This window comes from Bacillus rossius, chromosome 2 (assembly GCF_032445375.1).
Source record: "Bacillus rossius redtenbacheri isolate Brsri chromosome 2, Brsri_v3, whole genome shotgun sequence".
Taxonomy (NCBI): domain Eukaryota; kingdom Metazoa; phylum Arthropoda; class Insecta; order Phasmatodea; family Bacillidae; genus Bacillus; species Bacillus rossius.
Genome location: NC_086331.1, coordinates 110,541,859 through 110,649,528, shown reverse-complemented (window position 1 = coordinate 110,649,528; position 107,670 = coordinate 110,541,859). Strand labels below are relative to the sequence as shown.

Below are 107,670 nucleotides of genomic sequence, written 5' to 3'. Positions count from 1 at the left end.
TCCACACATGATCACGTGGTCAGGTATGAAGCCACTCCCCATCCTCCACCCCCCTAACCTAGTCTCATCTGGTTGTGGGCCCAGATCAGGCAAAAAAACATGGGAAATGAGGTCGCAACAACCAGCTGTCCCCAGGCATGCCACCTTTCAGGTATTTGCGGCCCCTCAAAATTGAACCTACTACAGACTCTGTGCCTCACTCGGGCACTCGGTCTCCCCAGGGCAAACGCCCCTCACCCCTCCCTGCCTGTACACCACTGTGCCCCCAGAGCAAGTCATGACACCAGCTGGGCGCCAGCTCGGGCAAAGATAGGCGGGTTCGGAACCCCGACTCCCCTATAATCAGTGTCGAATCTTTGAACAAGTCAGAAACCGACTCCGCCCCTGAGTCTGACTGCGAGAAACAAGGGGATGCCCCACAATAGAAAGAAATCACTTATCTGTCCAGAGACATCTCATTCAAACCACCACACTAACCGTGCGCTAACAGCCCACACCATATGTTGTGGGTTTCCTTCCTGGCTAATGCCATTGCAACACCCACCCCCACCCCTGTTCAGACAATCCCACTGTTGCCCATTGACAAAACAATCAAATTCTCACATGAACCACATACTGATAGCTCACACCAAATGATGCAGGTTTCAACCCGGCCGTTGCGATGCCCGCCCCCAGAACACCCCAAAGTTGTCCAGTGTCACACCATGCGAACTACGCTCAGGCGGCCCACATCACATGTCGTAGGCTTCATCCCCAGCCAGTGACATCATGACGTCTGCCCCGCCCCTGCTCAGGTTTGGCAGGTGACGAAGCGGCCGCACTCATCGCTGGAATCCACAGGAATTCCACACAACCTCCAGGTGTCCACTGCCCCCCCCCCCCCCCCCATTCCACCACCACGGATACACCCTGTGGCACCCAGGGTGCTTCACCCCGGACGACGAAGGTTTCATTACAGTCGCCCACCGCCATTGCGGTGCTAAGAGGCACAAATCCAAAATTGGCCAAGGAAAAGCCTGATGCAGGGACACCTGCCCTCTCTCACCAAGGTCGTGCGGACATCTCCCCTTCCCCGAATGAACAAACCCACCAAATTAAAAGTGGTACGAAATAATTACCACAGACATCTCCAGGTACCCAGATGCTGCCAAACTAAGCAGGGAAAATTTCGCCGCAGACTTCCTAATCTCCCACACATGCGAGAGCAACCTCCGCATCAAAATCCAACAGCAGGCGGATTTTGAGTCCATGCAAGATCATATGCGTAAGGTGGAGCTACTTACCTGGTTATTTACCGACCACAAGAAACCAATCAAAATATGTGCCCGGCATGTACCTCCGAGGGTCACCCCTGAAGAACTCTAGGAGGTAGCCGAGAGCGAGGGCCTCGAGGTGAAACTGCGAACTGCGAACAACTTGACACGTTCGTAATATATCCACACACGCAGGCATGCATGTTTCGGAAGGCCCCAGTATAATACTGTACCTCACTCCTGGCGCTCAAGTGGAACATATCCCCACATTAACCCAACTAGGATACTTCAGGTGTGTCCTAAAGCCATACCAGCCTAAAGCACCTTCTATTTCACAATGTTATAGATGCCAGAAACCACTGTAATCTGCCCCCAGCTTGCCTGAAGTGTGCCAGGGGTCACCTAAACCCAACTTGTACCAAACCACCTACGATCCCAGCCCTACGAGGAAAATTCACAGAGTTTATGACACACGGCACACATAACTCCGTCCCCACCCCTGGTGCGTAGCACACCCCAAGGTAACCGGAGCACTGTCCCCTTGATGGCATGCCCGAGCAATGCAGAGGGCCGCCCCCAGACTTATGACGCAGCCATGGCGCCTTATTTGGGGGGGACAGCAGGGCCTGGACAGATGTCCCATGTCCATCAGCGCGAAGTGTTTGACAATATCTCGAAAGTTAACCTTCCCCAACTCATCGCAGCATTCGAACCGCTTATGGCCAGCATTTGCTGGGCAAACACACATATTCAGTTCCAGTGCCTTGCACTCCAGGCAATGAAAAATTACTTCCAACACTCTCATGGCTGACACCAACCAAGACGATGTACAGAAAATCGCGATTCCCAATGTACAACTAAACATACTCTATTGGGATGCAAATGGCATACACACACAGCTCGGTGATCTAGGTCCGATACTACACACCTACAGGATAATGGTAGCCATGGTCACTGAGGCTCTTCTCACCCCTACCAGGCACACCATTGTCCAAGGCTTTGCAGTGTACCAAAACCACTCAGGGCACAGTACTGTGGTGCTTATCGAAATCAGAATGCGCCTCTACCCAGTATAATTCTTGGACCTCCGCACCTTGGAAGCTCAAGCGGTGGTGTTTCTGACATCCGGTGAAGTGGACCTCATGGCAGCAGTGTACAAATCACCACACAGACTGCTACATGAGGAGAACCTAAACACAATTGTCCAGCACTGCCCATACTCTTTCATGGTCAGAGACTTGAACGCCAAACATGATGACTGGCACTCTAGGACCACAAATACAACTGGATGCCGCCTGGCACCCTACACCACTGATAACACACACATAGTACGTACTCTGGAATCACCTATGCATTTTCCATATGGAGGTGGCCCAGGCAATTTACTAGACATATTCATCACAAATGATGTAAGATACTCTCTGGACCTGACATCGCTCAGTGAACTGAATAGTGACCTCAATAAGGTCCTGTGTGAACTAACACTCCATACACACACCAGATGCCGATCCACCCATCGTAACATGCAAACCACCAACTGGACAGAGTACAGACTTCTACTGGAAGACATCACCTTCCCCATTGTAGACCCACGAACCAGACGACATCACACTGAAGCAGTGGGATGCCTCACGACTACTCTACTCGATGCAGCCTGGAGTGCAACAACTGACACTGCCCCCAGGGATCGCCTCTAAGCTGACAACACATAGATGGTCGTACTCATTGCCTATAAGAATGCAACACGACATGTATATCAGAACACATGTGCACCAGATGCAAAACAGCGACATAACAATTTTAACTCTCGGCTGTGCCAGATCACCTAATGAATCAGAACACAGGAATGGGAGAACCATGTCCAACATGCCGGCTATACCAGCGAGGGCATCTGACAACTGGCCCATACTCTGAATGGAGACACCTCCCGCAAACCTACACCAGTTATCCATGTACTCCGGGGCATGGCTTACTCCCCAGAGGACAAGGCAAAAGCAATAGCTGAGACTTTTGATCAACCGTTCTCGCCCAACGACATGCCACAAGATGATGACTTCACCAATGACATGGAATGGCTGGTGAGACGATGCAATTATACTGTAGTCCTCCCCCTACCACCAAGAGCAGTTCACCACAGCCAAGGTGCAACGAGTGCTTAGCGAACTTCCAGCACACAAAGCACCAGGAAAAGATTGCATTACCAGTATTATGTTAAAACACCTGCCAGAGGGTGTGTTTGCATTCCTGGCAGCAATCCTTACGGCCATCCTATGTACTGGGGAGTTCCCGCGGGCCTAGCGAGATCCACTCAACATCATGCTCCCAAAGCCTGGGAAAAACCCAATATTTCCCCAGAACCCCGCTAATCTTCTGCTTAGCACCCTGAGTAAGCTGGCAGAGAAAACCATTCTGCACAAACTCAGAGCCCACACTGATGCCATGGGCCTTATCCCGCACTTACATTTCGGCTTTTGGGAGGCCCGCTCCACTGTGCACTAGCTGCCCGACTAGTAGAGGCAACCACTCAGGCCTTGAACAACCAGGAACATGTCCTCGCCCTGTTCCTAGACATAGAGAAGGCCTTCGACAAGGTCCGGCTCGAGGGCCTTCTCTACAAAATGCTTCAATGGCAATTACCTCTGCTCATCTCTCTTATCACCAGCTTTCTGGTGGGCCAGAATTCCACTTGTGTGTGAAGGATGCCCTCTCGGAGCCGCGCCCCATCGCTAGTGAGGTGCCACAGAGCACGTGCTCGAGTCCATTCCTGCACTCTCTTTACGTGGCAGACGTACCAAGACACTAACATCCAGCTCCATGCGGACGATACGACCATCTTTGCAGCAGACACTGACGCCCATAAGCTTCGCTCGCGCATCCAAGAACACCTCCTGGACCTAGAAGCATGGCTGGAGCTTTGGAGCTTCAAGGCCCAACCAGGGATATCTGTAGCCATCCTCTTTTCTTGTCGTAGGTCGGACCCGCCATTACCTCTAACCCTGTTCGGCTTCCCCACACTGTTTGCTTGCATGGCCAAATACCTTGGACTCACTCTGAATGCCAGGCTGTCCTGGAAACTGCATGTGACTGACAGATTATTCCGACCTACGGCCGGCATTCTCATGTTCCCATCCCACATCTGTGCCCAAATAGGGTAGGGTGGGAGTAACATTCCAGTTCGTTTTAGATGAATTTCAGGGCTTATTATTTAAAACAGAACTGTTAGTATCGCTCCCTTTTGTTAGGTCGGGAGGGTATTAGAGCATTGGCACCGACCAACGGCTAGATCCACCAACCAAGCATAGTCACTGCCTCAACCCCACACCTCACTCAGCTAACCAGACAGTTGGCTGTGTCCTGAGCCCTAAGACTTTATCAGCACTGCTGGTGCCTTCCCCGATCTCCCACAACACTGGGATCCCTCAAAACACCCAGTGAAACCGTGGTCCGGTGGAGGAATATCCAACCTCTGTTAGCTGTCCAGACTAGAAGGGGCGTAGCCAGGATTTGTTTATGGGGGGGGGGAGGGTTAAGAAGCATGGTCCCCCCCTAAAAAGCGATGGGTCCGGGGGTCCACCCCCGGAAAAAATTTGGATTTTAAGGTGTAAAATAGTGCTATTTTAGCAGTTTTTTGGTACATAACTTTAAATATTGTAATGGTAAAAATATTATTAATTTTTTAATAAAAAAATTGTTTGAGTGATGAAGTAAGAAATTAATTAAAGATGTTTTTATCAATCCAAGTGCCTTGTTTACATCCAATCAAAATCATAAATAATGCTCGAAGCTCGATAATACAAAAAAAAAGGAATAAAAAGGGTTGGGTTTCGGCAGAACTGATCTATTCCTGGAAACAATTAGCTTTAGCTTGAAGAGTTACATGATACCATGTCATTGTCTCAATTCTATACACACAGCGATCCTTACACTTTTGGAAGCCCAGTCAACACCTGCTTATATTTACCGCGCTGGTTAAATACAGTAGGTGTAAGATATTTGAAAGCTTGGGACCTGTCACGGCATCACAACCTTATAGCTTCTGCTTGCGACAGGGGTAGGGGAAGGGAAGGAGAATCGGTAAGGCTCGCTTACTCTTCCCCTCCAGTGCAGTGGCCGGTGATAGCAGTAAGACACCCAGGCTTTTAGCTAACCTGCTTTCAGTTAAGAAAAAATAATTGTGGCTAAGGAGGGGGGGGGTTAGAACCCCTAAAACCCCCCCTTGTCTCCGCCCCTGCAGACTAGTACCGGAGCTGTGTCGTCGCTCACCACGTCGACTCCGCAACAGGCTAGGGAACACCTGGAGCCTGCTCCAAGAGATCGGAGCATCACTACCAAGTACGAGTCTATCCAATCAGAATCCAGGGCCCTGGAGTAAACCTCAGCGGAACACCATTCAATCTTTCATGGATTCTTCCCGGCATACTACCAACTTGGCATCGATTTGGCAGACCGTTCGCCAGCAGGCTAACCGACCACCACTCTTCAGAGTTACTCCACTGGATGTCCTCGTCTCCTCGGACTACCCTCCGACCTGCTGTACCTCGGCCGACAGATTTACGGCCGATTAATGCCCAGAAGTGCCTCAACTCATCCAGCGGCGACCGCAGGAAGCCCTGGATATGACAGACCAACTGTGCGTATACTGGAGGGCCTCGGGGTTACTTCTGTACCTCTCCGACCAATTGACTAGGGGAACGTATCACACCTAGGCGAGTAGTTTACAGCTCTTTTTTAAGCCCGGGTGCACCCTAACACGTCGGCGCCTTTCTCGGTCCGTCCATTACCATAGGCCTGATCCATTCACTGTGAGGCCCTTTGGGGTCGAGACGCCGAGGCTCGGCAGTCGAACCCCCCAAAAAAAGGTTTCAAACGCATCTGCTAATGCCTGCAGATTCAGCCAATTCACCATTTCTGGTCCCATACATGCAAATGAGGATGCACTGCAGCAGGGTTACACCCGGCATTGTCCTCTTCAGTTAAGGCGATGCTATGACCAGAGGTTGAGACTACCCATCCCAACATGGTAACCACGATTCGCCCCCAACATTGCACGTGACTGACAGAGTGAAGCAAAGCAAAATTAATCATTGTGTAAGTTTATAATATACTTTATTTCTTCGGCCCTATGGCGAGCACCACACAACCCGCATCATATACTGTTGACTTTCGCCCCCTTTAGGGCACTTGTGCACAGTTAAATAAGCTATGCTTATGGACGAATAGTTTCAGAGGCCTCACTGTATTTAAATACGTCCTTGCGATTTTTCTGCCATGTGCGCACAGTGCCACCAGGTAGCGAATCATTTGTTCAACCATTTGTTTCGTTTAAGATTTATGACCCTCGATCCCCAGATATTGGCCACCCATGTGGTGTTATTCGAACAATTTCGCAATATTACTCAATGTCTGAGCCCTGTGTTGGTATCAAAAGGGGTTTGCAAACCACTGTTATCACATAAAAACCATCTATACATAGATAACTGAGCAATGTAAAACTTCATTCATCTCCATATCTTGATAAACATGTATTTTATTTTATTTTAATGTTGTGTAGCCAGAAGGAGTCTATGTGGTTACATCGTGCACAGAAGAAAAACATGTCACGTTCTTACACTTGCTGCGTTTACAAATGTACCACACCTCTATTACTTAATGGCCAAATTGTTAAAGGTACACTGCAACATAATATATATAAGCAAGTATCATTATTTTGACGTCGACCCAAGTGCCGACCCAGCTCTCACAGCCCGTTATGCCGCGCCAACGCCTTCTCCTGCCCTGTGTTGCGTGTGCGCCGATGTGCAGTGCGTCTAGAGCAATGAAGGGGGGGGGGGGGGAGATTCGCACGCCAGGGGAAGTTTAATGTAAAATACATAAGAAACATTCTTATTTGTAAATTGTTTATATTATTATTTGAAGGGTCGTGTTTTCTTTAGTGTAAATAGTTTATTATATTGTATGAAATGTTATGTAGAATAAGTTCTCACGTGTTCACCGGGCGCCAAGGCCGTGGCTTCCGCCTGTGACCAATCAGCGTGTTCCGCGGGCTCGCGAGGAGGGGTGGGACGCGGGCGCTGGGTCGCGCGAGGCGGGGAGGGAGTCAGTCGGCAGCTGGACTCAGGAGGCGACAGACGTGTCTACGAGAGCTCTCCGAGACGGTGAGAACGGGCGCGGTGTCTCGCTGCAGTTCATGCATTGCCGAGAGGAAGTGATTCCTCTGTCACAGTCGTGTGGTCATTTAGGTGTGTCATTGTGTCATTCAGTCGCGGCGTGCAGTCAGTCACTTCTCTCGCGTGTGTTTTCTCCGGTAGTTTACGAGTCGCGGAGTTCTTTTGCGGACTGGATTTTCGCCATTGTGTGCACGGTAATTTTCGGGTCTTGCTCCTCACGAACGGGACATCACGTATTTTCCCATACAGTAACAGTGCACGGAACCGGGCTCCGCCCTACAGGATCGGTCAAAGGCGGGAACGCGGCAGCCCCTTGTAAAGGGTTTGATTTTCCGTATATAAAGAACCTGGAAACTGTCTTTGAGTGTATCAATTGCTATCCTGGTGACTAAGTCCCCTGGCCACGCGGCCCGAACCCCTCTCTAACGAACACTGAGTAGCCGGCAAAATTCTATCATTCAGGGGCTAGTCGGCCAGGCGACGACAATTTGCACAACACATTTCTGTCATTTTATTTTAATGATTTTTGAATATATTTCAAAAAGCCTCGGAACTAGAATTCTGTGATGATGGGTTTTTGGGGTAGTGTGGGGTACGAAAGGAAACATATTATTGTTGGTAATGTGTCCTCTCTGTCCTCTGGTTGCAGCACCCATGCAATAACCTTGCTTTGAATCTGCATTCATTCGACTGATTTTCAAACGAGCACTGGAATAACTATCACTTCCTGCAAAATGTATAAGATGTTAAAATAACTTTGAATGTTTGCACATTTGAGTAAACATTTATTAATATAACTTACCACCAAATTTCAATAATTTTGTTTCTAAATGTTCGTCAGGACTACTACTGCACTTGTTTGTCAATAAAAATATTAAAATAAATTTTTAAATTAATTTTTTATCTTTGTTTACATTTCATGGGTGTTAAGACAAATGAAATTATTTAATATGAACAAAAGATATACGAACTTCACCATGCATTTAGATGGGACAAGAGGCATATTTTTTAAAGTCTTGTGTGTTGAAATTCATTTTAAGTAACTAGGCCAAGAGCTTTTATGAAAACAAACTATTTTTTTAATATCTTTTGATATAGGATGGTCCTCGGATATGACTGTAAGTGCTGCTCGCAATTCTGGAACCCGATAAAATGCAATATCACTCCGGTCTGTTGTGATGCTACTTGCTGTGATACCACGGTTGCGATGACCAACTTTTATCATTGATGCCCTGCTTTGACGCCTGTAAGCAGAATGGTAGGGCACACATGATGGTCCATTGTTATGTGACATCACAAATGAAATGCCTACCTGTAATAAACACAATTTAGGGACCCTGAATATAAATTGTATGAAATAAAAGATATATAAACATATTAAAAATCTTGTCTTCTTAAAATAACTTCACTCACAAACTCTTATTGATTGAAAATTTGCTTGTGAACATAAAAAAGTAGGTGCAGTCATGTACTTGTTCACTATTTGTTCTGTTGCCTACTGCCCTATCGAGTGTGGTGACTGGGAAGGACGTGAGTCGTAAATGTATAGGCAGGTGACAACTAGCGAGTGCTGGTTATACTATGCACTTGCTCACTTGTAGAGTATATTATATTATTCCTTAGGGTGGAAAAAACAACATGCCGAGCGATGTAGTAGTGAGATTCAGGCAAGGGATACTGGGCTATCAGCTTTCTATGATGCTACTAACACTCACACAAATAATGGTTAGGAAGTTCTGGTAAGAGACACTTTATTACATGACATCATTCGTACAAGAATCACAACTTGAAAGTGACCTGTCCCCGGCGCGAGGTCGTGACATATTGCTGCACGTCGTTATGGTGACGATCGATTTACCTAACACATAGTGCCATCGGCCGGGTACTCGGGTTCGAGTCCCGCGGTGAGTCTAAGGGGCTGGTGGTGCTTTATGGTGTGTTTTTCCGGGAGGGCGCCAGGTTAGCTGGTACGTCTAACCAATGGGGTGGGTAGATCGGCCCCAGCGTGCTTCCCTAGACTCGGTGGTTGTATCTTAAGGGTGGTATTAACTGCTAGTAGACAATGGTGACACTCCCTGTTCAGCATATGGTGGCTGGTGCCTAACTACAGATGTAATACACACACTGGAACTGAAAACGTGTGGTACACGTATTTATGATTGGACTTATTTGGGTACACGATATTGCACGACACTACTCTTGGTTGATAATTTGGACATAATTGATACACAATATTACACGATACTACTCTTGATTAATTATGATTGTCTCTCCCTAAGGCAGTCCGTTAGAAGGGGGAGTTCGTTTGTTGTCTGGAGTCGGCCAGGTCCGTAAAGTGACTGACCTTAAGGCGGCCCTGTGGCCCGTGGCCTTACGGCAGGAATTACGACGGCCGGGTTAAGCCCTGCACCGTAAAAACCGACCTGGGGTCGCGTGGGGAATTGACATTACAAAGGATTTGGTTCATGATTATATTTACCAGAGTGAAGAATCGGTGATTTAATAAATTGAAGGTTCCCCACGGAACGAACACACGAACACATCCACCCCGGGCTGCGAGTTGATCTGGACTGCATGAGGGTGCTCTCCGCAGATTGGTGAGAGGGGGGGGGGAGAACAGTTCCGCAGCACGTCAAACCACGAGTGAAGAAAAGAAGTTACAGTTATTCGGTTTTTAACTGAAAACTTACCTGTTAATTGTACATGACCCTTATTTGAACATTAATGCTAAAATTAGATATATTATGAAATATTGATTAAAGCTTTAGTTTAAGAAATTGAACAAATATTATTTTAAAAGATGAGTCAACTTAAAGACTACTGACTAGTTGGTAAAAACCACTGGTTATGTTTATGCTTGTGGGTTTGTTCTGGATATTGCTTCAGCACCTTGTTTCTTACTTAAATTAAGGCTCTAGGCTGCGATGAGAATTAAGGGTGTTCATTAAACACTGTGCCCGAAGGGGGCTAACACTCGTGCTCTATGACGCACATTTCTTATCACGTGTTAATTTAAGGGGATGACTTGATGAGCTTACTCCGTGAATTATTATCGGTTGTTTGCATCAGGTGCAGTTCCGTGACAAAATTTATACACTGGGAGTACTTACGTATCTACTCCGCGTTTGACCCGGGTTGAGTTTCCGAGTGGTGCGTTCCACCAGCGGGAGCCAATACTGGCGGGTCGAGGCCGGGCTTAATGACCTCCGGTCGATACGACGTCAATAGTGAGCAGTTATTGTTGGAAGGCAACTTTGGGCTTGAGACCACTGGAGGATATAATGACACACATATATATCTTGACAAAAATTACCCTTAAGCTCTTAGGGGCATGCAAACAAAATTGACCCTAAAGCAGTGATAGGTGTACAAACAAAAATTACTCCAAAACACTGAACAGTGTGCAAACATAGATGGCCCCTTAATTTCCAAGTATTGTGCAAACATAGACGGCCCCTTAAGCTCCGAGTATTGTGCAAACATGAATGATCCTAAAGCACTGAGAGGAGTGAAGTCCATGCCGATTACCACGTGACACATTGACGTCGACCCAAGTGTCTCCCCTCCTCATAAAGTCCGTTATGCTGCGCCAACCCCTGATCCTCCGCTGCCCCGTGCAGTGATTGTGTGTTACGAGGAACATATTTTTATATTTAATAATGTGTCATGTATACTATTTTTATGTATTATTTTTTCTGTAAACTTTTGTAATTATTGTTATACGTGTTTCTAAAATATTATGTAAATATTTTTACGTTAACTGTTACCGGGCGTCGAAGCCGAGGCCAACACCCGGAATCTCTCCGAGCGCTGCAAGTGTCGCGGAGTGGGGGGGAGGACGGGCGGAGAGGCAGAGACGCGGCAGGAGGGGGCAGTATGCATCTGGCGGCTGGACGAGGCGGTCGCATGGTGAGACGCAGAGCCAAGAGCACCGACGGGTGAGATCGTGTCAAGGGGGATTGAGACTTCACGACCACGCGGGTTATGCAGCTTATCGTTTTTTGTAAATAGTTAAATTGTATATAAGGGTTTTTCGTGTTTCCGTGAAAGCAGACATTGCGTGTATCGGCGGTCACGGGCATACCGCAACGAGACGGACTTCACGTCTCCAGCGCTGGCAATCAGACTGTCTTTGTTTTTCGCTATCATTCAGGAGGGGCATAATAAGTTCTTCAAACGCACGTATCGCGAGACCACGGGGGCAGCCCGCATTCGGCGCCTGCCCACCGGAACACGTGTAGCCGAGCCTCACTCCACGGAGGGAACGGATGTTGAGCCGCGCGCAGCCAATGTAAAGGGACTGTGTGAAATTCTAAGTAAAACTTTGTGTCACAAACTGACGAACTTTCATTGTAGCACGGGTAGTGATAATTTCCCCCTGCCACAAGGCCTGAACCCCGACCCGAGAGTAGGACATAACCAGCTAAATTACGGGGGGTGATATCCGTGGCTACGACAACATTTTACTAAATTGTGGTTAGTCGGGATGCCGCCAAAGATGAGAGTACCAAATAATAAAAAGTTCTTCATAGGCCATCTGGGCCAGAAATTGGAACAAATTCCCAATGGGTGTATCGAAAGTCCTCTGCCCTTTATTATGTAAGATAGTGATACACATGTTTCACTACAATTAGTGACCCTGTGAGGGTGATGTTGTAATTGTCTTTTCACAAAAACCATTAACGTGAGGCCTGAGGCATAGCTCGTATCTAGGCAAAATTTACGAAGCTGTTATTAAAAGTTTTTATTTGCACACTATAATTATTAAAGCAGTCCGTACATAAAATGGGTCGAGTGGGGTTGTCTGGGGAGCTGAATAAAACAATGGTTACTAAACCTTCACTAGTGATAGGACTTGATATGTTAAACAATGGAAGGGCGATAAGTGTCCATACCCAGCAAAAGTTGAGTTGGAACTGCCTGCCCCGAACAATAATAGTCTTCACTACAGTTTGTTTTGGTGGGAGACATGCATCAATGTGAGGCCGGATTGAGGTCACATTTATGTAAACAAGTCGACACTTTACATAGGGTTTTTAATTTAGTATAATGATTCCTGATGACTTTGACATTGACCCAAGTGTCTCCCCTGCTCATAAATACTGTTATGCTGCGCCAACCCCTGATCCACCCCTGCCCTATGCAGTGTGTTAAGTGCTATTGTGTTTATGTGTATAATAATAACATAACGATGGAACAACAAGAACATAACTATATGTAATAACTTTAGTGTTATTTATGTAATATTTAGTTTGTGGTAATAATTATATGTTTTTCATAAATATGTCACATTTTTACACAACATTGTCCACCGGGCGACGAAGCCGAGGCCAACACCCGGAACACCCATGTCGCGGAGTGGTGGAAGGAAGGGTGGAAGAGGGGCGACGCGCACGGAGAGGGGCAGTGGGCATCTGGCGACAGGACGAGGCGGACGTGCGCGGAGGACCGGGTCGGAGAGCAGCGACTGGTGAGACCAAGCGTGAGAAGTGGGGAATACAGGATTACACGTGACACATCGCGAAAACATAACTGTAAACATTCACATTTGTAAATAAGGGTTTTATTATCTAGACATTGCGTATACCATCGGGCGTGTCCCCACAGCAGCTGGACGGACTAACGCCTCAGTCGCCAACATCTTAATGTAACTTCATCAATGCTATCAATGAGTGAGGGCAATAGCTAGTCTATCGTACGAACGTATCACGAGACCATGGGGGGCAGCCCGCACTAGGTGCCTGCCCACCGAAACACGTGCAGCCGAGCCTCATTCCGTGGAAGGACGGGTGTTGTGCCTCAGGTAGCCCCATGTAAAGAGACTGCGTGAAGGATTAATTAAACAAGCTGTACCCGAACTGGCCAACTTTTATTTGTAGTGCGGATAGGAGTGTTTTCCCCCGCCACAAGGCCTGAACCCCGACCCTAGTACTGAGCGCAGACCAGCATCCGCGACTACGACATCTTAATTCATTAAATCATCCTGTTGCAACATACTAGTTGCGACAAGTAACCAATAAGTTATAAGCCAATGTAGGGACGAGTGCAGAAAAGTATCACATTCTTTTAAGAGGTAAAGTGCTATATAAGTAGGTATAGGTAGCTGTTAACTGTGTAAACTGTAGGTAAGCCAGAAAAGAAAATATAAATTAAAATGTGGTTTTGGGCATATTCCATTGATGATTACAATATATGTAATAAGAAACTTAAATAAGGAAACAAACAGAAAACAAGCCAAAAATAAGCGATATAAAAAAAATTAAAACATATCACAGAAAATTTTCTTGACAGATTTAACAAATTGTTATAACATAGATGGACACAGTGAGTGAACGTGACAGCTGCAACAAGAAGAGTAAATAAAGACAATAAACGACCTTGAACAAAACAAAACAAACAGAATAACCGAACGATGATACTAAACATAAGTATGTACAACAGGACAACACAACACAGAGTCTCACATGCAAACCAAGCGATGTGACCAAACAGATATTCTGGACATCACAATGATAATAGCACTGTCAAATACAGCAGGCTAACTAAAACAAAATTTGCTACGTTTCGGGAATTGAGATCTGGCCCTGTCCTCAGTATCAAGCTGACTGTTCCCGTCATTAATCATTTTACTCTTAAGAAATAAAACGCAACGGTGTTGAATTACCAAAAAGAACTTTCTAATCGAACGTACATGTTTATTATTATTGAACAGAAAAGATTTCTATGGTTGTTATGGAAATTGTTTAGATTTTTTTCTGTGAATATTTAGTCTAAAGAGGATAGGATGAGAAGTAAAGTTACATTGTTTGCTGGTAGGGTAATGAAATGCCTGAATAGTAGAGTGAAGAAAACAAGTTGTTTTGACGGAACTTTTGATCGAAATTAACTTAATTTCAGCTATTTGTGACAGGTGTGTAGTACTGATAATTGTACTTTTGTTTTCTAGATAAAGATTTTGTTACTCTAAATTTGATTTTCTTTTTTGTATTGACTTGAATTTGCATAGTATCTTTATTTAATTATTTTTGAACGGTTAATTTTGAACTATCGTAAAAATGGTTTAAGGTTAGTGTTTGTGTATTTATAAGCTCTTGTGCTTGTTAAGGCCCGTCAACACTTGCATGGTCCTAACTTATGTCCGACGTACACTGATTGGTAGCGTAGTCGGATTCACACCGGCCTACGATGCGAGGGGTTCTGGGTTCGAGTCCCGGGTAAGGCATGGGTGTTACATTGCAATGGAGACATTAGTTGAAAATGAAATGGTATTGAGATTGCGAAAGAGAATAATGACCCTATGGCCGTGGGCTTGGTGCTGAAGCCAGCCCCACTTATTAAAAAAAAAAATCGCTGATTGGTCCATGTGATGCCCCGACAACATGCGTGGTGTGGGCGATGGTCTGAATCTCCCTGGTCCAATTACATTCAACTTGAACTTTGTGTCCCAATCTGTGAACTTTGGTAGCATAAAAGAACACGTGATATTTTTGGTTTCCAGTTCCCATTTCATAAAGGTGAAGATATGAATGAATTTTTTTTAGCATGCTTAGAAATTGATTTTTTATTACCTATATTTCACGTGTGAGTGACCACAATCCTGACACCCCACTGGGAGTAGCAGCTACATGTCTTAAAACCAAATTTAACTTTATTTAATTAAGTTACTTAGAAATCCACACATAATTATAGCTTTACTTTCCCATAAAATGATGTCCCAAAAACTATAGGTGTTCACAAACTCTAAAATAAAGTTGATAAAGTCATACTAAAGGGTTAGCAGTTTCTAATTTATTAAACTTATTTTCATTTATCAAACAAAATTTAAACTCTGTAAATTCTGATGCAAACCAATTCGGCAATGAAATAGCTTCATCATTTGGGATACATACGCTTACAATATAAACATCCAATCAAACTTTTACAGTAAAACCATGGACATCTATTTAATGACTTGCTCATATACAAACTAGACAAGAAGAAGGAGTGTGAGCTGCATAGGCTTTAAGTAAACTCCTACGCTCTAAGCCCGTGCATGCACAGCTCACCCTGCAACATACTCCGAGGGTGGGAGGAAGCACAGAAATAGAAGGTATGGAGGAAAAGATATGATGGATCATAACTGTCTCTGAGGCGCGTCGATGTTGAAGATGGCGCGTGATCGGTGGAACAGCCACTCGGCTCAAACTGTTGTAATGAATTGCAATATGCAGAGTTGATTTACATTTTAAATATTATGAACTTGTTGTATAAGTGATTTCAAACTCAAATGTACTTGCAACAAGCTATTGTAGAGATAAAGTTAGTGGGGGTGGAGTCTGCATCTATGTAAAAAACAACACAGCCTTCAAAGTCTTAAAACTGGAAAACTGGTGCCAGGATAAGGTTATCGAGGCAGGTTGTGTAATACTACCTCATCTAAAATCTTGTATTATTGTAGTTTATAGATCACCTATTACCTCTAACTTAAAAATTTTTTTCACAAGTATTGAAAAAATCTTAGTTATGACAAGGAAACAGAGCAGATATCAAATAATCTGTGGAGACTTTAATATTAATATGAGTGAAAGTAATAATAAAACAGACACTTTCAAGAACCTCCTCTTACAATTTAACTTAAAATGCTCAATTTCTGAACCCACTAGAATAACCTACTCAAATAGAAGCACCCTAGATAACATCATAACAAACATAAATCACATACACTACACATCTCTAAACTATGTAACAGCCCTGTCTGATCATGATGCCCAAATCATTGCACTAGAAAAATCTATTTTAGATAGTAATATCAAAATTAAAAAGTTGTTTACAACTTACAATATAAGAAAATTTAATGATGATAAAATTACTCTTTTCAATAACCTGCTACAGAAGGAGAACTGGCACGAGGTATACTCTCAGAATGACTCTAATATGGCGTGGAATGTGTTTTCCAACACATTCTCACGGATATTTGAACGAGCCTTCCCAAAAGTAACAGTAAAGGATAAAAACAACACTTCCAACAAATGGATGACTAGAGGACTTCACATTTCATACAATAGACTTAGATCACTCTACCAAGAAAAAAGGAGAAATATAAGTGAAAGTCAAAAAATATACATTAAAAATTATGAAAAGATATATAAAGAGTTAATTAATACAGCTAAAAAGCTATATAATAATAATAATAATATAATAGATAAAGCACCTAATAAGTGTAAACAAATGTGGAATTTAATAAAACAAGAAACTAAACAAGGTCACTGCCATGTAAATCTATCTCTAAAAATAAAGGACTGCCTAGTTGAAAATCCAATTATAATTGTCAATGAGTTTAATAAATTTTTTACAACAGTACCTCATGAACTAGTAAGGCAAGCTGACCCACAAATAGCTGATATTACCATCCCTCAAAAAGACAAAGGTTCAATAAACATAATCCAAGAATCTATAATTTTCAATTCAATTACTGAAAATGATATACTTAAAATAGTAAATATTCTAAAAGCAAAGAATTCAGCTGGCTTAGATGAAATACCTATGACCATAATAAAAAAATGCTGTCATGCCATTAAGTATCCACTAACATATATTTTTAATCATTGTTTACTAAACGGAGTGTTTCCTGATAGGCTAAAGTGGGCTAAAATAATCCCGATCCACAAAAAGGGAGAAGCTACTAGTATGACCAATTATAGGCCTATTGCAGTACTTTCTTCTTTCTCAAAAATTCTTGAAAAAATCATTGCCCACCAGTTAATAGCATTTTTAGAAAAATATAAAATAATATCACCAAATCAGTTTGGTTTTTTAAAAGGGAAATCAACAGAACAAGCAATATATCACTTTATAAACAAAGTAGTTGACTCTTTCGATAAACAAAACCATGTCTTAGGTATTTTTGCTGATCTCTCTAAGGCTTTTGATTGTGTAGATCATAAGTTGTTAATTACAAAATTAGAATCATATGGGGTAAGAGGAGTACCACTTAAAATATTTCAATCATATTTACATAACCGTTATCAAGTTACAGCACTTACTCATAGAAATAACAATGGAAGATCAATAGAATACATTTCGCAAAAAAATCCAGTAACCATTGGTGTACCTCAAGGCTCGATATTGGGGCCAATATTATTTATACTATTTATCAATGACCTTCCACAAACAGTAAGATTAATTAAAGGTGAAGCAACTATGTTTGCTGATGATACAAGTGTAATAATATCAGGAACTGAAAAAACAGATTTTATAAACATAACAAATACAGTGATAAGTGAACTCAATAATTGGTTCCAAAAAAATAAACTTGTCCTCAACATTTCTAAATCCACTATAATGAAATTTTCACGGTCAAAACATTTAATTCTGGAAGACGAAATTAAGCCTATTGGAAACAGAAAATTGGAAATTAAAAATGAAATAAAATTTCTTGGTTTAGTAATTGATAAAAATCTATCCTGGAATGTGCACATAAACACTATTTCTAAAAAATTAAGCACTATGTGTTATGCTATGCAAACCATTAAAAATATTTGTTCGACTCAAGCTGTCCGAGCTCTATATTTCTCAAACGTTCAATCTATCATTGAGTATGGTATTATTTTTTGGGGAAACTCAAGTAAAGCAATTAAATTATTTCGCCTACAAAAAAAAATACTAAGAATAATAAAAGGTAAAAATAAAAAGTACCATTGCAAACCTCTCTTCAAGGAGCTAAACTTTCTTACACTCCCCTCCTTGTACATATATCATACCATATTGTTTGTAACTCAACATATAAATTTTAAACAAAATAGTGATATACATGAATATAATACCAGGGGTCAAAATAAGTTACAGATAGTAGGGCATAGAACCAATATATTTGCACAAGGCCCGTACTATTGTGGCATAAAATTAATTAACAAACTTCCAAGACAGATGATAAATACTAGAAATGATAAGAAATTTAAAAAGGAATTAAAAGAGTATTTAACTAAAGAAGCGTTCTACTCTGTTAAAGAGTTTTTAGATGGGTGATTCATATTTTTTGAAAAGTGATTATATTAAATGCTTTGCAAATATAGTTATTGTATCTGTTTTGTATATTAAATGCTCTGTAAACATCGACTATTTATGACTTGTATCTGTCTTGTCTTGTATCTATCTACATATGTATATAAGTCCCACTTTTGTTTTTATTTTTTAATATATGTTATATAATTTAATGTATCAAAACTGTATAATAATTGCTACTGTATATGATTTGCTGGTAGCACCATGACAAAATATCCGCTGTACTGAATTTGAGTTCTGTATGTGAGTGTTCTATGTGTTTTGTATTGACAACTCCCCTTCAGGCTGCCTGGAGAAATGGAGGCTTATAAATAAATAAAAAATAAATAAAAGATCTGAAAGTGAATAAAGCATTAAGACTAAAAGATGTTGCCAGGAAATGGTGAAAGCTTCAACAATGTAATGGCCGTTGCCAGGAGGTTATTGGAAAAATTTGGTCAAAATTCACTAAAAATTACAATTTAAAAAACTTAATCCAATTGTGAAAAAATCGCTTTGAGGTTCAAACATGGGGGAACACCCCCCCCCCCCCCCCCCGCCCCCCTCCTTTCCAAATCGCTCATTTCAATGAATGTCAATTTATTATTGCATTAAATTTATGTTAATTGTTTACTTAAATAATATTTTTGTTTAAAGACTAGAGTTTGTGTTGTATAACATAAGAAGACTAGTGCAAGTGTGTATTTGAGCTCAGAACGAAAGGGAGGGCACATTTCGAAATTCAACCTCTTTCATGGGGATTAGGGTCCATGGTGCAATACAATAATAAACAATAACAACTGGCAGAACATCATATATTTAAAAAAAAACCTCTCAACAATATTTTAAGAGGATTAGTTCTTTTTCCACTGTAGTCAAATAATTTTTTTTATTGAAATCAGTGTTTACTTTTCTTAATGTATTATTTTGTGTAATTTAATGAATCTCAAAAATAAAATCTTTTCAGCTTACAATATTTTAAATGTTACTTCAGTGATCTTAAATGTAATTATTTTATTTGAAGCTCACATTTTTTTGTGAGGAAAATAATATTGTACCATCCCCTACCATGTTGTAGGGGAGAGGGGGGCACATTTCAACATGGGGCACCTTTCAACAGCTTGAATTTTATACCAATGGAGCCTTGTTTAGATTGGTTAATGGGAAACTAATCAAGCTCTACAACAGAACAACAGCTATCAATGGATTTCCCTCCATTTCTTTTCATTAGTGCTTTGTGATTCAGTAAACACTGTTTTATGTGTTAAAAGTAAAAAGTGATCATTGTTTTCAGCACTGCATTTTACAGTCTCTACTTTGATGGATGTAAGTAGGATTTATTTACCCAATTAAATAAGAAATTCTGCATCTAAAAATAATATGAACATCTTTAAAAACAGTTTCTAAAAGTAGTAACATTACTATAACTTCAATGATTGCTCATGGGGCAGATATCAACAAACTGCTGGGGGTAGATTTCAACAGTGTTGAAATGTAACCCTTTACATGTATATGGTTCCTTTAAGCAATAACGTATGACTATTACAGCCTTTTTGTAGAGTTCAATATGCCTAGGCCCATAATAAAATGGCTGAGTCAAATTCTATGCCAAAAATAAGTGAACTATCATTAAAATTTTAGGCATGTGCATGTAATGTTAACCTTTTGTGTTCTCAGTATTCCAACTCAAAATTATAATAAAATTAAAAAATATTAAAATTAGGGTTAAACAATAATGGATTAATGTGTATTTACATTATAACTAAATTTACCAGTTAAATCAAAAATTGAAAATTGCAGAAAATGATTGGCGGTTATCAAATCCTGGCAAAACGGTAAACATTCATAACCTAGCTGCTTTGACGAACATAGCATATATTGCTTCATTTACTCCTAAAACATCACAGCAGCTTTTAAAGCAACATGTACTTGGCAAGTGTCTCGTCTCAAGACGATTCTGCTGTTTCAAACGTCACACCAGAAAAATCAAAACACTGTGAAAGAAACACAAGTAGACCTGAAGGAATTCTGACACCTGAAGATGTTTGGCCTTTTCCAAAAGCAGAACCAAGAAGAAAAATTGGAGGAAGAAAAATAAGTAATCAACACTTACTGGAAAAAAAACAGAGTTGAAGAGGAAACAATGAAAAGGTTAGGAAATAAGTCAAAATTAGGCACGAAGAAAATGCAATTAGAGAAAATAATCAAAACTGGAAAACACAAGCCTGCAAAAAAATTTTCAATGATGAATCTTGTGATAGTGAAGGTAGTGAAATTCTTTTGTAAGACGAGTCTGATTGTAAAGATATATGGATCAACTTTTGATTTCCACATCAGAGTTTGAAGAAAATGTATATTTCGAAAATAAAGATACAGTAATTCAAGTAAATGATTTTGTGCTAGTTTCTTTTGCAGGAAAGAAGTACTAAGTCCTATTTGTAGGGCAAGTAGAAGACCAAGAAGAAAACAATTACAAAGTTAGACTCATGCAAAGGAATGAAGACTCGTAGAAATTTTATTTCCCCGAAAAAGACGATATTACATTGTTGACAGAAGTGACATGATGGAACTCCCGCAGCCAACCATGAGTGGAGGAACATCTCAAGCCATTTTTTCTATGGCATTTGCTGTAAACTTATCTTCAGTTAACAAGAAAATAATGTAAAACATAAATGTTATGCTTTAAGTGGATAAGATGATTTAACCATATCAATTAATTTTATTTACCTATATTTTTTATTTTGTTGCATTTGTATATTGTTATACATATATTAGCTTATTTGACTTATTCCAATAAATGTTTTATTGATTTGAAAGTAAAAACAAATATTATTTATTTGTTGAAAGGTACCCCACCACCTGTTGAAATGTGCCCCATGGTAGGGGTACAATTCAACAAAGGTAAGCGGTTCATAAAATATAAAATATAACCTCATAGTTGAGATTAGAGACTGCAGTAAAAATTAACAAGCTGCTCAACATACTATTAAAATTAATGATGCTAATTACCAAGATAAAAAATAAAATGTTTAATTTAAAAAAATTATACAATAAAATTGTTGAAATGTGCCCCCCTCTCCCCTACATACATGAGCATATTCAGATAAAATATTATTTCTGCATTAATAAAATGTATGTATTGTTTTTCAGTTTTTTTGTTTGGCCAAAATAATTTTATGAACAAGTTCTATGGTGTTAATGCTTGCTTCCCTTGTGATTACATAATTTGATGTTGATGGTATGAGGCACTACAAGACTATTTTATAATGGACTATAGGTGAGAGAATAAATTCTGTCCTATGAGAAGAGAAGACTTGAGTGCTATGTTGTATGAGCTGCAGGATAAAGTGTTTGCGTTCCAAGAGTGACACTGATATGGTGTAACATCAGTTTGGTGCTGTTGAATCAGTGAGTAAAGTGGATTCTGGACCTAGCGAATGAGTCATTGTTGAGGCATTTGTTATTCCAGAGAACTATGTTAAGACTTGTATGCAGAGCATCAACAAATATTAAGTAGCAAAATTCAAACATTTCGGACATATTCAGTGGGTTGTATGATATTATTAAAAGATGTGTTTAATAATTTACTCAGAGAAATTTTTTTTTTTTAATATTGTAAATAGCTGGGGTTTGTTGGTTTTGTTAGTAAATTGGAGAAATAAAACATAGTAATTTTTATTGAAACATGACCTACAACCCTATTGAAGTTAATTTTTTAAAATTGTAATGTAGTATTATGTAAACTTTTTAGATTTTTCTTTTGAGAACTTTTGAGGAATTTGTTTTTGTTTGCAGTTTGTTACAGCCCTACAATGAGACTGGATATAGATGTAGGGGAATATTGTCGCAAGCTCCGAGCAGAAAAGCAACCACCATACGAATGCCCATTCATACAATGTGGAAAGGTATATAAATCACTTTGTGGGCTCCAGTATCACCTACTGAATGTGGATCACAATGCGACAGCAACTGCTGGCATGCCTGTTGTTGATGGCGTTCCTGTCATCACCCCTACCACACCATCAGGTACGAGTTCTAGTTGACTTTTGTGTTTGTCTACATTTAAACTTTCTCTTATAAGTACACTTTTGGTATTTGTTTTTATTTTAGTGGTGTGATTTAAAATGCTTTAATGTAAAATTTGATTGATACTTATGTTGAAAACATATCTTCCATTCGCAAAAGGAATTTAAAAGATACATACATAATTTCTGTAACTGAAGACAATGAGACTCAGCAGGAGTTTCAGTAGCAGGTGGTATATTACTGAAGTCTACACTTGTTGCAGAATTTTGTTGCATGCAGCTTCACCTGGATGCTCATGTGGCTCAGTCCACGTCTGTCCTTTATCCAAAGTTGTTTTTTGAAGTTACAAAGTTCTCTCTGCAGATTTTCCTGTATATAATTGCAATTGGTTCTAAGTGTTTCGCTCTTGACGGTCAAGCTCACCTGATTAAGCTCATTGCATATGCCTGCCGTTGTTGTTGTTGTTCATAGGGTTTGACGATGCATGTTGTGCACAGGGAACACAACCTCCAAGATTATAGTTGGCTCCGAACCACATGGATATTGACTTGGTGCTCATAAATTCCAGTTACGCTACAGTCACACAGGATGCTATTCTCGCTGTGTTCGCTATGTTCGCTACGCGAGTAAAATATAGTTAGCTGCATCTCAGGTGTCACTGGCCACACAAAGCTGTGTTCGCTATTTTGGCGACGTCGCCAGGTGTTTGGTCCTCTGCTATTTTTATAAAACGTAGCTGACTTTGCACATGTGCAGATAAACAAAAACATCTGTTTTCACATTGCTGTACTTCTGTGTTTGTTTTTTATGAAGTTTAATTTAGCTCAGTATTGTGCTTTAAGTTAATTGAAAAATTTAGAAAATATCCATGTTTCACAGTGGTTATGGAAAAATGATTTGATTTTGAAGTTGTCTTATGTTGAGGGATGAGTAAAGAACTATTTTTTTAAGAGCATGTGTCAAACAGTGTTAGGAACCAAAGTTTTGAAAATTGTCAGCAAGGTGGAAGGAGGAGTGTATAGTTAATGACTAGTTTTATGCTTTTAATTGATAAGTTAAACTGTCACGTTCTGTGTTAAGGCAATGCTTTGATGTGTGTAGGGCGCAAGAAAAGCAGGGGAGCACACCATTCACGTTCATCTACAGTGGACATCTTGACACCACCTGCTCGAGAAGGCTTGACATATGCAGAAGCCCAAAAAATGGTGGAATTTGAATTTGGCAACATAACAACAAGAGTGTCTATCTATGAAGAGCTGCAGGTTTACGGGCTGGAAGAAGCCTTGGCAGCAGGCTTGAATTTGGAGGATTTGGTATTAAAACCTACAGTGTTCTTATTCAGTCTTAAAATTTTGCTTGCACAAAATCATTTAATCTTGTAAGAATATAATCATCTTAAGATAAAAGTATTGTTATTTTTTTTCGCAAGGTTAATCATGTGCCCTTCCGTAACATTTTAAATTAATTTGGTTGGTTAATGATTTGGCCTGTTTTAACCCTTAATTCTTTAATTTTTGTTTGCATTTTTGAAGCGTTCATCACCAACTTAGAATAAAGTGTGGCAAAAGTTGTGGAAAATTTTGATAAGCATTTTCAGTGTGTGATATGCCATGTAGCGGCCGTGGTCGCTGCTGCCTGCAGCGATGACCGGAGCCCTGCCGGCCTAACGGTACTCCTGGGGGGGGGGGGGGGGGGGGGCGCATCCTGCCAGCTGTACGCTCGCCCGCAGGGAACCCGTGAAGCCGGAGGGCTCCGGTCATCGCTGCAGGCAGCAGCGACCACGGCCGCTACAGCGAGCCTGCCGGCCTAACGGTACTCCTGGGGGGGGGGGGGGGGGGGGGGCGCATCCTGCCAGCTGTACGCTCGCCCGCAGGGAACCCGTGAAGCCGGAGGGCTCCGGTCATCGCTGCAGGCAGCAGCGACCACGGCCGCTACATGCCATATTACTGTCTAATTTTTTTCTTTACTGAACAGTTATACTATATAATTAATTTAGAGTGATTTGTTCTGTTCACTTTTTTATATTGTTTAGTGTTTTTGTGTTTTAGTTTTAGTGCTACTTTAGGGTCATTTAAGTGAATTGGTTGCATCACTTCCACTGCTTTTCGTTGCAGTGACCTCCAAAACCAAGGTCAAGGCCGACACAATCCACATTCGCTACCGAGAGGGTGAAATTCTACATAAACATAATCCACTTCACAAAAAATTCTGAAATCTCCAAAAAAGGTTTAACCTTTTCCCCCCCTGGTAGTAATGCATCATAAGTCATGGGAATCTCCAAAATGTATCAGAGTTCAAAAGGTTTAAGGAGTTAAACGGAAATAATATTTAAAAAAAAGAATAAGCAAAAATTATCTTTCCTTAAAAACGTGGGCGCATATATTTCCTTTAACCAAATGACTAACAAATCATGGCAGCAAACTATTAACTGAACATCTAAGCCCATGTATTATGTTTAAAACCAATATTTAAAAAAAATACATAAAAGTTTCCCACACAATAAATCTATAATCACGCACATTCTACAAATGTTGACGTGGAAGGATAGTTAAAAAAAAAAATCTAGAAGAAATCATCATAATCATCTATAACTAAGAATGACTTGCCAGATTAAAATTACCTAAAAAAAATTAAAAATACTCAAAAAAAATTAATTAAAAACATAAAAAAATATATTTTGGAAAAATAGAAAAGTAAATATATTTAAATTAAAAGTCTCTTTATATTTTCTTATAAATCATGCTACACATTAATGCTTCCACAGCCCATGACCTATCAGTACTTTCGCCACATTTCTGATGCTCGCCAACACCATACTGTTCTTCCTAAACTTCCTCCAAAATAGCCTATGGCAAACAGTTTGCACTAAGCCGGGCATAATATAAAACATTCTTAAAAGGTTTTTAAGAAGTTCTTAGAGTATTCTCCGTGAAGTTTAATTTCATTTGCTATGAACTTCACACAAAATAAAATACTCCGTAGTTTCGGTGGCCATCCAAAATTCATCCATACTTGCAAAAATACTGTACCAATGCCAAAATGGGTTATTTCAAAGTTCAGTTTTTTTTAGAGACCAAAACCACTGCCATTCAAAACACATGCTTGAAACCAGCCACGTCTATGCACACACGCAAACTTGTTCAGGTGCCCTCAAACCAAAAATAATGTAAAGTTGACACCTTAATTGACATGATGTTGAAGGTCTTGCAGACTGCAGGCTCCTCCCTGAGCTGGGCAGTGGTTCCCGACGCCCATCAAGTGGCAGCTCGCGCGTGTGATGCATAGCAGTCATGCACAGCAACTTTCTCTCTCCCATGGCGCGGCAGCTGTCCAGACCACCCGCGCTTTTCAACTGTTTCTTCCAGGTGTCACGGAATGCTCGCTGTGCATCCCACTCATGCGCTAAAAACCACAAAAGTACAGTGTTGGCAAGCGTGCATAATCAAAATTCTGTGGTCCAAAAAACAAACTTAAATGTTCTAAATAATAATTAAAATCTAGAAAACAGAAAAGCATGAACAAGCAATTAAAATTAAATTTAAAATTAAAATTAAAATTAAAAAAGCATATTAAAAAAGTTATGGCCAACTTTATAAAGAAGTTACCAGGCTCATTGGTAACTACTGTGAACTAGGTTGCAATACAATGGAGAAAGGGAATGGGTATAAACCTATATTATTTGTAAGTGAGAAACATGGCAGGATTTGCAGTGAGTCTGTGAGTTTTCTCAGTGTATTTTGTTTCCCCCACATACACATTCTATCACTACTGTGTTCTCATTGCTCACTTTCCATTTGTCTCAATGTTAACGAGTTAATAAACCATAACTCCTTACCATGATAAACAAAATCGGTCATCTCACATTGTCAATTCCCCTCAGTGGTCCAAAATGGCTCTTCAGCAAACTCTTATTTGTCGTATGTTGTCCAGAATCACTCAGTTAAATTATGTAAATGAATTTGCATCCTGTTGTAAAGTAAATCTACTCATTTGAAAAAGTTTGAAAAGTTGTGATTCACTTATTTCTTGGTTAAGAGAAAATTAATTTTTTTTTTCATTGCTTTTATATGAAAAGAATTTTGCCTCTTTTTCGGTAATCCAACTTAGCATTAGGCGAGTAGTGGAGCGCCTTCACAATAATTGCAACTTAGGCAACTAAGAAGTCTGGTGGTTTTTTGGAATTATTTTAGAGTTAGATGTTTCATATCCATTTCCCTTCCCAATGATCATCCCACCTGGACTTTTGGAGTTATGTTTTATTTCTTTCCTCAGAGATGTTAAATTTAATTACTTATTGTTCAAAGTGACTGAAATCTGGCCAGTTAAGAGTTGAAAACCAAGAAATCCCCTTGAGTATTGTCCTTGGAAAATTGGGAAATGTGCTTGAATTTTGGCATACAACCTTGAGTTTTATTGTTTCGTAAAGTTTTTTGGGTCTATAGCATGAAAAATATTATGCTCAATGTTCAATCTATGTTTTGGAGATAACATCTCCATAATAAGCAATAATCAAGATGGTGATACATTTATTACAATTTCTTGGACATACACTAATGCAGTTTTGCATTGTTTGTCATGGAAAAAATTCAAGAATCCAAAATAAGAATTAAAAATGAAAATGTAAACCCACAGAGAACAAGCTTAAATCAGCTGATGTCAAACAGATAAACCCAACGATGAACATAAACTGTTATTATGGACAACACAGTGATGCCAGCTCAGATAAACACATTCAAACTTAAATCTCAGATAGCACAAGAATTCTGTGGAAGGAATTTAGTCATGAAAAAAATGACAACATAGATGAACACTGGGCTAACAATGACGAGACAGTTTCATCAATAACAGTAAATGCAGGTAGACAACAAAACCTGAAAAACACAGCAAATATACAAACACGACGATGAAGATAAATTATATTATGGACAACACAATGACGACAACACCAACAAACACAGTAGGTTTCGTATGACAAAACAGTTACGACATTTCGGAAACTGGCATCAATTTGTGCTTGATTTCTTCACAATATTTCAATCTTAAAATTTACATGTCTATCATTTTAATTTTACATTGTTAATATTGTATTAAATCCTCTCTGAAATTTTGTTAATTTGATCATACATTTAATGGGAAATGTAAAATGTTTTACTAAAATGGTAGACAGGTATAAGATTGTGTTTGTATGCTACACGAATGAAAAGAATGTTGCAAGTGCATAAGTAGGTAAGGTTATCTGCATTTACCAATAATACCGTATTTACTCGCGTAAAGGCCCCGCCCGCGTATAAGCCCCCCTCCTTGTTTTGTAAACATTTTTGAGAAAAAATTTAAAAACTGTGTTTTTCTGGGTTTATCTGAGGGCAGGGCAGCTTGGCATGCATCAAACAACAAGCCATGTATTGTGAGCGGCGGGAGGTGATTTTGTAAGCGGCAGTGATACAGAGACTGGTATTATAGTTTGTCCGTTCTCAGTACGGACCGTCGTGAGGCATGCCAGACATAAGCAGTTAGTCCTATCTCAAACGACATAAAGATAAAGAAAGCTGGACTCGCACGCTGCCGCTGTGTTGATGTGGAGTGTTGTCGGAGTAGAAGAGGGGAAGTGAAGGAGGAAGGGAAGTGGGTCAAGGATTCTAACACTCCTTTGTCTGGTTGGCTGGCTAGCTGACAGGAGGGAGGTTAAGCCACGCCTCTGCCTCTCTCCCCTCCTGACACAGCGCTGCCTCTGCCTCTCTCCCCCCTGATATAGCGCTGCCTCTCTCTCCCTCCTGCCGCGTCGCTGCCTCTCTCTCCCTCCTGCCGCGTCGTTGCCTCTCTCTCCCTCCTGCCGCGTCGCTGCCTCCCCCGCCTAATTCGAACAAAGACGCACGACTTGAAAAGAAAAATCTATTTTTTCCTCCAAATTCGCGTATAGGCCCCCTCCCCTTTTTTGGAGTCAAAATTTGGGAGAAAAAGGGGGGGGCCTTTACGCGAGTAAATACAGTATTTATGTAATGTTTGTGTTTAAATCTGTAGTTGTAGTAACATCCTTGATGATTTGTTTAATTTTATAGTCATTGGATTTTGGTATACACCCCTAGTAAATAATTATTATGCTTTGTAATATGTTCATAACTCTTCTTCTAAGTATTGAACCATTGCTGAGTCTAAGTTGTCCTTGAAAACACAATTTATGTTCTTAAAATGTTAGCTCAATAATCAGAGGAAAATAAGTTATCCTTGTAACACATTATCTTATATATTATTTCTCTAGCCTGTTTTTCTGTTGGTCCACGAGATCTTCCTTATTCCTTTATCAAATTCCATGATTTACCTGTCATTTTAAAGCCTATCGTGCCGGCTAATGACGAAAAATAGGCCCACGGTCAAAAAATGTACAGCTTCTCTTAAATTTGATATTTAAAGTCATCTAAGAAATCCTTTAATGAATGCGTTGATTTTTTGATGGATATCAAATCGGATTCGATAAATATCTAATCGGATATCCACTTGAAACGTCGGTGTTTACATATATATTTTTTTTAAATGGCACTTCCGTCATAATTAACAGAACTTATGATAAAGAAATCTTAGAGGATCCTTCAACTTAACCAAAAAATTCAATCAAAAAACCACTTAAACAAATTTCTGGCATGTCAGACTTTTCTTATAAGTAAGTACTTTTGAAATTACTGTTCATATTTTGTATCACAAACATAACCTACAAACATAGCCTCTTACATTTACTTCTCATAGCGTCAGTTAGTCACAATACTCAATACTTGAATAAATTCTTTGTTCACATTGAAGGTTCATTAACCCTGCGGAGGTCGCATACAAAAATTAACATTAATGGTTGCACACGGAGCAGGACTTCGCAACTGTCTTACATACATATTCATGACAATTTTTTGTTGCTGTTAGGTAAAATGAAAGGAAAAAAAATCAATAGAAGTTATAGTTTGATTTTACTAATAGCTTAAAAAATATATAAAATATTAAAGGAACAGTTTTATATACATCTCTTCGCTAATGTACCCCTTTGTCATAAAACATAAGAAAAAAAAACCTACTTTAGTAGTGAAACAATGGGTCAGCATGATTATTACGGTTCTACTTAAAAATTAACATCTGAAAACAATTTTCTAATATAGTTTTCCATGACTATATTTCTCTTGAAATTCTGTATAACTATTTATCTGATATTCCACCACTTTGCAATGAAACATAATCAGGAAGCTAAAGTAAGGATAAATGTTTTAGTTAGTTGTGCAAACAATTTGTCAACATGATTACCTATTACAATGCCAGTAACAAATTGGCATCTGAGCATAACTTTCTAAATAGATTTTCATTACCTACTACATTTCTCTCGAAATTCCCAATAATCATTTCTTGATATTCTATCACTTTAGCATAAAACATCATCAGGAAGCAAAACACTAAGTAAATCTGCTTTAGTGCAGAAAATGTTGTCGTCATGAATATTACAAGACCAGTTACCAATTTAGGCCTAAGCACAACTTTCTAAAATAGTTTGATTCGCCACGTTTATCTTGAAATTTTATTAAAAAACTAGTTGTTTGAAATTCAAACAGTTCACAAACTTACTGCATCTGTATACCTATAATAATAAGCAAAACAATAATATAATTTATGTAACAAAAAGAACACATGAAACTTTATTATTTACAGAGAATTTGTAATCGGTGCCATTTTATGTGTAAGACACACTATTCGAGCAATCTGGGCAATTTACAGATCCTACATGCCTAAGACACACAAATTTCTGACACGCATCATTGTGACACATGTACTTAGTTGGCAGATTTTTTGTTCGGTCACAAAGTTTACACCTCCCACGCCTTTGTTCAGTGTTTTCACGAGTGACAGGTGTCTCTTGTCGTGGGGCATTCAACACTTCCTTCAAGCGAAGACTTATAGTCTGAGGAAGACTTTTACATACAAGCCTCGCATGTAGGTGGTCTTTTAGAAGAGCTTTGGATAATGACTTCAAGAAGTCTTTCCTCGAAGATTTTCAGCCCAAATTTGTGCAGTGAATCACATAGGATTTTATTCCTGCAATGTTTAGTAATGCAAAGAAAATTACCAAAGTCCAGCGTCGTGTTATCCTTGCTACATTGTAAAGTGATTTCATTTGATCAACAGTATCAACTCCCGATTTTGTTGAATTATAAAATGTGACTATTTAGGTTTGTCAGCTTCATCATCCATATCGTCACTAGCATGCATTGTAGATATGAGTAGTACATTTTTTTTTTTTGGTTTGTATGACACCAACGTAATGTCTCTATTGAAAGCAAAAAGACTGGACCCTATTGGTCTATCCTTCACATAGACTGTTATCGGTGGTAGCTCTCTTTTATTTTCCTTGATTGTCCCAACTAGTGTCAAGTTTGTATTCTTTAGTAAATCCATGGCTAGGGGCACAGATGTGAACCAGTTGTCACGAGTCACATTTTGTCCATTCTTTGCTATGGGTGCTACCATTCTCTTCACAATATCATGCCCTGAGTTTGATTGTGCATAAGGACCTTCAGGTTGGTTGCCACAGTATATTTCTAAATTTTTTGTATTTGTAATTTTGGCATCGACTAATGCAAAAATTTTAATACCATACTTGGCAGGTTTAGAAGGTATATACTGCCTAAATCGGCAGCGACCACGAAAGGCCTCCAGCATTTCGTCAACTGTGACAAACTCTGATGGTGAATAGTGTCTCTTACAGTTGTCAACAAATCTGTCAAGTATGGTTCGCACAGCAGCAAGTTTGTCAGTTTTGAGTCTTTCACTTCTGGTTGATTTATCATCGAATCGCAAGGCTCTCAGCAGAAATTTGAATCTCGATACACTCATAGCCAAACGAAAGTATTCAATGCCATTTCCATCAGCAGCCAAAAGGTCATTGAGATTTGTATGCGAGGCTTTCATTACACCCCCAAGGAAGAGTAAACCCAAGCAAGCTTTTACTTCATGAATATTTATTGTATGTGTGTCTCTTTCTCTGGAATACCTGCCCTGTAAACACTCTATAATACATATTTGTAAACTTCACTATGTCATCCAACATGTTCTCGGTAAAATATAAATCAAACACTTCCTCGTAAGTAACTCAAAATCTTGAATCGCCCAAAGCACCTGGAAGATGTCTCACAATGTTGTGATGCCCTTGTCGGCAGATTCGACCTCTTCTTACTGGGCGGTCGTACCACTGTGTGTTGCCATCTCTTCCACGATAAGCAGCTTGTCTTGGAAAATCATCTTCACAATCTGATTGCTCCGTGTCTGTAGTATGGGGACTTACCTGGAGAACATCTTCGCAGCTGTCATCACTACCTTCTACTTCAAACTCTGGGTCCTCCATTTTTCAACAACAAAGTAATATTCAAGTCTCACAAATGCTCGCGCGCGGACTCAGACGCCACCAGTCACATAACACGCACGATCGCGCGCGGACTCAGACTCTGCCTGTCATAACACGCAGGTACGCGCGCAGACTCAGACTCCGCACATGACACGTGTTCGCTCCTTGCGACAGCTAAGAACGCACTGACTAGCACATTCTACCACCCCTCCTGGTAGGGGAAGGTAGCTAGATGGCTGATGCCGCAACATGCAGATAACAAAAGAAAAACAAAAACAAATATATATGCGGAGTTTGAGTCCGCGCGCGACCTCTGCAGGGTTAACATTGAGGAACTTTCAACTTACATTTCATGTATTTAAAGAGGTTTTGTAAATACTTATATTATTGGTTTGTTTGAATATAATACTTCTGTAAAACAAAAGTGTAACAACTATTTGTACTGATGTGTTCAATTACATGTCTTCTTTTGTACCTACACCCATTTACTTTTTTTCTATTCTTCTTCAAAATGTCATTTCTCCCAAATTTTTAATGAATGGAATGCTACACAAAACAATTTGGTGCGCACTGCGGAATAAGCACAAGAATTTGCTGAGATAAATGCAATGTAAGACCAGGAGAAGCATCCACTTGCTGCACTGTTTTCAGGATCAATGTTTATATTTCATGCATGGTACAAATACCAGAAGCTGGATGAGTAGTATGGCTTGAAACGTTCCTGTGCTGATTTGTCATTTGTGGATGCTGTCGATCAACCAGAGAGTTGTACCATCTTAAGTTAGGTATCTAGTGTTGTGTGCCAGTTATTTAAAAGAGAATTTATTTTAACAAAAAATCTTATCATGTATGTGCAAGACTTTATCCTGATGATATAGAAAATGGAATTAATGTTATTACAGACAAGCAGTTTAGATCCTCAAAAAATTCTGTGGATTTAGTTCTCAGTCCTCTAACATTTTGATAAAACGTTTCCCATTCCAAAGAATTTGGCATGACAGATGTAAGCAATAGATCTGGTGGTATTATCAGTAGAGGACTTATTTCTTGTAGAGCTCAGATTTTTAGGTTCGTCATTGAACAAGTTAGTAGAGGCAATTTGCTCAGGATGCCATTTTCACCCATTAGGCCATAAGACGATGTCATTAACCCCGTTGAAATCATCTTCTAAAATTGAAATATGGAAAGAAGCATATAAATTATGTTTGATATGGAGTTTGACTACTTGATCTTGAGAGATATTGAGTTCCATTGTAATATGGTCAGGGACCTCCTGTTATTGAACAGACTTAACAAAAGAAATTGCATAAAGTGTATCTGTTAAGTTTCTAACTTGTGGAACTTGCTGGTTTGACATTGCCCCACCGGAATGGTGGTGAATGATTGGATCACTCATCCACTATTGTTCCTGTTATTATTATTGTGACCTGTATTATGTTAATAATAGAAATAACTTGCTTCTATTCTATTAATTACCTTCCTTTTTTTTTGTTTTAACAATTTTTGTCATGGTCTGTATAAATAATGGTGATGTTTATGTCAATAGTTTATTAAATAAATGCCAGTTAAACTAGGACATTACTTCATTAATTTTGTGAACTCTTTTTTAAATAATTGGTATTATAAATTTTTTATTTTCCAATGTCAGCTTTCAAATCTCTATAGATTATTAGGAAAAATAGTTTATGAGTATCAAGGCATTGGTTTTTGATTTAATTCTTTCTTCTTATATGTATAAAGCAATGCGATTTAGAGTGTTGGTTACAGAAATAGATATGCAGTTTATAGATTATTAAATGTACAAAATATTGGCCTAGCCATATGTGCTAATTAACCTCACTTGTGTCCAAGTCCTTTCAGTACTGTCCATTGTTCAATCTGTACAAAAATGATGCTATGCCTACATTTTTAGATCAAAACTTTTGATTTTGGCTTTGCCTCTTCCTTGATTATCTGTACTTAGTAGACTATCTGCATTTATGTACTATGAATTGTTCTAGAGTATATGTGAATTGTAATGTATTATTTGTGTTTTCTATTTGTTTAGAGGATAAATGATGCAAAATTTAAGCAGCAATCGGAGGACAGCAAATTAAACTTACCAGATCCATCTTTCAGAATTTTGGATGATTATAAAATTAGCGATGCACCTCCAATGCCCAATTCGTACATCAGGTATAAATTTCCAATGCTATTTTACTTTTGCTTTAGGGTTTTGTGTATTACTTGGTTGAAATAGTAAAATAAGTTTTCCGGAATAGTGTTGAACACACTTTTTTTTTAGCAAAATATTTTATGAATAGTGTACATTTACAAGCCAACCTTTACACTATTTTTTCATTAATGTACAAAAAATTCACCTGATTAAAATGTTACAAGTACAAATATTTTAAAAATCTCTTCACTTTTGCTTTCTTTGTCAAATTATCATTTAGTCAAAGATGATGTGTGCTGTGTAAAAATATGAACAATGTGTTGTGATGTTTGTAGTATTGTATTTATTGCCATGAGTGGCTAAAAAACAATACTGTCAGTGTTTTCGTAGCGAATATTCAGAAGCATATCTATTATTTTTTAAAGTCAAACATTAAATAGTTAATGCAATCTAACCATTTCTCGCCATGATAGATGGGACAGTTTACTTTATGTTTACTCTATTAAACTTGCGAACAGGTGCAGTGTACCAAGAACAGCACGGAAATTAGTAGCTGTGTAACCAATAATACAACTGAACACTCTTGTCACATTACCTGAATCTTTCTTCACATTTTTCATGGTTAAACAACATAATGCAACATAATGCAACCACCCACCCTGGAACCATTAAAAAATGTTCCCAAAATCAGAAGAGCACAGAAATAAGCCAGCGCTAAAACCAAAATAACAGCCATCAGTGGATTCAAGAAGGTTAATTAATTGTAAACTACTTGCAAATGGGACCTTTGTCTATCAACTGATGGTAAAAATGATTGTGACTCAATTTTTTTTACCAAAAGAAGAAAATGCATATTTGCCTTTACTGGTAAAGTATTTTTTGCTATTGTGACTAGAAAAAAATTGTAGGTTATATTGTTCTGGATTGTAAACAAGTTCACTTTTTACATTTATATTTAAATATTATCCATTTGTAGAATCTTGCAAAAATTCTAGTGTCTAAATTTTAAAACACACTGAAAATATTAGTAAATGTAGGAACTTTTAAGTATAAACTTGCCTCATGATGTTTATGTTATGTTTTATAATTTAATAGTTTTTAATAATTTGAAATGTTAATGTCAGTGTGTATGTTATATAGTTTTCTTAAGGCTGTGTTCTGAATGACAAGCAGTTATAATCGTGCTCGCACGTCGCACAATTGTTTGCATGCTATTCATGTTGGAAGCACATGCTGGTGTTCACACTCAACATTTAATAATTAATTTTTATGAAATACAGTTTCAGTATTTGGTCTCTCATCTTTTCAATGCAATTACCTTTTTACAACCTTAATAAATATTAGGAGTTAAGTGAGGCAATCGATAGATATTCCTAAGGATAAAGGGCTTAGTTGCTGTTATGTTGATTGTCAGCCAAACCACCCCAATACCAGGAAAATCAATGTTACGCATAGGTGTAACTGATGAACAGTTAAGTTTGTTGGTGTCTGTTAGAACACCACCACAATGTTCCTTAGACGTCAATAGAGCATTTCTATCGGATCTATACACAAGATAATTATCAGTGAAATAATGTGAATTTATGCTAAGATTATTAAACGAGGTTTTCGTTAGTCAAATAACATCTTAATGTGCAGTTATAAGATTATCAAATAATTCAATTGATTTAGTTCTAAGACCATGCACATTTTGATAAAAAATATCCCACTGTTTATTGTTTGGATGCACAGAATTTATTCAAAGTGCTCCTCCAGGCACGTGAGGCAAGTTAGGAGTGAAGATCGTAGCTGAGCCGCTGATTGATCGAAGCTGAGCCACTGGATGTTTGTTTTTGGTGCTTGATGAAGTCGTATCAACGTCGACATTAACGAGGGAAGAAGATAAATCATTGTTCATAATTTCTCAGGGTGAAGTTTCCCATAAAACAGACCGATTAAGCAACCACTCAGTCAAAAAACTATTACTGTTTATTCTGTCAAAATTTTCCTCTAGAGTATAAATGTGGAAGGAAGCATAAGTATCGTATTTTGTCTTCAGTTTATCTACTTTAACGTTCAGTTAGGCTGATTGATTTTTTTTTTAGAGATGTAATCGGCAATTTCGTGATTTTGGCAACTGTTGTGTTTTTGGTTACTTTTCAAAATCAATAAAATTAGTTTTAATGATGGTTTGGGAAGGGGGGGGGGGGAGTTGAGTCCCCAAAACCCCTCCTTTAGGTTCATCCGTTGTAATTAGTTAATAGAGTGAGGTTGAAACAGTCTTCTGGTTTTTTTTTTTTTTTGCAAAACCATTAAGCAATGCTGTAGATGTATAGTCAGTGCCATTTAGTTTACTTCCTTTCTTGTGAATCAGGATTACCTTAGCAGTTTTCCATTTGATAAGGACAATTTGTATTTTAATGCTATTTTTAAATATCTTGCAACAGAGGCACAAGTGATTATGAGCATCCTTTTAAGATTAATTCAGGTATTCCATCTGGCCCAGTCAACATGGTGGGGTTTAGGGATTCAATGTCCTAAAGTACCAGACACTTAGATATGAAAGATTTTTGAATTGTATCAGAGGTGCTAGTATTTTTTTCTGAGATGGTCAGGTGATTTGTTGGCAATACATATAGCTTACACTAGAAAAATGTAGAGAAAAACAATTAGAGATTATTTAAGGGTTGTTCAAAATATCATTCACATTTTAAGATAGTTGTTAATGGTAACAGTCTTTCATAATTATGACATATACCAGATTTTTTCCAAAATTTTCTTGATATTGTTTACCTTTTGTGTCCAATAAGTTTTATCCCGTTTGAGAGTTTTGACTACTTTACGATAATAAGAATAATGTGTATGTTACAACATATTGTTATTTGTTTTAAAAATTTATGGATGTAATTTTCTTTTTGTATTTCAAAACTGGAATTAATTGCTTGGTTAATATTGAGAGTTTTTAATCCCTTTTAATAAATTAGCATTTAGTTAACTGATGTCTTAAAGAAGTCAGTTCAGTCTTATTCCTTAATGGCATTATATAAACTGTGATGATCACCATTTTTTGTAATTTTTATAAGTGGAGGAGACATTGTTCTTTGTAGTATGTAGGTCCATACTGATTTTAATGTCAAGTGTAGGATGTGATTAATCTTCTTAAACTAAAGGGCCTAATGCATTTGTTACTACGCATTGTAGTTGATTTGTAAATACACATCGAATATAGAATTGGAAGACTGAGTATTGTTACTCTGAGTCAGTCAGGCCCAGATCAATGGTAAAATTAAGTAAAGACAGTCCCTTGGATTTAATATAATCTTGTGATATGTTAGAGGAGTATGTTTATTTAGCCAGTAAACATCACATACATTAAAGTCAATATAGTGTTAATAGATCATCTTGATGATACATTTATGTTTTAGTACTTCAAGATACATAGCAGAAGTAGTTGGAATTGAGTTAGGATATAGATGTTGTTAAGTGTTAAAAATTTGTTTGGAGAGGTTTTAAATTTGTTCCAGACAGCTTCAATACTAATGTGATCATAATGTTTGGTTGGTTGGACTAATGCAATTTTTTGTTTGTTAAGGCCTCTGTTCACTTCCACACCAGCCAAATAGCGGTGTAGGGATTTACCTGTTAAACTGAAATGAACGTGAATCTGTCAGTTTGTATTATAAAACTTTCAAACAAAAACCAAATTGTAAATTTTGTACACACAAACATCATGACATGAAAAAAATTTCAATCTTTTTACAGCCTTAAAAATGATTTATCATCATTAATCACACCTTAATCTTTAGAAAAGTCCTGGGCGATATCACCGTGCCTATTTAAATATAGTAGCAGCAGTTAATTATTTTAAATGAAGACTTTGGTGGCACCTGACTTATCGACTATATCTACGCTCTGATGATTATGGTGTGCGTCTGTGGGGGAGGGGGCGGAGGAGAGAATAAACTTGTTGGCACGTCATCTGCCACTCCTTCCGCAACTGCCTCTTTTCTGTGGTGAACTATGAAATAGTAAAGCCATAATTCCCCTGTGATTATTTTCCCGTTAATAGCTGCTTGCTGGTTCTACAGCTATAGTAAGGAAATTGCGTAAATGTTTAGAAAACAAGTCACTTTTACATTATTGTAGAAGGCTCACTGGAATATAGAGTAATGTTACAGTTTGGTTGATGTAGTATAAAATTTTTAATAGTGGCTATAGACTCCCTACGATCAAACTTCCAAATAATCACCTAGTCACTTCAGCAGCGTTTTAAAATGCACTGTAATGAGTAGCAGCTATTTATAACCTCATTATGATTGCATAACTAAAGTAATTCCTGAACATACATGTGCAATGTAAAAGAGACATATTATGCAACTTTTTTTATGTAAGTAGATAGCTCAGAAAATTGAACAGTTCTATATTTCGCTTCTGATTGTTGGATAAGCTGAGAAATATAGTTAATTGAGTCTGCATGCCCAATTTAAACAATAACTGGTCACCATCATAAAGAAAGATAAATAAATAAAAAGCATTTGTAAATTATTTTACTACTCATGATTGTTTATGAAAATTTTGGGAAGTGTTATGCGTGCATTGAAAGCATTTAAAGCTCAATTGCCATTTACGTATTATTCATCAGATTCTTATATCTTGTCTCACAAATTAACCTAGATAATTAATTTACCTTCAACTGGAGTCAGAAAGTGAATTAGGTGCACTCAAGGAATAATTAAATTCTTGTTAGATCATAATAATATCAGACAAAAAGTTTAATCACTAAACAATTTAGCAAAGTGATTTACTGATAACCTATTTTTATGCTGGAAGAGTAGTTTGCTAAATGTTTCAAAGCTTAACATTTCAAGAAGTAAAGAAACATTTATTATTACTGACTGCTTTGACTACAGTTTTAATGTTGTCTGGTATATTGATGGCAAAACTGCAGGAGGAGAAAAATAGTGTAATAATCCATATGAGAACAGATTACCACTGTCTTATTTGTATTTATATTTCCATTGTAGAAGTGTTAATCAAGTAAAGAATTAAAAGTACAAGTATTCAATTATGGCAATTTATATGTACATGCTAGCAAGTATTTTTATAGAAAATCTGCTGTTGAAAATTGTATTTTATCTTATTCAGATATGTCTGTTTAATTCTTCTCCTCCCGCTTCTTATTCTTAAAAAGCAGTAGTACAAAGATTTTAACCATTTAAAACTGTATCAAAAACACTAGATTATTTAATAACAAACAATTTAAAATAAATTAAAATAAGTTAAAATTATAAGGAATTAAAGAACTTCTTTTAGTTTAGCAAAAAAAAAAAATGGTAAAATTTAAAGTGAAGTGACAAAATACCTTAAAATTTAAGCAAGATAAATCTAATTAAAATATTTGTTATTAATTTTCTTGATTTTTACTATCTTGATTTTTATATAATATAAACTTAAAAAGCTATTACTAATTTTTTTTCTCAATTTATGTGTGTTCATTGTTTTTCAAGACTTTGAGTAACAAAGCAAGCAACGATAGTAAGCATGATTATATTAAGCAAGTTTGTTATAACAAAGATTAATTTACAGATGAGTAGCTATTAGACTCACCTAGTGTATCCAACCCTGGAGAAGTGGTAAATTTCATTTGTTCATCAACAACTTAACAGTTTATATTAACAAATGTTTCCCTTATTCGTGCGTGAAGGGCTGATCATAAAATGAAATTTTCAGTGATACATACATGTTTTATTTCTATAGTTTTTAATTCGGAAATATTGTGGAAATAACTAGTACTGGGCTTTAATAACCAAACATGACCTACTATAGTTATTAATTTTTACATTTATTATTTTTAAATTTTAATTTTTTTATTATTTTTATTTTTTTATTTGCTCAGTGATAGCAAAGTTAGCAGGACTAACACATCAGGAAAGTGATTTGCCGATGCATTTAATTTCGGAAAATAGTCTGTAACATTTGATGCTAGTTTATTGAATTATTAGATTATCACATATTTAGGTGTTATAATTTTTTTTAGCAGTTTCTTTGTATTAAAACTATTTCAGTTAAGTTAGTATTAGAATTTAATAAGGAAACTAAAATTTAATGTATGTTATTACTTCAAGGTTTTGTAGTACAAGTATTAGTGTTGAGGAAACGTAGCAACTGAAGTAGTCTGTTATTGGTAAGTTTAGCATCAGTTTTGATACGTGTGATAATGTCTATGTGTTTAATGACTTGCATTTGTCATTTTTGATTTGCACTCTTGAGGTCCCGAGGTAACATCTTGTACATTCTGGAATTATTTTTCTAGGTAGTTTCTTGGTTTCCATACCCAATTATTTCACGAAATGCTAACGTTCTTACATTAATTTTGATTTTAAAAATGCAGTTTGTACATTAACCCTTTAACTCTGGTCGACTTGTATAGTAGTCAAGACCTGGCTGGTCCCACAGACCGGTGGACTGCTGTAGCAGTCTGTGCTCGCCCAGCTCTGCTGGGTGGTAGTCTGCTACAGCAGTCGGGCCGCTATCTGCTTTTTTATGCTTCGCTTCGGGAAGTGCTGTGGAAGCTCTTGGTACTATCTAGTAGATGTCTCGTGAGTCTTTAATAACTAGTGGAGCCGCTAGATAGCAGTGGTTTACAGCTTTGAGCCGTTTCACTACAACCTTCTCCGAGCGTATTTTACAAGCTGGCGTGTCACCGGGTCTTGACAAATAACTCTGCGATTGCCTGCACTACCCTTTTAGGGTTACGATTACCGGGATGGTCATAAATAAATTTTTTTACACATTCCTTTTCATTACCGTTACATCCAGTTTTTCTAGCCCCTTGGGTGTTTAGAAACTGAAATTTTCTGTGTGTTTTGAAAGCTGTGTGGATGTACGTGTAAGTGCATTGCATTATTGATTATTTGTTCAAAGTGCGGCGAATCATAAATCATTTTAGGCAGATGTATAAAATACATTTCTGCCAATATAAAAATTTGTACATTAATGAGTCACTGATTATGTTCAAGGGCAGACTTAAAATAAAACAGTATATTCCTGCTAAAAGTAGCTGTTTTGGAGTGAAACGGCTTGTTATCTTTGATGTTCTTACCAATTATATTTTACGAGACTTTATTGTGTATTGTGCAGCGCCTTCAGATATTCAAAACAATGGTCTTGGCACTTCTGGTAACATTGTAGCAAGCCTAATTGAACCGTATTTACAAAAGGGACTTAACGTTTTTCTGCGACAACTGATATACCAGCACAGCATTATTTTTTTGGCATTATGACCAGGCAACAAATCCATGTAAGACAGTTTGTCACACAAGGAAAGAAATGCCTAAAGTGGCTAAAAAGCTGAAAAAGGGAGAATTTACTTTTCAGTCTTTTTTAGGCCTAATGCTGGCACTAAAATGATGTGACAAAAGAGACCTTTATATGCTCTCAAATTTTCATTGAGTAGAAATGACTGAGACTTCCAAGATTGATTACAAAACTGGACCAAAAAAAACAAACAAATTTTTTACTTGTTTACAACAAATCAATCGGATCTGTTGACAGGTGTGACATGATAATGAAAACAGTGGGAAGCATAAGGAAATCATCAAAGTGGTACTGCAAGCTGTTTTTTCATATAATTGATATGACTGTTTTCAATTTGTATGGTTTATACAATAAATTTATTGCAATTTTTGTTTCAATTGAAAATCATAGAGCAAATTTTGGAAAAATTAAAACATAGAAAGAAGACAATCAGGCGGAGGAAGGAGATCAGACTTTCCACCGAGACTGACATCAGACCTTCAACTTACCAATGAATGGAGTGCATACAGGATGTGTGTTGTGTGCAAAGCGCACAATAATCTGAACCAAACTAAAGTTTGTTGTAAAGAATGCATTGCAACACTACATGCCACTCCATGCTTCAGAATTTATCACACTGAAAAAAGTTTTTAAAATAGTCTACGATCTAAAATAATGATGATGGTAGGTTGTGTGTATTCATTATACGTTCTTTAAATGATTCATGCAATGGGGAATTTTGATTTAATGCAGTTTTTTGGACATACTCATTGCAGTTTTTCACCGTTTGTCATGGAAAAATTCTGAAAATCAAAAGAGTTTGCCCAGTTCATCAATTCTCTCAGGCCATCTATGCAGTTCACATATGAAATGGAAACCAAAGGGAACCTTCCTTTCATAGATGTCCTAGCTTCCAGGGAAAACTGCAAAATCACCACTAAAGTGTACAGGAAACCAACTCATAGAGGCCAATACTTTCATTTATATGCCAACCATCCAAAAAGTACCAAAACTGGCATAATTCACACTTTAATCAACCGAGCTAAAGTTATTTGTTCCGACAAGAAATCAGTTGCTGATGAACAAAATCACTTAACATATGAATTTCTAGCAAATTGCTACCCACCTGACATCATAAAACAGCACTTGACATCAAACAAATCCCAAATCACTCAATAAAAAACTACAGATAAATCAAGTGGCACGTTAATTATTCCCTATGTTCGTGGTCTCTCGGAAAAAATAAGACGTTTGGGAAACAAACACATACTAAGAACAGTTTTCAATGTCAGAACTGTAAGTATCAGATCCCCTGCGAATGTGGTTGTATGTACATAGGAGAAACTTGCATGGCCCTTTCAACACACATTAAGAAGCACAAAAATAATATAAAGAAGGGTGAAACTTAAAAATCTAGACTTGCCGAACATGCATGGGACAATAGCCATAGAATACTATGGGACAATGCTGCACCACTCATACAGGAAGAAAACACAATTAAAAGGATACTTAAGTAATCAGCATTTATTTTCAGCAATAGTAATATTATCAGTCAACAAAGCATTGAATTAAAAAATATATGGATACCTTTAATTAAAAAAGAAACCAATTTACTACACAACTCAGTTGCAAACCAACAACCCTCACAACAATACATCAGCCAATAATATCACCCCTTTTGTGCGCTGCCAATCAGGATAGCCCTTGCCTGCCATTGGCTGTGTAAGGAGAGGAGCTCTAACATATATAAACCCATAGTTTTCCAGTGTCCAATATGTCTGTTTGTGCCTGATGATGACGGGAACAGATGTCAATTCCCAAAATGTTGCAACTGTTGTCATTGGAAACCTTCTGTGTTTGTCAGTGCTATCGTTGTCGTGTTGTCCATAGTACTTGTTTATCTTCATCTTTGTGTTTATATGTTTTATGCATTGCCTGCATTTAATCTGTCTCGTCGTTGTTAGCCCACTGTGTTCGTCTATGTTGTTACATTATTTTTCATGACTAAGTTACTTCTTCGGAATTCTTGTGCTGTCTGATATTTAGAGGTAGAACACTTTTTGTCTGTGCTGTCGTCATTGTATTTTCCATAATACTTGTTTAGTTTCATCGTTGGTTCCATTTGTCCGACATTAGCTGATCCAGTCTTGTTTTCTGTGAAATTTTTATCTTCATATTTTTTATTGATTTTTTTGATTTTTGGAATTATTTCATGACAAACAGTGCAAAATTGCAATGGTGTATGTCCAAAATACTGCATTAAATGTATTAATTATCTTTTTCATGTAAATTATATAAATATCCCAAAAAATAATTATATTAAAATAAATAAAAATATTTACAAAAAAACATGTTTACCATTGACAAATATAAAATTAAAATATCAAGAAAAGAAATCTGAGGAAGTTGAGTATCCCATACAGGGGTCATGGCTGGTTAGTCATAGTGCCGGTGTCCAAGGGCAGGCCAGCCCTCCCATTTCACTGGAGTGAAAGGGTTAAAAGGAGTCGAATGGTGGAAGTTTCTTGCAGGATGCCTATACCTACACTAAATTTGTACTTTTGTGCATGTCTTTAAGAGAAAAAAGTTAAGAGAAAAAATAAGGAAACTGAAACTATATGTCACACAATTATGAAGAGAGACTTTAGAAGCCAAAATGCTCCATATATTCGTGGAATAAAAAAAAATTATGGGGTTTATTCCACTAAACAAAAATTGGGTCATGCAAATGTTTGGAATCAAATTTCTAGACCCTTTAACCTGTGACTACGACATGGAAACAAACCAGCTAAAGAAATAATAGTGAACTTACTGGCATTTTGTTATTTATTACTGTAATAAATAAAGCCAGCTAGGTGAATGTGTGGACGGATACAGTGGTAACTGCAATGTATAATGCGTGTGTTTTCTGGGACTGTACATGGTGACACAAAGGCAACTTTGGCTGAGCTTCTCATGTTCAAAAGTATGCGTAATCGTGCAGTTTGCAAACACTACTTCACACTAATGCAATATAAGCTTACGAGTTACTGCTCAAAGAAGACATGTAACTGTATGTCATACAAGTCGTATGTATCATATGATTTTAATTATTTATACTTTAGTTATCATTTGACGTTGACCGGGGCTTTGCCCCTTTGAGCCTGGTCAGACTCTTCTCCCTTTGTGGTCCCATAGCATCCCTAACCACTCCTTCCTGGCATTTGCACTACTGACAGGTACGCGTGTTTGAATGACACGCTACAGACTCCCACGAGAGGGCGCCATAGCTTCAGTGCTCTGTCCCCTTACATAATTATAAATTAAATTGTAAACCTTTATTTTTTACCCTAAGGGTTTTGTGGCACAGCAGGTCAGCTGGGACGGTTTTGTTTAATAAATCTTAAATTTAATTTTTCATGAAGTAAAGACTGCACCAGACATTCCCGAGGCGTACCCCAGTCCGGCCGAAGCTAGACTTTGATCGAATATTAATTTTTCAATTACTATATGTGTTAATCATTTTAGCCGTGAGAGAGCGCACAATAATTGTACAAGTGTTACGTAATTCTTGTGTGGCCACATGTGTGGACCACACAGCAACATAAACAGTGCCTCAGGCTTTTTACCTGTTTAAAGGACGATGTATATGTGAGTGTGTAACTTCTTAATAAACCTAGATGTGTGATTTAAATGGTGTTTCTTTCTTCTTGTGCCCTCGTGTATAACATCTACTGGATGGCGGCGTGTCGGACGCCCCGAGAGCCCACTGCGTTAATCCTTAAAGTATGCCTGACACTGAGAGTGGGCCAGGTCTTGGCAATTGGTGTGCGACATTTAGAGGATCCGAATCTTGCTTCCACATGGGTGATGACACGCCCCGAGAAGCGTCTCCGCCGGGTCCGTGTGCCCTTTCATACGGTGGAGCCCATACAGTAGTTCTCCTATCAAAGTAGCTCAGACCTCACAATGAAAATTTATTTTCTATTTTTATGAAACTATTTTTAAGTAAAGTTTTCGTACCACTCAGCATTCAGTCTGACACAGACCTGCATTAGCTAGTCTCAAGAATTATAGTATTCTCTTGATTTATTCCCAAAACTAATTTTGTGTGTGTTGGTTTCAGTGATAATTAATGTGGTATATTGCTGCATGTCTGCAGGTTCATTGAGCGCTCGGCCGAGGAACTGGACACTGAGGTCGAGTATGATATGGATGAAGAAGACTGTGCATGGTTGAGTATTATCAATGAAACTAGAGTGGCCAAGAATTTACCAGAGGTTCCAGTAGACACGTTTGAATTATTGATGGACAGACTAGAGAAAGAATCATATTTTCAAGTGAGTATTTTTGTATGAAAATTTTAAAAAAAGAGTGAAGTTCTGTATCAATTTTACTTTTTCTTTTTGTTTAGAAAGCTCAAATAATGTTTGTATATCAAACAGTTTAGGAGGTTAAATTTCTTAAAAATATATTTAGCTATTGTAGCTTAACCTTTCTAGGATATACATTTTAATGAATTTGAGGCATTTGTTGATGTATTTATACTTCTTAATAAACAGTTTTTAAGCACTTAAATTAAGTATTTTCAAGTCAAGAAGTTAGAACAACTTTTTTTTTGCAGTTTTACGTTCAAGTTCAATATTGGCACACAATAACATATTATACAAATCTAGTTATTGCTTTTAAATCACTAGCATATTACCAATTGCATAATAGCCTACCATACCCACCTACAGTATTTAGGTTTACAAAAAAAAATTAACTTTTAGTGACACGGTAATGATTAATGTAAATCAGCCATTAAAATTTTCCTTACAAAATATTAGTTACAAATCAGAATTGTTGAAAAAAATTTAACTTTTTCAAATGTAACTTGGAACACAAGGTATCCAATAATACTTGTACAATTGCATCACCATTAAATACTTAAAATTTAGGATGTTTCTTTCAGATTAATAATTTGTAAAATTTAAATGAAATTTTTTTTATATTAACCTTGTGTCAGTTTATTGCTGTTTTAATATTTTAAATATTTAAGCTTGTCATTGCCCTAAACCCTGGTACTACAGTTTATACCATGGGTCTCCTAACCTTTTACCCCAAGGGCCACACTGACTCCTCCACTAAGTCCTAAGGCCAAGACCTGGCTCATCATACAATATACGGTACAGCTATGGTGGGCCAGGTTGGTTTTATTGCGGGCCAGTGTTGGCCCGCAGGCCGTGGTTTGGAGACCCCTGGTTTATACGCTCAGTACGAGAAAATGCAGAGTTTATGTATGCAAGTTTATCATTACCCTATGCCCTGATATTACAGTTTATACACCCAGTATGAGAATATTTAGAGTTTATGTATGCAAGTTAAGTTTATCATTGCCCTATACCTGATGCTACAGTTTATACACTCATTTCGAGAATATTCAGTGTTTATGTATTTTAATATTGGGTTTATGCTTGGTGAGTCAAGCAGCATTGCCGTAGCATTTTAACTTGCTCAAAATTTATCAAGCCAAATACAGTAATTACAGTGCTTTGTCCAAGTTTATACTTCACTAGCTGTTCATTTGTTTTCACTTCACGAGCACCATGTTTTTTTAGCTAGGTGGTTGGAAGATAATATACTTTTTTGTATGTTTATTACTTTTTAATAACACGTGGTACAAATAATGTTAATGTGGAAAAATTTTAAGAAACTGTTGCCACTGCAGCAAATTGTTCAAAAAATTTGAGTATAATCCTTACAAAGGAGTTAAATTTTTGTGTCTGTAGCATAGTTTAACGTAAAAAAAAGATGGCAACGATACATTAATTGACCGCAGATACATCCAAACAAAAATGAAAATTGTAATTATAGTGTGAGAAATTTGTTTTGCATGCCTTGTTAATCTTATGTTATTGTATATAATTATAATCCATCATAATAATATTATGATTATTTTGAAAAAAAGTTGTATTTTGGCAATAATGCCAGCAGTTCTGCTAAAGTGAGAGCATATAAACATTTTTATGATATTGATAAACTGGTCACAGAAACTTTTAAATATGTTCTCATTGTTTATTTATAATTGTAATTTTTAAAGCAGGTACTTGTTTTGTAGATGCAAAGTTCCAGTAAATGTGGAGAAGACACTGCAGTGTCAATGATTGATGATGATGCTGTGTGCTGCATCTGCATGGATGGCGAGTGCCAGAATTCAAATGTCATTCTCTTCTGTGACATGTGTAACTTGGCTGTTCATCAGGTAACACTAGTGTTGTACAAAAACATTTCCTCTGTTGGGCTGATAACTGTTTAAGTTATTGTTGTAAATATCTGTTAAATGTGTTCCAGAGATTCATATATGTTGTAAATAAAATCTCCATAATTTTGCTGACCACAATGATCAGTCATGGCTGAATGTTTTTTTGCTACTGGATGTGTATTTCTATATATTGCAATTATAGTTCATCTATGGTTTTTCTGCTACCTTGTAAGCTATCATTGATCATTAACAATTACTAGCTCCATTGATAATTTTCCTGAATTGTTTGGTGTTTCCTGTTTCCTGAAAATGTTGATTATACCCAAGTTTGTGGAAGAACTATCAGTGAACAAAAATAAAAACTCTGCAACAATTTGGGTGATGATTCGATGCTGAAAAAACCGTATCCAGATACAGTTTCCGATAATTTATATTTTACCTACCCGATAACTGATAACCGATAACTGATTACTGATTTTTGTAAATTTTCTTTAAAAAAAGTTACCATACTGAAGAAGCTCAATGGCGATACTTTTAAACATAAGAGTTAATTTTATGATGTCACCATTGCAATTATTAACAGGGTACAAATCTAAAATGATTGCTAGATCATAATGACAAATATATGCAGCATTGGTGCGTCTGAGGTAGTTCAATAAAATGTTCAACCCAGCTAAGCTGTTGGTGGAAATAATGCTGACGCGAAACAGGCCACCTGTGGCACGAAGGTAAACAATTTTAAGAGTGACAGTAAAAATGATTAATGTTCTCTTATGTACCAACACCGTTGACGCGGGGGGGGGGGGGGGGTGTCGATCGGTCGGCTTTACGGTGGATTGTTAGTGGGCGCCACCACGTGGTACGGCACGTGGACCCGGTGAGACTCCTAACTCAGGGCGTGACGTCGCCCATGTGAGACGTGATATTCCCCCTTGAAAACATCTAGCACTAATTCCTGCCCGCTCTCAGCGTCGGGCACGCTTTTCCCTACGAAGTGGGCTCTCAGGCGTCCCACACGCCGTCACTCTCCACGTGGTCACACAGATAGAAAATAAAAGAATAATACGAGAAATTCACACACCTGATTTATTCCGCTAATTCCGCTCACACACGTACGCGGTTGAAACTATACAAAACGCCCGCGGCACGAATCGGTTTATAGGTGATGAGCCACCACGTGGTCATATATATATTGAATTACGTAGTAGGAAGAAAAAGACCGAGACTGGCCGTGAATTAATTAATAAAGCAGTCCCCCGACCGAGAGCTGCTCCGAGGACTAAAAGAAAGCGATTGAGACGAGATTAAAGTTAACAGAATTACTTGGCAGAGAATACAAGCGGTGAGGTCCCCGGAGTGCTGATGCGTCTGCTCTCGGTCGTTGATGGCGGAAGACTGGGCTGAGATCATGGCTCGCTCGACTAACATGGCGTCCTCCCGCCGAAACAATTTCCGTTAAAAGATATTAGCGAATTCGTGCCACGGGAAACTAAATTAACATGACAAGAATGCATTGAAAATTATGTTACAATTTTTGAATGAAGAGAAAAGATTGTACAAATAATAATTATTAAGATTGAAACGTAATTATTGTCTGGCTTCGGGTTTCCTCGGGAATGTCCGGAAACGCTATGATATTTTAATACATTATTTAAAAATAAAAGTACATAAAACCCTCCCGGCCGATCTGCCGTCACGTTGCTCTTAGGGAATATAAAAAACAACAACACAATTATATATACTTATGTTTTTAGGGGTGCGGCGCACTGGCTCGACAGCGCCCTCTTGCCGGGCGAGCACACACGCACGCACACGCACACGCACGCACACGCATGCACGGGTAGGCGGGAGGTTTGAATGGAGGGTGGGTGGTGTTTGGGCGGTGGCATATCGGACTTAAAAGGGGCCGCAGGCCCGGACGATGTCACCGTGTTTAGACATTTTTATTTTATAAATATAAAAATTTTATTTGCCATGTTTTTGTGAACATATATGAACCCTTTATTATGTCTATATGCTGGGATTTTATGCTATTATGTTTATTTCCTGAACATGTTTTAACACAATGACTGTTAAATACAGATACACCGTTGTATTTAGGCAGTGTTAGTGATTAGCTCATGCCTGTGTATGGAACCAGCTTCCTGCAGCACATTTTTCCCACATCACGTAGTGCAGTACAAGCTGTCAGATATGCACACACCTCAAGCAGTGTTAAGTGTGTGTGAACCTCATACAGCTATGCAAAAACAGTACAGCATCTTGCATCTGGCAATGGTAATTTTTAAGACATAACATTACGTCAATTAATTGATGTTCAGTCTATATTTTAAGTTTTTCTGGCCCTGAAACCTTGCTTCTTCAGTAGGCAATAAACTAATACCGTTATCTGAAAATGTTAGTATCCTATATAGTCTCGGTCCTGATGATTTTGAATACAGAGTGCGCCACTGTAGAATATTAATTTTGCAAAATCAATCTAAATAAAATATTTATAAAAACTTATACGTACATATTGTAGAGTGAATGATTTTAACAGTATAAGGGTATCTTGGTTGCAGGATTGTTACGGTGTTCCTTACATCCCGGAGGGCCAGTGGTTGTGTCGCAGATGTCTTCAGTCGCCGTCCAGAGCTGTGGATTGTGTTCTGTGTCCAAACAATGGTGGAGCATTCAAACAGACAGATAGAGGCCACTGGGCCCATGTAGTGTGTGCTTTGTGGATCCCAGAAGTGAGGTTTGCTAACACGGTAGGAGTCATTTACTTCAAAATTATTTGTTTTTACATAGTTTAGCTGTTCATCTGAGAAGAACTAATCGTCTCTGTCTCTGTTGAGCTTGAATAGTTCCAGAAGGTTGTTTTTAGATGTAGAGTATTATAATGGATTATGCTATAATACTAAGGATCAAAATAAATAATGCATGCAGAAACTTCTAGTACACATTATATTTTGGTAAACGTTTATAGTTCCTCATTGGTGAGGAATTAATAAAATTAATTAAAATTACTGAGATTAATAAAAACTAAATTAAAAAAGTTATCATACAATTATTAAAATATTTAGGTAATTCTGTAGCAGAGTGGCTTCTGGAAAAAAGGTGAATTATAAACAAAGTGAAAGGTTTGTTTGGTTAGGTCAGCTACATTATTTAAATATTACAAATTATTTCTGTATGAAATATGTATTATTAATGTAGCATCTTACCTTCCATAATTTGTAATGTTTTCACTATTTAACTAACCTAATAAATATTTTTCAACACTATTTATTGAATGTGTTAAAATTATTGAAATGAAAAGTGTGAACACTACAAGAGTAGGTTAACTTTGGTATTGTTTCTCCATTTTATTCTGCCATTTTCTGATTAATAACAATTTCTCCAACTTAAAAAATTACAATATTTAGGCTCTTCAAAACATCACATCAAGTATCTAAAAATAAATGACATTTACTAGATGCATAATACATGATAAATATTTTTAAAATAAAAAAATTAGACCATCCAACATTCTGAATAGATAATGAAAGATATGAAGATAAAGCACAAGCATCACTTTTAATTTTGCCACGTTTGTGTTGAACATTGATACTATCGATTGACACTGTAGAGAATAGTACTTGGGAGACATTAAAATATTGTAGTAATCACTAAGCTCCTTGAGGAGATGTCAGATCTCATCTCAGATCTCATGTTGCTTGCAAGTATTAAGTCAGAATGTGAGTGGTTTGAAGTCCACCATAATAATTTCTCACACATTTCTCTTATAACAGTTCCATGTAATGCCATAGCTTTGCTTTTATTTAGGTTTGTTTACAATTTTTAAAAGTGTATTCTAAAATAAAATCTATGGTGACCTTTCAAGTTGACACATACATATTTGTGTGGTTTGAGTCACCATTGTATGCCACAAGTGTATCAAGCATCTGGAATGTGTACCCCTAGGTTAGTAAGCAATGTTTCTAACTCTAATACAACTGTGACCAGCTTTTATTTTTCTGGGAGTGTAAGAAAACTGTATCCATATTTATAAAATGATGGTGCTCGATCTTAACTAGACTTTATGGATACTTTTCAGGTTTTCTTAGAGCCAATAGACAGTATTGAAATGATTCCACCTGCTCGCTGGAAGCTGACGTGCTATATTTGTAAGCAGCGAGGCGTTGGTGCTTGTATCCAGTGCCACAAGACAAACTGCTATGCAGCGTTCCACGTGACTTGCGCCCAGCATGCAGGGCTGTTCATGAAGATGGAGACTGTGCGTGACTCTCACGGAGGTGTGTCTGCAAGTACGTCATTTAACATAAGCTCCCATCGCAATGTCCTGCACAGTAGTTGATAAATTTGTTGTAAATTGCGCTTGAAAACTCCTTTAGTCATAGTTTTGTTAAAAAAAAATGTGTTAAAGATCTGATTACATTTAATGACTAGACAGTTTTTCAATACCAAAAATTTTTACACAGAAATGTAATTATTAAAGAAGAACAGGTGTTGAATACTGATTTTTGCAATTTTATTAGTTTTCATTGCCCTTCACCAAAAGTTATAAATCTCTAAACAAATAGTAATTTACAACTAAGCTATTTTGTCATTGGTAGTTACAGTTTATCTTTGAGCATTCAGCAGCTGCAAGACTTTTCCGTAAAATATACATAAGAAAGTTAATTCTTGGAAAAAGTATAATAAATTAAAATTAGGGTGTGTGGTACTGCTAATAATATTTCTTTGTGCTATATATATTATATATGATGATGAAGAGAAAGGGGGGGGGGAGCCCGTAGGTTCGGACAAAATAGGTGAGGTGGAGCTATGGGGATTCACTGTAGTACAGAGGTGAAAAGACAAAACAACCAATCCTGAACCCGATAAGGAAATTTTCTTTTGTGAAAAATGTTGATTCAATCGGGAATCAAACCCAAGATCTTTATCTCTCCAGTCGGAAGCTCTACCCACTAAGTCAGCAGGCCAGGTGCTTACAATGTATACAGCACTTATATATCTACTAGCTAATAACCTGCTGCTTTGCTCGCCCAGTTTCAGAGTATTGCTTACCATTGAATGTGATTAATTTCAAACTTTTATTTCTAAATAAATAGATTTAATAAATTGACAGGTGTTTAAATGATTTAGTTCATAACAAAACCGTTTAAAAATGATCTGTTTTTAATTTATAGTATAAATTATCTGATTTTAAAACTTCTGTTTTAGATTAGAATGTTCAAGGATATATTTGACCTTGATGAAATCACACCTCCTTTTTATTTCATGAGGTAGACAATCTAAAAAATTGTTGAATACGCACTTATTTCATTTTAACTAATTTTATGACATAGTTTACACTAACACTTTAATTTACTATGGTTGAAGCTATGCTTAGACTAATTAAATCATTTCACCTTACCTATTACAAATATTTCCCATTATTTAAGAATATTTGTTACAATCACATCTTTATTATTATTTCGATTTTTAATAACTTTTTGTAAGGCACGTTTGTAGCAGAGTTTTGTTGACAGTATCTTATTTTTTCTAGGTACTTCTGCCATGAAAAATCCTATAAAAACAAAACATCCAGATGAATTCCGTGCACTTAATAACGATCCAGCCACTGTCATGCCTACTACAATGCCTTTAGCCAGGGACAAGTTCGTCTTCAGTATCGGCAGAAAAGCAATTGACTATGACAGAATCGTTCGAAAGGAAATTGCTTTGGGACATAAATGATGCAAAAGCCACAAAGTACTATTATTTAATAGCAGAAATGATTGCACTAGACAACGAAAGTAGAAAGTAGTAGAAAGAACCGGATCCACCAGACTCCTAGCACAAGCTTTACTCCGCGATAAATTGCCAAGCACCCTGCAGCAGTATGTACAGCAAAAGACTTTTTTCTGAAGCTGGCTGTGTCTATGAAGACAAGCGAGACCGTTTTGTTGCCTCTTAATGCAGAGAAATTGGTATTTATTTACCATAATTTGCCCTTAGTGCAGTACGAGTACTAATTTTTTTTTGTTGTAAAATGAAAAAAATGGTGATTATATTTGTTATGTAGATTAAATAAAGTATCTAAATTTTATATTGCGTATTTTTTTTTAAATCGGGTATCCGGCCAGATACTTGCTTATTATCCGGTATTCAGCCAGATAGTAAATTTAGGCCGGAAACCGGATAGTTACAGGATATTCGTTTTATCACTAGTTTTTACGTATCTGCAATGCAGACCTTAGCTAGCGAGAGATATTTGAAACTTCGAAATTTTGGGGGTTTGTCTCCTTGTGGGAGGAGGTTAGTTTGAGGACCCCGAATAGCTAGGAAACACCCCAAATAGTAAAAAAGTATACTTAACTTTAAGAAATATTTGATATTTTTCGAAATTTTGGGGTTTTGCATTTACCCCCCCCCCCCCTTTCCCCCCCCCCCCCCTCAAATTTGATGGGGAATTTGACTGGGTAATAGTTCCACCATGCCCCGGACACTTCAGTTCGTAATGACTTAATTTTAATACAATTTCCTCCAATTTATCGAAATATTGAGGCGTTCACTTTTGTGGAAGGGGGGATAGAGTGAAGTGACATCTTTAATAATGGTTTAGGAATTATGATTTTACTGAAATACTGTACTGTGTACATATGCTTCACAATAGTGAAGTGACATCTTTAATAATGGTTTAGGAATTATGATTTTACTGAAATACTGTACTATGTACATATGCTTCACAATAATTACTTCTTAAATTTCTTAAATCACATTTTTAGGTCAATCTGTGACATATATATATATATATATATATATATATAACATTATTTTTAACTAGAAGTGTAATTATTATAAAAATATTAATTTCATTTTCAGTGCCATTTTTAATACTCTGCATCAGAGTGTCATAAAGATCTTAGCAACAATATTGGTGCATACATATGTATGTGTGTGTGTTTGTATGTGGGTATGTGTGTATTTTTTTTATTATTTGTTCATGGCGAAAGCATATTCATCATTTTTATCGTGGCTGGACAAGTTGTTAGGTGCACGATGCTGGAAACCTATTAAGTGTGCATGTATTTTTCTATATATCCGGCTCTGTAATGGGTGCGTGAGTGTTTGTCTCATGACACTGTCAATTGTGTCCAATGTAAGGGTGTGAGAACTCTTGTTTGCCAAGTGGTACTTGTTTTAAACAGTGGGGTGATGATGTTAGTTTAATTAAGTTACAAGTGATGTTATAATACACTTGAAGTCATTTACTTGAATACTTTAGGTAAGCAATTTCCAAGCAAATTGAGAGTAAAAACCATAGCAACTTATTCATTTTTAGCCATTAAACAAATAGCTAAGTAACTTAAACAAATAAAAATGTAATTGAGGAATTTTGTGGGGTAACAGGAAGTATTAATATTAGATTTCCTAAATTAAATTTAAAAAAACTATATATAAAACTTTCCTTGCAAAATATGGATGGGCAGACTGACCTGATTCTCAAAGATAAGTGTGCATTAATGTTTTAATTTAAATTCACGTTATTTAAATGTGTTGGTTTGTGAAGAATATGCTGTAAGTGATTTTCGTTTTTTTCTTTCGTATCATGGCATAACGCAGTAGTTGAATTTTCTTTTTAGGTATCACGCTTGAGACCGGTCCAATACTAGTGCAGAAAACTGCATTTTGTGATGCACATACTCCGGCTGATGCAGAAACTCGTCCACGTCTGCCTTTGATGAGTAAGCAAAAAGACCATAACCATCAGCATCAAGCACAAGTGTTGAACCACCACCAGCAGCAGTCAGGCACATCCCGTACGGAAAGTAATTCAGGAAATGAAACACACAAGGATGACTCTCAAGAGAAGATGCATAATGCCCGTAAAATTCTTGCAAAAAAGCGTTCTGCTGTACCCATTATTTCAATTCCCACCATACCCCCTGACAGGTAACTGTTTTTTATACGTAGTAATGTTTTGCATTTATAAACTTATACTATTTTTGTTTAGCCAATCTCTCTGGTGTTTACTTCTTAGCAATTGACCTTCAGTTCTGGATGTCGAAAGTATACAAATTTGATAAGTTACGTCCTTAGTTTATTAGTAGGATGAGCGAAGCTTCCGAAAATGAAAGTCAAATCGAAGACAAATTTTCATAGACTTTGGGAAAACTCAAATACTTAGAAAACAGACAACTGTTCTTACAAATCATAGACATGGCTATTTTTTCCCTCCCTTTCTACAACCATATCTGAAGTGATGCTTACACAACCTTTTTTTAGACATATTACTTAGGTTTGTTAAAATTGCATGATATATGCACAGAATAATAAGATTCTACTAAGTACATGTGGATTGTTTAAAGTTTTTGGTTCATACACGCTGTAAAAGCGTAAATTGAGAGACAGCAAGATACTTAATACCAAATTTTAACACTGTTTATATTATGTGGTGGTGTATACTTGTATATTTAATGAAGAAAAGCAAAATTACTGACAGTGTGTTTTATAATTTGCACAGCAGTCTGTTTTTTAAGCTTTTTGAAAATACGTTTACTTAAAGGAAATTTTACTTTTGCATAAGTAATTGTTGCTTTGCAATTTTTGAATTTTTTATTTTTATTTGTAAGCAGAAGCAATTAACTTTCTAAATGAGCTGTGCAGTACATTATTTTTCTGTATCAGTTGTTAAGATTTTCGTATTTTTATGGCACATTTAAAATTTAAATTTTTTTTGAAAATTTATTTTATTTATTTGCTATTTTAAATCTAAATTTTAATATTTTTTCAAGTTCTTCATTTTAATTTTTTCAAGCCTTTCAGCCTGAAAAAGTAGTTCATTTTCATGTTTTGCCGGTGCTGTTCAGAGCACATCCGGTGTTCTTTTTATCTTCTCCGTGGCACCAAATTATCGCCACTTCAGCTCTGTCTTTTTGCCGTACTGGCCTTCCCCCCCCCCCCCCCCTCCCTTTTCCCCGAGACCAGCACTAAAATCTTTCTGCAACTTGGCATCACCTTTCTTGTTCACTTGGTGTACATACATGGTTTATTTCCTTAACTTTGGTTCTAAAGTCCCTTTTCTAGCCCTAAAACTACTGAAGTGAAACCATGCTCTGTTGCCACATATTCACATGCTCTCTCTGGTTTAATATTTGTTATCAAGATTTAAATACTATTCTTGAATGTGTGCTGCTGTGAAGCATACTGTTACCCTTTTATACTATCAGGGGTGTAGAGATACGTTTACAATCCTATTTGAAAATCTCTCAGGTTCTTCCTGAATCTATCCGTGGATCTGGTTGTTCAATATTAAGCAGGTTTTTTAAATAAATAACAAGAAAATTTTTATACTACCATTTTTACTGATCATAACATCATAAAATGTGAAATAGCATACAGTAAAACCTCGTTTATCCGTTTCTCGATCCAGATCTCGGATAATCACAATCAGATTTATAGACATTTTATTTAATGTTGACATAAAAAATTTTAACATTAGCAAGAACGTAACTGTAAATACCTGAAATATTCACATTTTAGTTTGATTAAATGCACAGTTCCTGGATAGATAGTAGAATTTTGATAATAAAAGGTTTTTTGTTGAATTTAAGAAAGCACACCAGCTGACAAACATTATGGTGTACTTGGAGTGTCAGCCTGACACCACTCCAGCTGAACTATTAATGATAAAGCGTTTGCATCACCATGCTTCATTCCAATGCCATACATGTTTGAAACAGAAGAAAGTGAACAAATTATTTGTTAAGAAATTATGTGAAATTTTATTTTATATTTTTTTAATGTCTTGTAAATAATATAGTGCATGTATAACTAGGTATTTTTGTTACAAAACTTTGTTTTTTTATTACAATAAACAGTAAGTCTGCTATTTAAGGATTTTGTTTTGCTTACTGCCCGTATTACCCTGATTATCCTGATTTTCAATTGTCTGGATTGCCTTTGGTCCCAGTTAGTCCAGATGGATGAGGTTTTAACTGTATTTAGAAATTCTTTATAAATGCTGCAGAACAAGATAAAATAAAAAAGGAAGTAACTTTGTAAATGAGGTTTTTAAATTGATATTTTAAGTTATATTTTTATATTATTTATTCATTCAATAGAGTCTGTGTTCTGGTCAATTTTAATTTCAGTGGTTCTAACGTAGACCTAAATAAAAATTTATTTTATTACCTGCAAATGAGAAATCATATGATGTGAAACATGGTGTAGAAGACCTGGCAGTGTGTCATCATGGCCCATTTTAAGTTAGATGATTGAGAACCATCCAAGGGGTATGATAGCATCCACAGTCATGTGGGTTGATCAGATATTGTCATGACATAACGATGGCGAGCAGGAAGAATTACGAAGTCCACTTTTTCCCATGATGCACAAATGCAATCCAGGTGTATAAATTAGGATTAAGATCTCTTATCACTACATAATGTAAGATGAGAAGGGTTTCTAGGGAAACTATTCCTGACTTACACAACTACATCCCACAACACAACTTTGCCTATGAACGACACATGGACGACAAAGAATGTTCCGAACAATGGTTAATGATGCATAATGGTTAATGGCAGCCCAGCGAAATTTCGTGAGCTGGTGGCATGGTGAAAGGATGCACAACCAGAGTTAGCAAAGTCACTGCTAGATTGCACCCACAGTTTTTTTACTTGGCAGTTTAAGGGCTAGAAGGAGAAAGATAGAGTCAAAGTTAAGTAAATAAACATTGTATAAAATCAAAGTGAACAAGCAAGATGCTGCCAAGTTGCAAGAAGATCACGCATGGGACTCAGGGGGGATAGGGCTGAAGTGAAGATCCTTTTGCAGGAAAGCAGAGGTGATAAGAACACCGGATGTGCTCTGAACAGCACTAGCAAAACGTAATTATGAGCTGCTGACAGCTAGAAAAGGGAAGGTGGCAGCTGACAGAAAAACTGTCTAAACTTTTCAGGCCAAAAGGCTTTAAATAATGGAATCGCCACTCGCAAAAAAAAAAAATTAACATTTAAAATTATAAATAAAATTAAACTCAATGAAAAATTAAAGTGTGTTATAAAATTCCCTAAAAGTGGCACACTAAAAAGCTATGAAAAAAACCTGATATACACAGTATCAGTTATTTGCAGTATCTAATGTAATGAATGTAAATATATACAAATTTGAATGTTTGAAGGGACTTCTTTGCGTTATTATTGAGCATTAAAATTTTTTTTTTAATGTATCTTGTGTATTGCCTATAAAGCAAACGTGAATCAAGCTTGCATTTTTACATGGTGGGATTTATAACCTTGAAGTTTGATCAAAGTAAAAATTAGGTGAAGCAAGAGGGTTCTAGACCATTTTAGATTCAACACAAAAATGATCCAGTCGGGCCGTGCACCTCCTCCGCCCTTCTCCCTCTCGTAACACCTCCGAGTCCTTATAATGTCTGTACAGAATGTCCTTCCACACACAAAGAGGATTCATTTAGGCCATACATTCCTCCTCACTCTAGTGGAATTTATTCATTCTGTTTAAAAATGCAATTGCGGAGGGTTGGGAATGAACAGAGGGACACTGAGATGTTGTAGTTAAAAGGCAGAGATCTTGGCCACCGGGCTGAATAATCAGTAAGGAAATAATGAAATAAATGAGTAATATATGCTTTCAAATTCAAATGTATGATAGGCCCCTGGGTATCTATGGAACTTGTGATGTCTGCAGGAGCACGCTAGCGTGGTCTGCAATAGTTGCTGGTAGACAGCGCCAACTTCAACTCCAGCTGTTGCTGAACACCACATCCAAATTTCAAAAAAGTATCTGTTTTAGAGTGTCACTGTCGTCTGCTAGAGTGTGCTAGTGTTGCTCCACCCCACCTGCCATATCGGATTCAGAAAGAAAAGGTTACCATCTGTGATTCAGATGTGTAGGCATGATGGGCCTAAGGAATCTTTCTATCATAAGCATAATGTGCAAAAAGGAATCTGTCATGTTGGATCCAATAATTACCATCTTGGATTCAAAGGTGTAGGCATCGTGTGCATAAGGTGTCATTCCATTATAAGCTTTAGATGCACGCATAGTGTACATAAGAAATCTGCTGTATTGGATTCTGTAACAGCCATCTTAGATTCAAATATGTAGGCACATAAGCAACATGCACACAGAAGATGCATAAGAGACTATATATGTTCGTGTTGAATTATGAGGATAATAATAAAAACTATAAAGATTTTATAGGGAGTATATAGGATTTCTTATTAGGATAGTGCTAGCTCTCTCTCTCTCCTTCTACAATACTCATAATTATTACTTCTGTTCATTATACCATGTAGTAATAATTTTATTCTTATTATGTTAGCTGTAGTGTTCGTTAATAAAAGTTATAGGGCTATATATTCATGTGGAGATTTTAAATAAGAGCTCTCCTGTAATAGTCATACTTTTTTGTTAAATAATAAAAGCTATTAATTGTAAATAATTTAAACATATCTATTTATGCTCATAAGATAGAATTGTTAGTTATAACTTTTATAAAAAAATTAAAATATAAGGTTATATTAAATAAAAAATATTATAGTAATAAATATTTATTGAGTGATATTTTAAATAAGTAAATTCTATTGTGCTAACTTTTTGGTTATAGTCATAATTTTTTTGTTAAGTAATGAAAAGTTTTATATGTATTACTATAAGGAGAGAGATTTTAAGAATAATATACCAATGTATTTACTTCACCTCGAAAAGCATAGTTATTTATTTTATGACTCATTTATTTATAGTGTTAGGTTAATATTGAAAATATTTTATAGTGTTGTGAAGACTATTTCCCTTCTTGTTCTCTCAAAGTGGTGGAAGACAACTTGAAGAAAGTGTTATATTTTCCCAAGTTTATGCTGACCTGTAGTAGTGCATGCCTTGGGCACATGGCAATCCTTTCTGATTAATGGTGTGGTCCACACACTCAAACTAGAGTAAGCACAGACCACCATCATAGCTGTGTAATGTACAAGCCAGCAATTTCCAAGCTTAATAAAACATATTATATATATGTGTGTGTGTGTACCTGACAAGTTTTTACAAAGCAGGTAAATACTATTTAACACCTATGTATTAAACTGTTAGCAATAATCACACGTGCGTACATACATATTTTCTCAAACTGGAAATTGAGCAGAATGATATTCTTACAGCAATGTCTTATTGTTATAGGATTTTAAGAATAAGATAAAATTGTTATATGCATACCACTCAGGATGATTATCCCCTAGCCTAACTGAACCCAATATTCAAATGCTAACCTATGTCAAAGTTCCCCCACCCCAGTCTGGACATCTTTGAACCCTAATATATAAAATTTACAGTTATTTACAAAAAACTTACACTTCTTTCTTGCTATCCCCTAACCCTCTATCTACTTCCATCTCCCTCTTCTTCTACCACACCTTCATCATCCACTTCTTTACCTTCCTCATCTCCTTTGATGATGGCCCTTGCAGCCCCAACACAGGCCAAGCTTGTGTTATGTATATAATATATATCAAATTGGCCTGCTCTAGATGTTCATTTATGCTGACTGCGGAGACTGCGAGATGTTGTCAAACCTCTTCAATCTCCATGCCATTGTAATGGAGCACTATCTCCACTATAAAATCGATGACCCAGTATTGGAAACATCAATCCTGTTGGGAACTGCTATGATGACACTGTCATTGTCAGAAGCGAAATGATTTAGTAAGTCTTCGCTCGTCAGCACGCCAACAGTGACCCTAAACTTTGCTAGGTCAAAAATATACCACAATACATTTCAAAGCATCAACGACAGAGCAGGGGAACATTTTTAATAACAGTTTTAATAACAGTTTCCATTAGCCCCCAGTAACATTGGCATGAAAAAGCAGATGCTAATAGCGTATCCGCCTCGGCAAGACGTGACCCTATCACTTTGGAGCACAGAATAAGAAGCTGACAGAAAAAAAAAATATTTTTATTTAAAAAATAGTCACACATCTTGCTTGAGAAAACTTAATCTTTCATATATTTTCTTGTTACCCAAGTTGTAATCGTTCCAGAGACCTCTTCCAAGAGACCAGGAAATGTCTTCCACGTGCATCACGCCTACACATTTGAATCCAAAATTGCTGTTACTGAATCCAATACGGCAGATTTCTTTGTGTACACGATGCGTGAATGTATCTAAAATGTATAATGAAATAACTTCTTATACAAACTATTCCTACACCTTTGAATCCAAAATGGCGGTTACTGAATCTAATATGGCAGATTTCTTTGTGCACACTATGCGCACATCTGAAAGCTTATAATGGAACAATTCCTTGAGCGCTTCATGTCTACACATTTGAATCACACATGGCATCTTTTCTTCTGAATCCAATATGGTGAGTGGGATAGAGTGACACTAGCACTCTGTAGCAGATGACTCTTGCATTTAATATGGCCAACTATGGGGTGCTCTAAAAAATACTCATACAAAGTAACATAGGCCTTCGATAAAATATTTGACGAAAAGCAAATTGAAATTTAATACATTATAAAAAACTGTTGTCCTACCGTGACCAAAAATTTTATGATTTTGTAAGTTAGAGCATGTGTATTAAACCAACGGTTTTGCTAAGCCCTTAATGCAATTCGTCTATAATAAGTTTAAAGCCTGATATTCCAATTTTTAATATTTTTGCTTATCTAATATTGAATATTAAAAGTTTCAACTATGTCTCACTTTATTGTTGCATGACCCTGTAGTGAATCATTGTGTTTTCTAGATGTGCTCCTGTTTTGTATTCTCTCACTACTCCAGCTCACCATTTCACCCATCTGTCTCTTTTGACGAATCGTTCATTTATTTGTCACTTGTCACTTTTCAAACAATGCAAAAACCAATGAATGTATTATAATCTCTAATGGATATTTAATTATAATATATAAATAGCAGTACAAAACAAACAATGTGGAAAGTACCTAATGTTCTTAAGCCAGAAAACTAGAACTAAGTTATTAGGTTTTTTACTGTGATATGTTTCTTACTTAGCTTATTAGTCTACATTATATTTTCGTAATGTATATTTATTTCAGAAATAATTTTGAAAGAATACCGGAGTGAAAGTGATCACAAAAATGATGCCACTATGGACACCTCACAAGGTGCAAATCTAGTCCATTTTGATTTCCTTTCTAAAGGGTTTTCTGAAATCAATCCAGGCAAATGTTGATATGATGCTTTACTTTATGGGCCATGACTGATTTATTCCCCAATTTCTTGAATTGCATGATTTATGTCTGTCTATAATTACATCAGCTAAAGTTAAAACAAAAAATAAATAAAATATATTAAGTTATTAAATCTGTAACTTTTACTTGGTTTGCCTTTAAATGAGCACTTTAGAAGTCATGTTAAGTGTTTTTCTTTTTAAAGGATAAATACATGAATAGATATAATGTGTGGTCATCTAGCACAGTTATATACCTTGTCATATCCAAATAAAATTGTTTTCACTATCAGCAAGCAATGTTTTTCAGAAGTTGATTTCAGGTTTCAGATATACCTGAATAGACTCTTTAGTTACATTAGTAAGCTAACTTTCAAGTTACTGGCTAAAGCGTAATCTGAAGTTTCAAGATTATATTGTTTGGCTAAACAAGAATTAATAAATTCATAAACTACTTCAGGTAAAAATAGATCTTATTTATTTGTTTATTTATTTATTTAGTTATTTATTTATGTATTTATTATTTTCAGGATACAGGATATAGCATCACGTGTAAATTTAGTAAAGAAAAATCAGTTCATACAGCGTCTGATTGCATATTGGACCCTGAAGCGACAAATGCGCAATGGAGTTCCTTTGCTTCGACGCTTACAAAGTTCACATTTATCTCGGAGAGGTGATTTCCACCCACAACAGGAAGTGGTGAGTAATGTTACAAAGTACTAAAATCTTTCATCTTCCTTCATTACATTATTGTACTTTTACAATTTACAGTTCTGTATTTAATTTTTTTTTAAATTTAATAAAGTTAATTTTAAATTTAATGTATATAAATGCCTTGTGATTCTATAGGTTGTAAGTACAGGTATGCAAGGGTTTTTTTTTGTACATTACATAACAATTTTTACTGATATTTGGCGAACAATTTTTAAAACAATTAAAACCCTTAAAATGTGAAAATTTCATTGAGTGTTATTTAACCTACTAGGTTATGTAGCTTTCAAGCTAGTCAAATATACAGAAAAACTGTGAAGTGACTGTTTTACATAACCTGATCAGACCATTTTTTTTATTTTTTACAGTAAAATTAGAATTTTTAAAAAGTGAAACAGTGGTATTTTAACAGTTAAGTTTAAAGTTATAGTATCTCAGTATTGCAATTTAAGTAAAGACTAATTGCTAATGTAAAAATAAACAAAAATATGATAACAGTTTGATAAAATAACATGCAGTGCTTGACAAAAAAAAAAGCAATTTTGAGTAGAAAATGTGACATTTGATAATGAAATAGTTATATCAGGCAAGCATGTCTGGCTAAAATAACATATTTAAATATCAAAATGGATCCACTTTGAACCTTGGCATCATGCCTGGATACTGCATACATAATTTTATTATGTATATATATTTTAATATATATATTTTATTGTGTACTAGAAAAAAAACAATGTTTTTGATAGTATAATTGCAATATTTGAACACACTGATGTTCCTGTCAGAATAATATCCTATGATTGCAGATATAATAAATTAGTAAATTACGTACATAAAAATTAGTTAACACATCATTTCTGACCAATGTAACAAACTGCACTTCATAAGAGAGTGTTTTACTGTTTGCAAGAAACTTAAACAATTTTTAGCCAACATATATAATATTTTAAGAGCACTGTATGTTTATTTTAAAAAAATTTTAAGGAATAAATTATATGATGTGCGATATTTCCCATGTTACTATGCTTTAAAATAATACTCCATGAGTACATATATGCTCATTGACAATGTATCACACAGTAGTTACAGTATGTGCAGCTATCTGGCCAAGAATTCACATTTGTATCTGTATAACTGTAAATAATTCATGTAACCGCACTTTTTTGTAAGTTGCATTTTATGTTACGCAGAGGGCTTATTTAGTTGCACTCACATCTTTTAAAAAAAAACTTTTTTATAATTTTACATGCATCACAAATGCAAAGCAGTATTTGAACATGTTACATTGTTTGTCTTGGAAGTTATTATCCAAATGTTTATAACCGATATGCACAACCTTGGGGACTGATCAAACAGGATACATGCCTTTGCTCTGTATTGTGTTAAGTTAGCCAATAAGGTCCTTTCTTACAGCTAAATTATGTTACGCAACCAGGAACTTATTCCTTTTTTTTTTGTATGTTCTTAGTGATTCTAGGTGTTTTAGGTGAAAGTTAATGTTTAGAATAAACAAAACATGAAATTTTGTTTCAGTTTTATAGCTTACTCTGTCTTTATATAAGGTGTTTATGCTGTAGACTACTCATACAAACTTCCCTAAATCTATGTCTTACCTAGGACTTGAACCTAGAACCTTTTGCAACTAAGTTGGCTTGTGTTCCAAGTGTTAGCGAAAGATGGTGTTTGCCATAGAGCACTTACATTGAAAATGTTTTAAAACTAGAAAAAGCGTTTTGTGTGGTTTGTACATTCAACAATAAGTGGCTACATTTTTTTGAACATAAAAATTATGATAGTGATACAGTAGTAGTATATTAAACATAACTTTTTTTCTTATTATTTAGGGAGAGTTGTATCGCCAGCTGAAATATTGGCAATGCTTACGACAAGACCTGGAGAGAGCTCGTCTACTGTGTGAACTTGTTCGGAAGCGAGAGAAGCTAAAAAATGAACTCTGCAAAGTGTAAGACCAGTCATTCTGTTATACAACATTTATATTAGTAAATATTATTGAGGATTTAAAAATTGTTTTTGTTCTATAAAAAATATGTATTTTTATCATTGAGTTGGGTGTTTATTTATTTATTTATTTATTTTTTTCAGAAAGGAAAAGTCCCTTGAACTTGAACTTCAGCCTTGTGTGTGTTTCTTGCGGCAGCTATGGGAGATTGTTCAAGCAAAGGATACTGGTGATATTTTTCGAGAGCCAGTCGATCAGACGGAAGTGCTAGATTACGCAGATGTGGTGAAGCAACCCATGGACCTGTCAACTATGAAAACGAAGCTTGAGTCACACCAGTATCCAGATTTGTGGTCATTCGAAGCAGATTTCAAACTAATGATTCAAAACTGTATGGCATATAACTCTCGTGACACTATTTTTTACAAAGCTGCAGTGAAACTGAGAGATCAGGTACAAAGTCATTGTTTTATCGTGAACTTAATGGTAAAATATTGCCAAGCCCTTTGACCATTCCTTCTATACAGGGTCTTTGGTTCACTGTGTTAGCTATTTCTATCAGTTCAGTAATTTGAATTTGCTGTATAAATTCTTAGTTGTTTCAATTTAAATTCTGACCAGGTTTTAGATTTTTAATTACATTTCCATGTTTAAAGTTTGAACAGAGTCTAAGCAATAGTCTGAAGTGAAACAGTGCAGGTTTTTATTGGCTTTTTTTTTTTTTTTTTTGTTACATTCATTGTGTTGTAGAAGTATTGTGTCATATCCTGTTGATGATAGCTGAAGCGCGCGCCTGTATCGGGTCAGCGTTCACTGTGTCTTATCCACCAGAAAAATGTCGTAGGTTGTTAGACTGTAGGGTTTTTTGCTGTGGGTATGCGACTAGATTTTTTCCACCAAGATCTATACAAGTTTTTTCTCAGTCTGTTTTTTTGCCGCCCCATTCCGAACTAAACAAATCACAGAGCTGGCATGCCGTGTTTCTACCCTCTGACCCCGTGCTTTTTTCTTAATGCAAATCCACATATCACTTTTTGCTAGAGAGTGTGTGCAAAGCACATGCGGAATGAAATAGTTTATTGCTAGTTCTCATTGGTGTGCAGTGATTGAAGTATATTTTTACTGAATTCTGCAAGTTTTTTCTACAAAAATTTAAGTTTATTGACTTCATGTAACATAGTGGTAGTAAAAATTTTAAAATTAAATTTTCCATTTTGGGGTGTTGAATACCGCCTCTGTACGATCACAGGGGGCAAAAATAACAACTTATATAAGTTGACATTTATTTTCCTTTTCATATTTTCAATTATAGTACTTTATATGAACTGCACCTACTATATCACATTTGAAGCCAAACTAGATCTTAATATTCTTGATTTGATAAATGAATTTCAATTTTTTGGGAAATTTTTTATAACTTGAACTTAAAAAACACTACAATCTTCTAACTTCCATGTAACTTTTGTGACATATACTATTATTCATGACTTTTTGAGGTTTGCACTTATTTGAAATCCTTTATTACTAAGTATTTGTTTTTATAAGGCTATCATATGTAAATAAAATTCTACAAATTTTTCTCCTTGCGGAGTACTACTAAAGAAAAAAATTCAATGCAGTGAAGTCTAGAGGAATATAGTGTAAACGGATTGAAGAAAGCAAACAAATCACACCCTTAATTTTTTCATGTGATATTTTACTGTAATGTTAATATTGGTTGGTTCTCATTATACATTTGTACCATATTAAAAATAAATGAGATTTATTTGTTTGAGACTGCAGACTAGCTAAATATAAATAAATCACCAAACTAGATCAAAAATATTTTGATTGCACCTACCTGCAAATCCAGATTTATATCACTATATGAGAACCTTACATAAAATATAATGATAATTTCAGTAAATGTATACCATATTTTTATTGGTTATAAAGCAACTGCTTACTAAGTTAAAAAAAAATGTGTGTATGGAGTCAATGTGCGACAGAAGTGAAACTTCTTACTTATTAAATTATTAGGTATAGGAAACATTTTAGCTGAGGTCGCATATCAAAAAAAATATTTATATGCAGTATGCTAGTGCTAAATTATGTTGTTGCACAAGTATGCGAGTGTGCAAACATGCAAGTGTGCAGGTATGCAAGTGTGCAGGATGAAGTATGCAGTTATGCAAGTGTGCAGGATGAAGTATGCAGTTATGCAAGTGTGCAGGATGAAGTATGCAGTTATGCAAGTGTGCAGGATGAAGTATTCAGTTATGCAAGTGTGCAGGATTAAGTATGCACTTATACAAGTGTGCAGGTATGAAAGTATGCAGGTATATAAATGTGCAAGTATAGAAGTTTGCAGATATCCAAGTCTGCAAGTATGCAAGTGTGTAAGTGTGCAAGTGTGCAGGTATATAAGTGTGCACGTATGCAAGTGTGCAAGTGTGTTGCACCTTTCTACCTCTCCCGGTTTCCTCACCATGTACCTAACTATTCTCCTCATGCGATTGGAATTGTCGTAACACTCAAAAATTGTAGCCCCCTCAGCAAAGGAGTTTCACTTCAAAATTTGGTCTGTTGAGACAACAAACCATCTTTTACTTTATTTGTACAATAAAGCAATGAAACAATGGTAAATTGAATACTTTTTTCGAGGCCTCTAAATCCATTCATTAAATTTGATATTTTGTTAAGTTCTATATAATGTTGGGATCTTTTTTGCCTCAAATATGATACGTGCATATTTTTTCTTGATCACAAGAAGTTAGTTTGTCATAGAGCAAAGTAATTTTTTTTAAAATTATTTGTGTTTGATATGTAGCGCAGTGGGATATAAAATAATTTTTTTTTTAATTTTGGTAGGTCTTAATTGCAGTAAATTTCTAGCAGGCTTATGAAAGAAAGCCACAGCTGTAATAACTGAACTGAGCAGCAGTTAGGGCATGAGACTGGGAGTGCTACTGTGCCCAGTTGCCTGCCAGGAAGCTGTGTGTGTCTTTATGAGCCATCACCGTTGCTTGCATTATGTTTGCCTGTTGACTGGAAGCTTGTGTATTTCTAATTTATGTGTGACGTTTCTAGTGTGCTCCGCTGTTCCGCATGGCTGAGCGTGACTTTGTCACTGGCAGCTTTGATTTGGCCAATGACGTGCTGCAAAGTGTTGGGGAAGATGCAAAAAATAAATCATCAAATGATATTTCCACTACAAATACAAAGTCTGACAGTCAGAATAAGCAGCCAGATTCAGCTGATGTGTGTCAACCACATGTTTCCAATGAAACGTTGGCGGTCACGAAAAATGACAGGAATCAGGTAAGTTGGCTACCAGTAATACTTTTTCAACATCCATTGAAGATAGATTGTATTTGAGAGAATTTTTTTTAAAAATCAGAATATAATGATAACTCAACATTTGTTTTGAGAAAAACTGAAAAAATAACTTATAAAAATAGTGTATTGGTGATCATAAATAATTAATTTTTTAGTTTATGTGGTACATATTTATATCTTTATATCAAAGGTATGTTAGGCATTTTGTATAATAAATAATATTACTGTTTTTCTGTGTTCTTATTTTAATTAGTGTTGTGTCTTTGTTGCAGCCTCGCACTGAGCATGTGAACTGTGTTGAAGGTCTAACAAATGTCCAGAACACATCAGTTGACTCACCTCGAGTCAAACACACGCGAGGCTTTAAAGTTGAATTTGGAAAAAATCAATCCAAAAATAGTTCGAGTGCTGCAACTAAAGGTGGAGACTCATCATCAGGTAAAAAAAAAAAAAAAAAAAAAAAAACACTATTACAAACAAAAATTAAAACAAATTACAGAAAATAATAATACATGATATAGTACCTACATTTTTTTTAATCAATTACATATTAATATGCTTTTATGATTTTGTTGCATAAAAACACTCTATTAATTTTACCAGTTTTCTTATTAATGAGGCCAGATATCAGTGTTTTCCAAAATGATTGGAATTTATTTTTTTGTTTTATTTTGTATTTTATCATTTTGACATGAGTTGCTTATTAATTACCATACATAAAATTAAATTAAGTTACTGCCCGTGAACAGTGTATTTTTATAATAATAAATTTATGAATGTTAAAGAGATTACAATTTTTTGTTTTCATTTAGCTAATGCCGCTTTGTGTATTTACCTTTGTTTCAACATCATATTTTAACATTGGTTAGTTTCCTTGTGAGACAGATGGAATCTTCACCATGCTGATGTAGGTTTTGATACGTCATTTAAAATAAAAAAAAATGCTTTTTTTAATTCATAGTAAAATTTATTCAAAAGGTTATTTCACATAACAGTCAGTTCTGTGAAAGTAATTTGCTATGACCAGTTACACAATTTGAGTTCCAATCACCAATCCAAAATTATATTCTGTTATGAGCTCGGTTTGACAGACAGAAATGTTGCACTATTGGAGATCAAAATTTGTCATGAAATTGACTTGAGTTTTAATGGGAACCACCAATTTTGGTGTTTTCTTCTAGAAATAAATATAGCTATTGTTAATAATTTGAGTTTGTTCTATCAATAGCATTGTAGATTTAATTTTGAATATATTGGCAATAGAAAAAAAATTATTTAATAAGTTAACTAAACATTGTAGCTTAAAATTTAATTTATGAACTAGAGATTTTATTTTAGGTTATATGCAAATATGGATTTTTAACAAACCATTGGGAAATATTTAAAGTCGTCTGCATTGTGTAAGTAAAAAACTTGTCGTACGAACTATATATTTTATTGAGTTTATTTGTGAAGGAAGAATTTAAACTGATGAAATAAAATTCATTGGTGTTAAAACAAACATAAGAAATAGATAGGCTAGATGACAAGATAGTATTTTTTTTTTGGAACACAGAAATTTTAAAATTTCACTTAACATAAATCTTTCCATTAGTTTTAACAGTTCAGACATTCCAGCTAACTTACATAGGTCCGACGGTTATATACATATTAACACTTTAAATATTTGGTGGGTTCTGAAAAAATTGAAATTCCAAATGATTGCTCTTGATAATTTTCTGGGGCAATAAGGAAAAGTCAGGTAAACATTGACCAGTGGTAACCATGGCATAGACTAAGGATATAAGCACTTAACATTGTGAAGCCCAGAACTTACATCTATCTTTATTTACACCGGATCAACATAAGTCAGACCTCGGAAAACTAAGTAAGGCACTGAATCTTATAAATATGACATTATCACTAAGATTGCACTGATAGAGACACAGGTAATACAAATGAGTCAAGATGTCAATCTTATTTGCATCTCCTATCTTGACAGCAACATTGATTCAAATTGAATTTGACTTATTCCAATGCACACTGTCACCAGTCATCATGATAACTGCAAACTAACAAGCTTCTTTTCTGTTGGGGCATTTGAAATTACAGGGATTGATTGGGCTTCTCATGACTTACTAACTCTTTTTTATGTGATGATTGCTGCAATTTATTTGTTGTATGATTTGTAGAAAATATACATATGTATGTAGTATGTATTCTGTATGTACCATTGCTTTGTAGGCATTTGATCAATGTTTCTCTCTGGTTTCATATTTTGGCTTTTAAATGTCAGGAATTTGAGTAGTTATTTGGTTTGGTTACAAAAATTGTTGGCAATCTGTATAGAGTTCTTAATATTAGTAATTAAAAGGAAGTTAATTGATTCAGTAATATAATCATATTTTATTTTATAAGTTTTGTCTATATTATGTGAATAATATATGAAAAGTTACAGGCATTAGTCACTGCAGAGCATTTGTCCATCATATAAAACCAACACTGGTAATTAAAACACTAAAAAAAGTTATTTTTATCTCTCATATTTTTCTATCCGTTAGTGTTGATTGTCTATGAGGGACAAGTGCAGTGCAATATTCTATGTCCACATTGTTTCACCTAATGACTTCCCTCACTGCAAGAACATTTAAAGATAACATTATGTGAACAAGTTGGGTTTTTCTCCAAGGAGAAGATGGATTTGAATCTGATACTGAACATGAAGAAACGACAGATGAAGACAGTGGAAAAAAGTCAGTTACAACAAACTCTACTACTGCTAATGGGAAAGTAAAATCTACAACTAACTCAGCACCACCACGACGTTTTACACGGCGTTTTGCTAAAGATGCAGCCAAATTGTCAGCTGAGAAAGGTTAGTATATGAGGCTGGAAATGAGTCATTTTGGTATTTTATGAGATTAAATGTAAACTTCAGAATGCTGTGATTGCTTAAATAATAGTATATTATATGTAGAGTTCTTATTCAGCTATATATTTCTATACATTTCAGAAGTGCTGTTTTAAGAAATGTTATTACAATATATCTACTGAAATGTTTAATAATGTATTGGTAGTAAACCAACTATGGGTGTAGCTTAAAGCAGAGTTTATTTTGTAATGTGGCCTATTTATGGTCTTGTTTTGATGACAGCCTTAACCACGATCGCTGATACGTCACATCCACGTAGAGAGGTTGTTAGTTTGATCCCAACCTGGACATCTTTCACTCTTACACCAACAAGTTCCCAGCCTGAAAATTCTGTTGCATTATGCTTCTATGCATGATAATGCTACATAAAATCATATTTTTTAAGTATTCCTCCCCCTCCCCTTGTTTTTTAAAACCCTTATGGTTGAGCACCGTGAGTGATGAGTTTTTGTGGGTGAAGTTGCTGCTAAGTTCTCTACTTGAGAATGATGTGCTGGGACTTCTTTGTGCTTGTAGTTCATGGATGATGCGACAAAATACTGTAATTTTCATTTCGAACAAAATGTATGTGTAGTGAACATATCTTTATGCTTCAGTATAAAGGAAATTTTCCGGCAGGAAAAAAGAGGTAAACCATGAAGAACACTGCGGGCCGGTTTGTAGTTGCTCGAGAAGACGCAGGGCATGACCTCACCACGACTCAGAGCAGTGTGTGCTGGCGTGAACAAGGTGCCAGTGTGGGCTGTACCACTTCTAAACCAAAAAGCCACCTACTTTTTTTTTAATTTTGGTTTTACATCTTGTTTATAACAAGGTAATTGGACATTCACAATGCAGGAAAATCGGCATATGTAAGGAACTGACCTACGTTCTCTAGAATTAAATATGGGAAACCATGAAAATCCAATATCTGGTTGGCTGTACCAGGATTCAAAAGTGGGTCGTTGTGAATGTGTGTTGGATGATTTAGATCAGTGCCACCTAGCTCTGGCGGTCAGCTTCCCTCAAAACATTATTTATTTTTTTATTTATTTATATTTGTTACATGCCCACCAGCAAACACGAATGTCAAAGGGATTGCTCCCCCTTTTATTTGTTAACCCAGCCCTCTTAGCCAGAGTGGCCCTGCCGGCCTGGGGCCCCCACGTGCGTGGATACGGATACGCGGTATACGCGTAACAGGAGAGGTGTTAGAGATCAAGCTATGCCCAGGGGCTGAGGCTACCCATATCCCAGTATAGGCACCACCGTCACCCCCTGCCTCACTCAGCTAACCAGACTAGTGGCTCCGTCCTAAGCTCTATAAACGCAGCATAGCTGGCGCCTACCCCGTTCTCCCACATCGCACTGGGACCCCTCAATCACCCAGTGAACCCGTGGTCCGGTGGAGGCCTATCCAACCTCTACTATTTGTCCAGGCTAGCACCGGAGCTGTGTAGTCGCTCACAACGTCGACCCCGCATCGGGCTAGAGAACCCTTGGAGTCTGCTCCAAGCGATAAGAGCCACCAATACCAAGTACGAGGCCTACCCAACAAGAATCCAGGGCCTTAAAGGAAACCTCAGCGGGACACCGTTCAAACATGATGGATCCTTCTCGTACTACTACCAACTTGGCGTCGACTCGGCAGACCGTTCACCGGCAGCTAACCAAACCGTCACTGTTCAGAGTTACTCCACTGGATGTCCTTGTCTCCTGGACACCCCTCCGACCTGCCGTACCTCGGCCCGGCGGATTTACAGCTTATTAAGGCCCGGAAGTGCCTGAACCCATCCGGCGGCAATCGCAGAAAGCCCTGACTAGAAATGGTAACCACAGTGCGCATGCTGGAGGGCCTCGGGGTTACCTCGGTACCTCCCCCGACCACTGGACTAGGGGAACGTATCACACCTAGTCGAGCAGTTTACAGCTCTTTTTTAAGCCCGGGTGTACCCAACACCGCAGCGCCATACTCAGTCCTTCCATTACCATAGGCTTAATCCATTCACTATAGGGCTCTTTGGGGCCGATGCACCGGGGCTCGGCAGTCGAACCCCCCAGAAAGGTTTCTATCGCATCTGCTGTTGCCCGCAGATTCAGCCCTTTCACCATTTCTGGTCCGATACATGCAGGTTGTAGTAAATCAAAGATGCATTCATTACTCCAGCCCAGTTCTCAGTAATGCAAGAGTGCACAACTAAACATATCTTTCGAGGGTGATAGAACAAACTTGCACAATATTCTTGCAGGCAGAACAGGAAACTGATTGATGGAGCAAGAAGCAGATATTACAGTGAACATGAGGGAAGTAATGAGTTTAGGTGGTGGCATTTGAGTTACCAACTGAGGAAAGAAATTGAAAGCAAACACCAGGCAAAGAGGCTACATATGTATGTATGTATGTATGTATATGTATATGTATATATATATATATATATACACACACACACACACACACACACACACACACACACACACCTTCTCTCTCAATCATGAATTGATTTGGCAGATATATACATATAATGTTGAGGACAAGGGTGCTGCCATGTGTGTATCTTGGAAGAGAAAGATCAAAAACTAAATGCAGTCAGTTCCATTCTCAATGAAAATATCAAACAGAAGTCAAGGTGCATTTAGTGATGTATGAAAATTGTGTAATCATTCCATGACATTATCCTCTATTCATATTTTTACATACATTATACATATTTTTAGTTTAAACATAAATTACGTATATCATATTAAGAATGATAAAATTACACATCAGTTGGTCCTTGGGGCATTCCTGTTTGTTGTATTATGCCTTACTCGGGCCACTGACACACACACACTGAATGTGAAAGTGTAAGAACACTATAGCACCTGTTCCCAGCAGAAGTCACGAGGGAAGAGAGGTGGCTGTTTGCCAATCGCATCTTTAAGCAGGCCAGCTGACATCAAAGAAATGTGCACAAGTAAATTGCTGATGCAGTGGAAATTCTCATACTTAAAAATTAATGTCACTATCCTAAACTCTCCCAAGTAAGAGCTGCACTGAAAGTGATCATTTTTTTAATCTTGCTACATAATTTATTGGGTAATGTATGTTAGGTTTTTTTATATTCTGTGTTTTATGCTTGTCAGTAAGCCTTGTGGTGTAATCTTTAACACAGAGACGGGCACGGCTTCTGCTGTGTTCACTCCGGCACAGACACCAACTCAGAGTTTGAGTATGAAGACGGTATCACCGACAGGAATAAATCGAAGAACTGCTGTCCTTTTCACTCGAAAAGCAGCAGCAGCAGCATTTCGGAAGCCTGAACCAGCTATTTTGTCCAGCAATGTGTGAGTTATCTGTTGTGCTCATATTTTAGTACTTGCTAGTTTCGTTATTTATGAACAACCACTATTGATATTAGTATCAAGTTGACCCCTGTTTAAGGTATTTTTCCCCGATTGCTAAGCTCGATAATACATCACCAATATTTTGATCCAAATAGTTATCAGTTTACCCTAGTTAGAATTATGTTTATAAAAAATTGAAAAACATGCTCAAAACTACATTATTGGAGACATACCTACAAAATTTTCATTATTTTTTTGTTCCCACTGCAGTTCAAAACAATGAAAAAATTCTTGCATAGTTCTACTTACCTAGCATTCTTTTCCCAATATATTTACAAGATTTTTTTGCAATATTAGGTTGATAAATACTTTATTTGTTAAAATTTGGTGTAATTTTATGTTTTCTCATTTTCACAGATGACTATTGATTATATTGTATTGTTAATTGTTTAATGTGAAAAACTGTGTTCGTATCCACCTCCTACACTATTTACTGCCATAATGACTTATGTTAAAAATACTTCAGTTATTTTTCAAAAACATTTTATAAATTTTTGTATTTAATTTTATTACTCATCAAGTCTGAACTCAACGTTTGGGTATTGTCCCTAAATCTGCTACTGAGAGATTCCATTTTTGAATAATCTTTGTGAATATTTATAATGATGTTAACATGTATGTATGTGACAGCATAACTTTTAAAATAACCATCTTAAATTTTGTTTCATGTTCACAGCACTATTTCCATTTTACTTCCGGAAATCCTGAAGGAATAAAAAAAATGCTTATGCATATTTTATCTTCGAGCAAAGTGCATTAAAGTCTCCCTCTTGACATAGCTTCAAATAAGTTCTATACAATTTAGGTCTGGGTGATATGCTGGCATACATAAGACCTAGTAACCAGCATTTCTGAAAATGCTATCACTGCTAAAACTGAAGTGTATGAGGAATTACTTTCAAAAACAACCTAAGCTGTGACTTTTTCATTTCTTATGTAAAAAACCCCCTTTGTTCTGTAGTAGCTAGTCTTGTATTTGTCCTGTCAGTGGTGCTGATGTTTGTTGTTGTTTTCCTGCACGTTGAGGTAGCTGGTGTTATCTGAAACAAAAAACAATTGGGAGAGGCATTTGAGAATAATTTGCAAACTTTTGAAAAGTTATCAATGCTAGTGTTACCTCTGTAATCTGTTTTGATTTACATATGAACAGGGTGTTGTTGATGAAGTTATCCTCAAAACTGGCATAGACTATAACAAGTATCTTTCTTTTTCCAATGTGTGACATCATTCTGGTGTCTGTCAGACTGCCAGCATGCAGACACATAGTGTACCTAGTGAGAGCATGTCTCATCTGTATGTGTGTGTTAATTTTTTACCACATTACTTGCTCTTAATCATTTACTTTACCAAACCTCTGGTGCAGCTCAGATATCTTGTTTTTCTATTAAAACCTTAAATGTTGATTGGCATTTTTTCTTCTTGAAACCCAAGTTTTTTTTAGTATTTTTCATAAACTTTCCTATTGCAGTCTACGAGGTCATCATCTCGCCTAGGTCTTTACTAGCTTTTTCAGAGAAGGTGCATTTTTTATAACAGTGAAAACCTTGTGTGCCTTTCACCTTATAGCACTTTTTGTAAAGTCAATTTCTATTTGATTTGTGGTTTTAACATAAATTTTTTAGAGTTACAAAATTCATACTTCCTGTACATTTATTTCCATTGCCGTCTGTCAAAATTATACATACCAATGATTTGGAAACACCATTTGCACTGCTTGTTGATTCTGCAACTTTTTTTTTTCAATTTATTAATTCCTGTGTTTTTAAATATTTTGCAGCATTTTACACTATTTTATGAGCTTCGCTGCTTTAAGGTTCAACTACATCTACTTTTATATTTATTTGAAGTTACCTAATTAATAGATAATGGAACATTACAGTTTCACCAAAACCCTTGCTAATGTAACAAATTTAACAAATTAAATATATTGCACTTGGAAAGAAGTTTTTGTGTATTAAATAAACCCAAACTGTTTTTAGTTGATTCAATTGAATAAACTATAAAAAGTGGGTACATGAATGAAAAGCTTCCATCTCCTACACAAATAGAGGCCAACCTTTTCTCGGTGAAACATTTAAACACGTAAATGCGGATCAAAGTTCGCTACAGTGCCCAATGGAAATTATGCTCCTCCGTGTGTCATGTGGTGACATTAACATCTGTGAGATCCTTTTCTCGTGTGTTAGGTTTCATCAGTTATGGTAGGGCTGCTATTTCCATTTGAGAATTCAAAATTGGAGTTGTCATGTGCTAGTGATTTGCCAGATAGAGGCTGTAAGTTAGACAACATTTCTCCTCCCTTGTTGCCAAAGAAGCTTGCAAAGAACTATAACATTTTGGCAAACAGAGCTGTACTTTAGTCGTTATGGTATAAGTACTTACTGGGCTCTCAAGATTATTATTCGAGTTCATAAAATTGAGATGAACAATATAAATATGTAATACGGTTATGGAGAATGGCTTCTGTGTATTGATTTGTTTTGAATAAGCCTGGATAACTTCTCAGAAAAATAATACTACCCTTTACATTGAACAATATGTCTGTTAACCTTGGTATAAATATTTAGACTTTAAAGAAAAATTTTTGAAACACAGTACAATAAACTATTATTCTACTTTGAGAATTGTGCTTAAATACGTACCTATATTTTTAAAGAGGAAATTGACGATAAGGAATTGAAGCCTTTCTTGAATTTATAGCCTCAAAATCCAAAGTTTCTGAAAGATCTAGGCTAATTAATGTGTACTCATTACAGGAAATAGTTATTTTTTCAATCATAAACTTGACTTCATCCAGGGGCTACGCCTCTCCTGTGAGCCCGAAGTGCCCCACAATTACCCTCTGTCTCACTACCCGCCATCTTCTTCATATTTGAATCGCCTGTCGATACGTGGCTCTGTCATGTCCATCTATGTAGTGGCACCTATCTTAAACGTAATTAACGTCTTTGCTCTAATAACAAACCCCCAACTATGACAAACTAAGTCCTTAGCTTTCTGGAAAGATGACCGCACAGCTGCTGTTGGGGCAGACGCAGTTATAAATTGTAGGATGGCAATAGCCAAAATGCTTTTTCAGTGGAGAGCCAATAGCTGTAGGAAACAACCCTTGACATAGCCCTTCAAAGATGTGAGTGAGTATATTGGGCCCTGAAATATCTCGCAGCTAGTACCATATGCTCAAGAAAGTAGACTGGAGACGGGAGTTGAATGCCTGCATGTAGATTGCCTGCAAGTTACAACACACTCTTGAACAGCTGTGTTTAGATCAAATTAAGTTTAGATTACAGGAGAAGGTTTTGTAGCCAGGATATAATATGGTGGTGACCACATTATACTGTAATTTTTATTGTCGGAAGAAACTAGGAACATGCATCAGAGTGTTGAGTGTTAGATGAGGTGGAGAAGAATGGATGTGAAACAGATTTAAATGATTGTATTTTCCACAAATATTAAAAGGGATAAATCTTATACTTTTTGAAATTACACTTGGTAAAAACTTGTTAAGAACTATGAATCGCACTAGATACATAACTGACAATATGCTGTTTGCCAAATCACTTGCGGCAGTCAACTTATTGCCCTGGAATGATTACTATACGCTTAATGGAAGAGGATGCTAAGGTTAGAGATTGTACAATAATTCTAGGAAAAGCCAATTGATTACACACTGTACACTCCAGAACTCCCAGCTAGCTAAACGTTTGGTCAAAAGTGCACATACATGGAACAAACACTACATGGAACACTTGACGGAATTAGTTGGGCATTGAAAAATATATGTAACTTCCCAAAATAACAGTTACTGCTGATGATTGTTTACTGAAAGAACATATATCTAACACAAACTGTTTTTAACTGTTTGTTTTTATTAATCTATTACAGAAAAACACAAGTCACAATGGCTGTCATCTTCTGACCACAAAACAAGTACACTTTGAAAATACAAATGGGTTGCACAAAACATCTTTACTGACTCCAAAACACAAATTTACTGTTCATAGGTACCAAAAAATTCTTATTAAAGACTACTATTCTCAAGTAAATCCCATGGTTACTTGCAACTCCTGGTACAAGCCTAAGGACTCAGTCCTTTGAACAAAGACAAAGTTACTCTATCAGTGTTGTGGTCTATTACCGACAACTGTAGTCTAACATATTTTAATTAGTTCCAAAATATGAAAAAAGTTTAATTAAAAAAAATAAGAGCCCTAACCACAGCCACGAAATTCTCTCTTGTCACAATTTATTATTGTGAGCCACCTCCTGACACGCAACCTATCGGTACACACCCTTCCTCCTGAGGAAGGACTAAGGGCGTTCATGTAATGTAATCTCCAAGGGCGCTCATGTGACCCAATTACAAAACTACACAGAAAAAATCAGCCAATCATTGCTCGTGGCAACAGCAGGTCGACTCAATCCAGATAATTGCTCACGTTTACAAAACTCTGTCTCTCTCTAATTACTAAGTAACTGGCAGAATATTGCATCAGCCTGTTTTTAAGCAAAGAACTGTGACAAAAATAAAATACAAAAGAAAAATACTTGAAAGCACATAAAACTTTACTACACAAATAAACAAACAGATAAAAATAACTTTAAGTTGCTTATGCACCATAAAGCAAGTAAATCATCAGAAACATTCAAAAAGCATGAAACACGTGGCAAACACACGATTCTTCTTGAAACAAATAAAAAGCAAGTATTAAATGATATCAACAAAACCTAACCAGAGCTGTGCCAGACACACCGATAGCCGTAGTTATGGAATTAGCTGCTCGAGGACACAGGTACCCACTTGTATTGTGGTCGAGGGTAGAGCAAGGGAGTCACTACAATGCTGGTGGAGAAGAGCTATGCCAGATACTCTGATGGGCATAGTTGTGGAATTAGCTGCTAGAGGACACAGGTACCTACTTGTATTGTGGTCGAGGGTAGAGCAAGGGAGTCACTACAATGCTGGTGGAGAAGAGCTATGCCAGATACTCTGATGGGCATAGTTGTGGAATTAGCTGCTAGAGGACACAGGTACCTACTTGTATTGTGGTCGAGGGTAGAGCAAGGGAGTCACTACAATGCTGGTGGAGAAGAGCTATGCCAAATACTCTGATGGGCATAGTTGTGGAATTAGCTGCTAGAGGACACAGGTACCTACTTGTATTGTGGTCGAGGGTAGAGCAAGGGAGTCACTACAATGCTGGTGGAGAAGAGCTATGCCAGATACTCTGATGGGCATAGTTGTGGAATTAGCTGCTCGAGGACACAGGTACCCACTTGTATTGTGGTCGAGGGTAGAGCAAGGGAGTCACTACAATGCTGGTGGAGAAGAGCTATGCCAGATACTCTGATGGGCATAGTTGTGGAATTAGCTGCTAGAGGACACAGGTACCTACTTGTATTGTGGTCGAGGGTAGAGCAAGGGAGTCACTACAATGCTGGTGGAGAAGAGCTATGCCAGATACTCTGATGGGCATAGTTGTGGAATTAGCTGCTAGAGGACACAGGTACCCACTTGTATTGTGGTCGAGGGTTAGAGCAAGGGAGTCACTACAATGCTGGGGGAGAAGAGCTATGCCAGATACTCTGATGGGCATAGTTGTGGAATTAGCTGCTAGAGGACACAGGTACCCACTTGTATTGTGGTCGAGGGTAGAGCAAGGGAGTCAGCGCTGGAGGAGAAGAAGCATGAGGCAAAGGCTTTTGGACACTCTTGAGCTGAGATGCAAGGACCAGGCTCTGGTGCAAGTAATTTTAGTTAGGATGGTAAATAAAAATTTTGTTTGCTATATAAATTTCTTACTAAGAAATAATGCTATGAAAAGAATAAGTTAAAAACACAATTTTTGCAATTTCAGTTACTTAACTTTTTTTTTAACTAAACATGTAATTCAGTTTATTTGGTATCCCTAAATTATTGGTTTTTGTTTATCAGACCAGTTGTTCATGTAAGTGAAAAGTAGTAGGAGAGTTTTAAAAATATAATAAAAAAATATTGGGTTAAAATTTCAATTGGTTGGTTAAAGTATTGTCAAACCATAAGTGATATTCTGAATAATAGTTCATTTTTCCACATTGGCACATCACTTGTTTTTCCACTCGACAGAAACACCAGTTCTGGACCAAGCAGCACGCCAGTGGTCCACAGACGACGTGTTGGTCGCCCAAGAAAAAATGTACCAACCGAAAATGTGTGTACGCCCCGTGCTCCATCTCCAATCATTCCTCTAGCAGTGGTGGGCCGTTCAGAGTCTACTCTGGATTCTGTTTGTCCTGTACCTTGCTCGGAGAGCTTCCGGGTGTACAGAAGTGGTGGAGGTGAGTTCTGTCTGCGTTACACAAACATGTTTAGCTATTTAACTACACTGAATATTTTACACTGTTATGGGCTGATTCTTTGCCTTGGCATGGATGCTGTGTTAGAGATTCATATTATGTGTAAATATTATTTTACAATTTTTAATTTAAAGAAATTTCCACCTTTGTATTTTGATGTACCATTTTTCTTAAATTTAAAAAACTTCTAACTAGCAGACATTAATTTATGGCAACCTGCGAAGCGAAGGGGACCACAATCAGGCTGCTGCTGGTTAGCTCACCATCACAGTGCTTCTTTCATTCAAAGTACGGTGCTACAATATATCCTGAATCAATTGCTTACTTTGGTTTCCGGTCATGTTAATGTACCTGCCAGGTTGCTTGTTCGTTAAAAGAGCCAGAAGTCCTACTTTCCCTATTGAAGCCTATTGTTTCAATTAAGTTCTAAAACAATAATAAGTCTTTGTTGGCCACATTTTCTGTTTCTCAGTGTATGATATTAAACACGAGAATAGTACCGATTACTAAGCCAATAAAAGCCTTTATGACATGCATGAAGGTCATTCTTGACAGAGTTGAGGCTATATTGTGTACTGCTGAAGTCTTTATCAAAATGTTTGTAAACAATATGGATGGCACGGGTTCTTGGCTGATTTTAGGTTATGTTACTGTAACAAATATTTAAAAATTTTAATAATAATGTGGATTTTATAAAAAAAAATCAATAAAAAATGTATATCATAACTGAAACACTTAAAAAACATGCAGAGACTGTGTTTAACTTTCTTAGAAAATGCACAGAATGTTCCAGACAGTAAGGAGCCCCAGATTCCGTGGATGGGTGTGATAAAGTGCCGAATAATGGTAGGTCCTTGTAAGAAGAGAGGGAGGGTGTACAGGTGTTACCTGTATCCGGGAGAAGGTTGGGCCTCTCCCGACCCCCCTTGGTCGGTACACTGGGCTGGCTAGCCTGCCTCATCTCCAGCAGCCTCGTAACACTGGCCTGCCTTGTCTCTCAAAGCCCCATAACACTAACATAGGATTTTCTGTACAACTGGCCAACTGTCTCAAGATGAGAACAGAGTTTGCTGCATGCTAATGAGTGTCCACGTGAAACATGGGCTAGAACTCACATACTCATCAACATTTACTATGTAAGTGGTTGACTGAAGTATTGCCTTTGGTACAGATATTCCAGGAGAGACGGATGATGACACTCAGTCGGACTCGAGTTGTTCGAGTTGTTCGAGCACGGATGACAGCAGTGGCAGTAGTGGTGACAGTTCGAGCCTGGACCTGGCTCGCCAGACGGGAGCAGAGTCGTCGGCAGAGGACGACAGTGCAGTGGCGAGCCAGGGCTCGGTACACAAGCTAGAGCCTCTGGATCTGGCTTGGGCCAAGTGCCGTGGCTACCCATGGTACCCAGCACTGGTTAGTACTTCCGCGTTTCTCCTCTCTCCAATATGGCTTTATAGCTTTGTCATTTATTTACTTGACAGTATCGAGGTTAGTTCTTTAAAAAACTGTTTATGTGAAATACAAATTATTATTTTACTTCTATTTTATTGTTCATGAGATCTGTGGTTTCGATTTTTGTAATGGATATTTACAAATTGAACAAAACATGCAAACAATTGAACAACTTTAAAATTTTTGATCAACTAAACATACATCTGGAATTTTAAACCTTTTATTCCATCCAAGCATTAATTATGTTTTTCACCACTGTTTCCTTACATGCCACTTCATTGATAACAAAAGAAGAGGATTGTTTCATACCCTGTGGTAAACATTGTTAATAAATAAAATTGTATTTTTACTCATATAAGAGCATAAAAATTAATCACAGCACTGACTAGACAACTACTATAATAAATGTTACATTTTTAGGACATAGGCGCCACCGTAACAATCAAGAAAAGAGGAGGCAGGGTATTTATTGCTGTCAATAAGCAAAAATTTCAATCTGTTTTGCCAACTCATGAAATTGATCATCCAACAATTGAAGCTTTCTGGTTAAAAATTAAAACCATACAAACAAAATTCCTAATGCTCCCACACATACCACACCTGCAATATATGATGCCTACTTTGAAGATCTGGAAGAAAAATTTGCTAGTTAATATAATTTTCTGCCACTTCTCATTGATTAGGTTGAGATAACCTCACAAAGAGATATGTCAGGGAAGCAGGAGGGACAAGTGACTCAATCTTATCTCATTTTGCAGCGCAAGGTAAATAAATTTAAGAGAAAAAGTGTGTGCTGACTGGACTACCAAATTGTAGATAAAAAAAAAGGAATTTATATTAATAAAATACATGTAAATTGTATTTTAGATACACAAATATTAAGATTAAGAAAATGTGAATAGGTTGTAATCAAGGTACATCTTTACTAACTAAAAAGTCAGGAATGTGTTAGTTAATAAAATTTAATATTTTACTAAGTGTGTAATGGTCATACATAAATATGTTTCCTACTACTCTGCTATTCATACAAATAAACATCTATGCTCCCAGTTTCAAAGTATTTCTCTTTAAAAATTGTAACTTATCTTAAGAAAAGTAAAGCTCAACTGGCAGTGGGGCTGGGCCAACTCTGAAAAACATGCTTGATGTCCAGGAAATAAGTCCTCTAGGATTGCATGTTGTTATATATCCAAAATAAGTGCAGGTAAACAACACATTCTAAGTTGTATTTACTGTTTCAGATTATCAATCCAAAAATGCCTCGTACTGGATACTTGCATAACGGTGTGCCAATACCTGCTCCACCGCTTGAAGTTTTAGCTTTGGCTGCAAATTATTCTGATCCTGTGTATCTGGTTCTCTTTTTTGATACTAAACGCACATGGTGAGTATATAATTATTTAGTGAGTACTTTTTAAATCTAATATGTGTCAATATTTTTGTAAAATATATTTGTTGAAATTACATAGAGTTTTGTATTTATTGCCTTATGTTATCAATTGGTAGCTCATTGAATAAATTTATGTAAGTTTTTGACCAAGCTGCAATGTTATGTTTTGGCCATTATTGAAACGGCTATAATAATCTTTTATAATAAATATTAATGTTAATAAAATAGATTGCATGCTCTCTTTTTTCCTTCTAGAGTTGTACTAGTACTAACTCATAGAAGACTTTTGTCATTGATATTATATGTACCCTGGAGTATTTATTTTTGGGGGTCAAGTGATCAGAACACCTCACCACCTACCAATGCAATCTGGTTTGGATTCCCAGTAGGGTAAAGCGAGGAATTTTTCACAACTGGGAAATGTGTTGGACATTGCTTTTTTTATTGGTTTTATCCTACCTATCCCCAATGCATTCAATTACTCCTTTATGTCATTTCACCCCTCACTTGTCTAATTATCTCAATGTCGATAAGACATTAAAATCTGGTGCATTTTATAAAAATTACTATCCTGATCAGTCTAAATTAGGTCATGAAAATGTCCCTACCAGTGGGGAAGAAAAAGTCGACTAGTGAGCCTGGTAGGTTGCCTTTTCTTCTGCTCTGCTGATTGTCAGAAAAGATGTTTAACCAGTATAAATAGGCAATGCAGTACAATTTGTTTAATATGTCCCACATAATATGATTTCCTGGTTAAAGTGGTTAAATATTTGTATCCTGCCATTTTATCTACATGATGTGCTTTATTATTATCCATATAAGTAGTTGCATAAAACTTTATTCTGAATAAAATATTATTTTTTTTAAATTTAAATTATTATTTGCTATAAAATTAACATATATTTGTAGATAAAAATATGTAGTTTTATGTATCAGGTTATTTCAGACATGTTTTCAAACATTATAACTTCAATAATCTGTTCCACTGCCCATGTGTGGTATATGTGTTTTAAGTAGCCAGCACAGTTGACATCATGTTTGGTTAGGTTGATTCCTGTGTAGCTTGCACATATTCTGTCATGTGTCAAGTATGAACTCTACTCTTTTAAGGTCATAGCGTACTATTGCTAGGAAAATCATTATATGGTGAATTGTAGTGATGGGTCGAATCACAATTTTTTTGAATCCGCATCTAGAATCCGAATCAGTGCCTTGAATCCACCCCTCGAATCCTAATCTAGGTTTCAAAAGTCAAAAATTAAATAATGTACATGAAATAAAAATGTTCACAAACATAAAAAATGCTTCTTCATAGTACTTGTTTGTTTCTGAGGTTATTAGCCAAATTTTAAATTGGTAATTCCTAATGATTTTACACTATTTTAAATATACCAACCAACACATTTTACAATATCACATTATTATATTTATACCTAACTTTACTATCTGATAAAATGAAAAACTACTCTTAAGTATCACAATGCCATCTTGCAGAATGATTTGAAAACATGCCAGGAAATTTAAAAAAAATATAATTCAAGGTTTTTTTCCCCTCCCCTCCTCCTCAAAAAATACAAGGGTTTTTCTTCAGAATTATTCATTCTTTTTATAAAATAAAAACATTTTTGCATTGTTTTAGAAACTATCTCAAAAAATATACATAAGATCATCTCCATAACTTTCTTAAATTTAACAAAAAAATTTTAACAACTTATTGTTAAATCATAAAAACACATGGTAGGTACTAAATGAAGCAGAACATCAACTCTTATCTTTTGGCATAAACAGGGCAAAATCTATACAATGTGTGTGTACATTTCTAGATGTTGTAATAACTTAAGTAAATGAAAACATGAGGACGGGGCTAAAAGTACTTTAAACACATTGTCATGTGTCTTCACATACCATTAACAATTATTTCTTGGCCATATCTATAAGGTCTCTAAAAGTTCAGTGTAAACAAACAAGAAGATAGGTTAATACCATAGTATTTTTTCAATTTTGTTTGGACGTTTAACAGGAAACCATGTTTTTCTCCATTTAAAAAACAAAATATTTTGTTTCAGTTAAGAATGAAAGAAATATACGTAAAACCAGGTATAAATATAAAATGCATGGCAGCTTTTCCTGTAAACAAAGCCATCCTTTGTTTTTTTACCTACTAAATAATATTTGAAGATACAAGACGTACAAACATAGCACTAAAAATAATTGATATCATTTGTGGCATTTATAAATAAAATTGATTGGCTCTGTAAAAAATACTGTTAAGATGTATCGAAATACCTCATTTAGATATTAAAATTTGTTTCCTGTGTTCTATGCCCTTCCGCATGATGTTTTCAGAAATGGCATTGATAAACTCTCTAAACAGCTGTGTTCCGTGCCAAATTTGGTTTTCAAAAATAAAGTTTAAAAATTTTGGGAAAACTTTAACAAACAGTAAAATTTTGTCCTTTTTGGCAATTTTTGCACTTCACCATATTTTTGGGTTCTTAAATATGGTAACCTATACATTTATATTAGTTTCATGAACTAAGTTTTCCAAATGAGTACATGTTATGTATTTAATTTACTTAATGCATACATATATATTAAAAGAATAATATTGTGGGGAATGGTATTAGAATAAGTACAAAAATAAACATAAATAAGTCGTGTAAACTTTTGGCAGTGTTCGAAAATTTTTAAATTTATTATTTCTACTCCAATTTTTTTTGTAGACTATTTTTTCTTAAATTCAGAATCTTTTACCTTGAATCCCAAATCTTTTGAATAATGGAGATTCGGTGCAATTTGAGTCTTCGATCGGCCCATCCGTAGTGAATTGCGATAAAACCAAAATAACACCACAAAGCATGCCAATACAACATATAACACAGAAATTCAAGTGAATGCACCATTATCACTGAAATGTTACTAAAATCAGTAAATCAATGAATAATTTGACTCAGAAAATTAACTCAAATTACAAAAATTGTATCTTTTACTATGGTAAATTCATTGACTGTAATTTATTTAACATGAATTTTGTACCAAGATATATTAAATAGATGGATTGGAAAAAATTATTATTTCATTGTTTGATCGTGCACCTCTCATTAGTAACAAATTTTTACATTAATAATGCTGGCACATTTTACAACAACTAATATTTTAGTTTCATATATATGGAATAACATATTATTTTTATGAATAAAGTCAATGTAAAAATAACACAAACATTGAAATATTCTGTTTTAAAAACAAAGTTGACCCAAAAATAAAACAATAAAAATCTTGTCCCTAATTATGACAGGTATCGTTACGCCACCAAATGGTATAGTCTCTATTTCATGATTTTTATTTACCAGATATATGGCATCAATCAAGATTGGGATTGAACGCAAAGCATTTTAATTTTTTTTTTAAATATTAAAATTATATATTTAATATGAACCCCAAGGTTCCGTAATTGCAAAAGATTTGGGAATATCGCCATCAATACTGAACACCAATAATTTCAAGTAAAATTTAATAAATTCCGAGGCTGGCAGTTTATAATATGTGTACTTTTTATGGTGACCTTGATTATTTAACAGGTATGCATGTTATGATTTTTTTTATTGTGAAATTGAAACATTTGACTTTAAGATGGACTTAGACCCTTGTTATCTTAATAAAATGTTACTTTTAGTCAATTCAGTGATGTATACTTTAAACAAAATATGAAGGATATAAATTTTAATTTTTGTTGCTAAGAAGTTTTTTTTGTATAAAATTCCTTGAAAAGTATCTCAACAGTGTTTCACTGTGTTTTTATTTCCCACTGTTATCTCTTCCAACCATTTAGCTGTTTATGGAGGTGATGCTGAAACAGTGACTTAGTCATTGAAGTGATTGCTCGCAAGCAAAACTTTTATCAGAATACAAACAAACATTCTGCAGTGCTCTAATTTTTGTAATTCATTTGAAACTCCTTCTCTGGTTGTTTTATGGCAGTAATAACACAGTTAATCGCAGCTTGGTTGATAATGATGGGCATTTTAGGGTGATTTTATGGACAGACTCGTACCCAGGAATTAGATTGGGAACATGAAACTCTTGTATTATTGCAGCATGATGGCTCAGGTTCATACCATAATTTATAAAACACTGGTACAGGGATTTTCACTAACTGCCATAAAAAAATTCAAAATTCAATGCTAGAAATCTTACAGTTATACATGTGTTACCAAATAATCTATGTAGTGAATTCAACATTGTTTCTACTTTAATTTCTTAAAAAATACAGAGACTTGCAGTTTTGTAAAAAAATGTCTAGCATTATGTCTTGTCGACAGAGAGGTAATGTGGAGATTGAAATGTACAACATAAATCTAAGGAATGCTGAAAGGGATCCATCATAGACTTTGATTGGGCACCATCCTAGCAAATGCATGAAGTATCTTCAGGAAACTATGTAAAGCCAAGTTCTTCTTGAATGTTAGTTCAGTGGTTAACTGTAACTACTGCAAGACATCAGTTGTTAACAGTGTGTGGTAATTGAGTGCTTGGTATCAGATACAAAGTAGGTTGAGTCTTGTAGTAGTTATGTGCTTAGTGAGTGGTTGTCGCAATGCAGGCAGTGGCTGCCGAGGAACAAGCTGGAGCCACTGGGAGTGTTGCTGGAGGTGGACCAGGCCAAGCTGGTGGAGTCGCGCAAACCCACCGACCGAAAAGCTGTCCGCAAAGCGTATCAGGAAGCCCTGCATCACCGCTGCCAAGTGACCGGTGCGAACACCGCGTCTGGATCCGGAGCCACCACCAGGAAGAACAAGCTTCCGGTGGTAACTTCACTGACTCCGGACACGGCCGGTGAACATGCTTGAACCCTTATCCTGGTGTCCAGTGCTTTTAGTTAGGTTCTAGAGGCGTTGTTTGCATGGCTGTAGTGATTGAACTTCTGCATCCAAAGGTTTAGTGAGTGTGTAGAGTACAAATATTAAAATTAGGCCTGTGTGAATATCAGTTTTTTTAGTTTGAATAGTAAGAATGAGAATTTTAATCCCACTAAATAATTTTATCACATCATATAACAGTAGGGAAAGAAAAAGTAAATGTGTAGTGTAGGGGCTTCTAGGAAATTAGACAAATAATAATAAAGTGAAAGTTGGTTAGGTAAAGTCAGCTACAATAATCATACATATAATTTTGTTAAAATATTTAAATTTTGATTTTAAAATGTTTTTTTTTTAACTATGCAGCTAACCTAACTTAACGTAACCAACTTACATTTCATTTCAGTTCGTATTTGCCTTATTTTCCAGAACCTGCTACTCTACATATTGATCCAAAAAATTGTTGTTAACCGCAAAATACCATGAAATCCAATCTGCCTCATAACAAACATGAATTTATTTCTAATGTTGTGTTCCCAAATTAGTGATTAAAGGCCAATTTCACCACCTTCAGTTAAGATTTTAAACAAGATTTGACAACACTTCGGTGTTGTTTAGTAACGAATTGCATATTCACCAAATATTTACTTTCCTCTAAGATAGATAACTTTAGCTTAACTTTAAACAGCCAATTTCTGTCATTTAACTTCTGAAGATTTGTTTAGCACACACCAAAATGGCCGCACAATAGTGTCAGCTGATATTTGAAGAAAAGAACAAGACACTTAAATAACCTCTAATTTCTAAGCAGAAAAAATTAGTTTGATATGATGGTGAGGATAATGATTTAAATGTGTGTTTTTAACTAAATAATGTGCTAAAAGAAAGTGAATGTCTGCTTATGTAAATGTTTTAAAATAATAAGTTTATATTCTAATTTTTAATTAAATACTTTAGAATTCAGTTTTGATTAAAGTTATATATAAACATTTACACTTGTGCATGTAGCTGTCTTTATTTCCTTTTCATTGGTTTGAAACAAACCTGAATCATTATAGATGAAAATATTTTACTTCCTAATTATGTTTAAGTAAAATATTTATCAGTATTGCAAGGCACTTTTCTTTTTATTCCACAAAGAGCAATACAAAATGTTTGGACATCTTTATGAGTTGAATATCTCATTCATTTCTAACACATTTAATTACTATGAATAAAGAGCTACATATTTATTGAAAACAAGATTTTACAATTAAATGTAAGCAAGAAAATTCAGAGGCTGCTAAATTTTACGTGCACTTCAAACACATTGTAAATACATTTACATAATTTTATTACATTAAGGTATGCGATTTCAACAAAAACAGAAATAACCTAACCTAAAAATAATATAACATGTTTGAAAAATATTTGTTTGTAAAATTGAAATTTTGCCAAAGAATTAAAATAACTGCAATTGATAGAATAAAAACAAAAGGTCTTTCATCTTTTATTTTGTGCAATTAATAAATAATACACCATTTTATGTACCTCCTGAATGTATTATATAAAGCTCATTTCACTAATTTGTAAATACACGAGGGTTGTCTGAAAAGTTTCCGACCTCAACATGAAGATGGCAGCACTCGTCAACGAAAATTGGGGAATGTGTTTAGTCATGTTTTGGAATATATTGTCTGAAATTTCAGCCATTTTGGACGAGCAGTTGTTTTTTAACAATTGTTTGCGTGAGTCTCTGCATAATAGTTGTTTACAAACATGATGGCCTCCTCATTCGACAAAAATGTCTGCCCTCTGAGTGCAACTTTTAGCCTAGGGAACAAAAAAAATGTCAATTGGGTTTAGATCTTGTGAGTTAGGAGGGTGGTCAAGCAGTTCAAACCGCAGTTCATAGATTTTCACCATGGCAACCCCTGAGGTGTGAGCTGGTGCATTGTTCTGGTGAAACAAATTTTTTTGTTTCTGCAAATGTGACATTTTTCTGCAATTTCTGCCTTCAGCTTGTCAAGTAATGATGCGTAGTTGTTATTCTTTTTCCAAAATAATTTATTAAGACAATGCCATGACTAGCCTAGAAAACAGTATCTCTGTTTTTTCTATGGCCAAAGGAACAGTCTTTACATTTTTTGGAGCTGATTCTCCCTTTTGTTGTCGCAGACGTTCATTGTCACCCGAGCTGGTGTGGCCATGTTTGAATTGAGCTGCTCGAAATATCCCTGTGGTAAATTATGGCGTAGAGTCGCCGTGCACACCGTCCAACTTGTCTTCATTTAGCGTAGGCGTATTGCCTTTCAAAAACAAATATTTAATGACACTTCGATAAACATTTTTTTTTTTCATTTTCACAAAATAATGCGCATCGACTCACGAAAACGATGGTTAAAAAATCAATTCACATCCAAAATGGCTGAAATTTCAGACAGTATATTCCAAAACATGACTAAACACACTCCCCAATTTTCGTTGACGAGTGCTGCCATCTTCATGTTGAGGTCGGAAACATGTGTGTGTCAACTTAGTTTCTATGAAAATAAATAATTGCAAATAATGTAATGAATGTTAATTAAAATATTTTTCATTCTTTATAAACTGTATTTGTTTACAAACTTAACTTGATATGACCCAAAAATAGGTCATAGAATGGACACTGATTTAATTGAATTTCTAATGAACTTGAATAAAGTTAAACTTTGCTTAGCTATTCAAAGTTACTGAAACACAATAAATATGTGGTGACGTGAAACAGTTTAACAGTGGTTTAAAAAAGTCAGGTAACATTAAACAAACCTTTGTTAAACAACGTTTTAACGAGAGTGTGGTAAAATTGGCCCTAAATGAGCTCATATTTACATATTTAAAAACCCTAGTTGTATACAATTTTTCATTGTTGAAGGCAGCCATATCATAACTCAATATCTCAATAACTCAGTTTCTGCTAATTTGTTTCATCATAGATACATACAGCAAGTAAGCTTCTATTGTGTCACATGATATTAGATTGATTGTAACTATTGATTTATATGCCGTTGAAACTATGTGGTTCACGTATTTTAATGGTCATCGCTATGGAGTGTGTGTGTTTTTGTAATGTTTTAGTCCATGGTTGTTTGTGGTTTTTTTTTTCCCTTCTTTTTTTTCTCCACTACTGGTACGAATACAAATAGTATTTTGTTACCAAGTTTGAAATGTTAGAAAGAAATATTCCTTGTTTTGAATCAGTCACTCGTTTTTTCCGTTACTGTTTAGCAAGACAGTAGTAATAAAACTTTGAATTTTTGTTGCATGTTTTAAACATTGCTTGTCGTTCATGTTTTGATTGTGAAGTCCAATTCAAACATTTGTATTGGAAAATTCAAATATTCACACAGGCCTGGTTAAAATATTACCACCAGCATGCATGAGTACTGTACCTTTTACACCACTTTCTCAAGCAAGTGTACAAGGTGTAGAACTCAGGTGCAGAAGTTGTAGTCAACACCCACCAGTAACGACACGGTTGTATTAACTTCAGTACTTGTAACACGAACACCAAGTTATTGTTGGGGTTTAGAAGTCATAGGAGTTACAACCATGCAAACGAAGCCAATGTTGTAATGTCTTTGAATCCTTTTAAATCTGTATGTTAACTTTTATTTCAATTGGCAACGTTACAAAAAGCCAGTTGTTCGTCATTAAGATTATGTCATTAGGTAGCGTATTTAAATCTTGTTGGGTTGGGTAGTTTCAATGTTCCATTAGATTCCAGTGAGGTTATGAAAACGTAATTTTAAGTATATTTTTAACATTTTATTAATTTTTATGTTCCATTGATTTTCATACCTCCTGCAATACAGTGATAATACTCATTATAGTCTGTATAACATTTCTCTAGAAATATTAGATTGCAAAACAAAGAAACAGGATGGTTGCATTTTTAAATAATGTTAGATTAATTGAACAAAATGTGTTTTCTCGAATATAATTAAATAACATAATTTAAGTATGTGCAAAAAAAAATTCTCTTTTGAAGGTTCATTTTTTTTTTACTTTGGTTGTAATGCAAAGCTATTTTTAGTTTAGTCACATTACATATTCACTATTTACTCAAGTCAAAATTTACTCTTTTATCCATATAATGTAATTATTAACAAATGCATGAAATGAGTGTAGTTTTTGTGCTTATTACATTGATGGTGTTTGTTCACAACAAACATACAATGTTATTGAAACAGTTATTTTGACTAAATGAATGGTTGTTATAAATACAATCAACTTTTAACAATTTTTGGGCAAATTATCTGTTTTGTGAAATAATTGCAGCACTCATAAAAAAATGTTATTTAAAATAGAACATTTGGTATTGTAAAATTTTGATGTCGGGGAGAAATCACAAGAATCCTAATTTTATGTATTACTTTGCTTTGAAATGTATGTAAAAAATTAATAAAAATATTATTCCTTACATGCATGTTTATAAGTAAAATAACACGTTTTGGTGAGTGAGCTCTGTCATGCAGTCTAACATGCCTTTCGACAAGGGCGCTGCTGTAAAAGTAGGTAGTTCGTAAAATGTTTTGGGACTTGGTTAACAATTTTAAAATATTAACAATTTTAAAATATACTTTTTTAATAGGTGATTATATTACTCAACACAACATTTTAAACTTTAGGATTGCTATAAAACCTCTTTATCCCTGCACTGTCATTTAAAAAAAAAATTAAATGTTAGGTATGCTATTTCAGTTAAATTGCCACGTGCTAATTGCTTGTTATTACAAAATCATGGAACTATACCTGCTGTTTTCTATCAACACCTTCTACATTATTGTCTGATCATTTTGCCAGTGGTAATAATTCTTTTAAGACTATGGGCTGCTTAAGTTTGCAATTTATTGTTTATATTTCTTATGACTGTACACAGATTTAATTTAGATACCAGACAAACACATGAAGCAATTAACTTCAAAAAGTGTTAATTTTAACTGAGCACTCTGTATAGTAAGATGATCATTGATTGCAGTTATGCTGATTATTAGGGCTGTGTGGTTCTCAGTAAAGGATTCCGTTATTAAAAACAATTTAAAAACACAGAAAAAAGTAGTACACTCTATGCATTAAGTGAGTCAGTGTATGTGAATGCTTTCCATGTGCCTGCAATCACATATTTATATGTATTTATATTTCATTATTTCTTACATAATGTCCACCCTGTTTCTTTAAAAAAAAAAGAAAAGAGAATAAGAACATTTACAGGTATAAAAACTACCCAACCCAATGTTTTAGTATAAGACTACTTGAAAATCTCCTGAAAGTGTGTGTATTCCTCACTAACAGGAACGCACCACTCGAGATGTATAGCTGTACAGGTGCTCGGGAGATGGAGTGGGATAATTTTGATTTACTTGACAGTAATAAAGTTTTAATTAATTTTTAGTTTTATATGTAATTCAATTGAATGTAAGAAGAAATTTGATTAATGTAAGCAACACAAGTTTATGAGTGTGTCTCATATTGAGAATAACATAATAATTAATATAGTACTGTGTATGGGGTAGGGGGTTGACCCCTAAACTCCCTTTGTGGATGTATCGATGTTTGCTAACCTTAAGTGAAGTGTGTTTTGTATGAGTGCTCTGCTTTTATAGTTAGTTTTTAAAAGTAGTGCCAATAGCCTGTGTAATCTTTTGCCAAAATAGTTGTGTCAGCAAAAATGAAATGTTAGTAAACTACCTGTGTGTGCTGTCTTAACTGCCTCAACACCAACAAAGTGTTGTGTGAGAATCCTATGGCTGTTTAAAGACATGCACTTGGTACAGGCAGACTAGTCATCTAGTGTATCTAGTGATACACTAGTCATCTAATGTATCAAATGTACCTAGATAGCACTATGCTAAACTGTGTTATTTTGATATGGATAAAGGTACATATTAAATTCAACTATATGCCACCAATTGTGACAAAACTTGATTAATTGACAGTTTAACATTGGGAAATAATTATGCTAAAAGTACAATGGTGGTGAAAAAAACTTTTCCACAGTATATTTAATGTGTGAGCAGTTAGCTTCACACTAGATAGAAAAGTTTAAAATGTCATCTTTAACAATGGATGCTTCACATAATCAACTTATGTTTATGCTCTAAGGCATTACATATTACCTTTTTAAAGTTGTTAGAATTAATCCTAAAAAACTATACATTAGTTCCCATACTTAAATAACCTCAGAAGTGTACTTATCAGGGTAATTAGTTAAGAAATTCAATTTTGGTACTATTTTTATTACTCTGTGCCAATTTAACAACACATAATTAGCTATGACTCAACCTAATACATTTATAGTGGAAACATTTCCGTGTTTTCCTGCTCTCTATTACTACACCGCCTGTCTGAATAAAATAAAATCAAAATAAAGAACCTTCATGAAATGCATTATGATGACCTAGTGAAGCAGATTTTATTAATGTTTCTGTATTAGCATAATAATTTGTAAGTCAATGTGTGAAAATGCACGCTTAAAGTGATAGTATAACATTAATGTTTTTGGATGTTGTTTTGTTCATGTTTAAATGTATTGATGGTTAGTCTCCAAGATAGCTTCAGTATTTTTATTGGTAAGTGTTTTACTTGTATTTGTTTCATTCTTAATTATAGATAGTAAAAATAGTATTTAAAAATTATACCTGCTCAGAAACATCTTTAAGTAAAAAATTTTTAATTAAATAGTGGTATTTTTTCCCTGTGCATTTAATGTTGTGATCTCAATAAATCACTTAATTCTGTTCAATTGAACTTTAACATTTCCTATTGGTCCTAATGTCCCTGCGGAAAGTGTTGAAATATAATGTTTTGCATAGTTGTTAGGGTACTCTTTAGAAAGTTAACTCACCGTTTATGGATGTAAGTCAAGAAGGATAAAATACGACAGAATTCTTTTGAGTAGATTTTTAAGAAAGACTACCGTATATACTCGTGTATAGCGCGCCCTTTTTTCCCCTCAAGTAAAGGAAAAAAATAAGGATGCGCGCTATACACGGGAAAAAAAAGTGAGGGTGGAGGCGGGGAGGAGGATTGGTAGTCGTTAACTGCCGGGTGACGGGTGACGTTTCTGGCCAGCCCCCACACATACGCACAAGCAACAAGGCCTCTCTTTCACACACACACACACACACAACCTGGTCTCGCACACACATGCTCACAGCACACACACACACACATGTTCGCGCGCAAGCTCGCACATCATGGTCTCTTGTTTATTTTTAGACCTCCCCCTCTACAGAAAGCCAGCGCAGCAGCTAGTAAATTAAAAGAGAGAGAGGGGGGGGGGGAGAGAGAGAGAGAATGAGAATGAGAATGTTGTCACCAGTCCCCCGCCCACTTCCTTCGCGTGGCATGCTTCATTTTGCGTGTCCCTAAAAATGTGTTAACTATCAGTTGAAATATCTATGTAGAAGCTTCGTGACGGGAGTGGTGGTGTTTAGTCCTGTCAACTGTCAAGGTTACTTGATGGTCATAAGCCCGTTCCTGCCTGCCTCCCTCCCTCCCTCCCTCCCTCCCTCCCTCCCTCCCTCCCTCCCACCCGTCCACGTACCAGTTGTGACAATACAGCGCTTCATTATTTTCCGTCTACACAGCAGAGTTTAAGTATTTTCCTGACGCATCACCACACATCAATTTAAATAATCATTTGTTTCATAAGTAATTACTTAACAGGTACCACAAAATGTTAGTAAAATTTATTTATGGGAAAAAAAATTTTAATTTTTTTTTCTTTGGAATTTGTTGCAAAAATCATGGTGCGCGCTATACACGAGGACGCGCTATACATGAGTAAATACGGTACTTATTGTAGTTGTTACTGTGGTGTGATTTCCAGAAAATATTTACATGGTTTCTTGTTTCATAGTCCATAGACCCCAAAACCATCATCAGCCCAAAAGTTTATGTGTGTGTGTGTGTGTGTGTGTGTGTGTGTGTGTGTATATATATATATATATATATATATATATATATATATATAATCACTTTTTTATGGATACAGTAACTGTCATAATTTTTCACAAATCACTTCCTAACTGATACATAAAATACAGAGATGAAAAATCTTGGAGGAGTTCGTTAATTGGCAAAATCAGACCAAAGGGGTAGAAATGGGGAAGGTTTTTTTGAAAAAAGAAAAATTTTATAAGCTCCCTTAAATATGAAAAATACTGCATCCATTCCCTTAGTAGGCACTCTATCAAATTCTTTAAAATGTGTTGTGAAGCTTCTAAATATAATATAAAACATTTGTCTGAAACAATTTTTTGGTTGCCAATTATTACTGCAATAGGTTGAAATATAATCATAAAATATTTTTTATGTACACTATCAAATTTTAAGCCTTGTAAATATTATCTAAAACTTTTGTCTGAAAAATGTTTTAATGCAACTAGCTATCAATGCAAAGGGTGGAAAAAAATGTGGTGGTGAAGGAAAAAAAATTATAACTACCGTGTTTTATCGCATAATCGTCGCAAATTTTATACTAAAATAGAGTTTGAAAAGTAGGAGTACGAATTTTTTTGTGAAAAAATAATTTTTTGTTATGTAAAGTTATTCATAAAAACAAAACCTATTCATAGAAAGAACGATTATTTAAAAAGTAGAGTGTACAAAAGCACACCAAACAATTTGAATTTAAAAGTCATTCAAACAAAAACAATTTGTTCAACTTAAAATAAAAAAATGAAAGAGTGTGGGCTATCAAATATAGTTAACTTGGCACTAGACAGAGCATGCGCGTTGTATGCAATCGGTGAGCTATCGATATAGGTATTCAACGACATACGCGCACTCTATACGGGAATCAACATAACCAAACATGAATGATGTCAACGTGCGCTGGCTACATTTTTATATGCGGATCACAGCGGCGACAAAGAATAACAGATAAAGGTTCAAACGTTTGAAAAGTCTTTAAAAGAAAATTTACACATCAGACATCTTTGTATTTCTGTTAATTAAATAAGTAAGCGGTAATATCCAAATGAATATTAGATTTCAACTTTAAAATACATCTTTTAAATGGGAAAACTACCTATACAAAGTGCTTGAAATCTAACAGCGGGACCATAAACATCATATGATGTTTATACGAGAATTTTTTTCTTTAAATTTTGACGCCCTAAAATAATGGTGCAACAATTATGCGATAAAACACGGTTACTTACACCTTACACTATCAAATCTATGAACATTTTTCGTGAACCTTCTAAACATTTGTCTGAACCAATTTTTGTATATACACATTATTCCTGCAAGGCATTGGAAAAACTGGGGTTGAAATTAAAAAAATCATAACTTATTTACTATGTTTACTATAAAATCCCTCCAAATTGATGCTAAGCTTTCTAAATATTGTCTTTACCTTTTGTGTGAAACAATTTTGTATACAACTAACCATTAATTCAAATGTTGGAAAAACAAACAGTAGTTGACTGTCAATAGTTCATAACTCCCTTATTAGGAATTCTTTAAAATTCATTTATATTATTCTAAGCCTTCTAAATTTTATCTTATTTAACCGTTTATTATTGTAAAAATGGATTAAAGTGGTTGAAGGTCAAAAAAAATTCTCAACTCCCTTTATGGGTATAATACAAAATTCTTTTTAAGTTACCTTGAACTTTATTATTATTTAATATTTCTTTTGTAAGCAATTTTGATATGATGAACCATTATTTCAAAGGATGAAAAAAAAATAGGAGATTGAAGGCAAAAAAATTTAATAACTCCGGTTATAATCATAGAATCAAATGTGTTCAAAGTATTTGTCATTCTTTTTAATATTACCAAAATATTTTGTCTGAAACATTTTTCGATAGCTGCAACCCTTAGTTCAAGGAGCAACTATATTTGTTTAGTGCTTAGCCTATGGGATGAAATGTTTATGTTATTTTATGGGAGTTTTCACAAAACAGAACCTACCTGCACCAGACAAATTCAAGCCCATATCTATGTCAGTCTTATCAAGAATATTTTAAAACTTCTAAGAGAATACTGGATGCCTAAAAAACATTTGAAACATTTTGATTGCGTGGAGACAGGAGCGAACATTTGTAGGATTCCCGGGGGAAATTCCGTTTGTCATTCCTGTTTCACAATTAATAATTTTGCAAGCACAAGCACACCCCTACAGTGAGGGGGCTCTTTAATTCAAGGAGGGGGATCCTTCCTGGGATTTACGCCCATGCATGGAGTGTGTGAAAATGTATCTTTTTTTTTTATGCTGAAGACTATGAAGAATTTTTCGTACATAGGGTTTTAAAATTTTCCAGACATTTGTAGAATGCTCAGGAAGTTTCCAGAACATTCCAAAAGAAATAGGAACTTCAAAATCTACCTATGCCTCTTGGCTGTGCCAAAAGGAATTTTTATGTTGATATGGGTCTCATTGTGAGAGTTTACATATTTGTGATAGTGGTGTTAGGAGGCACTCCGTGTTAATTCTTGTGCAATGGGAGCCAGCTAGATTTCGTCTTGGAATAATTATACTCATGCAGGCTCATAAAAATGGCCTGCAGGCATGTGCCTGGTTTATGTCAGACGGTTGGGAGAGCTGAGAGCAGCAGACGAGCGAAAGCGACTAGGGTGTAAATGGCTGTGGTTGGGACCTTGTGCTGTCTGTTAACAAAAGATATATTTATCCAGAATAACACTGAAAACACTAATTAGACACTAAACATAAGCAATGACAATATTATATACAAAAAATCTAAACCATTATTAAAAATATACAACTATGTAATTAAATAAAAATGTAAATAAATTATATTAATACAATTTTATTAATATTAATTGAGGTTATTAATTTATCATGGTTAAATAAAAGCACTATTGCTATACAGTAAAACTCTGTTAAATGTTTCTGCTTATAATGTTTTCCTGCATATAACATTTCACAAATGGTGCATTTCCTGCTTATAACGCTTGCTTTATAAAATTCAATAAATGGAAAAAGAAGGAAGGTTTTAAATACCTAACTATTCCAAAATTTATCCCATCTGTTGAGTTTTAATATGTTGAAAGGTTTACTTTACACTTTACATGCATTTTTGTTTACAATCACTGCTATACCATAGATGTAGATTGTTTAAATAGGATTCTATGTAAAAACAAAGTCTAAGTGCCAGAACACTAGTGCTACACATTAGTGCTGGCTAATGCTTTGTATTCAATATATTGAAGATGCATAACATTTGCAGTTACATGTCTGTTGGAACCCTTGTCTTAAAAAAAATCCTTCAGTTTCTTGCCATTCTAATGTGATTTCAGATGTACATACGTAGTTTTATGATATTTTAGTTTGCCAGCTGTTCCCCGATGGTAAAAAAAGTGTTTTCTATTGCTGATAAAAAGAGTTTAATTTTTTTATTCGTAGGTAGGAATCCCAAAATTACACATTTTCAAGTGGCAAAAAAGTTGGAACTGGGCATTCCTACTCTAAACATCATTGTCACGAATCATGAGACAATTTGTGGCAGTGTGTCTTTAAAGACAAATAAAATAGAGGCTGGAAGCACAAGAAGTGAAAAATTGTTGGCTTGGTTAAACATATTCAAGCATTGAGTGTACTCATCAGTGGTTTTAAAATTAAATTTGTGTACATAGCATGACGAGTCCATTGGTAAAAGGTTCAAATACTGACAAGTGCTAAATTTATATTTCCTGCTTATAATGTTTTTTTTTTCCTTAATCTCCCTTGAAAAACGTTATAACAGGGTTCTAATATAATATTAAAACCGTCAAGAACGGATACAAAACAAAACACTCTAAATAACACCACCAAAACACTGCTGCCAACCCTTGAGGGTTGTCTGCTCACTGTTAGAACAGCTGCCTGCGCACACACAGTGGTGCACGTATTGGACCATAAACATGGCACATCAAAAAGTGCAAAGTGCATTCAGTTGAGGGAATAACGGTATTTCATTTTAATGTGTGCTGTGCTTCCTATCCCAGCAGTTGCACACTTCATTTCCCAGTAACCAAATTCGTCTGACTTATTTTCAGAAGTGCCCAATACTGCAAATTGTTTTTAGTTTTTATAAGTTATTATGCCTCACTACAGAATTATGGTTATGGGTTGGTAACTACAGTGAGCTATTTGCATGGAACCCTCTTTGTTTCCTTACAAGCAACTGTGAACTAGCTTGAGTCCTTTGAGGCTCATTACTATGATTGTATGTAAATCAGGAAGGGTGTTAGACAGTACTTTTGTTCTTGTTTTAGCCATTAATCCCTTCGCTGGATCAACAGAATGTTAACCTTGTTACAAAATGTTATCCTAGTTTGTTCTGTGTGTGTTAGGATTCAACCTAGCTAGGGATATGTTATATTTAGTCAAAGTGATGCCTGGTGCAAGTATTGTTGTATTTCCTTTAAGTACAAGACTTTAAACTAGCAATGTTTTTTTTGTAATTTCTGACTGAGATTTAAGTGGGGATCCATTCATACAGATGGGATGTGTCTTTGTTAAAATTTTTTCTTAAAAGTATTTTGCTGTTTGTTGACTGAAGTACATGCTGCTTTGTAGGTATACAGTTTACAAATCTAGATTGACATTTTCTGATAAGAGCATTGTTAAATTCGGTAGTTGTGTTCTCGGATGCCCCAAAATACCAATATTGTGTTGCTTATTGGTAACCATGCAGTGCATATATGAAAAGAATTGCAGGAACAGAATTTACTACTAATGAAGAAATAAACAAGTATTTACTCATTTCATTATAAAACTTGTTATATTTTTTGGTTATTTAAAATTACTATATTGAATTTTTTTTAGTTGCACTATACTATCTTTGCACAAAATCAGTGCATCGTAATTATTAAATAGGAGTTCATATTGTCAGCTGTGTTATCAAAAGACCATAAATTTCATTTAAGAAACAGCTTGCATGCATATTATCTTAGATTCTAACTCTTAAACTTGTTATATGCCTTAGACATAATTTAATATGTTGCATTAAAATAGGTGCCAGCCATAAATGGTTTGAATAAAGGAAACCTGCAAAAATTGTATTTATGTAATCAAATCTTGTAAATTTGTTGCAATGTTAGTGTCTACTTTTGCTGTTGCACTAGATATTCATGTATCTCAAAAGGATGGTTGTACATTATTATTATACTTAGAGCAGGTTTTATTAATGTGTTTAAGATTGTTTTAAAACTTGTTGGTAATGTTATTTTGGTGGTATAAAGGTGATCAGTTTTGTTTGTATTTTGTATCTAAATACATTCATTTTTTCTTCTTTTGTAGTCATGTTCCAGTACAAGCTGGAAAAGTAATGTTTTCTTGTAAAAAATTTTAATAGTGCATTTATTAAAAATTTGTTGATTTTGAATGGAATGTATTTAAGATACTGGAAAGCTTGCCTTTAGAGTTTAAAAAAGTGTATATGTATTAAATTATTTTAACTTTTACAGGCAAAATAATTTAATGAAATGAGCCATTATAATAATTTATTTATTAACTTAATTCATTTTATACATATTTATTAATGAAGTAAAACTTCAGTGTGATTTTGTGAATTTGATAAAATGCATAGTAGTTACAGAATTTTGGTTTGTTGTTATGTTGCTGAATAAATCAGTGATGGCCAACTGATCCGGCCCATGGTATTGTTTAACACAGCCCGCGTAAAGAAGACAGCAATCACAAGTAAATGATTAGATTTAGACTTAGCACAGCTGTCATTGTTGTAAAACATAATTTATTTTCTTTGAATTGTTACATTATTTTTCTGTCACTAACCAAATATCACTATTTTGAAGATATATTATTATTTCTAAAATAATTTTTATGTGTACATTTATTGTCAGCCCCAGAGACATGGACACTAATAAACATACTTGAAACATGATGCAATCATAGGTATGCCACAATAGTACAATTTCTTATTCAGCAAATAACAATTACCTACATCTATTTCAATAGATCAATATGTTAGAGCATTCATGTTTTAATTACTAATATTGTTTACTTTGCTTTTTATTAATGTATGGTTTTTGAACATTGCAACTGCTGTTAAATCATTTTTCAACATTATAGATGTAAATAATGAAAATCATGCTTTCAGTGAAGATTGAGAATGCTTAGACTTACACAGCTTATTCCAATAAAATTTCTTAATCTCAGTGTTAAGTCTTTAGAATTAAAATAAATTTTAACTTTAACAAATCTCAACGTATTGACCAAGATATGAACATTATAAAAGTGAGTTACAATGTTAAAAAATTATTATGGTATGTTACTGTGTTTAGTTGGGATTTTAAAGCTGAATAAATGTAATTTCCCCACTTGAAACTGCACTAGGAGGTGCTGCATGTGAAATCAATTTTTTCAATACTGCTACACTTGGCAAAATAATTTACCAGTCAGAGTAGGCATTACTTTTTAACACACTGCAAAATTCTTCTCATTTTTAGTGGAAAGGGAATCTGTTTAATTGTTTAATTAAGTCAGATTTTGTTACGTGGAATGAAATTTTTCTAAAGTGCATTCCACCCTTCAGTAACTCATTCAAATATATCAATTTTTTTAATTAGCTTTTTTCACAGACATTACTAAACACTTTTTATTTAAAAATTGGCACAGCAAAAATTATTAATCTTCCAACTAATGTAGTTTCATTGATGGTTTAAAAAATAAAATGTAATATTTAAATTTGTTTTGGAACAAAATTAAATTTTTCTGTTAGAAGTTAAAAAAGTAGACAATATTTTTTTCTTTGAAGTAAGCTCATAAAGAAAGATATAAACTGAATTATTTCATAATGCAACAAGCTACTTTCAAGATGCAACTAAAACTGAGTTTTGGAAGCTGCTTTCCTGCAAATTTTATTAACTTTTAATGAATTGTTTAGTTTGTGCAACTATGTATGTGTACAAAACTGCTCTTTGAGCAGTAAAACACAAGAAATATAAGACGAGGATCATACATATTCTTCATGTGGCTAAATTGGATGTAGAGGTAGTCTTAAAAAAATTGATACATGATGTTCAGACATTATTATGTTTTCAGTGATATGCTAAAATATTATTTATGTTTAGGTACTGAACATATTTCACTAGAGCCGGTACCTGGGTTTTTTCCCCGAAAAACCGTGAACTTATCTTTTCTAAAAAAGTCAGGCAGGAAAATGATTTTTTTCTATTACCCGATTTTATTTTGGTTGTATGCATGTCCATGGGCCAAACTTGTTAACAAACTATTTTCAAAGAAAGCACTGCACTTTAACCTAATTCAAATACATGCACATAATTCAAAATGCACCATTTTCAGCATATCAAACCCAAACTATTAATGGTGGCATAAAAAATATTCACTAGCACGATCATAAGCACTTAATTCAGTATTTGAAACATACACTAAATAATCAAAGTAATTTGTTACTGTTGTGAAACTAGTGAAACATATCTCGTTTATGACTGAAAAGACAAATATTAGACACTTAAACATATAAGAAACAGTTATTTTTTTGTATTGTATTGCATATTAAAATAACACTAAAATAAAATAAATAAAAATTTGGCTATGGCCATGGACTACATTAACAACAAACATGGGAATAATGCTATGAACAAAATGTAAACACATTAGTTTGTTAAATCAGTAGTTGTTACGATCGATCTACCAACATGTTTGTACAGTAGTATGCTGCATTTATCTATATCACTATAGGCATTGCAACTTGCAGCTTGAAAGTAACACAAACAACCGTAATAATGGAGTGGGAATTTGTGGTAAATGTGTTTGTAATATTGCAGAATGTGTACATGGTTGCAGTTAATAACTAAATACAGTGGATTAATTGGGTTATAAGTCAAAATAGTAGCTAATTTTCTCACTATTTTGCAAATTAGGCTTTTTGATTTACTTTGGGGGTTATCAAAATCATATAAGTTTAGCCTTATTTCATGGTATTTTGCAGCCCTTGAATATTACCTGCCTCTATCAGTGTATAATCTCTAGATTTGGGCTTACACAATCAGGACAACATTTTTCCTGTATAAAACATGGTATGGAAATTTTTTTAATATGTTACCGGTACCTCAATATTTTTTATGCCACTCAAAATTCTGTATCCTATCCAGATCTATTTAACACCATATGTTTTAAGTATCTTAGAGTAAAACACATTTTTCATTATTTAATAACATATGTATTTCAATAACAAAGAAAATAATCAATTTATCTGTTCTGTTGTTCTTGGATTAGTTTTGAAAATATAGGGGACCAGATTGAAGATTGAAGTTGGCCATCACTGATTTATACTGTAATGTTTTTGTATGCCTTTACAAAATTGTGTGCACAACTGAAATACATACATGCAAAGAGTAAAACATCAACTTTTTTATGATTCTGAATGTTTTTAAAATTAAATATATTATTTTATTCATTAATAATAGTGAAATATGCGTTGAAAGAAAATACAGATATATAGTCACATAATTTTGTTTTATGGAAACCAGACATGGATTGTGCTAGATCAAATGTCAGTATTATGTGTAAATGTAATCTAAAATTTAAAGTAGATGAAACAACAAAGGTCAGTGATTCTAATGTATTTAAATATTTGTTGTTTGTATAAGACGTGTTTTACATATGTACTGTTGTCCACTCATAGTTTCATCCTACTTCCGTTGTGTGTTGCTGTTTTCTTTGTAAGGATATAATTTTTTGAATGCAGATATGTAAAAACTTTTTAAATATATGTGCAGTCAACTCTGTAGTATTTGCTTTATTTTGCTTTTGAAATTAATATTAAGTTTTTTATTTTTAATGAAACAACATTTAAATATTCTGTGGCTTTGCACGCCAGCTTAGCATACATGAGGTGCATTACTTGAATATGTGAGACAAAGAATTCATAGTTACATTCATTGAAAGTTGTGAATCATGCCGTAATTAAAAAAGCACAGAAATGAAATCACGGCCATGCCGGATCAGCAATCTTGCTGTATAATCAAAATTCAGAATTGAATTATTTCAATGGGAATACTGTGGATAGTCCGTAAAGTTAATGTGCTAATACATAGGCCTAGTAAAGAGTTTAAACTCACACCATTGAAATACTTATTATGATAGCTTAGTGGTTTCTTTAGGAAACATAAATTTATTTTAAAATGTATAGTAATTGTTTTAATAAAATCATTACTTTAGAAGGGCACATACAACTCTATCATCTCCAAACAAAGTGTAAGTACAGAGTTGTGCCGGACTTAAGTGAGCGGCCAGCGCAAGTCCATTTTCCATTTCAGTAGATGTTGCAGAAACTGAGTGATTTTATTGTTAACACTATAATTTACTTTACCAGCCATATATCTTCCAAATAAAAAGATACCACAGTAGGTCGTATTCAACCTATTGTCGCAAAAAACTAAGTGTAAGCACTGAGTGATGATTGCATTTTTGCGAAATGAATTTGAAAGCTTATAATGTAAACTTTAATGGAATATTTATTGAAATGTAATTTTTTTTAAGAAGGTAGTTGTCTACTAAATAAAACAATACCATTCAAGGGCAAATACAACATTTTAATGTGACAAAAAGAAAAGGCCTTAAAAAGGAATTGCATCAAGCTTTTATCAAGCGGCTAGATTGAATTCCATTTTCAGTGGCTCATGCCAAGAAATTAAGACCCTCCTCTAACAAAACATAAAATAATTTGTTGGCTATTCCACAAACTGGGATATCCAAAAACCTCTCATTTCCATCATGTAAAAAGTAAGTTTCAGCGAAGCATGCACAACATTTATTTTTTACACGGTATCTTACAATAGACAAACAATATTTTATGAAGATAAAAATTTAGTTTCTGTAGATATATGTCTAAGGGATAAAATTACACCTTCTCTGTATAAAAAAATAAGAATCAACCAAACTGTGCCCAACCATCTATGTGTGAGTAGCAATACATTTTCAGCATGCTTGAAGTGGTTATCTGCTACTGGAGTAGCCTTGTAATAAATAAGGCAGTAAGACTGCCAACAGACAGGTCATCTCCACTGCACAGGAAGAAAGGGGCGAATGTAGAACAAAGTAGCCATTGTGCTGCAATGTCGTGCACTGACGTGCCATCAAGGGGGGTAGCGGCAACACAAGTAATGTTATCGGAATCATTAAAGGGCAACAAATGCCCAAAAATCCCTGAAAAAAATAAGAAAGTGAGCTGTTTGATCAGTGCCAGATTATAGAAAGTGCAAAACCAAAGAAAGCAGCATTAAAAGAAAGTTGACTGCATGCTGTACCAAGCTAATTAATATATGTGTACAGTAAGTCTTACTACAAAGTCATATTTTGTCATTAGTTTCTTGTTACTTTTTTTTTTTGCAATACCTGTTACTTTGTAAGGTAATGGTACATTAAAGTCATGAAGTATAGCAAATGTTAAATTTACTACATATTTTTACAACAGTTGCAATTTTGTTGGATAGTCAAATATCTGTGTTTGATTTTCAAGTTGGAAATGTGGTAGTTGTTGCTATGGATCTGTGGGTTTTCTTTCGGTACTTATACTTCCCCACCCATTCATTCCGCCATGCTCCATTCTCATCACCGCTCATCGTCTCTAGTGACCCTGATATGAACGAGACGTTTAGCCAAAATCTAATTGATCTCAGAATATTACTCTGTGCACTACATAACCACATTCTGCATAATGCATAGGGACTA

The 107,670-nt window shown here is 35.6% G+C and overlaps 1 protein-coding gene across 3 annotated transcripts; it reads left to right on the top strand.

The window, feature by feature from the left end:
• Positions 1-14,035: 14,035 nt before the first annotated feature.
• Positions 14,036-106,006, top strand: LOC134529609 (bromodomain-containing protein homolog). Of its 3 annotated transcripts, none has more exons than XM_063363891.1 (20): positions 14,036-14,330; positions 22,235-22,465; positions 23,567-23,778; positions 33,880-34,007; positions 45,404-45,581; positions 47,342-47,485; positions 50,047-50,235; positions 51,564-51,762; positions 55,099-55,408; positions 63,204-63,375; positions 65,232-65,350; positions 65,491-65,800; positions 68,417-68,647; positions 68,938-69,103; positions 71,334-71,519; positions 74,708-74,879; positions 81,046-81,257; positions 82,447-82,688; positions 83,969-84,111; positions 88,721-106,005. In XM_063363891.1, the coding sequence occupies exons 2-20, from the start codon at positions 22,252-22,254 to the stop codon at positions 88,965-88,967; spliced, it is 3,774 nt and encodes a 1,257-aa protein (XP_063219961.1). In that variant the 5' UTR covers positions 14,036-14,330; positions 22,235-22,251; the 3' UTR covers positions 88,968-106,005. The 3 variants fall into 3 exon arrangements, with proteins under 3 accessions (XP_063219961.1, XP_063219960.1, XP_063219959.1); XM_063363890.1 differs by having other exon boundaries at positions 14,080-14,330; positions 51,564-51,774; positions 71,337-71,519; positions 88,721-106,006; XM_063363889.1 differs by having other exon boundaries at positions 14,081-14,330; positions 51,564-51,774.
• Positions 106,007-107,670: the final 1,664 nt, after the last annotated feature.

Bases quoted from the DNA above. Each gene is read 5' to 3' on its own strand.
- LOC134529609 (XM_063363889.1), top strand. From the start codon at position 22,252: ATGAGACTGGATATAGATGTAGGGGAATATTGTCGCAAGCTCCGAGCA. The intron at 23,779-33,879 runs GTATTAAAACCT...CTATTTGTTTAG, and splicing joins GCTTGAATTTGGAGGATTTG to AGGATAAATGATGCAAAATT. The intron at 63,376-65,231 runs GTGAGTAATGTT...CTTATTATTTAG, and splicing joins TCCACCCACAACAGGAAGTG to GGAGAGTTGTATCGCCAGCT.